Raw genomic sequence first — 111,642 nt, 5'->3', positions numbered from 1 at the left:
CAGCCCACTGTTCAACTCCTGCAATCCCATTGATATGATGTTTTTTGGATGTTTTCTACATTTTCAAATATATTGATTTCAATTTCAACACAGAATACAAAGTGTACAGTGCTCACTTTATATTTATTTTTGATTACAAATAACAAAAAACAAACCCAAAAGAAATAGTATATTTCAATTCACCCAATACAAGTACTGTAGTTCAATCTCTTTATAATGAAAGTTGAACTGACAAATGTAGAATTATGTACAAAAAATAGCTGCATACAAGTCCACTCAGTCGTACTTCAGCCAATCGCTCAGACAAACAAGTTTGGTTATAATTTGCAGGAGATAATGCTGCCCACATCTTCTTTACAATGTCACCTGAAAGTGAGAACAGGCGTTCGCATGGCACTGTTGTAGCTGGCATCGCAAGATATTTACGTACCGGATGCACTAAGAATTCATATGCCCCTTTATGCTTCAACCACCATTCCAGAGGATGTGCATCCATGCTGATGACAGGTTCTGCTCAATAACGATCCAAAGCAGAGCGGACCGATGAATGTTCATTTTCATCATCCTAGTCAGATGCCACCAGCAGAAGGTTGATTTTCTTTTTTGGTGGTTCGGGTTCTGTAGTTTCTGCTTTGGAGTGTTACTCTTTTAAGACATCTGAAAGCATTTTCCACCCCTCATCCCTCGGATTTTGGAAGGCACTTCAGATTCTTAAACCTTGGGTCGAATGCTATATCTATCCTTAGAAATCTCACCTTGGTACCTTCTTTGCATTTTGCCAAATCTGCTGTGAAAGTGTTCTTAAAACGAACATGTCATCATCCGAGACTTCTGTAACATTAAATATATGGCAGAATGCAGGTAAAACAGAACAGGAGACATACAATTCTCCCCCAAGGAGTTCAGTCACAAATTTAATTAATGCATTCTTTTTTAATGAGCAGCATCAGCATGGAAGCATTTCCTCTGGAATGGTGACCGAAGCATGAAGGGGCATACGAATGTTTAGCATATCTGGCATGTAAATACCTTGCAGTGCTAGCTACAAAAGTGCCATGTGAATGCCTGTTCTCACTTTCAGGTGACATGGTAAATAAACTCATAGACTTTAAGGTCAGAAGGGACCATTATGATCATCTAGTCTGACCTCCTGCACAATGCAGGCCACAGAATCTCACCCACCCACTCCTGCAATAAACCTCTCATCGATGTCTGAGCTATTGAAGTCCTCAAATCATGGTTTAAAGACTTCAAGGTGCAGAGAATCCTCCAGCAAGTGACCCAGGCCCCATGAGGCAGAGGAAGGCGAAAAACTCCCAGAGCCTCTTCCAATCTGCCCTGGAGGAAAATTCCTTCCCGACCCCAAATATGGTGATCAGCTGAACCCTGAACATGTGGGCAAGATTCACCAGCCAGAAAACCAGGAAAGAATTCTCTCTAGTAACTCAGATCCTATCCCATCTAACATCCCATCACAGGCCATTGGGCCTATTCACCATGAATAGTCAATGATCAACTAATTGCCAAAATCATGTTATCCCATCATACCATGTCCTCCATAAACTTATCGAGCTTAATCTTGAAGCCAGATAGGTCTTTTGCCCCTACTACTTCCCTTGGAAGGCTGTTCCAGAACTTCACTCCTCTGATGGTTAGAAAACTTCGTCTAATTTCAAGTCTAAACTTCCTGATGGCCAGTTTATATCCATTTGTTCTTGTGACCACATTGGTACTGAGCTTAAATAATTCCTCTCCCTCCCTGGTATTTATCCCTCTGATATATTTATAGATAGCAATCATATCTCCCCTCAGCCTTCTTTTGGTTAGATTAAACAAGATGAGCTCCTTGAGTCACCTTTCATAAGACAGGTTTTCCATTCCTCGGATCATCCTAGTAGCCCTTCTCTGTACCTGTTCCAGTTTGAATTCATCCTTCTTAAACATGGGAGACCAGAACTGCACACAGTATTCCAGATGAGGTCTCACCAGTGCCTTGTATAATGGTACTAACACCTCCTTATCTCTACTGGAAATATCTCACCTGATGCATCCCAAGACCTCATTAGCTTTTTTCACGGCGATATCACATTGGCAACTCAACCAATACTCCAAGGTCCTTCTCCTCCTCCATTACTTCAATTGATGTGTCCCCAGCTTATAACTAAAATTCTTGTTATTAATCCCTAAATGCATGACCTTATACTTCTCACTATTAAATTTCATCCTATTACTATTACTCCAGTTTACAAGGTCATCCAGATCTTCCTGTATGATATCCCGGTCCTTCTCTGAATTGGCAATACCTCCCAGCTTCGTGTCATCCACAAACTTTATTAGCACACTCCCACTTTTTGTAAATAAGAAGCAGTCAGCAGTATCTCCTGTAAATGTAAACAAATTTGTTTGTCTTAGCAATTGGCTGAACAAGAAGTGGGACCAAGTGGACTTGTAGGCGCTAACATTTTACATTGTTTTGTTTTTAAGTGCAGTTATGTAACAAAAAAAAATCTACATTTGTAAGTTACACTTTCATGATAAAGAGATTGCACTACAGTACTTGTATGAGGTGAATTGAAAAATACTTTTTCTTTTCTTTATAATTTTTACAGTGCAAATATTTGTAATAAAAATAACAATATAAAGCGAGCACTGTACACTTTGTATTCTGTGTTGTAATAGAAATAAATCTATTTGAAAATGTAGAAAAACGTCCAAAATATTTAATAACTTTCAATTGGTATTCTACTATTTAATGGTGCTATTACTTTTTTAATCACAGTTAATTTTTTTGAGTTAATCGTGTGAGTTAACTGCAATTAATCGACAGCCCTAGTTTTTACTAATCTTTTCATACATTTCCCCCAGCACTGAGTCAGCAGGGGTATCCTCCATACTTGGCTCTCCTTTGGGTGAAATTGCCCCCTGTGGTGAAGGCCCGAATGAGATGAGTGCACCGCTTACGACCCACTTAAATTCTCAAAATAGGCTTAGTGCATACTTGCCTAGGACTGACTTTTATTTACAAAGACTAGAGCAAGTTGTGATATGCTATTTCTAGTGGAAGCATGTAGGTCAATCTAGGGTTGTGTGGTAGTTCTCATTTACTTTCCAATATTAAAATCACATACTCTTGATGTGTAAACCACTAAGTACTCACTCCAGGAGAGCAACAAACAACATGGAAAATGAGAAACAGTTCTATTCTAGAAGCTTGAACCAGTTATTTTTATTACTAATAATTTTGAAGGGACATTGGGAAGGTTGATTAAAACAAAGAGTTGATCTGCTTTTGTTTCTTTTTTATTTTTGTATTTGTTTGTGAAATTTCAGTGACTCTGCATCCAGTGATTTTTTCTTTTACCAAAGCAAGAGATTTTATTTTTTAAAATGGGTAATGGGCACTGTGCCTTTAAGGGTGGAGCTTCCCAGACAGAGCGTCTAAGCAAGATGATGTGAAGGTCTTGTTCTTATTGTGATGTTCTGCTCAGAACACCCAGAACCATAAGCCACCGTGTTACCCCTCTACTTCAGGAGGTGAGAGCTTTGCTGGAGATTAGACCGTGTGTCAGCTCCCTGACACACCCCTCTTGTCCACTTCACCAGCAAATATCTTGAGACCTTGCCAGTCTAAACCTTGCCTTGCAGGTAACAATCAGTGAACCCCAGTTCCTAGTTTCCCCAGAGATGCCTCTCTGCAGTGTTCAGTCCCTCTCCCTGTGACACTCACAGGAATTATTAAGTTTGCTGCTTCCAAAGAGCCTATTAGATTAGCAGAAGACGCACACTTCACTTGAATACATAGCCCTGAGATGGTTTTGTAATAAAACTAGATTAAGTCTATTAACAAAGAACAAAGATTTAAGTGATAAATAAGAAAGAGAAAAAGAGACAGGTATGGTTACAAACAAAACAAAACAAAAACATGCTTTCTAGAGACTAAAATTTAATTTTACCGAGTAATCTTTGCCAAAGTAGTTTCCTTATTTTCTTCAAGTTACCAGCATCTCTAGCCCTCCAAGCCAGGGGATCCAATTATCACAGGTTCAGAGGGTGTTGTATCCTACGTCCCCTAAGTGATGGATTTGCTCTACTTAAATTACCCAAAATCAATGGATTTGACAGCCAGGAAGTCTTCCTGGTGTGCAGACTCCAACCTCCAGTGAGTTCACTAAGCTTCTTCCTCTGTTGCTTGTTAGCTTGATGGCTTTGTTTGCCTTATATGTAAATACTTTCTTTGCCCTCTACCTGTAATCAAGCTGGTCAGACAGGTTAATGCACATTTCTTTGTCTGGGGCAAGTTGGGTTTGTGCCTCCCAAACACGTTTTATGCACCTATTCCAGCAGACATATATAACCCTTGGTACACAATCTGTATATACATGCTCCAATGATTTTCAGGACCAGCATGGTACCAGTTTACATATAATACCTGACGTGACACCTTTCAAATACACATTTTGACAACAGTGTGTTGGGGATAATGAATGTGTCAGGCCTGGTATTACAGTATTATGGGCCCTCTGCCAGTTGGCATTAAGGGGCTCCCAGGTCACAGTTATGCACAGACCATTGGAAATGGACACAGAATAAATCAGCTCTTAAAGCACCCTAAGCTGACTGAACTCCACAGACATTACTTTCAGGTAGTCTTTATGATGAGCAACCCCTACAATAACAAAACAAGAGTTCACAGCCCAGCCAATCTTATCAATTCTAGCTCTCATCCCCTCCCCCGCCCCCACTTTTCTTTTTCAAGGTACAGTCACAATTTTGATGGAGCTATCCCACAATTCACAAGGCATTGAAACAGTCTCGACATATCTCCAAGGCAGATGCAATATGGTGATGAAACATCCCAACATAACTGCCGCAAAACTGTATTGCAACAGCTGTGTGATAGAGGACACAGTGTAGGGCCCTGCCCCTGCAATGTACAATGCACAGGCAGACTGCTGTACCTGGTTAAATGGGGCTCCATGTGGGCACAGCAGACCACCAAAGGATCAAGGTACAAAATATGGAACCCGACAAAAAAATCATTTGTGTGCTGGCCAACTCTTCCAAGCAGCCCTATGATAATGAAACAACATTTGTATTTGATGGAAGTTGAACAAAAAGTAATGGAAAAGATTTGTTTCACACTTCTGAAAGTAGTTTATGTATAAAAAGACCAAATATCATGAGACATGATAAAATTGTAAGAGCTGGCAAAACTGAACATGGACCTGGCCAGAAGCCATGGAAAGCTCTCAGTGATTAATGAAACGCAGTGAAAACTATACCCATTTGAAACCATGATCCCTAATCATCCTAAGAATGAGGTTCCTTAGCCTGTGTAACCCTTCTGCCAATGAATGCACTGGCAGTAACAAGGGCCATGTCCTTATTTTAGAGGATTCTCTTTAATTTTGGCTTGAGCCCACATCCACTAATCTGGGAACCTATAATTCCTCTGGGGCCTTTGCTCGGCAAATCTGTAACCACTTGCAAGCACAGAGGTTTAAACAAACAAACTGTATTGGGCAGGAGCATGGATAAGAGGGAAAGGCCAGGTTGAATGGGGACAAATATTAACACCTTCCACCACATTTACCTCAAGGTGCATAAATTTCAAACACACAGACACTGAATGGCTGATACAGTTTGTTCTGCCTCCTTCTTCACTCACAATTTGTGGTTCCAGGAGTCCAGGAAATTAGGGTCTGGGACTCTACCGCCTGTCCTGCTATGGTGATTTCAGCCACTAGGACAGGGAGGCCTCACCAGAGTAGCTAGACTGACGTAGATGGCTGCTCCCATTGTAGGACACACAACTGTGCTCACCCTGCAGCTCTCCTGCTAGAAGACTCCAGCTGCTGCTTTGCTCCACCTGCTGTGTGTTGTGGCTGGTCCCAACTGCTGCCTTATTCTGCTCACTGCTCAGGTGACTGGAATTGTGGCTGGCCTTTGTTCTCTGCTCACCACCGGCTAGACAACTGGGATCTCTGCTGAGCTCTGCTCACAAAAGGCAATTATAGCTTTTAGCCCTACTCTTGCAGATGCAAGGTGAGAAGTGGCCTTTGGAACCCATCAAAGCCCCTACCACCCAGAGAGCTATTCCCAGCAGCAAGCCTGGAAAGTCCAGTCTCTCTCCCCCACACTCTTTAGCTCTGTCCATGGCATCTTGCCCCACCTAGGCAAACATCAGTTTTCATCAGGGTGACCCCAGACCTAGTCATTGTTCAGGCTTTGCCCCAGTGGGCTCCCAACAGGCTATTCACAAAAATATGGGCCTCAAGTACAAAACTTAATCGAGTTATACTCCAATGTCCCCAAACTACCCTTAGTTAAGGTGCACCCAAGGAACTGCCCTTTTAGTTGACTCCCCTTGCTCTCCAGCAGATGACAGCAGAGAACACAGTTGATATTTAAATGAGATTCTGCCTCACTCAGTCAACTCCTCTGGCTCTCCAGCAGATAGCTCACTCAATTACCTTCCTTTTCTCCTAGGCTTCGGGCCATAGGGCTTACACCTGGGAGTGCCCAGTGATCTTGCCAGTTTACTGCAGCCTTACATTGTCAAGGTTCTGGATAAGCCCCGCAGCAAGATGGAAGGAGCATGCAGCCATGGACTGGGAATAATGGTTGCTATGGATGCAAGGTATGTATTTCATATGCCATGCAGGATAGCAGAATAATTCAGATATATTAAATGCTACATTCTTTGCCATTTCATCTAGTCAAAATGAAATCTCTTCTGCACTGAGCAAGAGAGTTGTTGCACAACCTGGGACTTACACATGTGCAAAGTGAGTATAAAATGCTACTAAATACAGTGTACCAAACTAGCACAGTAGCTCTGTCAGCTTTCCCACACTGCTCCACCAATGTGCTGCATCCTTGCTCAGAAGGGTCTGCCTCTAGGAATACAAAGATAGTTTAAATCTCTGTTCTTTCAGGCCTTAGCCTTTCTGTTCAGTCTGCCAATAAGGATGTTAGTAACAACTATAGTGTTTTTGTGGTGTGGTCACCTGTCCACTGGAAAGTGGACCTAGACCACCAAACTCATTTCATATAGGTCTCTGAAGTGAAGTCTGAAGAGAATTTTCATTCACTAGTACCGTGGTCTGCATTGGAACTAGCAACTGTTGCAATAATTTCCCCAAGAACTTGCCACTATTGCTCACAGAGTATAATATTCCCTATATTTACCACAGGGAATACCTCAGCAATGCTGCAAACTTGGGGGATGTGGGAAAGAGGGAATTCATTAGTTATTTAAAGCAGTGGGGAAGTTGAAAGGCTCTGGAGCTTTTTACCAATGTGCCCCAAGCCATCAAGTCTATCTAAAAAAATAAGTGAATTATTAAATGTCTTGTTGAAAAACCCCACTATAATCCTTCATCATGAATATGAGGGACTCTGCTGTAAAAATGGCCTTTAAATTTGTCCTGAATATCTGAGACTCACTCCAATCAAGTGAGAATTGGCAAGTCCACTTCAGAGGGTTGAATTCTCCTGCCAGAACAGGAACAGAAGGAAAGGATTAACAATTCATATAAAAAGGCATCAAGAATTCATTAGCTTCTCCCAGGATTCCATGTATGTGACATTTTAGAGATTTTCCTTAATCAGTTTAAGTGGATCCAGGCTACCCAATACAAAAATATCCATGTTTCCTCTTTTTGCTAAACGGGTGAATCTTGCAAGCCCACAATAAACTTTCCTGCTATTTTTTTCAATCTAAAATGTTCTCTGGGTCATTTTACACCACAATGCATGTGATCTGAAATCCTATGGCCATGTCTACACTACAAAATTATGTAAACCTAACTTACAGCATCATAAAACCACCGCAGTTATGAAATCGCTTGTGTGTGAGTGTGCACACTTGGCTCCCTGTGTTGGTGGTGTGCATCCTCATCAGGAACATTTGTATTGATTGTATTGCCAGTGTGGGGCATTGTGGGATGGCTTCTGAAAGCTAGTAGCAATCTACATAAGCAGCACAGTGTCTACACTGACACTGCGTTGGCTTATTACATCGACTGTAACTCTATGCCACTCGAAGAGGTGGTGTTATTAAATTGGCATAGAAAGGCACTTACGTTGGCTGGAGCCAAATGTAAGTGAAGACACTTCCACAGCTAGGTTGACACAAGGCAATTTATATTGACCTAACCCTGTAGTGTAGACCAGGCCTATGTTCTTCTTCATATAATGGAACACATTTTTCAAGCTGCCTCCAAATACTCCTTTATGAGACCTGTCACATGTATGTACAAATCCCTACATCTGTGTGTACAAATGGACATTTACATGCTTATATCAGGCAATTGTTAGTATTTATCTGGTGAGCAGAAATGTGAGTTTTTGTGTGTGCAAATAGGGTACAACTGCAAATACTGTGGCCACTTTTGCAGAGAAACTCATATATGTTTTTTGACCTGAAGGTGTTTAAGTATGTATCAAGTAATGCAATTACAGTTGTGCACCGCATGAAAGAAAGAGTCTGCAGGTGTTTCATATCCTGGACAAAGTCCAAAGTATCTGAACTTAACCTAATGTTCCTTGTCAGGAAGCCAGCCTGCCTAGATTCACAGAAGCTGTCTCTCCACAACTCTGTAACGGTGGGTAGGTTTGGGATGTTCACAAAATACTGACTTCATGTGCTAGAGTCAATATTTGTTTCACAGTCCAAGGTCTAATTTACAGTATTATAAACATTACCCCTGATTTTCAAACTTTTTGTATTGGTGACCCCTTTCACATAGCAAGCCAGTGAATGAACCCCCTTATAAATTAAAAATGGGGGGGGGTAATTTAATTTAATGGGGGCTTAGGGCTGTCAGCCCCATGGAGCTGACAGCTCACAACTCCCATGTAACCATCTTGCAACCCCTCGAGGAGTCACGATGCCCAGTTTGAGAACCCCTGATAAAAGGCTCTGTTTTCTGAGGTACTTAGGAGGTTGGAGCATCTTATTTATTTATGCTAATAATATATCCAGCAATGTGAATGGTTGAGATTATACAGATTCTGAGTTTTTGGAAGAGTGCCAAGGTTCTCAAGACAAAATTCTGTTCTGGATTGAAATCCACTGATCTCATTAGGTATGGGGCAACATAGGCAGGTGACCTAGAGAATTACCATTAAAAATAGATAAGTACCAACAAGGATTCTTAAATTCAAGATTATTCCCTCTGATGCTCAGTGGGAGTTGTGTATGTCTGTGCATTTTAGGTATAATCTGTCCCTATTTTATCGAAATGAAGGGCAATGCTTTAATCCACATTTCAAAGGACAATTATCCTGTGGGGAAAGCATGCATGACTGTGAGTTTAGAGGAAGCCCACTTCTGATCAAAAAGCTTTTCCATTTTAGTCCAATGAATATATTTAATAATAAATGAAATAATATATTAATTGTGAATTTAGGCAAATATATCTTCAGCTCAGGCAACACAGTTATATAGTTTCATGTTTATAAAGTCATCCCCTGTTGTGATCGGAGGCAAAGCCTGAATGGGGTCTGGGTTATACTTTATTAATTATTATTATTATTATTAATTTTATTACAGTAGCACCTAGAGGACCCATCTAAGAGCATGATCCATTGTGATAAGCACTGTATAAGCACACAATAAGAAGCAGACCCAAAGAGCTTATTTACAGACTCATAGACTTTAAAGTCAGAAGGGACCATTGTGATCATCTAATCTGACCTCCTACAGGCCATAGAACCTCACCCACCCACTCCTGTAATAGGCCAATAACCTCTGTCTGAGTTTCTGAAGTCCTCAAATCATGATTTAAAGCCTTCAAGTTACAGAGAATCTGCCACTTACCCTAACGCAAACCAGCAAGTGATCCACACCCCACGCTGCAGTGGAAGGCAAAAAAACCCCAGGGTCTCTACCAATCTGACCTGGGGGAAATTCTTTCCTAACCCCAAATATGGCCATTAGTTAGACTCTGAGCATGTCAGACAGACCCGCAAGCCAGATACCTGGGAAAGAATTCACTGTGTACCTCAAACTCCTCCCCATCTAACGTCCCATCTTCAGCTGTTGGAGATATTGGCTACTAGCAGTTGCAGATCGGTTACCTGCCATAGTAGGCAGTCTCGTCATATCATCCACTCCATAAACTTATCAGCTCAGTCTTGAAACCAGTTAACATTTTTACCCACGCTGATCCCCTTGGAAGGCTGTTCCAGAACTTCACTCCTCTGATGCTTAGAAACCTTTGTCTAATTTCAAGCCTAAACTTGTTGATGACCATTTATACCCATTTGCTCATGTACCAATATTAGTCCTTAACTTAAATAACTCCTTTCCCTCCCTGGTGTTTATCTCTGATGCATTTATAGACAGCAATCATATCTCCCCTCATCCGTCGTTTTGTTAGGCTGAACAAGCCAAGCTCCTTAAGTCTCCTCTCAGATGGTAGGTTCTTCATTCATCTGATCATCCTAGTAGCCCGTCTCTGCACCTTTTCCAGTTTGAATTAATCTTTCTTAAACATGGGAGACCACTATAGCACACAGGATTCCAGATGAGGTCTCACCAGTGCCTTGTATAATGGTAACGATATTTCCATGTCTCTACTGGAAATGCCACACCGGATGCAATCCCAGGATGCATTAGCCCTTGTCACATCTGCATCACATTGGCTGCTTATAGTCATCCTGTGATTGATTAATATACCCAGGTCTCCTCTGTCACTTCCGACTGATATGTCCTCAGCTTATAGCAAAAATTCTTGTGGTTAGTCCTTAAGTGCATAACCTTGCAATTTGCACTACTAAATTTCTTCCCAGTTCTATTACTTCAATTTTCAAAGTCATCCAGCTCTTCTTGTATGATATTACAGTCCTCCTCTATATTGACAATACTTTCCAACTTTGTGTCATGTACAAATTTTATTAGCACACTCCCACTTTTTGTGTCAAGATCATTAATGAAAATGTTAAACAAGACTGGTCCCAAGACCGATCCCTGAGAAACTCCACTAGTAACCTCCCTCCAGCCTGACTCCCCAGTCACATACACCTGCCTCTTCCTGGTGTTGGTGCAATTCCATGGCTTTCCCCCTGTTAGTTCTGACTGTAAGTCTTTTTGTCTTTTGTTCTCACTTGCAGTCTTCTGCGAGTCATCCTCTGTCAGCCTGAGTTCAGAGCCCCAGGAGATCTCCATCGACTCTTCCCCTCTTCCTGTAGGACTAGCTACTCATCTCTTCCTCCATGCCCTCCCACCTTCTGTTACTGCCTGCCTTTCCCTCTTCAATTTCCAACTCAGCAAACTGGTCCCTCAGCTCTATTTCTTTGCTGGTCTTTTCCTCTGCCTTGTTCTCATAGTCACATGCTTCCACTGGCCACTTTCCTCACTCAGCAGCCTACTCTCACAATTCTCCAGTCCAGCTTGCTTCTGCAGATCTTGAGTTTTCCCTTCAGCCTCCTCTCTCCTTCCATCCATTATCCGTTCAAATCCCCTTTGAAACTCAATCAGAGTTTCTACCTTCATCTCCAAACCTTGGATCTTCTCTTCGATCAGATCTATCAGGCAGGCATATCATACAAATGGTACCCTCTCCAGGATAATGTACTTCCTGAAACCACCACATCCAATCATTTTCATTGTCTCTTCCATTCCTTGAATCACTACCCCTGCTCTACCATAGGCTTCCCTCCTAAGTGCCTGCCTAGGAAAAAACCAACACATACTCGCACACACAAAAACTGAACAACACGCACTTCCTCCCCCAAATTCTCCTTACAAACTCCATCTCTGTTTGCTGGTTCCTGTGCCACTGACTGGCTGCTTGGCTGCCTTTATAGGCCTGCTGATTAAGGAAGCCCTTCCCCTAATCATGGAAGTCCTGTCCCCTAATCAGGGCTTGTCTGTGATTAACACAATACCCACACCAGCTCTGCAAACTGAAAACAAACATAAAGAAAACAGCAAGCGGATATACTCTCAAGAATTCACTCACTGCCTCTAAAGAACAGAGGCTTGCCTCCCTTCTCCTCCAACAGATCTCCACTCAAACTCCCCTGTTTTCAGCTCTGTTTGCTGGTCCTGTACGCTGCTCCTTATAATCCAAATAGACAAGACAGACAAAGGGCAGGCAGCAAACCAGAGGTATGGAGAGACAAAGTCACTTGCTGAAGATCAGACAGCAGAATTGCTTCCCTCTCAACAGTTCAAGTGGTTAAAATGAGATGCAGCTGGTCACTGCCAATCCCTGTTGAGCCAATGCTGCTGCAGCCACTGGCCCTAGTCCCTGATGCACCAAGTCCATGCCATGCTCAGCCCCTGCCTTCCAGCCTGGCCCACCCAGTGCAGTGTCACTCCCCAACCCTGAGGTCCCCTGCAGCCACTGAGGATTCCTGACAGGTCCGAACATGCCAAGGAACAGCTGAAGCTGCTGCCTTCCCTAGCTTTGCGTCGGCCCATGGTAAGCACCATGTGTAATGTGCATATGACTGTGGGTGCCACTGAATGCGGGTTGTGTACAACTTCAACTGTGACAGAGGGATTGGGAGTCAAAACCCAGGACTGTTGGGAGGTATGAAACTGAGAATAGAATCCAGGTTTCCGACAGTCACTCTAGTGCCCTATCCACTAGATCATACTTGTCTTTCTATCTCTTCCAGAGAGACACTTGCGTATGTACCCGATTGGCCAAGAGCACCAAAAAGAATTAAAGGAAACAGAGCATTTGGAAATAAACTACTCAGATGTCAAGGGACTATAACCTGGTCTGAGCTGTTTATAGGATTTGGAGACAATATGGATCCCTGCGTAAAAGAAATCTTATAAACTCTGCTTCAGTGACTAATCTTGTTATCATTCTGTCTTCCTCAATCAGCCAGCTCCAATGTATAAAAACTGATTTAGTAAATGGAGACACTTTAATTTGTCATTACTGTTTGTGAACTTAAGGTATCCATCCTTGATGCATGTCACAGTTCATGTCTTTGTAAAGAGGTATTTCATATACAGAGCTGCCAGGAATGAGCTCAGGAATGGTTTGAATATCAGCAGCTAAGAGTTTTATCAAGATAATAAGCAGATAAGGGGCTAGTGTGCAGCTCATGCTAGTGCCCCTGCTCTGTGGGAACCAATCAGTACACTATCCTGCTCCCAAGAAAGTTAATACCAAGACCGTCATTGGCTTTAATGGAAGCAGGATTTGGCCTCAAATGTGAGCTGACTTATTTACTTCTAGGAACAACCAAAACCGGATATTTCATGGGTCCAGAATATGGATTATGAGGCCAAAACAAAGAGCCACTCACCACCTGTAGAATTCTACCAGTTGGAGTTAAAATCACTCCTGTGGTTAGCCCACTGGAGACTTAGAGTTATGCCACAGATAAATCTCACCCTTATAAAAGGAACTGCCCCATTTATCCTGGGTTAGTTTCACATTCTTTGCATTGATAGTGACAAGTCAGTTCGGTCAATTTTAAATAAAGAGACTCTAATGAAATGAAGATGATTACTGGTAACTAATGCCTTGCCTAGCTCAGTTTTCAGTTTGAAATTTCCTGGTTCTGATTGGATGCTGTTTCTGGTCCACCAATACATGCCATAGTGAATATTCTGCTCACAGATATTCAAGATAAATTCAAACTGGAACAGGTGCAGAAAGACCAATTAGGATGATCAAGGAAATGGAAGGCCTATCTTATGAGAAGAGACCGGAAGAGCTTGATTTGCTTAACCTAGCAAATGAAGGCTGAGAGGGGATACAACAGCTTTCTATGAATACATTGGGGGAAAACACAAGGGAGGGTGAAGAGCTATTTAAGTTAAAGGATAATGTTGGCACAATAACAACGGGATATAAATTGACCATGAACAAATTCAGTTTGTAAATTAGGAGAAAGTGTCTAACCATCAAAGGGATGAGATTCTGGAACAGCCCCCCTCTAGGAGTTGTGGGGGCAAACCACTTAATTAGTTCTAAGAGAGAGCAGGACAAATTTATAAGGGTGATTATATGTTGGCATTGCTTGTGATAGTTGAGTGGTGGGGCTCAGGATCCCAGGGAGTCCCTAGCAGTTTATGTCTTATGTTCCTAAATGCTCATGCTGAATTCAGGTCTTCAGCCAGCCACCTGCATGGGTCAGGAAGGGATTTCCTCCAGCTGTTGCTCCCCCCATGTATTCTGTTGTGTTTTTTTTTTTTTTTGTCTTCTTCCTTTGAAGAATCAAGATGGCCATGGCTAGAGATGGGAGACTGGACAGGTTGGGTCAGTGCTCTGAGGTGGCACCGAGCATTCTCTCTCTCAGGTGCTTGGCTGGCTGGTTCTTGCTCACATGTGCAAGGGCTAACTGATCACCATAAGTGGGATCGGGAAGGACTTACCCCCAGGTCAGATTGGCAGTGACCTTGGGAGGTTTTCATCTTCCTCTGCGGCAAAGTTGGTGTGGGTCACTTGCCAGGATTATATGGGTATATCTCACTTAATCATTTCTCTGCCATTGTGGAAGCCTCAGGCACTGGTGCATCTCAGACCCTTCTAGTCTCTGCCTGGGGCACATAAAGATTAGTCTGCTGTGAGCTGTAATATTTTGGTCTAATTTTGGTTGGTGAGTTCAGTGTGTGGGTGCTGGGTGGTATTGGGGGCCTGTGATATACAGGAGGTCAGATGAAATGAGCTGGTGGTCCCTTATGGCCTTAAACTCTATGACTCTGTATTCAGGTCTGCCATGATATTCACATAGGCCAAGATTTTCAAAAATAGAAGCTTAGCATTGGGCTCCTGACTCCAAATAAAAGGCCCAATCCAAAGCTCATTGAAGTCAATGGAAGTCTTTCCATGGATTTCAATTGGCTTTGGATCAGGCCTAATGTGACTTGATTTTCAAAAGTGCTGAGCATTCAGCTGCATCTATTCAGGCATCCTGACGCCCATATATTTGTGACCTTACCTGCCAAATTCCCACTTCTCCTATATTGTTCATTTTAGCTTAACACTATATGTAGAAGCTAGTAAGATCCCTTGTTATCAGTGAATGCACAGGTACAGAGTGAGAATTATGGAACATCTGGGTTTTGTCTCTAGCCTGCTCAGTGAGCTTGGCAAATTGCTTCACCTTTCTTTGCTTCAGTTTCCCCATCTGTAAAAGGGGATAATAATAAGGCCCTCCTTTGTAAAGTGCTTTGAGATCTACTGATGAAAAGTGCTCAGTAAGAGCTAATTACTATTATTATATTTCAGAGTAGCAGCCATGTTACTCTGTATCCGCAAAAAGAACAGGAGTACTTGTGGCACCTTAGAGACTAACAAATTTATCTGAACATAAGCTTTTGTGGGCTACAGCCCACTTCATCAGATGCATAGAATGGAACATATAGTAAGAAGATATATATACATACAGAGAACATGAAAAGGTGGAAGTTGCCATACCAACTCAGATTCTTAGGCCAAACAGGTAAAAAGTTAACAACAAAACCTAGGGAGGGTCCCATAATTTTGTGCACATTTCTATGTCAGGAGAAAAAAAGAACCCCCATGATTCTTAAACATTTTATATATCCCTGTGCTATATGAACTACTCCCATTAAATGAGTGTATACATGAAACCAGTATTGAAACTGGGAAGTCATTCTAACAGAGCACTGTAGAAAACTGCTTTATACCTTCAGGCATAAACTGGGTTTGGAGCGAATTCCTTGTAATGCTGAAGTGTCAGAGGAAAGCAAAGTGGTAAATAACTTAAATTACTAACCATTGTTTAGGGTACCTGAATTTGAAGGAGAGGAGAAGAGATGTTTGTAAATACACTCATTAAGATGGTCATTATCTTATTCAGTCATAAAAGGTGAGAGAGTTCACTGCTCGGTTGTTTTTTTCCTGAGTAATGCTCTGATCCAGGAAAACACTCAACCATGTGCTTACGTCTGTTCCTATACATGACAGCACTTACACCCATGCTTTAAATTATGCATGTGCTTAAATCCCACGACTTCAGTGGAGCTAAACACATGTATAAAGTTAAACAATTGGCTTATGTGTTGTCCTTAATAGGGATGCTTTCCTGAATCAGGGCCTAAAATGTTGTATCTCTAGAGACAAGGGGCTGCACTAAATCAAATTACAGATGATTTAAGTGAACGTCTTCTCAAAATCTGCTCATAAAAGTGCAGTATTTCCCAACCTGACTGTGCCCTGGTTTCATTCCCTCTTTCTCTAGGAGTCACCAGAATAGCTCATGAGGTACCAAGAATAGAAGACCAATGATAGTGAGGAAAGCTGAATGACTCCAAATCTATTTCCCATGCAAACATGGTTCTGCTTCTTCGGGTAAAGGGATGGTGACCAATTCTTAGACACCTATCTCTTCCTCCCTCTCTGTTGTGAAAACCCTGAGTGTAGCTCTCCACTGGATCAGCTCCCGGTAAGCTGTCCTGGCTTCAATGTGTTAACTCAAGCTTCTTTTCTCTGTTCCCACAGGGTCCATTTCCTCCATGAGCACCACCAATAGATTCTCCATGAGTGGTCTGTGGCTTTATGGAGAGTTGTATGGGAGAAAGGGGAGAGTGATGGGTATGACAAACAAGAATAAAAAAGGTAAGAGGACAACAGAAGGAAAAATACACAGGAGAAAAATAGGATAAGATGGGGCAAAAAGAGCAGATAAGGACAGCATAGAGAAAGGGAGGGGGGAAATGGGCAAATAAAAGGGAGTGATGACATTAAGGCACAAGTTGTCTGGGGCCAGGCCAAAGCATCAATTCTATCTCATATCTAAACTATTTTCTTACACAGCCCTCCACACCCCAAGTATTTGTGCAGCTCCCAGGGATTAAAAAGCAGAAATAACAATTCTCTGGGGGCTCTGACAAAAATGACCAAGAATCACCAACATAGGGGCTTGTTAGATTTCTGAAATAAAGTACAATGTGTGGAAAGGCAGCCTGAGTTTCAACATATGTGCACCCTGAAGGACACTTTTCTTAAATCCTACCCTGACCTGCAAGAGAAGAGATTATTGCATCATGTCAACACCGAGGTGCACTGACAGGAAAAGCTGTGTGTGGGCTGTGCACAATGCATGCTTGGCACTCCAGCCAGTGCTGGAAGTATTTGCATGAGCATTAAGCAGCTAAGAAAATCATGACAGTTCCTTGGCCTCTGAGGAATATTTTGTAGAGAAATAATACCTAAATTTTTGCTATAAAGTTTCCTTGGCTTTTGGATGATTTCCTGATTGCTATCTATATATTTTAGACTCTTTATTTTGTCAATTTTTTTTTCTTGCTGCCTAGCCTGCTGGACCAACCTGGGACCTAAAATCTTTCTGGGTAGTGCATTGTCACCAGTGACTGAAATTTTGTGCATTACATTCTGTCCTCATTAACATCTGTGCCACCACATTGTCTTCAAAGAGATCACACAGGGCTCACTGGGAGCAGAATTTGGCCCTACATTTTGACATTAACGAATGATTCTGTCAATGATGTATGAGACAGAAGCTAGTACAATACATTTTCCCATTGTTGGGTTGGCTCTGCAGGGCTACCAAGAGTAAAAAATAGTAAAAGCTCATTATAGGGCCTGATCCAAAGACCATTGAAATCAAAGGAAAGATTCACACTGGCTTCATTGGCTTTGGATATTGCTTTCTAGTCACTAAAGTCAGCTGATCTGGATGAATGCACACAGGGAGCTGACCTGATAGGTAAGGAGGTGCTGTTTTTACAAAATAACTTTCCTGACAATGGCTGCACTTTCAGATCATGGGAGTCAGCCAGATTGAGTAGATTTTGCAGCATCGAGCCCACTATCGCGAGAGTGGGAAAGGGGAAAATTGGGCATATGCAGTACTTTATTATGTTCCTTTTGCCTTGACAGTTACACAGTCTTGCCATTTTACAAATATTTAACAAATTAAGGAATTTGGGAAAAGAAGCCAAATTAAATATTATTGCAACCTATAATGGCTCATGGTTGGTAACAAACTTTCTTAAAAACAACATGTCAAGGGGATCCATGACCATGCAATAGTTCCATGCACAAACATTTCTGGTTGTGTTACTGCTGATATTAAAACTATATCTAGAAGCAGTTCAAACTGGAAGTCTTACAAGGATCAGTAGCTATACAGCATTTCTAGAATATTATCAGCATATGCACTTCAGTTATACTTGATGATTCATAGATTCCAAGGCCAGAAGGGAAAAATCTGATTTAGTCTGACCTCTCACTTAACACAGGCCATAGAATGGGTGATCCTCTAAAGGTCTGCAAGATTAGTTCACATCTCCAGAAATGTGGATTACTAAAGGGGAGCTGCAAAGGCAAAACAAACAGTGGTCCCTGCAAGCTCACTGGCAGTTCCCCTTTAGTTACTCACATCCATCAGTGTTCGCAGGACTGGGGCTTGTTTTGGAGTTCTTGTTTCTTGGTAGGTAGCCTGGTAGATCTGTGTATGGGTTTTGATTTTTCTGTTTGTGTTTTAGCTTATAAATATTTAGAACGTCAAATCTTGTCTGCTCTGTTTTTGCTGGAGGTTTCCTTGGAGGACTAGAGAACTAGAGTGAAACCTTTCTCTGCCCTCGGTTGAAGACGAAAAGGTTCTGAAACTTTCACTCAGAAAGCTTTTCTCTCAGGTGTTTGTCTGGATTTAACAAAGAGGAATGTTTGTCGCTTGGTTTTATGTAACTTTAAAAGTTAATATGAACTTTGAATGTTATACATTAACTGGAGTTAATATAATTACCCATGTAGGTTGGTGTTACTCTTTGGTCTTCTAAAAATGACAAACTTTTCTTTTCAACATATCAATTTTTCTTCAATCATATCAATGCCGCATTTACTCACATTGCATACAGACTCGGGCAGATCCCATGGCAATGGAATAATGACAACAGACACCAAGTGAAGAGCTGTCCCACTGTGTGGCCATAGTCATTAGACATGGGCAAACAATGCAGGAAATTACTGGTGTAAATTATTGTTCTCGGGAATGAATGCAGAAAATGAAAGTCTCAAGAATACTTTTGCAAGTATGTATTAAAGCAAAGATTTGAAGCAGAAGTGTCTATCAAGTCCTCCTCCTGCTTGTAAAATAATCATAATAATCAGTGGGGGAGAAGTATATAGTCTGATGCCAAATTGGAGAGTGACAAAGAGTAACAGCTTCATTGCTGTTTAACTTGCAACGTATACAGAGCAACCAATATGTCCAGTACCGATCCATGTATCAGGTACATCACCATTGCAACGGGATGAAAAATATATCATAGGGCTTAATCCGATGCTTTCTGAAGTCAGTGGAAATTTTCCCATTTACTTCAGTTGGCACTGGACTGAACCCATAATGATTTTTTGTAAATGAACTAATCTTTATGATTCTCTTTTGCAGTGGTACAATAGGTGCTGGGGACTCTGTTTCTGCTGTATGGTTAGTTTGTGTTTGGTAACATTTGTTCAGTGAACATGCATTTGCACACACACACACATACACACACAAACTAAAATCTCTCTCTCTCATCCCACACCAAACACTGGCTACCTGATGCTTGAAGTACCTTTCCCAGACCTGAAGAAGAGCTCTGTGCGGCTTGAAAGCTTGACTCTCTGACTGACAGAAGTTGGCCCAATACAAGATATCCACCTCGTCTCTCTAATATCCTGGGACTAGCATGGCTACAACTACACTGCATGTCAAAAAAAGATTTCAGTAGACAGCCTGAGCAATAGTTTCCTTTGATCCATTTGTAACTCGATCTCAGCATCTCAGCTACATATAAATATTTTGTTTCTTCCCCAAGGCTTAGGCTGAGGTTGGGTACATTCCAGAGCAGTTCAGGCACAACCATAAAGATTTCCTAATCAGCCTTTTTAGAAAAATGGTGGTGTTTTCCACCTCCCTTAAATTAAAGGTGTGACAGTCAGTGCATGTCTAGTTGCTGGGGACTAGTAGGAATTACAGAAATTTTAAGATGGACTCTAATTAGCAGATGAGAAAGCAGAAGAAGGAGGAGGCTGAATAGAGATTGTTTATAAAATCAGATCAGCGGAATCTCTATTACTCAGGTACTAGTTCATGTACAGTATTTCCTTTCAGAACAGCACACAAAGAGTGCAAATGTACAAGACCTTCCAGGGGAGAATCACACTTAGAGATGAAAATGAAAACCAGGAAACAAAGTCATATTGTGCTTAACAAACTTTACATCCCTCACCCTTTTGACAGGAAAGGGACAAGCTTATACAACTTTCTTCTATTTCTGTGTGATCACAACACACGCTTGAGAACACTCTCAGCAAACAGCCCCAAACTAGGGGAGAGCTAAACCAAAAGAACCACTGAACTGAACGGAAGCTAGAACTCCTTTACTAACTCCTGTGAATTGAATCTTTATGGCTACCGATCTTGCACAGGCTGAATACTGAGTTACTGAAAAGTGAGTTAATAAGTGAAATATCCCAATATTAACTTGCTCCCCTCCCAGGAAATGGGCTCTCCCAGTTTCCTCACATGATTACCCAGGCACTTTCACTTCTCCATATATAGGAGCAACTCACAGAGTGACAGCTGAAGTAGGTAGAGGTACAGACCTTAGACAGATGCCTGATCAGTGCTCGCACACACACACACACACACACACACACACACACACACACTGACTACACTTACTTCACATGCTCAATCCAAGTTTTTGTGGAAAGTAGTAACTGACAGAAGTGTTAGTCCTGCTGATAAAGAAGTTTAGTCCTTCCACTCAGAAAGAGAAAGGCACTAAAGACAGAGCTCTTGAACTACTATTTTGATTAACCCATCAGGAAAAGTGTCAACATCATGAATAGACTGCTGGATGGCTTATGTGACCACACTGTAAATGAAGAAGGTGCTTTCATGTTCACATCAGAGTCTGTTGGAGAAGGGCATCCAGGTAAGTAACTGGCTGCGGGGGTACAGACAAGTCAGAATATTTTCAATTAAAGTCTGTTTAAGAAAGTCTGGTGAAGAATCCAGTCAATGTAAGTATTATCATATGGGTCGGTGGTGATGGTGGAGTATTTTTCCACTGGATGTTTATCCATTTAGACTTCAAAATGCTGGCGGTTATGATGCTGCTGTAGGATATGGTGAGTTGCCACTCTAATTCATGTCCGTGAACTGGCTGTGTGTTCCTTCCATGTGGCAATTTGCTCTTGCTTTTCTGCTTGTTTGTTTTGCATCTTTCTTTCAGCAGATTACACTTGAGATAATACTGCATCTCTGATAGCCTCAGGTTTCACACGTTAAGTTCCACAACCTCGAAGTTTTGTGAAACTCTCCTGCATACATGTTCTGCCATAAAACTGCTAGTCACAATGACAGGAATATCTCTAAGCAGGCTATTTAAAAACAGTTAAAAATGAAAGGCCCCATCAGCTATGCATGGCAGCCCCCTGACTCCCCTCCCCCCCCATGATCTGGTTTTTGTTAAAACATATGGAATTGCTTAAGCAGGCAGTGGACAGTTATTTTCTAAACTTTATGTATTGTCAGCAAAGTTTAATTTAATTTATTTTGAAAACAAATGATCATCTGCCATAAACATGTAGTTTGTGCCAACAGAAAGAATTCCTACAAATGAGGCTAGAGGACAATGACCTATTTGATGTCCTTTAAAGTATATTTTAGAAAACCATTTTGCATCCTGTTACTTTTGTCATGACAATGCCTTCCAGGTCTGTGCACTCACTTGGGTGATATAAGGGTGAATAATGAAATTGGGCAGGGTGGGGTGGGGATGACCTATCTGATAAGAAGAAAATGGCAAAACCAAAACCATCTCTGCTTTTATGCTTCTTCAATTTTTGCTCATCTCCATAGTATTAATTGGCTCCTACAAATCCTTGGCTGATGCAAACAGGTGTATCTCTGTTGACTTCAATGGAACTATGCCAGTTTACAGTGCCTGGTAATCTTTCCCAATTGTCAGTGGCTGATGTAACAAGACACCCAACTGAAGGGTAGGTTCCACCGTAGTGTTTGCTCAGCAACTATAGAGCACAGGTGACTAACAGCACCAAGAGTCTTATATCATTCTAAAGAACGCTTTTTAATTTAAAGCAACACTTTAAAGGATGATAGGTCCAAAATGTCTCTTAATTATTTTTTAATTCCTCAGTCAGTGATGGTGAGCCTCCAAGCATTTGGTCAGATAAATACTCAAAAGTGCTTCACTTAGCTTCTTTCCCTTTCACCTTTTATTCTGTCTCCCATTCTTTGCCCTGATCCATCTTTCAGTTTAACTGACCCTCAGATTCCTTTCCTCATCTCCAGAAGTCCCTCTCTCAGCTCGCAAGGGCTTCACTGATGTCCTCCTCCCTCTTTGCAGTTCCCAGCATCACCTTAATCCCCCAGTTCCCATTCTGATCACCAACAGGAGGACTAACTGCACCACTGGTGATTTTTCATTGAGTATTCAGGCTTGTCTCTCTTCCTGCTGAACTCTCCGGCTGTGCTATTTAAAGCTCCCACATTTCATTGCTTCCTGGGTAACTGGAACTTCCTCAGGCCTTAGGAAAATTTAGGAATTTATAAGATTTGTGGACAGCATCTCCCCCAGCAGCGATTGCCAGATCTCTGAAGGTCTCAAATTGCATTTCAGGGAAGAAAGGAGGCTTGCTGTAGATTTAAAAAAGAGAGAGAGGGAAGGTGAAACATGCCAGGGCTTTTTGAATTCCATCATATAAAAATATTTGGGTTTATTTGGTTCAAGTCAATGTTTGAGCTAACATATGGGCCAGTGTTTGTTCTTTCCAAACCAACAGACCCATCCTCATATATAACAGTGTGAAAAACGATCATTCCTCCCAAAGAAGAGTTGACAGGCTTCCAGATTGGGGCAGGCAAGGTTGGCACCAAGACACCCTTTGCAGCTCCCTGATTCTGGGGCTCTATCATACTTCAGCTGTCAATGGCCTCTAGGGGCTGATCTGGCTGCTGGAGGTCAGCGTGATGCAGTTGCGTCGTAGCCAAAACCCTCTTTTCTCTAGCTATGCTTCTACACGAGGCCCAGGGAGAGGTGATGTAGGATCTGAAACATTAGCCTTAGGTTAGAATTTCCCTGTGTCAGCTGGCCATTTAAGCTAGGCTTAAATCTGCTTTCTGCAGATTTCACTGTACAGCCAAACTGACTTGACTCAGACGCGTGAGTGGTGCAAAGCAGACTTAACAGGGCAGAGGATCTGCCCTAAGGTCTGAAAAGGGGCATCCGATGGGAGAACGCTATCAAATATATCAGACTAAATTCTTAAATTCTACCTTTCGCAAATGTGTTCTTGTTAAATTTGTTAATTGCTCAACCCACTGAACCTGTATTCAAATACAGGTTTCCCCCTAGTCTATTTTCATAGAAGACTGAATTTGTTACACTACAGTAATATCCACTGCAATAGATTCATGGCATAGTCTTTTACAAAAATATGAATTTGCTCCAGGATCTCAAGTTTGCTGAGTGTTAATGTTAAAAAATAAGCTTCCTTGAATGCATTCATTCTGGCTAGGTGTCTGTATAGAACTGACAAAAGTAATGTATATGGTAAAATTCCCAGGCACTGTTAGGAAATAGCAAATACTGCCAAGCTGGAGTTGTGCAAACAGCAAGTGAGAACACTTTGTAACAGAAGTCAGAGGCAGGCAGGGGAGCGCTTATACATTATAAAGCACTGAAACAGATGAGCATTTGTTACCTGTAAATACATTTAATTTTGTGATCAGGGAAGAAGAGGAATTAGTTACACAATTTTAATTAAAGATGAGCCAAACCAAATGCCCAGTGCTGAATGCCCACAGTCTCTCAAGACATTTGGATCGGGATCCAGATTTGAACAGACCAGCCAAAGCTAATTTTTATTTGAAACATTAAATTAAAACTAAATAGTAAAATTGTAAAAAATCTACCATTTGAGTCACTGGGGTTGATGCCAATGTTTACTTTGGTTTACACCTGCATGGATTTGCAGCCCTGATTCTTCTGTCACTTACACTGATGGAACTCTGTTGTCTAAAGTGGAGTTACTCCTGAGGTTTGCTTTGAGTTTCCAGTGAGAACAAGCCCAATAAGTCAAAGTATTGTAGAAATATCAATCAGTAAATATATAAGGTGAAACTTGGCATTCAGCTGCAAAATTGTGTGAAACCACAAATTTTTCTAGGTGGCAGCTCAAAACCATAAATCATCTTTGGTTTTCTCAAAACTAGGTCTGGGTCTGAGGCAGAGGCTGAAATACTGCCCATATAGGAGCTAACAGTAGTTTTCAATGGGGTTGGGATTTCATCCTGAGTTTTGAGTTTGTAACTAAAACTGACACCAGTTGACTCTTGCATAGTTTCTGGTTTAACTGTGAACATTTCTCTGTAATCCCTTTTTAATTTGTAATTAGCCTTTCCAGTCAGTAGAATGTCTAAAATGCCCATTGTTTGTCTTGGTGCCTCTTGGAATATAAAGATTCTGTAGCACAAAGAAACATTTCTTCTGGAAAAAGAGGTGCTTAAAAATGCCAGTGTGTTCTCTGCTGTGACGGATGGGAGATATTTCAGTGCTTCATAAAAGTGCTCCCAGTTTTTGATGGAAAATCTAGAATGGATTCTTTGGAGGAAGTTACTATATCAGTTATACCAAAGACCCCATCAGGGAGGACAGAGGAATCTTTTTGGACATTGCACTCAATGACCTGGCTTTTGTTGAAGATGTGTATGTATAGGTCACACCATCTTTCCACACGTCTAAATGGGTATACTATTAGAATTTACCACTTACAGAATCATACTATGTACTATCTCCACAATGTTCGCTATACCCTGGACTCTTTACAGAAATTGAAGTAATCAGCAAAAGCAAAAGGCTGGCACTGTCTACATGTGCTAATGTCACATGTGCAATATTAATAAATCCAGCAGCCTAGGTTTGCTGTTGGTGGATCCTCTAGTTGAAGAGGGGATTGTAACAGAGTTATAGTCCTTTTTATAAAGGTTAATAGATATTTTAAATTATCCTGATGATATTAATATAATAATGAATATGACAGAGTCCTCATGTTACAGATAAGGTAACTCTTGATGGAAAACTTTTAGAACATTCTGTTTAGACACAGAGAGCACTAAAATGTTCACATTTCTCTTCCTCTGTGGGGACATTTGTTTGAAAAGGTGTTTCATTTGTGACTGGTGATTATCCCTCTCCTAGCTGGACATGAGAATTATTTCTACAAAATTGTGCTTGAGAAGACTCAAAGAAGTAAAGCTTCTGGACGAGATCTTCAGCTGGTGTGATCTGGCTGGTTTTTCCATATAAACGTCCTCTTAACAAGAGAGGGAGGGGAAATACATGGAATACATTATTTATTTATTTAGATGTAATGACCTCCTGTAGCATGCTCTATGCCTCACATGTGTTAAAAAGACCAGATTCAGCACAAACTGTTGAGATCTGACAATAATTAATGAACTGCTGTTACACAAGACTGCCAAGTAAACATTATATAATAACTCCCTGTATCCCACCTCAGCAGCTCAACCTCTTCACAAACATCTCAGAATAAAGGTGGAGGGTTGCAAAAGTGGTATTTTGTTCCTAGAAGGTTAACAAACCTGGGCTCTGGTAGACTAAAGAGGAGAGTGAATTCCAAATTCCAATTCAAGCACCTCCACTAATCACAACTGCGTATGGAAAGTGAGATGGTTTCTCAGGTCACCTGGTTGCAAGCCATTTAAGATCTGCTCTACTTTGAATTGTACAGGAGAACTGACTGGTCAAGAAACCCTCTAGCCAGGAAAGGGAAGCCATGCTATATCTCTTTGATGATGGTGCATTATGCTTTGGAAGGCATTGTTCTCCCTGAGTCTCAGTGCCTACCAGGTCCCAAACCTTTGGCACTTAAAACTAAACCCTCCTCTCCACCCAAAATGGCTGATGTAACTTTAAGCAGAATTGCCTCCAAACAGAACGCCTCTCAGAGTTTTCCATGAAGTATCAGGAAGTCTTACAGCAGGCTTAATTTATTCACCATGCACCACCTGTATATTTGATGGCATTTAACAACATATACAATAATATTACTAAGCAATACATTTAACAAAGAGAACAGAAATGCAAAGTATTGCATATATTCAGTGTGGCTGAATTCATGTTTCTGTAAGTATCCTCACTTTTACACTTTTGACTTTTTTTCATTTAAACAGTGCAGCCTTAATGTTGCATTGTCATAGTCTTTTTACTTAACAGTCCTGTGTATTTTGTAAAATAGAAACAATGGAACAGGAGGAAACATGGGAATGGGGTGGAAACACTTTCTACCACCACCTTTATGAGTAGAGGGCCGATGGAAAGTTTTCCACTGAGGTGGATGGAAAGTTGGGGTTTTGACAAAATGAAAATTTTTGTGAAAAATGCTTTCCCCATTTTTTTTTGATTTTTTGGTCAGAAAACTGCATTTCTGGGGGCTGAAAACTGAAATTTTTCAGATTTTGGCAGATTTTAGATGAAAATTTCAAGTTTTTGTTGCATTTCTTCAGTTTTTGGTTGTTGAAAATCAAAAACATCTAATTTTTTAAACGAAAAGTTAAAATCCTGTCTTGACCGCTCCCATTTTCTGATCAGTTCAACTTGGGAGTCTGGTAAGTACTACATGGTTTCCTTGGAATGGCACACACTTTGAAGTGTGAAAATGATATATATGCACCTTAAGTAGAATGCAGAAAAGCTGAATATTGTCTCTCAGTGTGCTTCAGACCTTATCCAAAGTCTATTAAAGTACATAAATGGAAGTCTTCCCATAGATATAGTAGTATGAAATCCTTACCCAGTGGATCATAGAACATTGTAACAAGCCATATTAGCTGATCTTGTAAGGATATCATATATAATAAATGATAAAGTAGACACGCAGTATTCCAAACTATATGGTCTTAGAAATCTGTGATTAATAAGCTGTCCTGGGCACGTATATCTCTTATGTCATGAACTCTGTACATAAATACGTATTTAATGATAAATATAAAATATGCAGTTGGGTTATTCATTATACCCGATCTACTCATATGAGTAAAGTATGGAAATAATCATATTTGAAGCATAGTTGTACTTAGTTGTACTCAGAAAGGATATTCTTTACAAATGACATTGAGAGTTTTAATATTCGTTTTCCATATCAGATTTGTTTACAGATCAGATGAGATTTCCAGCTACCTTCATTGTAAACTCTATTTGGGAACGGAAAACCAAGCTGGGTTCTCTGCAGCCTTTTGCATCATAACAAACATTCAGCATTCCACAATTAGCTGACAGTTTTGATGATGATGCATGAAACGTAATAGTGTCCACCTTGCCCTACCCCTAGTTATATTGGCTCTGCGGTACTGTTGATTGCAGTAAAATCTAATTTGTTTCAATGAAACAATCACTTGATGATTACTGTGTTCTGTTAATTCCCTCGGAAGCACCTGGCATTGGCCACTGTTGGAAGACAGAATTCTGGGCTAGATGGACTGTTGGTCTGACCCAGTATGGCCATTCTCATGTTCTTAAAGAAGTAGATGAGCTACAAAGACACATAGGAGAGGAAAGGAAGATATTTTTTGAAGAACCTGTTTTTCTACAACAGGAAGTAAGAAAGTACCATATTTATTTGGCTCCTCACTTGATTATGAACATATTTTAACAAGAGATAAGGAATTTTTCAATTACTAATTTTTTCATAAAAAAACAGAAGTTTTTGTTGAAACCCAAACTATTCACTAAACAAGGTCAGTTTGAACAAATCTCTCAACTTAAAAAATTATTGAGGGGGAAAAGTTTTGAAATTGTCAAAATGTCCCATTTCAACTTTTTCAAAACAAAAAGTTTCTGTTTCCAGGCTAAATGACTTTTTGTTTAGAAACTTTAGTAAATGTAGAATAAAAAAAGTAGACAAAAAGGTCACAATTGGAACGTTAGGTTTTGAAAAGATCAAAATGAAATGTTTCAATTGACTGAAACCATTTATTTTTTTGTTTTGGATTTTTATTTTGTGAAATTTTTTACAATTTGGGCTTTTTGTCCTGATTCACAACAGGAAATTTTTTCGATATCTCAAAAATAATTCCTGGAACAGTAAAATTGTTTCCTGGCCTGCTCTAATTTTAATATTTGCCTATTTGAAATTCATTCAGGGTGGGGAGATGCACTTTTCTGGAATCAATCCTCTGGCTACCTCTATCGCTCATAGAAAAGTGTTTCTGTGAGTCAGTTAAACTTGTGAATCCGAAGCCTCTTGTGGGCTGATTTTCCAATGTCCTGAGCACCCACCATTCCCATGCCCTTTGCTGATGATGGGGTCACTTGTGGGGGCTCAGCACTTCTAAAAATCAATCGTTATTTATTTGGACAAACTGATGTCTTTATGACAAATGAATGTCCAAGTATATGGAGAATTCACTTTATATATATACATACGCACACCCACACAGGGTATCCGTAATTTGCAGACATCAGCTTTTTCATAAAAATACCAACTAAAGGAGATAAGTTAATAGTGGGGCATTTTAAGACAATTCTGTCATCAACTCTCTTAGACACTGCCTTTCCTTCTGTAGCCAGTGAAAGCTGTTTCTCTACACAATCAGTGCATCTGCTATAGGAACTCCACCTACAAGATGACTGGGTTTCTGGATGAGAATTCCCAAACATAATTCTCTTTGGATAACCTGAGATGTTCTTCTCACTCTGATAGGGTGTGGTTTTATTTATTTATTTATTTATTTGGTCTAGTAAACCCATGAGACTAGTGAAGGGAATCACTGACAGTGCAGTTCTACCTTCAAATCACTGTCCTGTTGTCCTTATTCTCAAATTAGGGAAATGGACAGTACATTGTGCATGGTCCTGGTGACTCACTATTTATCTATTAGAAAAGTTTGTGATATTTTTATTAACTTTGTGGAGGATAATGCATTCCCAGAGATGGGTAAAGCAGTAATAAGATAATAACGGTTGACATATCCTGTCATATTTAGGAGCTAATAAAAATACTTGGACAGCTGAGATCAGAAACTTAAATAGCAGAATCCAGTATATGCAAATCCTGCTAAACAGAATCACTGCTAAAACCAGGAATGTTTAAATTAGAGACCAAAACTAATAGGCAGCTGAATTTCCTGAAATGTAGTGTATGGATCAGCTGATCAACCAGGTAGACAGCACTTTCTCATGTGATAACCAGTAAACCTGAATCCCGATTAATCAATAATCTTCAGGTCATATAACTATGGCAGATGAGATGAAATGATTTTAATATAAATTATATATATATAACTATAATTATATATAAATTAAAATCTCAACACAGATTAATAAGGTCAGAAGGGACCGTTATACATCTTTTATTAATACGCTTTATTTATTTGGAAAGACGAGAAACCAAAACCAAATGAAAATATCTCTGTTTAGCAAAAGAAGGAGCTGGGATCTTTGCTTGGTGCATAACCTTAGACGTATCTAGGATTGGCCCTGGGCATTTTGTGCCTTCAGTGAACTTCAATTTGTAATCCTCTCCTGCTCTCCCCTGCATTCTACTCCACCTCCCTTCCACACTTAGTAGAGTGTGGGGATTATGGGGAGAAGGCTGTGGAGGACAATAGGAGTCATCAAATGTTTGTCCTTGAAAACAATCAAGAGAATATGTACGTATGTTTATAATTTCTTTAAAGTTTTTTTTTCAATGTCTCTTTCTTAGGCTTTAACTGATGTATTACCTAGAAATGTATTATACTCTCTGTTGGACTGGAAGGGGTCATCTTAATAGCTGACTATTGTCTTGTTGGAAAGACTGTCCCTGTCATGTTTCACCCTTAAGTGAACAGGCAAAATGGGCAGGTAAAGTTGTATTCAGTGCTAATTTACATCACCAAATAAATGCCGTACTGCATCTGATGCCGAACACGTTGAGGCACCATCACTGTGTATCTTCTTTGCCTGGACAATGTGTCATATGGTTTTTAAAATCTATATAAGCTTAGTTACTACAGTAATGGGGGCCATATAAGTATGATAGCTAGCTAGCTAGACAGATAGATGATAAGCAAAAAACAGCTCCCACAAACTATTTTCTAGTTCATTGTGATGTCAACAGTCCATATTTTCTGTAGAGAACACTGTTTTTAGACACATTGGCTCTGTTCTCTTTCAGATAAGATCTGTGATCAGATCAGCGACGCTGTGCTAGATGCCCATCTTCAACAAGATCCAGATGCCAAGGTTGCTTGTGGTAAGGACACACACATTTTCTTCTTTCACTTAGACTAGATGGAAAAGTGACTGCTTTACTATCACCTGCTTGTAGTTCCCCCTTTGTAATATATAAATGTAGGAGGTTGATGGCAACATGTGCCTGTTCATTTTTTATTCTAATTATTGTGTTCAAAAATATATGTACAGCAAAACAAAAAAGATCTGAACAAACAATTATACAGTGTCACTACGTTGTTTCTCAAAGAAATTTTGAAAGTGCATTGTGTTTGAGGACTGTAGCAAGAGCCTAAAATAACCAAACCAGTGGTAGAGTTAACTTTGTGAATGTAATTAGTATTCCAGAGGAAAAGAGATTTAATTCCACTACAGTTGATCGTCCAAAGAACCGTGACCATTTGTAGCAAAGTGCAGTTATTTGGCTTTATAGATACTTTAAATTTTTCATTGCTAACTCTAGGTGTTTTCCTGACAGCTCATCATAAAGAAAAATGTTTTAACCCTGTTTTGGTTATGTCTGCCAGTTGTTGTTATTAACATGTTGAAACTGCTGAAATTTGCCCGCATTGAGAAAGTCAGCAAAATGTCTCCAAATTCTCAGATTTGTAAATGGCCAATGGCATCATTTTCATGATGGAAATGACCCATTTTCCCCTCAACCTTCATACCTGAGGGTGAGATTTGGCACTTGGCCTGTGTTCCATGTAAGTCCAACTGAAGATCTTAAAACAGAGTTTAATTGGGGCTCGTGTGAATTTGGCCTTGTGCATTCATGAAAAAACAACCACCAGCTTTTGTCTCTCTGGTCCAGTTCCTCAACTGTGGTGCTTAGCTCCCATTCAAATGAATAGGAGACAGGATCTTTCAGGATCTGGGCCTCCCTCCTTAAAATGGAGGCAAGGTTGCAAACCAGTGGGTCATTAGTGTGGATTGTTGGGCCCAAACTTACTCCGTAAGCAGGATAGAAGGATGCTTTTCTGGTTAAGGCACTGGAATGATGCTCTGGAATCTCAGTTCAGTTCCTACATTGCTCCAAACTTCCTGTGTGACTTTGAGCAAGTCACCAAATCACTTTGTGCCTCAGTTGCTCCAGCATAGTAGTCCTTCCCTCCCTCAAGGGGTGTAATGAGGATAAATGGATCCATATGTGTGAGGATCTAATACTATGGAGATGGGAGCGATAACTATCTATATTATTTGTTTCAGAGTAACAGCCGTGTTAGTCCGTATTCGCAAAAAGAAAAGGAGTACTTGTGGCACCTTAGAGACTAACCAATTTATTTGAGCATGAGCTTTCGTGAGCTACAGCTCACTACTAACCAATTTATTTGAGCATGAGCTATCGTGAGCTACAGCTCACTACTAACCAATTTATTTGAGCATGAGCTTTCGTGAGCTGTAGCTCATGAAAGCTCATGCTCAAATAAATTGGTTAGTCTCTAAGGTGCCACAAGTACTCCTTTTCTTTTTATATTATTTGTATTCATTAGGGGCTGTTCAGAATTCACCATTGACAGAAGTGGAGTTATTTGCAATAGCATGTTGAGTTATCCAGCCCTCCCTTATCCCTTTTCCTTCTTTCTGTCTTCCCGCTCTCTGTAGAGACAGTGTGTAAAACAGGGATGGTGCTGCTCTGTGGAGAGATCACATCCCTCGCCATTGTCGACTATCAGCGAGTAGTTCGAGACACGATTAAGCAAATCGGCTACGATGATTCAGCTAAAGGTTGGTGGAAAAATTCCAGGAATCCTGCTTCTTGCCAACATGGTGTGCTGGTCAGTGAGTAGCTGCAGAACAGGTCTCTCTCTACTTGCATACTTGTGCTTCTGCAAGCCTAATCAAATCATATGTCTTGGCTAGGAGCTGCTCAAACACTGTCATAAGAAAAACATTCTGACTCCATCACATACCGAGGAGAAACGATTCACTGTATGGTTAAAGTGCTCATCAGGAAAAGGCAGCTAGGATATTTTTTGAACTGGAACATGTTGGCAGAGTAGCTGCTAACTTGTGCTATAGAATTTACTCTCAGTTTAACTCCTTGCAACTTGCATGTTATTCAAATGACCAACCAGACTAATGTAAATTAGTCAGATGGAGTGGAAAGAGAAGACTTAGTGAATCTGTATTATTATTATTAATAATTAATTATGATTATCTATTACAGTATAACGTAGGGACTGCAATCATAGCCCAGGCCCCCATTGTGCTAGTAGCTGTACAAACACAGAACAAAAAGACAGTCCCTACCCTGAGGAGCTTACAATCAAAGTAAATTTCATAGCACTGTGGAGTGTAGTACTGATGCAAAAAACAGTGTTTTATATCCGGGATACATTTCAACATCCAGTTTGCAATATCTATAAACGTATCGTCTTATTTACATATTGCAAATGTTCTACAGTTACCATGAAGATTAAGTATGTTTTTTTCTTTAAAAAAACTTCTGTTAGCGGTATTTCCTGGTTGATATAATCTTGTTGGTACAAGACTTCTGAAGAGAGAATGGTGGGAGAATGCTGTAAAAGCACATTTGCTAGTTGGCTGCAAAGGCAGAATATTATGTAACATAATAACATTGCTCTCAGAAAATACTGCCAGATCCAGTAATGTAGAAATCTCCTCTTTTACCCTTACCACCAAAGCAGTGTGGGTCCCTTACTGAACCCAGTCGAAAACCCTGCCCTACAGAAACTATAGGAGAAAAAGCTAAAAGGGGCAGAATTGCATACAACTTTTTCCCTTATGGAATTCTTTCCCATCACAGCCTACTTAAAGGAAAGAGGGTATGGAGTGTTCTTCAAGTGGACGCTTGTGTGTATGTGTATATTTGATGTATAGGTGTTTGATTCTAGATTTGGTAAGCAGCTGTCAGTAGCTAGAATTTTGGGAGAGGTGAGCATAGGGTAAAGCTGATTATTCTCTACACAACTGGGGAAGAAAATGAGAATTTCTGCCATAATATTCTGCAAGTCCTTGACAATTTTGTATAAACCTTTTCAATTGTCCTTTGAAGGCAAAGCTCTGCTTTCATATCTGGATGGCAAGTCTCAAATCTGCTTTTCTTACATGTGTGGATCTCCCGTTGACCCTCACGGGAGATTCTTGCATACATGGAAAACAGAATATAAGAGCGGAGATCTACCAAAAGGAGAATTTGCTGAAAATATCTGCTTGTCAGAGAATATAGTGGGCCTTTCATGTTGTTCAGTAATGTCATAGAGTTTCCCAAAATATTAACTCCAACTGTACACAGATCATGCTATTCTTCAGGAGGTGCTCTGCTGCTGGGTTGTTTCCCAGGGACATTAGATATCGTGATCAGGGAGAAAATGTTAGCAATACTAATGGTTCTGTCACTGAGCCTTGGGTTGATGTTCCAGAATCAGAGAAATTAAAGATGATCTATATCTATAGTATTATCATCTTTATGTTTCTGCCAACACAGGATTGTACCCTAAGACATTCTACTGAGTATTTTGTGTAGTTCAGCTTTAAAGAGCTCATGTGATGGGGCTTCTGCCATTTCCCTTGGGAGAATATGCCAGTCTGACAGATGGCCCTGATAAGAAATATTCTTGATATTCAGGTGGTCCTTTACTTAACTTAATCTCATTTCATTATCCCTAGTGATATTTCCTTAGACTCTCCCTCCTTGGTGTTTAGACCCTTCCAGTGATGAAATAGCATGTGTAAGCCCTGCTGGGGAAGGACCATAGCAGCTGTGATCATACATTTTCTCTCTTGTGATTTCTTACTTTTCATGCTGTTTGGGACTTTCCTGAGCATTGCTTTAGACGAAATGCCTGTGCCAAGCAGCTAAGAGAGATGAGACCGTGCTGTGAGGTTGAACGGAGAAGAAGAACACATTAGAATTGTTGCATTGACAAAAATGTAAAAGCAAATAGCAGGCAGATTCTGAGTTTTGAAGGCACTGTTGTCCAGGATTGGCATTTCTGGCGTATGGTTCCATGTAGCTGTGCTTCGCTGTGCAGGGAAGTTAATTTACTCCTGTGTCTTCTTCTAAACAGGCTTCGACTACAAGACTTGCAATGTTCTGGTGGCTCTGGAACAACAGTCGCCTGATATTGCCCAAGGTGTTCATATGTACAGGAATGAAGAGGATGTTGGTGCTGGTGACCAGGTAATCAAAAGTCATCCCTGTTTACAAAAACAATAGTAAAGTAAAACACACTCTACAATCATCCTATTAGCTCATTAGGGCAGCCCGCTAGTACACTCCCAGCTCTGTTTACTCCCAGTGCTAGGAGAGACAGGATCACTGTATCTCCTTAAAATGAAAACATTTCTTCTGAAAAGGTCAGGGTTAGAAAGTGAGGGTTTATCCACCCCATTGTCCTATTTTCTAAATTAAAACCAGCTTGGTCACAGTTCATGAGAATTTGCCCAGTCTCATCCTGTTCTAACATAGAATAAAATGCACATGTGTGTGAATACATTGATGGAGCTCCCATGGGACACTCAGGGCCAAATTAATCACTGGTGTAACTTCTTTAACTTCAGTGGAGTTACACCAAGGACAGTTTTGGTCCACACAATAGACCATGCAGCAGATCCTCCGCTAAGCTAAATTGTCATAGCTCCATGGAAGTCAATGGCGCTGTGACAATTTACACCAGCTAAGGATCTGGGCCCTAAAGCTTAGCAAAGTTAGCTTTTTCAAGTAGACTTCATAGTTCTGTCTTAGTAGGGTTAGATTAATCAGATATTGCCTTTGCAGCAGGACTTGCCCAGTAAGATTAACTAAATAAATAATAAACAAATAAACAAAATCGTATAAGATCGTGCCATGTTTACATAACTCTGGAGCTTTGATGTTGTAAAAAGGTGTTCTCTGTCAATGTTTCAAGCGTAAGCAGGAGAGCAGTGTTTGTAAAATGAAGGCAATTCTGCCCGAACATTTGTAACTCTCATTTATTTCCCAGAGGCAGGGATCAGTTTTAGTATAATTGGCATTCCACATAATTAAGACTGTCCAAGTCATATTTCTGTGAGCTGAATAGCAAATGGAGATGATTACAGTTCTCCCCAAGAGCATAAAAATCCTGCAACTCCAACTGAAGCCAATATAAATGTGTGTTTAACATTTACAGTAGTCCTCATTAGCAGTAATATCTAGTTTATGGTAATGTTGTTGAGAATTGTAATAGAACCATGATAGAGTCTCGGAACCAAAGTAATATTACCCCCAAATCCTCATGAGAACTAAATTAACATGCATTTCTATCAGCAGAGGGACCAAATAGAAATGCATCTGTCTTAAGTACTTACATGGCTCTGATTACTGCAGGAGCTGAACACTTCACAAATTTTAATGTATTTATCCTTGCAGCACTCTTGTGAGGTAGGGTAGTGCTATTGGCCCCATGTAACACGTGTAGAACTGAGGCACTGAGAGACAAAATGACTATTACGAGGTCACAGCAGGGAACTGAACTCGGTCTCCCAAGTCCTAAGCACTTGGCCATGCTTCCTCTCTTCAGTGTTTAAATAATTCCATTTATGAGCTGCCATTCCACTGGACTGCCTGACAGGAAGCAGTAACACCAAGGAAATATCCCTGCTAACTCCCAGCATTGGCCGGTTCAGGCATACTGTGACAACATTCATTAATGAAAGTCTCAGATAGGGTTGTCACCTCTGAGATACAAAAAACGGGGACATCTGGGATGATCCTGAGCCCATGAATCAGGCAGCTGGCAGTGTATACTGAGCATGGCTATAGATTTCTGAGGACAGCTACCTCAAAAAAGGGGTGATCTTGGGAAAAACTGGAAAAGCATCAGCCCTAGCCCCAAGCCGTATATCTAACGCTGTCCAGGCCACCTTACTCATTGTGGAGTTCTGCCTAAGAAAGAAGCAAGGCTTGGGTCCAAAATATGCCCGGATATTTTATTTCCATTTTTGCATTTAGATAAATCACTTGTATTATCTGGGTATAGTCCTTGCCAATAGGATGGGTTGAAAATTGTCCATCCAAACTGTTATTTAATAAAACACAAATTTCCACGAAAAATGTCTGATTACCACAGAAAAGTTTGAGGTCCTGTCACAGACTTTTCAGCCAAAAATTGAAAATGTTTTAACAAAAACTGAAAACTACTGGGGCAGGGACTGTCTCTGATTATGTGTTTAGGGAGTACCTCGCACAGTAGGGGGCCTGATCTCAATTGAGGCCTCTAAGGCTGTGTCTACACTGCCAAGTTTTTTTTTGCCAAAAGTTATACCACTTTTATTAAAGGGCTTTAATTAAACCAGTGTTGCCTGTCCATACTACTCCTTGTGTTGCTGGAACGCATCCACACTAGCAGCTCTTGCAAAGGCAAAGAGAGCATTACACCGTGGGTAGCTATCCCACTATGCAACTGGCCACAGGGTGGTTTGGGAAGGGTTTGCAATGCCTCAAGGGGCAGGTACAGGGTCACACGATGCAGCTTTCTCAATCCCTTCATTCTATGGGCACTCTACTAGATTGCTAGCTGCTTTCCAGCTGAAGTGGGTGTGGGGGGGGAGAGCTTGTGACAGGGAACATGTGTGTATGGGGGGAGGGGAAGAGACAGACAGTGTGTGTTGGGGGCAGAATGAGTGCGTCAGCAGGCTGTCTCCTAAATTCAGCCAGGCAGCTGAAAGCAACCTGTCCTGAGGCAGGGGGAGGAGGAAACCCTGATATCAGCCCCCGCCTCCCTCTCTGGCTCTGCACGGCACAGAATCTCTCTCTCTCTCTCTCTCTCTCACACACACACACACACCCACCCCTGCCTGCCTGCCTCTGTGTTCTTAGTGTGGGAGACAGCAGGAGCATTCCAGCCAAAGATTTGCTCCGTTTCCCAGAGCAGCACAGCACGCAGGCTGTCAGAACGGAGCTTTGAAAGGAGAGGGGCACATGCATGCATAAGCAGAGCAGTCACTGCGGGCATTGTGGGACATCTCTGGAGGCCATTTATAGTGATAAAAGCAAGCAAGGTGTTTACACTGGCTCTTTGGTGATAAAACATTTGTGCAAAAAGCCTTATCACTCTCGTCAAGGTGGTTTTATTACAGTGCTGCAACTGAGGAGTTTCGTTGCAAAAAGTGGCTTTGCAGTGTGTACACCTCTGCTGTTTCATCGCCAAAAGCTGCCTTTTGGCAAAAAAACTTGGCAGTGTAGACCATCCGATGCTACTGTAACACCAGTAATAACAACAATAAAAAGTAATTGTAAGGCCCTGTTTGCCTCAGGTGAGATTCTGTGGTCTCTAGGCACTTCTGTAATGCTCATATTAATAATTTAACAGGATTGAAAGCCCTGCTTGCCCCAGTGATTTAAAGTCTATCCCTCCTCTCCCATTACAGGGGTTGATGTTCGGCTATGCAACAGATGAGACAGAAGAATGTATGCCTCTCACTATTGTTCTCGCTCACAAATTGAACACCAAGTTAGCAGAGCTGAGACACAGTGGTGATCTCCCTTGGCTTAGACCTGACTCTAAGACACAGGTAAATATTGCTTTCACTCAGCATGTCCCTCTGCTCAATACAGGAGTCATGGAAAGAATCCTTTCAAGTCCTGATCACTTGCAGGTTATTAATAACTATCTGTCTGGTTCAGTAAAGCCACTGTTTTACCCAAAAAATCTTGGATTTCTTTTTCCAATATTTAATTACTGCTATTTGTTCAGTTCAGAATGTCGTTTTAAGTGGATAATCCAGAATTTCCACATTATAACATACAGTCTGCTTCCTACTGATTGCATATAAAGCAGTTCCTCTGCTCAGGATACAATCTCCTGAAGGTTGCAAAAACTGTTAGCATGCACCTGGATGTCTGACACGTGACACTGCATAGCACTGAAGAAACATTTAACCCTTGAGTACTAGGAGCGGGGTGTTCCCTGCTGTCTGAAAACATGTCAGGAAATGTGAAGGGCAAATCTGGTTCATCAGTGCCTACAAATTAAGTGTGGTTTTCACTGAAGGATTTGAATTTCAATGGGATTTGAGAGTTTAGGGATTTGAGGGATTTAATTGTTTTAGGCTCCTTTGAAAATCCCAGTCTAAGTATGTATTGCTAAGAGTGTCACTGGAGAGTCTGAATCATAGAATATCAGGGTTGGAAGGGACCTCAGGAGGTCATCTAGTCCAACCCCCTGCTCAAAGCAGGACCAAGCCCCAATTTTTACCCCAGTTCCCTAAATGGCCCCCTTAAGGATTGAACTCACAGCCCTGGGTTTAGCAGGCCAATGCTAAAACCCCTGAGCTATGGTGCATAGAGGTAAAATATTTGCTTTGTATATGAGCCTTCTGAATTTGGGTCATCTTTGCTCACCAATATATTTAGCAAACATGAAAACCATACACTTCATTCCTCAGACCCATTAAACAGTTGTCTCTTTATACTTTGTTGCCACAGGCACCTTCCTGTACATCGGCTGTTGTACTGCCTGGTGTGGTATATATACAATATGGTAATGTATCATACAGCTGTTTCTTTTACCCCCTTGTTCATATTCAGGTCACTGTTCAGTATATCCAGAAAAATGGAGCCGTCATCCCGGTCCGTGTTCACACCATTGTGATATCTGTGCAGCATGATGAAACCATCTCGCTGGAATACATGCGCAAAACCCTGAGAGACTGTGTGATTAAACCTGTCGTTCCTGCCAAATACTTGGACGAGAAAACAATTTACCACCTTCAGCCCAGTGGGCGTTTTGTCATTGGGGGGCCACAGGTGTGTGTTTAGTATTCTTTTGATCCTTCTGCCAATTTTCCTTTTCCCATCATATTGTTCTACAGATTAATTTGTGTCCTCAGCCTGTATTTCTAACAGAAGGGCACAGACTAAACACATGTTAAGAGACCAGTCCTGCACCATTGGAGCCAATGGGAGTTTCACCACTAATTTACATGGGAGCGAGACCAAGGCCTTAATGCACTGGATTCCAAAGAAACCTCTGAGGGCATGGTTATGTCATATATATATAAGCAAGTTGGGCCAAGTCCTGCTTTGCGTATTTAGTGTCCAGCCCGGCAAGGTGCTGGGCATCCTCAAATCCCATTGTGTTTAGCATCTCACAAGATCAGGCCCTCAGTCCTTTCTCAGGCAAAACATTTAGCAGCTGTTGCTTTTCAGAGGTGCTCGGCACACACAACTCTAGTTAAAATCAATGAGAGCTGTGGGTGCTTAGCACCTCTGAAAATCAGACCCTAGCCAGGTTTGTCCAAGAGGAGAATGGGAGGGAGAGATTTGCCGTGTTAAGGCTTAGGAGCCAGGATTTAGAGCTTGATGTGGCATTCATCGAAGTCAATGGCAAAATTCCCATTGACTTCACTATTGCAGGACCAGGCCTTTAGTCCAGATTTTGTAAAAAACATCTTCCTAGGCCATTGTTTGTTCCGCTTCCCCCTATAATGCTTCCTTGCATAACTAGGCCAGCACCACATCCTCTTAGCAGGGACATTCCTGACTGTAGGGCCAATTTTCTGTCTATCCCAAACAGACCTACTTATCCTTCATTGTTGAAATTCATTCACCTTATTCAAACCTATCTCAGGTATTTCTAGGGTGGCTGTTACCATAATATCTAAGCACCAGTACACTGGGGTATAAAGCATGTTGCCAAAGTTAGTTCATCATTGTACTATAACCCATACGAGAAATGTAGACTAGAAGTGGTCAGTTCATAATATGACTAATAAAACAAGCTGTGCAGTATTAATGGTCTAACAAGCACCATCAGCATTGACAAATATTGGCCCTATAAATAACGATATGCAGCTCATTGTGGCAACCAACATAAATGCCTACTTTCTTCTGTTAGAGAGACAAGGTGGGTGAGATAATATATTTTATTGGACCATCTTCTGTTGGTGACAGAGACAAGCTTTTGAGCTACACAGAGCTCTTCTCTCTTCTTTTTCTTGGTCTCCTGGGACCAACGCAGCTATAATACTACTACTTCTATGTCTTACTCTGTTCTGTCTACCCTTTCATAGACAGAACACCCCAAAAAGGGAAATGGCAACAAAACTAGAAATGGTTAGCTATGGACGCAGGCTTATAGGGAATCAAAAGCTTTAAACGCTGACTCTGCAGTGTCTATGTTGCTTACCTCATTTGGACTCTGCCTCACATTTTCAAGGCTAATGATGACTTGCATGTTGGCCTTGGCAATTTAAGAGCTATGATGAATGCCAAGTTATAATGACAGGTTTCAGAAACTCCTAAACACCATTTTCCCAACAGCAGCAGCAGCACCCAGTGGCTCCTTGATTACATTACAACCCCCTTTTAAAGCATGACTCCACACTGTGTAACATTTACAAATATATGTGAGCTCTTTTTATCACCTTAAAAGAGATCTGTGCTTGAATACATTGTCTCTCACTTACACATCTCATAGTCTCTTATTTGATCCTTCAGTTAAGTCATAATAATGCTAAGTTCATGACATCCCAATCATTCCCACTGCAACTGAATGTGCTACCCCAAGCCTAAATTCTGAATATACTACAGGATCTAACAGAAGATTCTCAGAGGGAGAGAGCCTATATTCAAGCTCAGATAGCTGTAATTCCATTTTCTGTCATTCAGAAATTTCTTAGTAGAACTGGGCAAACATCCAAAGATTTTCTGTGAATATTTGCTCGATCTTTCTAAGTAAAGCTTCGGCTCTCCTTTTATATTTCCTATCTGCAAATATTCCAGTGATTGAGTTTTACTGGCTTGAATTCTCTATAAAGAGAATTTCAAAGTTCACACACAAAAATACAAACTACACTTTAAATTTGCCCATGCTACATTTTAAATTTCCTCACTCAGGAAATACTTAAGCACTCAGCAAATCTGGGAGCAGTAAGAATACCATGGGACTTGATGAGTTGTAAATGACCAACACAGTTCGAATAGGAATATCAACTGCTCACTGTTAGCAGTGGTGATCAAGGTAGCTGTGTAGATGGCCAGTGGGGATTACTAATGTCTGTTTTATTTTCTCATTAATATACATAATAATCATACATTTAAAATGACTAAGAACCCTCAAGTCATGTGCATAACTAGTTTAGATAGCCTCATATTCCTGTCACTGTTAGCCTCTTCCTCCTTCACCAGTTATCTCTGTTACTCCCATTTGTTGCATCTCGTCTTAAATTAGACTGTGAACTCCTTGGGGCAAGGACTGTGTTTTCTGGATATCTGCACAGCACCCAGGATAATGTGATCTCAGTCCTGACTAAGATCTGTGGGTGCTGCCATGATACAAACCATTATTAGTAACAATACCAACATATCCCTAGAGTAAAAATAAAACCACCTGAAAGTGAGTTGGTTCATTTTAAATTGTGAACATGTGTGAGGAAATCAAATACAGTATTTATTGAATTATTCACCCAGCTTTAGATCTTATCCAAAGTAATAGAGCCTGATCCTGCTTCCATTAAGTCAATGGAAAAACTCCTATTGACGTCAATGGAACTTTTTATCTTGCAAGTAGATGCATTTTTTTTCAGTATAATTCCAGTATAAAAGTCATTTTTTAAGCAGCTAAGAAAGTTTATAATATTTGCCTTTGAAAAAGGCATTAGGAAATAGTGCTGGCAGAAATAGCCATCTTGCAACCTCTTTGCCTGACCGCTAAATGCTCCTCATTAATGTCTTGATCCAAAGCTCGGTGAAATCAGTGGGAGTTTTCCATTAATTCTAGTGGGCTTGGAATCTGGCCCTAAAAGAACTTACACAGCCACCCACTGTCATGATAATTCAATGCGATATCTGCAATTCATTGCTAGAGTTGCACCTCAAGAACGCACAACTCACTATCTTGCTTTCTAGAAGTCTCTTTGTCTGTGAGGAAATTACTGTATTCATCAGACATTTTAAGCGTTCATTCCTTGGAGCCAGTATAATAACATGATAGTGAAATAGTGGGATTATTTTTTCACAAAAAAGCTGTTAGCTAATAAAAGCATGAGAGGTAACGCTTGTTTGAATATCACAGGGCGATGCTGGCGTTACTGGTCGAAAGATCATTGTGGACACTTATGGAGGATGGGGAGCCCACGGAGGTGGTGCCTTTTCAGGCAAAGATTATACAAAGGTGGACCGGTCAGCAGCATATGCAGCCCGCTGGGTGGCCAAGTCTTTGGTGAAAGCCGGGCTGTGTCATCGTGTTCTGGTTCAAGTATGTTCCATTTTGAATCTTGTTGATTTTTGCCTTTTTTTTAAAAAAAAAACACTTTTCATTTTTACCTTTTCCCTGAAAAATCCTCCTGAGAAATATGGGTTTGTGAGGGACAGAGCTGATGAGGTGGCCAACACTTCTCAAGCTATCCTGGCCTTGGTTAGTCTGCGATGGGGCAGGTGGGGAGAAATCAGAAGTTTATGGAATTCTGGAAGCTTAGCTTGGAGCCGGACTGAGTTTAAAAGGAAGATCAGGAGAAAGATCTTGTTCTGCTTAGTTCAAGATCATAGTCACTGGGGCTTTCAGCATAGTAGCTTCCTCAGGCCTGGGACTTTTTGGATAGTTTACATTTTATAGGAGGTTATTCTGGATATTTACTGGGTCCATCAGTCTTCTTGTATCGACTGTCCCCATTAGGGGTTCTTCTTGCTGTGCTGGAGGAGGGTGTTCTGATACTACATTGTTCTGTCACATGTCCTGCTGGCCACATGAGGCTCCATCCTTGTTTTCTAACTATTGCTTTTGTCTGCCAAAGGTTTCTTATGCCATTGGAGTTGCTCAACCCCTCTCTATTTCACTGTTCACTTATGGAACCTCTCAGAGAACAGAGAAAGAGCTACTGGACATTGTGCACAAGAACTTTGACCTTCGACCCGGAGTCATTGTCAAGTAAGCATGTTGCAGGAGCACACGTATATGGAACAATCAGAGTGAACACCTCCTGGAACTCCTCTCAAAGAAATATTGAGGGTACAGAAGGAAAAGAGCTATTAAATCAGCCTGCCCAACCTCTTGTTCTAGTATAGTATTGGTCCCTATAGTACAAAAAAGATGTTTCACCTGTGTACACAAACTGTAACTATTTCTGGACCTAACAATATTCCAGATCTTATAAGAAGCCAGATGTAACTCCCAGTGGTTTCAGCTGGAGTTTTGTGTTCTCAGCAACTACTCAGCCCCTCTCAGAATTTGGCCCTGCATAGGGGTTACTACAGCTACATGTGTGTGTTCTGTAGTATGTGTCAAGGAAATAGTTTTGGCTCCTAGTAATGTTATCTCATTTTTACTAGAGCTGTTTGAGAAATGGAGACTATTTTTCACAAATATGTCGTTGAAAATTGGGTCAAAATTTCCATAAACTTCAATGGGTTTTGAGTCTGGCCCCAAAAGGCTTCAGACTAACCCTTGTAGCCACGTTCATGGTCATTATTCCATAAAACAAGTTCATTGGTACATTTGCACTTCCAAAATTCAGCCCACTTGCTGAACTAGCCTCAGTCAGCAGAACTTCAATGATTTATAGTTTAGTCTGAAGTGTAACACTATTTTCTTTTCTTTTTCTTGAACACTAAGGGATTTGGATTTAAAGAAGCCAATTTATCAGAAGACTGCCTGTTACGGTCACTTTGGAAGAAATGAATTTTCATGGGAGGTGCCTAAGAAACTTGTGTTTCAATAATAATGGGTCCATCCCCAAAGCAGAAGTGAAGAGGATTCTACTAGTCAATAAGATGTTGGCAGAAATCAGCTCAAGGATTTTCAGATTTTAAATGGACAGGATATTCTCATGGGAATTAATACTTACTCTCAATGCCTTATCCTATTTCATTGTCAAAGACACCAAAGGCAGAGTCTGTTTTTATTGTCACAAGAAGACACAATACAGTTTATTTTACTGCTGCTATGTTGGTTCCACTGACAAAGGCAAAATCTGACTAGGACATACAAACCAGCGTTTGGGCCTCAACTCTGTTACAGTGTGATTTTACATTCAAAAGAAAAGGTATTCCTCATGAATCTAGCTAAGGAGCAGTAGGTCTCCTCACCCTGACTGGACACTAGGAAATCTGGGGGGGGGGGGGGGGACAGTTTTCTTATAGGAGCTGGTATTGCATACAACTGGATGCAATACATATGGGGCATTTTGCTTGGAAGGGATTCGTTATCATGTAACTGCGACATAGCTGCTCCTTTAAAGGATGTTGTTGGTGCTTAGACCTCCTTCATTGGTGACTCAAACTTTTTCTTCTATACTGACCTTGCAGCAAAAAGCTTTTAGCTACTATGTACTTATAGGGGCTTCTTTTCTATGTGTTTACATCTTAGCACATCAAATTTTGGAGTCAGTGGCTCATCCCAATGTATGGCACGTTAGATCTCCATTGACTTCTCTTGGATTGTGCTAATATGAACACTGCCTAGTAGCGACAGTGCTTTTAAACACTGTAGAGCAGCGTGCTGTTAGTACCCTATTTTAATAGATTTTTAAAGGCATGGGGTCAAGGTATCATCCACAATTTATGGAGTTATTTTTCTCCCCCTGGTGTTTATAACAACAGCCCTTTGGGAGAATGACACTGAAATCTGTTTCTTTATTGAAATGTGCTGCCCGCTATTTTTATGCACACACTGGTTTGCTATTGGAGCATTGCTCACTAGTGGTAGGCTCAAGGCTTTGATTTGTGACATTGAATGCTATATGGGGACAAAATATGCACATAAAACAACCAGAACACATTGGAAATAAAAATAAAAGGTCCTTATATGTTAAAATTTGGATCTACCAAATTTGACAGCATCTTTAACTGAAAGACTATGATTGAGTCATCCTCTAGATGGCAGTACTACCCACCCTAGGTTTAAAAGTCTAACATCTGTAGAAAACACTTGGCTCTAGGCAATGTTCCAGAATAGCTTGAGTTGTGTACATGTTACTGCCAAAGTTAAAAGTCACCAACTGCTTTTCACTTTAGCAGCTCTGCTTACAAAATGTAGACGTGGGATCTCTGTGATCCAGGCAATAGCTGGTTGAGGGAGAGTGTGTCGTTTGTGGACGCACACACTGTGTTGTCTTAAAGTGTGAGTGAAAGGAAATGGGATTAGTCCATTTCTGCAAAGGACTTCGGGCCAGTCTTGGTTATATTGGAGTCATGGGTGGGTTTTCTCACTGACTTCAGTGAAACCAGGCTCTGGTCCACTGTCAACATTTCATGTTGATGTAGTAGGCACCAAGAGTGAAATTAATGCTGCTGCAGGGGTTGACCCAAAATGCCACTCAAAATTCACATAAGGGTTAAGGGGTTAGGTAGGCCTTGTACGGGATTTCTGCATTGGAGAAATTTTGCTTCAGGGGAATGCAGTTTCTTTGCACACTGTCTCCTGACTTGTTCTGAAAATGGAAGCAGTTGGAATAATCTAATACCTGACTCATTGCTGTGGGTTTAAGTTTGGTGATCATTAAAATAAAGAACTAATAGCACTGGCTAACAGTAGGCATGATTTAGCCAGGTATTGTGCAAACTTCTCCCCTTTCAGTGCATCTCAAATTCAACATGCCTCCTTCCTATTCAAGGAACAAGCCTCCCCTCTTCAGCATCTGTGCTAGACTGTGCAATGTGTACCAGCTACAATGAAAAAAACAACCCCAAAACTATTTGTTTCTGTGCGTGTGGCTTGGAACCCATGTCTCCAGAAAAAAGAAATCAGAACATTAATCCGTGTCCTCTAGCCACACAAATGCTTGCCCTTTGGTAGGAAAACATCAAAGTGCAGCTGCACGTAAAAGAGTCATTTGGCCAAAAAAGACACAGTGGGGTTCTGTAGTCAGTCTGATTCACTGATTTCCAGATCAGATTTGCAGAGTTTGTAAATTAAATTGCTATTTGTAACTGCTAGCCCAAAAAATTGTGCCCAGGCTCAGAAAGGCAAGCTGGTTTCTTTCCACCCCATCACTAGTAATAGAGGCCATGACACCTTGGAATACACCTATGCTACTCCATTGCCTTCATATTACACTCTCATTGCCACCTGTGAAAACCCTTTCAGGACTAATGGGGCTATGCAGGTGTACCTGAAGGCATCATTTGAAGACCATGAGCTCACACAGGTGAATTTGATGGCATTTTTTGAGCTTCAGCTGCCCTATGGCTAGTTATGATGCCCAGGATAAAAAGGACTCAGACTGAGTGTCAGGGGTCAGGGCTAGGTATGTTGCAGCTCTGTAAAGTCCACTCCCTGTGCTGTGTTGGAACAGCCCAAGGCCTGCTTTAACTTATGCTATCTGCAACTGGCCCTGAGGGTCCAAAAATGGGCTATGGATTGGTGATAGTGTAACCCACACACCTTCTGGGTGTGGTGTTCTGTCCCATCTAGTGGCACTGGGACCACTTAGAGAGAGAGGGATTAATGAGTCTACTCTACAGCCTTAGCTAAAAGCCATATGGCTTTTAGCTCATGCGGTAGAGGCTCGTGCACTAAGCTCCAAAGGCCCAAGGTTTGATTCCCACCTGCCGACGACCAGGGTCTGTCGGCGTTACAGTAGCACGGGAGCACCCTGGCCATGTCCCTTTTCCTCCAGCCACTACCTCTCTTCCCTGCTATGCTAGGAGCACCGAGGGTCAGTGGTATAAGAGCCCCTACATAGGTTCTGCTGTAGGGGGATCATCTTTACCCTGATTGATCTTCCCTGGGTGATTTTTCCATTGTAAGGTCAGATTATCCTAGCAGTGCAATACAAGGTGATCCACTGCATTACCAGATCTGTTCCTGCTCTCATTGATTTCCATACTGGCCAATTGTTGCAAAGTAACTTTAGTTGGATAATAAAAGCCATGCTTTGCTGCTAAGTCATTACAAAAAAAAAGTGCTATAGTTTTTCAAAGACTACCTAATGAACCTTTATTGGCCTACATTGCACCCAAGGATAGACAGTTACTAATAGATAGAGATTACTAATAACAAGCAAGTGACCTGTTCTATTTGCCTCAGGATTAGTATGCAAAAATAAATTGCAGTTCTACACCTGTTCTTCAGCCAGGAACTCCACCAGGAGTCCACAGGCAGCCTCGCCTGCAGTCGTGATCTTTCCACTGCCTTCACTGAGCATTGGCTTAGGACCTTAATGATTTATATCATTATTGGGAGAGGGAGTAAGCCACCATCAACAAAGAACACCCCACCCAATCCTAGAAAGAACTCAATATACATAAAAAAATTGCTGATACTCGTATAAAAGTGCCATGATCCCATCAGGATCAACTCAAGCTGCTTCATAGGAAATGGTAGCAACAGTTCTGGGCAAGGGAAGCCCATTACATGAAGAAATAAAAATGGCTAAGGATTTTATGTTGGGTACATAAAAACACTGAGCCAATTATATATTTTACCTAGCAGGGTTTGCATGAAAAAATTTATAAGCATGCTAGAAAATGAGTCTTTATATTTTAAATTGCATTTACTAATTTGCTTTTGTTCTTTTGCATATCCTATCACGACTGCTTTTAAATGTGTGATTCAAGAACACACTGAAGTCCAGTCTGTCTGTGGGAAACTGACCTGTTGCTAAGGTCACTTGTCAGCAGGGCATCCCACCAGAAATAGTGAGAAAACCAGTTTAAACTGCTAGTACAGACAGGAGAAAATTGTTTCCAGCACAATTGGAGACTGTGATTGAGTTTTGGGTTTCCTGTCTGTATGTGGAACTTAAACTTCATAATAGTGGCTACTTTGTATGCCCATGCTTCTTTATACTGTTATTTAAATGTGGAATGGGAATAACGACTAACCATGAGAAGGGTGAATCTTTCATCTGCCCTCCCTTTGTCCCTCTTGTAAACTTTCCTCTCGACTGGTTTAGTAGGTAGAGTGGGGAATGTATGCATCAGGAATCCTGGGTTCTATTCCTGGCCCTGCTTGTGTGATCCTTGACAAGTCAAAGTTGTGTCAGTTTCCCTGTCTGTGCAATGGAATAATATGTTCCTACCTCACAGGAGTGTTATAAGGTGACTGTGTGAATTTGTGACTGGGAAGAGGTTTGAGATCTGTGGGTAAAAGGTGCTGTAGAAATACTAGTATTAACATTGCAGTTGAGTTTACTTGTAACCGGTACTGCAGATAAGCAGTACTGTCCATAATGTATTCCTGTCACAAGGTCCCAACCCGAGCTGGCTTTCTCAGCTGCCAAACCCTTCCATATGCCTAACTGCCAGCTGCTAAGCCTGCCCACAATTCCCACAAGCACTTTGACCCCACTCCCCCAACCCTTTCCAAAGTCTGACAGCGCTACTTGCAGTGACCAAGTGGCTGTCAGTAGTTCTCCTGGCTTCATTTGCTGGGAAGAATTAAAACTCTGCATATACTAATGAACATTATATCATGGAATAAAACAAACCAGCTAAGGTTCTTCTCATCCGAGAGCCCCAATTTCGCATGACTAGAAATGTATATCCTTTGTTGGCATAAAATACCACCTCTGGTTTCAGGGTGGAGCATCATTACCAATGGATTAATTTCTAAATATAGAAGGAGAAGTTCTTAAAGTTTAAAAATATGTAGGGTCAGATCCTCAGTTTGTGTAAATCACCAAAGCACTACTGATTTCAATTAGCTATTTACTGCCTACATCCTGGTTGTCCAGAAAGATTCTGGATCAGTCTAATATGAAACTACATTGATCTACACCAGTTGAGAATCTGGCCCGTGGAGCCTATATACCTGGCAAAACCAGTAATGATGAGATTGGGATAAAGCCTGTGTGATGGGCAACTGCAGAGCGGTAATGAGGGTAGCAGGAATGCTTCAAAGCCCCATTGGGTAGCTGGTCAGAGAGCTGCCTGTCTGTGTGATATTTTTTACACCTATGACGTTTACGTGAAAATCCACCTCCAAGCATATTTGTGATTAAAGTATTTTTCTGCTTTCTCTTCCAAGCGGTCTTATTTGTTGAGATCTTTGTGTGCTGCCGACATCTTTCCTTATCCATTTCCTATTAGTTCTGTGTATGAAAAATAAATAGACAACAAAGGGCCTCTGAGTTTAATTTCTATTTCGTCATGTTTCAATGTACAGTAGTTTTGAATCAATAAAACCCATGTCATAAACTGGATCCTATTTCCTGTTAATATTAATTGTAGGAAAACAACTGCTACACACATGGGGTAAAATTTTCAAAAGAACCTGTGACTTAGGCACCCAAGTCCCATTGATTTCTCAATGAAACTTAGACTTCTCATTAGAACAGGCACATTGTTTTTTTTGCCAAAAAAAAATTCAGTGAAAAATGCAGCGCTGGTGACACCAAAACCATTTTGCAAATTTATATTGATTTTGATAAAGTGTTTCAGTGAAAAAAAATCTGAGAAATTTGAAATGTTTCATTTTGACATTTTCAGAATTAAATGTTTCAAGTTTCTTGGTTCAGAAGACCTTTTGGTTTAACATTTTCTTTAATGTTATTTTAAAGAATCCCTAATATTTTTAAATGATCAAAATTGAATCAAAACATTTCAATTTCGTCACAATAAAAGTTTCTGTTTGAGCCTAAAATAATTTTTGTTGTACTTCTTGATTCACCAAAAATTTCAAAAAAATTCATTTTCCGTTTGACCCAAAACAAAATTTTACTGTTTTGGAAATGCTAGTGTATTGAAAAATCAGTTATTCACTTAGCTCTACTTCTAAATGCATAAGTCATTTTTGAAAATAGGTCTTAAGGGTCAGAATTGTAAAGGTATTTGGACACAGGGCTTTCCATAAATTTCGTAACACATTTGTGGGGGATTTTTCAAGATCCCCCTCCCCTTATAACACTGAAACAAACATGCAAAATTAAGGACCCACTTATCCACCCTAATGTGTCAATTAATGGACAGCCCCAAGATGTAGATGGGTACTCACTAGGATTTTCAAAAGTGCCTTTTAAAAATGTGGCCTTAAGTCAGTTAATGTGGGATTTTCAAAAGCACCTAAGAGTATTAGGCACCCAGCTTCTATTGAAAGTCAGTGAGAATTGGCCTTCTCATTTTCTTAAGCACTTTCGAAATTTCACCCCAGGGTCAAATTTACAAAGGTATTTAAATACCTAAAGGTGCAGGCAGACAACTCATGGGATTTTTTCCTAACAACCTAAATCGGTGAGGTGCCTAACTTCGGAAAATCTCTCTCGATGCCTACCTACGTCTTTAGGCACCTCAATACCTTTTAAAATCTGGCCCCTAGGCATTTATGAAAATCACACTCTGTAGGTCCTGGTCCTGGGCTTGCTTCAAGTTGGCACAACACAGGGAAGGGACAGGAACAAAGGTGATTATCCACCAACTTTACCCTCCCATCTCCAGGCCAGTCTCTAGCTTAAATCAGAGCAGCCTCAGGGCTCCTTTAGCTTACACCAGCTGTCTATGGCCCCAAGGGAGAGTCCCAGCAGCTAGAGATTGCCAAGACATAGACACTCCACAGACAGAACACATTGGAGAGAAGACCCCTACAGCATGGCTGTGGGGAAGTATTGTCATGGAGAATCCAGAGATTCCCCTTACTTTAGGGGAAGCCTCAGCTGACTGGATCAACTAGCATTGTCGCTGGCTTGCTTTGTCAGACCAGTACAAAGCAGCTGGAGCGAGATGAAGGATCTGGCGCCTTGTCTGTCAGTGCCTAATTCCTGAAAATATCTGGCTCGAGGCCTTGCTAAAATACTTACCCTTCCTCTTGGCTGGGGGCCTACTCGCATTCAGAGTCTCCCACGCTAAACAACCAGTCCTGAGAGCACTGAAGTCAATTGCAAAGCTCCCATAAAAGTGCAAACAATAGCTCATTTGTTTGTTATGTCGGTCTGGAAACCCATATGCAGAAGTCATGTAATATATCAAAACCACAATCAGCAGTTTCACAGATTGCTTCTGTATTTGTTTCCCCATGAGATGTGAAAGTTGGTGCAGCTCCTTAAAGGTATTTAGGTGCTTAACTCCCACTGAAATCAAGATCTGGGCCTCAGGGGGTCACGTGAGCAACAGATGAGAGACATCTAGATAAAGCTATGCTAGAAGATTTATCAGAGTGAATTTAGCACTAGTGAAAGGGGCTGGTTTGGCAACCCAGGAGGCTGAAGCCATCCTATCTTTATCTACAGAAGGGACAACCTCGTGTGTGGTGGTAGTGAGGGCTTTTTGCATATTACCAGAGTGATTCAAATAGAGCAGGTGGAGTCCTGCAAAAACAGTATTCTCCAACAGCCCTTCAAATTCCTAGCAGCTCTCTGGGTCCAGCATGCTGATGTTCCCTTTAATTTGCTACTCATATTCATTAATGTGAACAGGTTTTTCTTTGCATGGAAGTTTTGGGAATGGTTGGAGTTGGAGTGTGTGTGGGTTTTTGGTTTTTTTTTTTTTTGGCATGGATAGCTCTTTTCACAAGGAAAGAAGGGGTATTTGCTGTTTGCAATTTATTACATGCTATTCACCATCAATTATTCACCTTTTTATAAAGTCCTCCAATGAAGGAGCAGAATCAATCTTATGTGACTTTAGTTGACCAATCAGACAACATGAATAATGAATAACAAATAGTCAAAGCAAGCAATCTGTTAACAACTTTAGTCTGTAAACTGTTTGAACTTGGCAAAAACTTACCAGTAAATAGCAGAAATCAGGATTAATATGTGAATGATTCCCAGAGAAAGGGTCTGATTCTCCACCGTATTTGAACTTGTGTAGCCATTTACATAGGTACAAAGCAGGTGCAAAATGCTAACAAATCAGAATTTTCCACTTGCTTACACAGTGGTAGCATTTAGGGCAGTTCTCCACTCACTTTGCACTGTTGTAACTTGCTACTAAAGGCAGAAAGCAGAGGAAAATCAGGCCCAAAAGGGTTAACTCCATGAATGATTCAACTACCTCTTGCCCTTACCCCTTAGCTAACTGCAGTATCCTAAAACCAGCTGAGAGTCTGGCCCATTTTCGCTAAAGTGGGTGAAAACTAGTAGTGAGTGAGCCATTTTTTTGAGATTTTTCTTTTTAAAGGTGACATAGGCATTTGAAGATTAGAAAATAATAATAATAAGTGATCAAAACGTTTACAGCAAACTAGTGAATTAGTCAGAGGACTTCTCAGTTGTGGCAGCAGTGGCAGGGACTGTGGGCACCCCTATCCAATACTATGTAAATAAACATCTTTCCTAGGTGCATTCCTGGCAGGGTCTCCAGTGGGTTCCCAGCAGCTTGGGTAATGTGCATACTCCATGACGGGAACCTGTTAACTTTGGATAAAGCACAAGCTAAATAATCAGTGACCCAGTGCAAATAGAGCCTTGTCTGTGCTTCCTGCACCTTTGTTTTAGACTTCGAAAGGAAAGAGTAACTACTACCTGCTCCATGGTAGCAGAGATGAAGTACAACTCCCACCTGCTCTGGAGAATGCTGTTTTTCATCAGTGCAGTATGGCTTGTTACAGGTAAGTTGTGACCATTCTTTAATAATACCTTACAGAAAACAATTTTCAACCTAAGATAGGCAGTTACTTCTACCTTCAGGCACCCAAATAGACAAGGCAGTGTCTAAAATGGGTATTTGAGCGCCTCCTGCAGTTGGTTTGAATTTGAAAATTGATATCCTCAGCTATCCAAGCTAGAATCTGAACCATAACCATCTGATCTTGCAAAAATACACACAAAGTGATCCCTGCTCTTTTTGCTTTGCTTATTCTTACTGTGCTGGTAGAGATTATTTATTTGACACCCTTTGTCTGACAGGCAAAGTTTGTTTGTTTTAAATCTCCTATTTACATATTTTACATTTGTCACCTCTTCACAGTGGAACTTGAAGGTAGATTTATCCCTGACAAATGTGATCATAAAGTTTGTCATTTCTTTTCAGGGGAGGGAGTGGTTGTTGTATTAGCCAGGCAAGGTACTAACAAACTTCAACAGGACTTTATTTTTTTAAAGTGGAAACCTCTTTTCCAAGCTGCTGCTGCACCCTCAGTAGCTCTCCCTCAGCCTCTTCAACTCTTCCCCCCTCCTTCCTGTTCCCTGTCCTTTCAGACTCCCAACAGCCAGTGCTCCCAATTCTAATAATTACAAGCAACATCTAAACACCACAGTGGGTGAGCCAGAGTGACCTAGCAGTAATTTCAAAGGGAGATATACTAGTCATGCATAATGAGAAGAGTTATCAAGAAGGCTGTGCTGTGGGGCTGTCTGAGCTGCCCTCTGTGCAGCTAAGCGAGGGAGGTGGGGCAAGGGTGGCTTTAAGCAACATGTACACCTCCCCATCTAAATCTAGGATGGCCGGGGACAAAAGCAGTCCTCAGCGTAAGTTAAAGCAGCTTCAGTCTAACCTACACCTGGCTGATTAAGGCTGGATCAAGCAGCCAGAGGTTGCTGGGGGGTAGGAATTCCCTGGCTTGACCACTTTTCTCTCAAACATGCTCCCTGACATAGGGACTGGGATCTGGGAGTGAGTTAGGAGCTGCTGTGGTGACTCTATGGGATTTACTTTACACAGGGCAAGGGGGAGACATCAGGGGCCCCTTTAAGATCTTTCTGCCCCCCCTCAAAGGGACTATACATACTTAACCACTCAGGATGAAGTTCACCCCAATGCTGAAGGCTGCACACAAAGCCGTGAGCACCATTAGAATTCTGAACTAGGTGGTGCAGAGGGCCTTGTGCCGCCCTCAGCACTAGGCCAAATCTCACCCTGTGGCTAAAGACAGTATTGAGCCAATAAAACTATGGATAAGGTAGGTAGGGCTGCTGACTTTGGTTGGCTGAATTCCTAGAGGTTTCATCACATGACATCATCTTTAATTAAAAGTTAATCTTTAATTCCTAGAGACTCCAGGACAATCCTGGAGGGTTGGCAACCCTAAAGGTAGGTATTGTGATACTTTTCATTAGGCCAACAACTATATTGGCATACGCAGGCTTGGAGGGCTAGAAAGTCCCCTCAGAGGAGACATTTGGGTAAAATCAACAAAGCTCAGTTTTGCTCGTGACTTAAACCAGGATTTAAACCCAGGTCTCCAAAGACAAAAGTCTAGTAGCCACTGCAGTAATAATCCTCTCTCCCCAATGCACTTTATAGGCCAGATTATGATCTGAATTACATTTGAATAATTCTACAATAACGCCTCTGAAATTAATAGTCCGTCTCTAGATTTACACCCATGTCACTGAGAGCAGAATTTGGTCCCATGTGGTAAAAGGACACAGTTTACTTGTTTAGGTCTCAAATCTACCTCCCACAAATGTCACAAAGTATTCCTGAATGGGGTGAGCAAAATATTAACAATTGCATCTGATGTCATCCTCTACTAAAGGCATTGCTTTGGATTTAACTTCCTTTTAGAATAGTGCATTATGGGGCCTACGCTGTTTGAGTGTCTCTTTAGTTGTGATAATATTGAAAACAGATGCTAGTACCTGTGATATGAGTCTCTACGGAGGAAAAATGTGCGTGTAATAATGAATATAATAAGAATAACGTCCACCTTTTTTAGTGCTCCACTATGATATTTCAACAGGCAGAGAAAAATGTACTTTTTTGATTTTCAGAAGCATCAACAGATAAATATGTTGTTTGTTTGTAGATGTTATTGAAGCTGGAACTGCCAATTGTAAAAATGCTGATTTAAGTGATTTGAATCATCAGGTGAAGGTAAAGAACTGGCTTTATACACTCTGTGGTCTCTTAGCTGTATGCATGTATGGGGCTGGAGTTGATGAGGTTTAAGCTGTATAAAAACCAGGGATTTACATTGTACACTAGTCTGTAACAGTTCCTTTTGCCTAGAATGAAGAGAGTCCCTTTTAGTTCAGCTGGTAGAGCTATTCCCTACTAATCAGACAGATGGGAGTTTGCATCTCAGCTGTAAGACTGTACAAGACAAGCGTAAATGCAGCCATGGGCTGGAGTATTCTGCATGGAATTGTGCCTCATCTTTATGTGGACTAACAACATTATTAGGAGCAAATCACTCAGTGAAGAAATGGTGTGGCAGGATGTTAGGACTCTGTGCAGAAGACTCCTTTCACACTGTGGAGAAAGGGTGGAACAGAGGAAGGGAGATGGAGGAGCTGGGATGGGGCAGGCAGATAAACAAATACATTTATTCTTCTTTCCATTCTCACCATAGAGAAGGTGCACACCCACCACAGGGACAGCTGCAGTTCTGAGGAGTGGTTCTGCTGACAATCCATGGACTGCAGCTTTTTATTCCTTCCACTCATGCCACCTGCAGTTCTCCTTGGTACCACAGTAGTCTTAGGGTATGACTACACTGCAACTTAAGCCCGTGCTTAAGCCCAGGCTCAAGCCTAACCGCCCTTGCATCTACACTGCAATTGTACTAGCTGAGGGATGACCCAGGGTCCCGGGACCCTGTAGGGCTGGAAGGTAAGAGCTTGTATTACACCAGGACCCAGGGTCTGAGCCCTATTGCTTTGCAGTGTAGATGCAGCCCTGCTTGTCTTGGGTCCTGGGAATCTCCAGAAGTATCCCACAATTTCATGGGACAACTTTCTTAGTCTTCTCTATTCCAACAGTCTGCAATCCATTCTTTTGAAAATGGAAGCCACTCCCTCCCCCCGTGAAAGAGTAGCTCAGGGCAGCATTAACCCATTCTGTTCTGATCACTGATCTGCAAGCATGTATCAGAGAGCCTCCTGGGTTTGTAATGGAGAGCGAACCGATCAAGTCTTTTGGAAAGCGAGCTGCTTCCTGATAACGAGTAGGGCAGGCAGTAAAGTTTTCCCACAGTGCACCTTGGTCGTGGGGCAAGAGCGGCCACATTTTGAGGTGGATGCTAGGGACTGTGGGGGTCTGCTCATTGGAGTGTGGATGCCAGAGCCCTAGGTTCGAGCACAGGTTAGAAAAGTCTTAACATAGGGTTAAAATACAATGTAGATGCGTAAGCCCAGATTCCCCAATACCAGTCAGCTGTTGGGCTTACATTGCAATGTAGACGTACCCTTAGCGCTTAGGCCATTAGGAAATCAAAGCATGGTTGTTCTAACTGATGGAACCCAGATTTGGACTGATTTATTGTCTCACCTCTCTTTGCAAATTCTGTATAATTTTGAGGGCATCAGAGGTTGTGTGGTGGCGGTAGTGGGGATAATTGTGTTTAAAATCACTTTTACACTGCTCCTTATACATATATAGTATAAATAAAACAACCAAGGTCAATATCCCAGGGCTCTCTAGCAATAGTGTCTGCATTTATTTATGCAGATTTGTTTATAAGCACACAAATTTCAGGTTTAGGTTAATTATTTTTAGGAAAAAATATCTTTGTTAAGATAATGAAAAACACTATGAGATTTCTCTTTTCTCTGAATTTTATAAGCCTTTCCCACACTAACAATCCATTCTTTCCTTCCTCCACAGAGGTTTTCTCAGTGCTTCCTTGAAATGCTTCCCGATGATCAGAGAACTGAAATTAATTCCCTTGCATGGTTATTGCAACAGGTACTTGATCGCCTAAGAAAGGTTCAAGGGAAAGGTGAGGATTTTATCTTTTATTGGAAAAACTCTTCATTTTTACTTGAAGGGGAATCTATGTTTATAGTGTATTAGCCAGAGGAATTCTTTGGGCATCATTAATGATGGGCTTGAACCAGAATGTCAGATCCAACCCTCTTCAGCTCTTCCAAAACCCGCTCTCCTGCTCTGTGCTGGCTGACAAAATGAGAACTTACCAGGTCCAAAGTGGAAGCAGCAGGAAAAAATCATGATTAAGTCCCAGCTCCTCAAAGGTACTTAAGCCTAAACCTAAATACCTTTTAAGATCTGGGCCTAAGAAACTTCACAGGGGCCTGTGCCATCAACAGCCTGGCAAGCTATAGATGCTGAACCAGTGATCTCACAACAGTTTCTCCCTTGACCTCAGACAAGCAAGCTTAGATGTGGTTAGTCAATGACATCACAAACGCCTAACCCTTGAAATCAGACCAGAAAGCCAGAGGTGTAGAGCCAGCAACCTCAGAGAGGCCTTGCCTCAATTTCTACCCAGGAAGCAAGAGATATTGAACTGGATTTGGAGAAGAATTGTCCAAGCTATGAGTCCTTTAACAGCCTCCCTTTTTCTAGGGGTAGATCTGTCCCCTTGCTGGTCTCCCTCCCCTTCATGGGGACAGAGGGGAAAAAGCAGATCCTGCTACCAGTATCCCTAACCCCAGCAAGGGTAAAAGGGCCTCATTAGTTCTGTCTGCCCTCTATACACTCCGCAATAGGCTGAGATGCAAAGGGCATCTGAGAGGCAAGAGATGTTCTCCTGTGCAGCTCCACATACTGCACACATGTGTGTACATACATCCTTGTCTAGATCGCTATGGGCCTGGTTGGGGACATGGATTCCTTCCAGATACATATATTCCTTGGGTCCAGTTCTCCTCCTTCACCATGTCCAAACACACAAGAGGATGCAATGATGTTTACTGAGATTTTGGAAGCAGTACTGTCCATTTCTTCCATCAAGTCCTTTCTTCACAATCTATATAAAATGGGAGGATATTAGTGTTTACAACTTGGCTTTAGATCAGAGGTTTTCAAACTTGGGGTTATGCCCCTGAATAAGCAGTGAAGAGTATTATTCTGGGGATCACATTTTCTACAGAATCTAAGACAATGTCTACACTGGAGCTGGAAGGTGTAATTTCCTGCTCAGGTAGATATACCCACACTAGCTCTGATCAGCCTAGCATGCTAAAAATATAAATATACCCATGGTGGTGCAAATGATGGGAGGGACTAGCTACCATGAGTATGATCCTGTCTGAAACCTTAAGTACATACTTGGGCAGCTTGCCAGTTCCACCCCTTGTGTTGCTGTGTCTACACTAGCCATACTAGTTAGCACACTAGCTTGATCACAGCTAGTATGAGTATGTCTCCTTGAACTGGACATTACTAACTTTTCAGCACCAGTGTAGATAAACCCTGAGATGTCAGTAAAAACAAAATGTTTCTAGCCTTTCATGTTATAAGAAATGTAAGTAGCTGCAGTAAGTAGGTTTATTGAATCTGTAGCACTGAGGAATGGGCAGTTTATCATATTTTCCATAAAACTGTGTAACATCTGAATTATTTTAAATGTGATATTTTCAATTTTCTCTGCACTGATTGTAAATGCCAACCTGAGTTATGCACAACATAATGAACTTTTAAAACATAACAGCTAGGGCTTGTCGAGAGTATTCTATCAAAACAGTTTTCGATGGAAAATTGTGTTTTTGACAAAACTAATATTTTTGTGGAAAGTGTGTGCTCTGAGCCTCCTGAGCAAGACATAGAGACAGAAGCATGGAAGAGAATATGGCCCCTAGATTTGATGGTGATAATTGCATTGAGTGCAATTATGACTTGTTTCAATCATATGTAGCAGGGCTTCTTCTCTACCTCGGTGGGTCCCACACTTCCTTCCAGCGGTGGGTCAGGATAGCATCTTGTCTCTCAGAATTCCACCCCCCCGTATAGTGGGTGGGTAAATTCTGTCTCCAAGTGGCCTTCCCATTTCTGGGCCTCACTGCTTCACTGGGGCTTCTGGCCTCCTCGGTGGACATCCAGTGAGAGGAAAAGGGCTGGAGGGTAGTCGCACACTCTACTCCAGGCCCCAACCCAGGGATCCTACAAGTAGCAGCCTCACGCTGCCAGTTTCCAGGAAAGCCGTTAGCTTCCCTGGGTTACTTCCACATGCCCCTTGGCTTATTGTTCCCACTTTGCTTGGGCAGGGTTCCTCCTGACCCTCCTGCTGGGGGAGGGAGAGCCCCTAGTCTCTGGCAGCCCTTCCAGGCATGGCAGCATCACACCAAACGCATGACTCAGTCTCTCCCCTCTGACAGGGTCCTTTTCTTCAGGTCTTTGGACCTGGAAGGGTCCTTAGCTCCTATTTAGGGTAGGGTTTCTCCCCAATCTCTATACCTGTGGGGTTCTCCCCTGGTCTTTGTCAACTTTCCTACCACTCAGCTCACCTTCCCTCTCACAACACCTATCACCCACACTGACTGGCTGCAGGGAAGGCTTTTAACCCATTCTGGCAGGTTCTTAAATGGCTCCAGGTGTCCTAATTAACCTTGAGTAACCCCTGCTCAGTTACTGGGGAAGAGGGACCTGCTTATCCTGAGGCTAATGCCTTCCTTCCCTGCACTCTCCTGTAGCCGTCTGGCCTGACCCTGTCACACATAGCATAATTTTGTAAGGTTGCCAAATTTCCAATGCTCTGAATTATTTTCTCTTTCTAAAGCTTGCCACGCCTTTACGTCAAAAAATTGCTCTGCCCCAGAGGCTCCCAAAAATGGTGGTCTTGTGTGTGTCAGCATTGACAGCGACCACTACTGCAAGCCAATGTGTAACCAGGTATTGTACACATTTTACAGTTAGTACTATAGTAATTCAGTGCTTTAATACAGTAGCCCTTCTACCCCGAAAGGTAAGTGTGGAAACCTCCCCTCCTCTGGTCTCATCTCTCCTCTTCTTTTCTAGCTCTTTCCTGCACCCATCACAGACATCGTTGAATGCTTAGATCACAGTGTTAAGTTTGAAGGCTACCCTTAGCCTAATCTTTGTATGAACATATGTCCATATATTGCTGTGCATTTATTGTCTGTATTGGGGAGAATGATGCTTGGAATAGGAAGGATTTTGCAGAACAGAATCATGATGTATTTATTTTTAGACCTGTTTGAAGGAAGATTGCATTAGGACTTCACATTATGCTTGGTTTTATTGGATTTGTTGGATTCTAAACACCTCAGTCACCTCCTTTGTGTCTCATGGAGTCCTGATACTTAACTTGTTGTTCCCCCTGTTTTAGTTCTAAGTCAATACTCCTTAATTTTACACCTTAAATCATGCCTCCTTAATGTTATTTCCTCCCAAGGTTTGTTATCCCATAACTGTCATCTGATTATATTTACCTTTCTCTTCATCATAGTTTCAGATCCTTTTAAATTCCTTTTTTTTGACTTTCTTCTGACTCCCTCCAATTTGCCAATTAATATTGTAACGACTGATATGTCACTGCACATATATACGAACAAAGGCCTTGATTTTGCAAACATGTATACATTTATTAACGCAAGTACTCTCACTGAAATCCAGTGGACTAACATTACAGTTTATTGTAGTAAACATGATTCAGTGATGTCATCTAATTCATAGAATTTCTTTCATGTGTGTTACACAAGGGTTATGACTTTGGATTTCTGAGACGAAGCAGGGTATATGAGAAATGTGGAGCGTCTACTGGTTATTCCTGGACACCAGAACTAGTTGGTGGAAACAGGCTCGCTGAGTGTATCTGTGAGTATTTCTGAAACCTGTTATTATTTAAGACAGTTGTTTGCAACTTTTTTTTTCATTTGTGGACCCCTAAAAAATTTCAAATGGAGGTGCAGACCCCTTTGGAAATCTTAGATTTCAACCACAGGCTGAAAACCACTGATTTAAGAAAACTCCTTAAAATTCTAATAAGCAATTATTCCAATATGGGTAATAGTACTGTTTTATTTACTGCTGGTTTAGAAATACTGTTAGTTTTAAACCCACAGTAAAGGAAAGGTCATTTGAGAGTTTTTATGTTTCAATTTTGATCATTTTTCACATTTATTAGCCAATAATCATCCTGGCGCATGCGGTACCTTTTATGACATTATACCTGAACATATATTCTACTTTGTTCTTGTGTGCTTGATGATGAATGTGTGGATTCTAACATCTTCTGTAGATAGTGTATCCATATCAATGCATGGAATAATATTAGTAGGAGGGCTTGACATTTGTATTACAGTAGTGCTCAAAGAACCCAACTGGGGACCTGTTGGGCAAGTCACTATGAAAGGCAATTCCTTCCCCAAAGAGTCTAAATAAATAAGATGGACAAAGGGGAGTACACAGAAAGCATTATCATCTTCCATTTACAGATGAAGACTAGAGAGATTATGTGTCACAGACGAAGTCTGGAGAAGAGCCAGGAATGGAACAGAGACTTATTAAGTCTTACTTCAGTGCCTTGCCCACAAGGCCATCCTTCTTGTGTTTGGTGAAAGCGTTCCACTCTTAAATATGGAGACTCATTTCACTTTTACTTGAGCTGATTGCGAGGCTCAAAAAGAGGAGCAGCTTTATTTCAGACAGCAAATGCTATTCCTGAGCTTCACTTGGTAGGGGTGGATATAGTTTCTCTGGGGCCACTACCCAAACTCCCTTCCCATGCCTAGTCTGGTTTCAGATTAGTAATTAATCTCCTTTTGTCTTTACAGCCTCACCAATTGCCGTTAGTGGAGTTGATTCTGCATACTTCCCCACTCACATGTGCTGTCAACAAACAATAGCCAATGCCACTGCTGAAAGCGAGCAGATAGAAATTTTCTTCAGAGAACTTGCTGAGGCTGAGAAGGACGTCTCTCAGAAACGTGAAATGGCAATTAATTGTATATTGTGTGGTAACTAGGTATATGGTTCAACAAACATAGCGCAGGCAGGGGGGTTACTATATTTGTAATTGCCATAGGATATTTTAAAAGCTAAAGGCAGGTTAATTCATATCAATCTAATGGGATAGTTCTCAGATCAGTGAACGTGTGGCATTTTTAGGAAGGGTTGAAGAGCTCATCCGTCTTTTGAACTAACTTCAGCCCTTAGATGCGCACAAATATGGAGTTTGCATAGAATTCAGAGCTGAAGCTAAGGCAATATGGTCTATATCCCAACATGTGTATCGTGTAATAAAGAAAGTGTTCAGTTATATAGATTAAATTTGTTCAGTGCTGATGAAAGATGCTTAATTGACAGCCTTGGAGACTGAAATCTTCTCTTTATCTAGGGAACAGGTAGTGCATGAGTAGTGATAGCGCAAACTTTCTTCATGTCAGTTTAACAATCCTGGACTGATCTTTTTCAGCAGTACTACTGCCTTACCGGTTATTCCCCATTTTGTAGTTGTGCATTTGCTTTTTTCTTCCTAAGTGTAGTACTTTGCACTTATCTATATTGAATTTTATCTTGTTGATTTCAGATCAATTCTCTAATTTTATAAGGTCATTTTGAAATTAAATCCTGTCCTCCAAAGTGCTTGCAACCTTCCCAGCTTGGTGTCATCCACTTCAGTGGTCTCATGAGTTATTTTTGCCACTTAAGTGACCCTGATTTTGTTGTTTAAGTAGTCTTTACCACTAGTGTTCCCTTTAGTGGTCTCTTGGTTGACTTTAGCCACTTAAATGGTTCCTGTTTTGCCATTTTAGTGTGGTGGCTTCTGCCATTTTAGTGCCCTTTGGGGTGACTTTTCCCACTTAGATGTTCCCAGTTCTACCCCTTTAGTGGTCTAAGAGGTGTTTTTTGCCACTCAGGGAGTCCCATTTTTTCCACATTAGTGGTCTTGGATGTGATTGCCATTTAATTGGACCTGAGAGGTGGTTTTGCCACTTTTGTTGTCTTACTAGTGCTATCTAGTGCTTACTAGTACCATAATAGTGCTATCTCTGAGGTGACTTCTCCTACTTAAGATATCCAGTTTTAGTTCTTGAATAGTCTCAGTTTTGCCACATTAGGAGATTTTTGCCACTTAAGAAGTCGGGCGGGGGGGGGGGGGAGGGGGACTTGCCACATAAACCATCCCATTAAAGAGCTCACTTAAGTATCTCAGTTTGGTTACTATTGTCACTTAAGTGGTTTCAATTCTCCTACTTAGTGGGGTGATTTTGGCGTTTAAGTGGCAAAACTGGGATAACTTCCTTGGGAAAAGTTACCCCTGCAACCAGTTAAACACCAAAATCACCCTACTAAAGCAAAACTGAAACCACTTAAATCACTCCTGAGCCCTCTTAAAGAGCAAAACTCACCCCAACCAAATGACAAAACAAAGGCCATCTACGTGAAGATTCTGAGATCACTTATGTGTCAAATCTAAGACCACTTAGTGAATACAGAATGATAGCAATGAGATATTAATTACATTTTTAAAAGTAGACACATTTTTAAAAAGGTCCTTTTGTTAAAAATTCTATATTTTATTTATAAGATATTAACTTTCCCTTCAGGAAGTTATCCCCTCTCTGTGTGTAAAACAAGCTTGTCTTTTTTAATAGCCTGGTCTTCAAATAGAGTGCAAAAAACCCTGAAGTGTTTCAAAATGGACTGTATGCCATAGAAAGGTGATGGTATAACAGTACCTAGGGTCCCATCAATGGTATAAACATACAGTAAGTCTGATTAAATGAAAGCTTGGAAATTTTGCATTAACTGTTTAGAGATGTGTCACGTACTGCTGTGGTAAAAGCTATTTACTCAGTTTGGTCAAGCCTAGCAGACTTTTTGATAAATAGATAAAATGAGATTAGCTGGGTTTTCACGTTCATTGCCAATGAAGATGTATTGCAACACAGCAGAGCAAATAGTAGCTCACATGAGCTAATGAAAAACTATTTAAAAAACCTATGCAAGTATATCTGTTTTCAGTGAAGACTCACGTGCAATTATTCCTTTAAACAGATTAGATACAAATGGACATCTTGCACTAACTTCTAGTCTATGCCTAATGTCACACAAACCTCCAACTCCTGCCTACATTTTTTAACAGAGCAGGAGCGAAGTTAATGATACTCAATAGCCAAGAATATTGGAGAATTTACACACTTTAAATGCCCGTGGATATGCCTGTCTGAAAATGTCTGTAAGCTCTGAGTTTCGCATAGGAAAAAAGTGTCATTATTTCCCCTCCCCCATTATTTAGCTGGCCTTAGCAATGAACTGTATAATGAACTCAATTGATGGTTATAAGCAAGCAGCATAAGTCACTTTTGTTGCCCGCAAAGGCTAGACAGTTGGGAGAACATGCTCTACTTTTACATGCCCCACTAGGATCATGAGTGTCTCTGGTTATTTTACCTTGACCCTTCAATGAAGCACTAAATTCTTCTTCAGAGGATTTAACCACAGGTGGCTTCTAGCATGGAACTTTTCTAGGCACCTTTGATGATGTCACTTGTAAGAGTTTTGAGACACTTGGCCTTGAGCTTGCAGTAGCCCATCCTCATGCATCACCTTCAAAGAGTGTACAGCTCCCTTAGCTGCATGAAAGAAGATTTCAAAAGCTTCCAGCCACATTCCTTCTATACTTCCTTGTCTGATTCCAATCCAATACTGAGGCAGGTTTGGTAGAAGAGATACACAATGATTTGGTCTTTCATTTAATTTTGGAGGAGGATTGAGGCTAAGACCATTTTGCTAAAAATCTAATCACTGTTTAGCAAGTTAAATGAGAAACATGAAGAGGAAAAGAACACTTAGCTGTTGGAGCTGGAGCAGAAGGTGAGAAAACAATCCCAGGTCCTTTTCAAAGATGGGACTAATCTGTGTTGGGTGACATAGTAACAGAACATGAAAACAAACAATTATGAAACATAAACAGAGGGTTTGGTGGCTACTTAGTTTTCTAGGCAATCTGAGTCTGGAAGATTTTTTGTTCTACTTTTTTGTTGACTGTACACCATGTCCACAGCTCTAATAACAGACACCCCCACTGTTTGTGTTCTTTCTCATATCAGTTTCTTTTCCCAATCCTCATGACTATTAGCAGTAATTTCAAAGAAAGGGAGTTGTTATGCTGCACTTGACCCTCAGTAGCCTTCCCTCTCGTTAGCTATTGTCATCAAGGACACTGAAGGTCATTTTAGGGTAACTGTACTTTGTATAGCTGAGAAGTGAAGTTACAGCTTTAAAAAGCTAGTAGGTAAAAAAAAAAACAGACTGTAAAATTATCCAGAATATTTGGTTTCAGCCCTATAACTGAACAGGACAGTCCTCCTTTATTTATTAGATGGAAGTGGAAAAGGATGCCAAGGGAAAGAGAAAAAAAGTCTTCTGGTTCAGTCAGTTACAGTGCAGGCAGTAGCTTAATTCCCTACATGTGAGATAAAAACTATTGCTATCTCCTTTCAAAAGAAGCAGACTTCTTTCTCTTTTTTTCACCAAAATAAAGAAATCTAGTCTTTGAGCCTTGTTTAGACAAAACTCCTATAGACTTTTGCCTGAATAAGAACAACACGACTTAGCCTCTTGATTATTATTATTATATTATTTTTTAAAGTTGACATAATAATTATCAATAAAGGGACAAACTTCAGAGTCTGATCAGTGGTGCATGTTTATGCCAGATTTACACAGATCAGAATGTGGCTCAGAGCAAACCTACATGGGAGGGGAAAGCATTAACCACATATAGTGCAAATCATCTTATTAAACCCAGCATGAGAAGGGCAGAATCAGGCCCACAATCTTATATGACATTCGGTATGTTTGAAATAAAATGCTGGAGGTTACTTTACTGATAGGAGTGCTAATAAGCTTTTAATTGTTCTAGTCCCGCCTTTCCAACATATTCAGTTTGAGAAGTGCTAAGGCACACCAAGGAACACGAACTACAGGACATATTTAAACCTAAATAATCACATTCTGTTTTCCATAGTAAATTCGGTCACTACAATTCAGGGGAAATTCCTGCAGCATGTGTGCTTTAACCTGCCACAGTTTGTGTTTGCACAGTTGAGCTTTGAGCACCAGGTTATAAAGCACACAAGAATTTTAGCCAAGGGATAGGGATAGCTTTGTGTTGGGACACTTAGAATTTGGGGAAAAACATAAAATAAAAACCCAACCAACCAAAAACCCAACAACAACAAGAAATGGTCAAAACAGAAGAATGAGTTTTCAAACCAAACAGACACAAGACTGTGGTTAATTAATAGCAATGACTATGCCATTCATTGCACTGTTCCCTTTGAGAGAAAATATATTCAGCTTCTATCAAACTATATATAGATATATATATATAGCTCCAGGGCTTACCATGCTTTTCAGACTAATATAGTTACCTTGTGTCTTTTTGGTGCTATTTACAAGTGGTCATAACTACAAAGGCATGTGCTACTTGTTTTTTTTTTTGTCATAGGTTGGTCAGTTATGGTCATAGAGAGAAGCGCAATCCAAGAAACAAGTGATATGAAGTACAGTGCAGCCAATTAGATGTAGGAAGAGTGGTAGGAACTTTAGGAAGTTAATATAAAGTTATATACAGTGTCCTGCAGGACCTCAGCAGCAACAGGCCTGGGAAAAGCTCAGGTTTTGTGATGGATTCTGTTAAATAGTTGCTATTTGTGAGTAAGTTTGTAGCTTGTTTAGTGGCAGGATTCTTTTTGGGTTTCCAGGGCATTGCACTGTCCATTAGGCCTGGTTACACAGTTCCATGCAAAGAGATCTGGGGCACATGCTTCATTTTCCAGATCACCACGGCAACAGGGGGGAGAAACATCAGAAAGCTCATTATCAGCACTGAAGCAAAGATCACCAAGATTATTGTCCATGGTGCCAAGACAGTGTCCACCATGATTTCCTCACTTTTAAGACCTGAATCTGTGAAGAGAAAACACACGTAAGTCTTTTTCTAAAAAGTCTGCTTGAAAATTACTTTGCACTCACTTTACTTAGAGTAAGGATATGACATGGAGAAAGAACAGTTTAGTTTGAATATCAAGAATAATTGTTGTCTGTAACAGCTTATTAATAAAGCTAGTACTTTTTATTCAGAGATGTTGCCCATTTTTGTAAAGTGCATTTAGCATCCCTGCTTTACAGATTGGGTTAACTACCACAGCAAATGGTCCATCTGAGACTGCAATTCGGAACGCTTGACTGCCAGCCTAGCACATGCTGCACTAGATCACACCTTTATAATCTTCTGGAGTTTATTTCAGATTAACAATGTTTATTGTTCTGCAAACAATCAAATACAGGACAATAAATAATTACAACAGCACTTTGAGGTAGACAAGTATTATTCAAGCCCACACAGTAAATCAGATCTAGATGTACAATAAAGAAATCCTGGATGTCAGTCCCCAGGACACAAGAGTCTTGTTTACACAGGGGAACATATGCAAACATTTCCCATGGGGCCAGCACCAGTTCAGCTTCATTGATCTTAACGAGCAGCCAGCTTCCATTGGTGTTAAGTACTGCATAGTTAGACCTGCTCTGAACAGCATTACCTGACATGGATGTCAGCGGCCTGTCTACACTGTGGTGTCCAATGTCACTAACACTAGTGGAGCCAAATCAGTGTGTGGCAATGTTTAGAGGCTATAGAAAGAGACACAACGTCAGGCTCTGCCTCTGACAATCAGGCCTAGTGGTTGGAGCGTGGGTCACAGCTAGGCGGAGGATTGGGCCTGAGTGAAGGGTGGATGCGGAATCGAGATCCAGAGTCCAGGTACAGGCCAGTGGTCAGAGTTCAAAGGCAAGCCACGTTGGTACCGAAGCCAGGGTCCAGTTACATGCCAAAGGTTGAAAACCAGATAGTCAGAGTCTGAGGGCGTGGGGTGGGTGGGTCAGGAGGCAGAGACAAGGCTGGAGCAGGTCAGTGACAAGGCTGGAGTGAAGCTAGTGCAGGGCAAGGGCAGGGCTCAGGCAAGGCTGAGGAGGAGGCTGGGAGTCACTGGAGTCTGGTGCACTGTGTGGCAGCAGGAGGATTCCTGGGCAGGTCGTGCTGTTGCTCAGCCTGAACTGCAGCTCTGCTGGGGCTGTGGAAATACTTGATCCTGGGGCCATCTGACCCAGGCTCTGCTCAATGACAGGCTGCCCCTGCATGCCTGGGGGCTGACTCACTGAAGGCCCAGATGAGTGCTGAGGCCAGGTTTACACTACAAACTTACATCTGTATAACTATATCTCTCTGGGGGTGAAAAATCCACACCCCTGAGTGACATAGTTACACTGACCTAGCCCCTGGAGTAGACAACGCTACTGCTTTGACTTAGCTAGCACTTCTCGTGGAGGTGAATTCACTACGCCAATGGGAGAAGCTCTCCTGTTGGCATAGTAGCATCTTCACATCAAAAGCTGCAGAGGCACTGCTGTAGCAATTTAGCATAGACCTGCCCTAACTCATCGCAGCAGCTGAGCAACCAGCCCTAGTTTGGCCGGGAGTTTGCTTCACATGGACAAGGTTCATTCAATATCCCATTCAGATTTGTCAGTGCTAGCCATGCACCTCTAGAAAACAGGTGGTTTCTCGGGACTAAACACTAGCTTAGAATAATTATTAGGTATATGTGTACCTGGGTCATGCTTAGAGGCCCACCCTTAGATAGGCTCCATTGTTCAAGGCATTTTACAAGCCTGTGGAGATAGACTGTAAGCTCTTTGGGGCAGGGACTAATGAGACAAGACAGCCAAAGGGTGGGAAGTATGGCACCATATGGCCATGGTGACACAGCTGGTTGCTAGCAGAGCAGGATGAGAACAGTAATCCTAAATGCAGACAGCAACTTTCATGGCAAAAAGGATTCCAACATACTTTACAACCTGAAATATGAAGTGAAATACAAACAGTCCCCAAGGATCACTTCGTCCACCAGTGAAATGCAGCTACCTCTGGGTGAAGCTGTCTAATACCATATAGCACCACCATGTAACAATCCTGGACAAGAGGCAAAGATACTTTTTCTGATTCAAAATAGAGTGGAAATGATGGAAAAAGGCAGAATTTATCCACAACACCAGACTTAATACTTCCTACTCTTTCAAGAAGATCCACGCGATCTTATGGGTCTGTAAGCAGGCAAGAACTCAGTGTAACAGCCTGTCAGAAAGACAGCAGCAACTCAGGCTGTGTATGGTTGCTCCAATTTCATTGTGGCACTTTGATTTACAACTGGTTTTGGCTCAGCAGAAAGGGTGCCATCTGTCAAGTGCTGTGGGTCAAGTCTGTCCTACACACTCTAGCTTATGATAGGGTCCCATCAAAATGGGATATAGCTGCTGGAATAATGAACTCTTTTCTGTTATTCAGGCCAAGCATCTCAGGATTTCAGTTGTTTTGAGATAATAGTAACCTTATTCAAAAAACCAGGAGAAAGCAACAAGAAACTGTGATGATCACTCAGGGTTTAAGGTTCTTGTCAGAACTCTGCTTTATTCTAGGGCCGTCAATTAATCGCAGTTAACTCATGCAATTAACTCAAAAAAATTAATCGTGATTAATCGCACTGTTAAACAATGGAATACCAATTGAAATGTATTAACTATTTTTGGATGTTTTTCTACATTTTCAAATATATCTATTTCAATTACAACACAGCATACAAAGTGTACAGTGCTCACTTTATATTATTTTTTATTACAGATATTTGCACTGTAAAAATGATAAACAAAAGAAATAGTATTTTTCAATTCACCTCATACAAGTACTGTAGTGCAATCTCTTTATCATGAAAATGCAACTTACAAATGGAGTTTTTTTTGTCACATTACTGCACTCAAAAACAAAACTATGTAAAACTTTAGAGCCTACAAGCCCACACAGTCCTACTTCTTGTTCAGCCAATTGCTAAGAGAAACAAGGTTTGTTTACATTTATGGGAACTAATGCCATCCACTTCTTAATTACAATGTCACCTGAACGTGAGAACAGGCGTTCGCCTGGCACTGTTGTAGTTGGTGTCGCAAGATATTTACGTGCTAAAGATTCATATGCCTCTTCATGCTTCAGCCATTGTTCCAGAGGACATGCTTCCATGCTGATGACGCTTGTTAAAAAAAAAAATGTGTTAATTAAACTTGTGACTGAACTCCTTGGGGAATAATTGTATGTCTCCTGCTCTGTTTTACCCACATTCTGCTATATATTTCATGTTATAGCAGTCTCGGATGATGACCCAGCACGTTGTTCATTTTAAGAAAACTTTCACTGCAAATTTGACAAAATGCAAAGAAGATACCAATGTGAAATTTCTAAACCTAGCTACAGCACTCGACCCAAGGTTTAAGAATCTGAAGTGCCTTCCAAAATCTGGAAGAGGGATGAGGTGTGGAGCTTTATTTCATATTTCATGCTTTCAGAAGTCTGAAAAGAGCAACACACTGATGCGGAAATTACAGACCCCAAACCAAAAAAGAAAACTAACCTTCTGCTGGTGGCATCTGACTCAGATGATGAAAATGAACATCTGTACTGCTTTGGATTGTTATGAAGTAGAACCCGTCATCAGCATGGACGTACGTCCACTGGAATGGTGGTTGAAGCATCAAGGGAATCTTTAGCATGAATCTTTAGCACATCTGGCATGGAAATATCTTGCAACATGAACTACAACAGTGCCACGAGAACGCCTGTTCTCACTTTCAGGTGACATTGTGACAAGAAGCAGGCAGCATTATCTCCTGCAAATGTGAATCTCCTTCCTTAGATATTTTTAAGGTCAGGCTGGGATGATTTAGTTGGGGATTGGTCCTGCTTTGAGCAGGGGGTTGGACTAGATGACCTCCTGAGGTCCCTTCCAACCCTGATATTCTATGATTCTATGATTCTAAACAAACTTGATCGTCTGAGCGATTGGCAGAATAAGAAGTAGGACTGAGTGACTTGTGGGCGCTAAAGTTTTACATTGTTTTATTTTTGAAGGCAGGTTTTTTTTGTACATAATTCTACATTTGTAAATTCAACTTTCATGATAAAGAGATTGCACAACAGTACTTGTATTAGGTGAATTGAAAAATACTATTTCTTTTGTTTTTTACAGTGCAAATATTTGCAATAAAAATAAATATAAAGTGAGCACTGTACACTTTGTATTCTGTGTTGTAACTGAAATCAATATATTTGAAAATGTAGAAAACATCCAACATTTGTAAAATAAATGGTATTCTATTATTGTTTAACTGCACGATTAATCACGATTAATTTTTAAAATCACTTGACAGCCCTACTTTATCCTGTATCCTTTTTAGATCCCAAGGTAGGGTGAAGAGCAACCGGGAAAGGAGACAGCTCTGATGCAGAGGGAGGGAGTGCTGGCTCTGTGCTCAGATCAGAGTGATAAATCAATGGTGTGACCTAAGGGAGACAGTATGAGGAAGTGAGCAGAGGACACATTATCTACATCCTATAATTAAGCATTTACACCCCAGGGCAGGTGAAGGAAGGTGAGCTACAGGAAGCCATGTTGATATTTATATGTGGTCTAGGTGGAGACTTGTTCCCTATAAAGGTACTGTATCCCCAGCTGAACTAGAAGCCCTCTCTTGGGAGGCAGGAGCTATAGTAATAGGAGAGACGTTACACAGCTGGCCAGGACCGAGACTTCTTTTTTAAAGGAAGAATCAGATCTGATTTGAGTGGCTGGAGGGATTCTGCTTGGGCCAGCTCACATTAGTGGGCAATAGGTTGTGAGCCGCCATGCTGCTCACCAGCCACAGTGCTGAGGTGTGAAGCAGCACCTCCCAAAGTGCCTTCCAAGGGAGACATCCTGCCGGGAGGGAGGGAGGGATTTTGTGTGTGTGTGTGTGTGTGTGTGTGTGAGAGAGAGAGAGAGAGAAGCGGTGTTTCCCCCACCTGAGCCTGAAGAGGTGAAGGTGGCTCAGAAGAGGCCAATTAAGATTATCAACCACACTCTGGGGAGAGTCAGGCTTGACTGATAAGCATTAATTGGAGATGAAGCGCTGCTAGCCAAGAGCAGGCTGGGCTTGTATACAGCCAGGAATTTGAGAGCAGAAGGAAATGAGTCTGGAGTTCTTCTCCGGGTACAGGGAGGTGGGTTGGTAGGCAGAAACTTGAGGGAGTAAGAGCCCTGTGATCCTAGCCCTGTGAGAAGGGTTTACCCAGAGATGTTGTGGGGAAGAAATCCTGTGGAAGGCAGAGTAGGAAGAAGCCCAGGGAAAGAGCAGTGAGGGTTGAGAATCTGTAGATTTTGGCTGCTGTTTATTGGATCCCTGGGCTGGAAATGTGGGCAGGCCTGGGTTCCCCTATCAGTCACTGGGTGAGTGGTCTGGACTTAGAATTGGTATGGAGGACTATCTGAGATGGTGTCAGACAGTTTGTCTGGAGAAGCTTTGATACCCTGGAAGGGGAAAACTATAGGGTGACCTGTCTGAGTCTTGCAGAGAGACAGAGAGAGGCTATGGGACAAGCAAATGACAGAAGGGGATGCCAGAATGGATGAGACCTGATCTTCAGACCCTGCTACGAGAAAGTGTCCCAGTGGTAAGTGAACCATGTTAGTGTGTGTGTGAGATCACATCTCTTGGGCATAGACTGGTAAGACCTGTATTTCAACCCAATAGCCTGGCTAAGCATAAACTGCAAACCCTAAGCCCTCCACCCCCAACCATTCAAGAAGGCCTAGGTTGCTGCCAGTTACCCCTGCAAGTGCATTAATGATATCCATTGTAATATAGCACACTGCCACCCTCACATGAACAGCTTACGGGATGGGGAAAGCTCTAGGAGAAGCAGTATAGTTTGGTGTTTTAAACAAATCTGTTCTCTACTCCTGTAAAGTTGAGGGTGATATGTGTCAGCACTACAGTACTTTTTTATATGTTTATCATAAAACTACAGGCTGATAGTTTACAGGGCAGGGCAGGCTCTGAAGATGAAATCAAAGCTTCAGAACCTTAAAGTTATGCCACATCATATTATTATCACATCATACTATTATCTCTCACAAGCTAAGCTGGGTCAGAAGTAGGAGAAGTAAAACAATGTTTTATGGAAGCATTCCTCCAGGAATTGCAATCTACTGGTCAGACACTTTCAGGAGGCCGTACTTTCTTTTACTGAAGGTATGAGTACCTGCTCTTCCCAGCAATGTTAATTTCTAAAGTTCCCTTCTTGGGTTGTTTTAATAAATTCCAGATGAATGAAGTCTCAATCCTTGAGCTACCCTTTTCCACCTGCCACTTATGTTTATATGACTTTAGGTAATGCACAAATCATGCAGATCCACTGAGCCAAAACCTCTCTATAACAGGAGAGCATAGAGGGCTGCTTCTGTTAACCCAGCCGTAAAGCTGCTGTGGTAGCCACAAAGTAGCAGTGCTGATTTTCCACACCATACCAGAAGGTTTGTGGGGACAAGACACAACTCACCACAGTCCTGTACAAATCCCACTCACTTAGACTTTGCACAGGGGGATGAGAATTTGTTCCATCACGTACAAAATGCAAAAACTTCATACATACTGAATACTGACTCGCAAATATGTGATAGTAGAAAATACATGAATTTTCATTGTAACTATATCCTAGAATTCAAAGAGAGACCAATAATGAGAACACGGGTTTTGTAGCTAGTGTGTTAGCTACAAAACATTCCTCACAGTCACTTCTTTCATGAATCCAACCACTGAATTTTGTCTGGACTCTCTCATAAACAGAATTGCTTGGTAGAGTTACTTTATATTATTGCTATTTATTAGAATGGGTCTGGACACTTTTTCCCCTGTGAAAAATGTAGATGAAAAACATTTTTTCCCCATCTTTATTTACCTTTTTCTTAATTTTGTGGGGGTTTGTCCAAAAACTCAAACCCTATTTTTTGTTCAGTTTTTGGCATTTCCTTCCTTTTTGATGAAACCCCCAAACTTCTTGATGAAAATGTATTTTTTTCAAGCAAACTTCCATTTTATCCAAAAGCCATTTCCACTGAAATTCTCTTGATACAGTTTTGATGGGCTCTATTTATATAAAAAGAAAAGGAGTACTTGTGGCATCTTAGAGACTAACAAATTTATTTGAGCATAAGCTTTCGTGAGCTACAGCTCACTTCATCGGATGCGTTCAGTGGAAAAAATGAATGCATCCGATGAAGTGAGCTGTAGCTCACGAAAGCTTATGCTCAAATAAATTTGTTAGTCTCTAAGATGCCACAAGTACTCCTTTTCTTTTTGCGAATACAGACTAACACGGCTGCTACTCTGTGTCACTATATAAATAGACAGATTTCAATTGTGCAGGTCACTTTATGGACAAGAAAGGGAATAAGATCTCTGCCCCGGAGATCTTATAATTAAAGGACCGAGTCCTGCAGTGATCAATGCATGTATTCCATGATCTGCCCTCACTGTACAGGTTGCAGGATCAGGGCCTAAATAAACAACATACAGACAAAAGGTGAGGGATATGGTGCAGCAGAAAGCAAATGAGTGAGATGTAGTGTCTAGCATGTGTCCTAATGCTGCTTTATTTTTATTTATATTAAGAGTGGATTAGCGTATATAGTCCTCCTTGAAGGAGGAGGTCTTTTGAGGAGAAACTTGAAGACAGGTGGACAGAGTCCCTTGAAGGGGCCTGCACTGGAAAAAGTGTGTAGCTGAGTGGTAAGTCAGGCATCTCAGGTGGTGCAAATGGCAATAAAGGAGCAAGATTGGAGCAGAGGGGTAGGCAGGAGTTAAACTGTGCAGGACCTTGAAGGCTTGGGCAAAGGATCTGTAATAAGGATCTTATCCTGTGACCCATGGATGAAGAAGGTATCTGGCACACCTGACTTGCTAATGAATGCTAGCAGGATTTTGCTGGTGACATTTTTTTAGGAACATTGGGATTTATCATCAAGCAGATTCCAAATGGAACTTCATTTTGGCATTAGGCAAAAGGAAACAGAACCTGTTAATTGACGACCAAATCCTGAACCCTGCTTCCAATCCAAGAATTTTTCATGGGTTTTGGGGAGATGGAGTTTCCCTTTCATTCTGGGCAATTGGAGTGCCAGTGCACCCACTCTGCTCCCCTTATGCAGGGAGTTTTGAACTTCAAGTCCATAAACCCCAATCTTGTATCCCCCTCCTCTGGTCTAGGTAAGGCTGTTTAGAGAACTGCTCCCTAGCACATAGCAAAGCTGCTCCCTTCCCCTTCAGCCACATAAGTGTAACTTGATGAATTAATTTCACTTGTAGTAAATTGTGCAATGCTGTACAGGGAAGGAAGAAATTCTGTCCAGATGCCTGGCAGATCAGATTACACCCTGAAGCATGAATATGATGATTACCCTTATTGTTATCTTAGCTGCATGTTTGTAGTTAAATAGCCTGACTGGTTGCATTCCAACAAGGATATTTCCCCTCTCAGTATAGCTAGCTGCATTGTATCCTGTGCCACCAATTGTATAAAATACACATCTCATAAAAAGTTTACTGGCTTGTAGGTTTTGATTCTCCCCTTTTACCTCCTCTTCCTCCTTTTCTTCACACAATCATCTTTCTCCACTTTAGCTTCTCTGACTAATGCTGCACTGACTCTTCATGGAGCCAGAACAGCAGGAGTACAGTGTGCTCTATCCAGGAGCTGGTTAATTTTGGCCTTGTGGCCTCTGCACACCTCTGTATCAGACTATCCTCCCCCGCCTTCATTTTGCTAACCTATTTTGTCTCTTCTTCTAATAGTGCTTTCTTCACTCGGTTCTTGCCTTCAGTTTTCCTTCAGGTTTTGTCTTAACCTTTGATTTATTTTCTCTTGCTTCCCTTTCCCTCCTTTACCTGGACACTTGCTTTTCCTCCACTGTTTTCTGTTCCCATTTGTGTTTCCATTTTTTCTCTCCCCTCTCCCCCCAAACCCCTACATGCAGGCAGACAATTCTCAACTGCATCACTCTTTTCCACCAGAAGTTTATTTTCCCATTTAATGCTCTATAGCTTCCCTCAGCTGCTAATTCGGAGAGGAAAGGAAAAGCCAGTGTAACAGTGCATAGCAGTTTCTGCTCACACAGTGGAAACAAAGAACAGCACTGACTCTTTTTTCTTTTAAATTTTGGCTGGGATGAAATGAGCACATTAAAAATTCATCCCAGTAATTACCTACTTCAAATGACCTATGCAACACAGAGCAGAAAAAGGCGGCGTGTAAGACATTTGGAGGGGGGATGTGAGCATTAATGGTGCTGTGTAGCTCAGTTAACTCTCGCCCTTTTATCCCAATTTACCTTTATATTCATTTCAAAATTAGATTTTAACCAACCATTTCAATAGTGTCTTATAAGTGGGCTAAATTCATAAGGCACTCATACTATGATGATGGGAGGGGCAAATGGAAACATTTTTACTAACTCCTGTCAGTTCTAAAAAACATCCGGGTTCATTGTAACTAACTTCTGTATCTGGTGCAGTTGGCAATGTGATTCCCCTCCCCCCCCACCTCCCACCCCGTTGACAATGTCAATTTGAACAGGCTTCATTGTGACATAGTCAGCATTTGGATATTTTATCCACTGCCTCTGAAATGGGCCTACAACTACTTTCAATTCCATTTTTCTATCATGAATAGCTTTGTGTTGATGTGAAGGGACCTTGCATGCAGACTATTGTAGAAATAGGTTTAAAACACCTCCTCAAATAAGCAACCATCCTGCATATTTCCCAACCTGCCAAGCCTCAAATGTAGGACACAAGGCATTAGATGCCAGTCACAACAAAAATATTCATACTGGGAATGTAAAATATGATGGAATTTTTCCTTTCAAATAAGTCTGTCCATAACCACCTCTTCATTTCTGAGGTAAATTACTGTCAATGGAAGTAAGGGTACACCAAACTGGTGTGGAACATAAGTGATTTGGGGATGTTAATGAGTAACTTTCCTTGGAAGGAGGGACACTCATGAGAGATGCATCCTGGAGATCTGCTGACCAGCATGGGTGGAGTAGCAGAGCATCTAGCAAGGACAGCTGATGACTCTTCAATAGCAGCAGGCAACAAAGCATGCCTTGAGGGTGGTGTTTTAGGAGAAATAGAGAGAGCTAAACTTGATCAGAGAGCTAAACTTAAACTTGATCTGAGAGGTGGCTCCTACACTTTTGCCATTTTACTTCAGACTTGCTTGAAGTTAGCCACACTTTCTACCTTGTCTTTGGACTATAGCTGGTGGAAGCTGTATTTGTATTTGAACGTTAAAGGGGCAGTAGATTCAGGAGCTTCCTTTATTTTATTTATTTATTCATTTATTTAGAACAAGGTACCTCATGGAAGGGTTTATATTGCCACCAGACAAACAAAACCCTTTCCTTGGCCAACCACAATTTCAAACTTGTGTGTCCCCGTCCTTAGCAAATAGGCCTCTTATTGTCGTCATTGTCCAAATTAAACTATACATCTCATTGACTGCATATGACTAATAGTCTAAATCAGAACTTGAAAGAACAGGCTGCCTTGAAAAGATGGTGAACTGCTTCCATTCTTTCAAACAGCTAAGACTTCCTTTACGGCTCATAATTATAACGTAGTCTTTAAGATCATTGCTGAGGGCTGCAGAAACACAAAATACTGATGAAAGGCCTTGTTTTACAGTATAGTTGCAGTCTAGTACTTGTCTACAATGAATTTACGGAGTTCATGGGAATATGGGAATATGTCTGGGCCAGGTGGTCTGAAGACTTAGTCTTTGTTGACAGGTGTGAAACAGAGGAGATTCTGGTGCCCTTAATCATCATCACTGAAGGCACTCCTGATAGCAATATAGGGGGTTGGGGGGAGAGGAAGAGGAGACAAGTTCCTAGTCACCTTTACCCTTCAAGGAACCATCTTGGTATCTTCTCACCAGCACCCAATTTTTATGGGTATTTTTTCTTTTAAAAACCAAACCAAACCATTGTTTGGTCTTCACATATGGGAACAGTTTTTCCAAAATGTAGAAATGTTTACCCTCAACACCACACCCAAAAATATCATTGTCCTGAAATGAAATGCTTGCTTTATTTTTTTTAATACAAATATTTATGTAGCTGGCAAAAGCCAGTTTTCTTAAAAGGCCCTTTTCTGACCAGTTCCAAGTTGTGTGTAAAGGTTGTTGAAATAGCAGTAAGCAAGATGAAAGCTGGTTTACAATCAGAAAAATACACTAATATTTAAATGACTTTCTTCTAAAAAGGTAAAGGTTTCATAGGCCTAGGGAAAGTGAAATGGTGAGTGAGAGTAAAAGGCATGTGGGTAGAGAAGGTAACTAGTCTCTTGTTTTCAATTCTCAGATACATCTTAAAATGGCTTTCACAAAGGGGGCAGTGACTTATAACCTAGTCCCCTACTCTTTGAACTGATCATAAGAACAAAGCTAAGTGCTTCAAAATTCTGTCCTCCTTTAGATTTCATAAAAGTTAGCTAACTTTTATGAAGAGTGCTGAAAGACTACAAATCTTACACTATTGACTACTCTCTGGAAATGTACAAAGCAAGTTCAACAAGGGATTCTTCTTGGGGAAGGCTGTCAAGAACTTGACACAATGACCAAATGCAATAATGGCTCCAAAATCCATGGAGGCGTATGATCTGAAGTATTTGTAACAGCAAATATAACTGAGTCTGTGCTCCCATTTCTACCGGGAGATCTTCCTTAGCAACTAGTGTCTAAGGCCACTCATATAGCACCTAGGAGCTAACAGTCAGTCAGCTGGAAACGTACAGGACATGTGGACAAACATATGGTTGCTTTTTTGAAATGGCTTCAGTGTAATTGTGTTACTCTTGAATAACTCCTGGAGAAATATCATCCCTTAAATGACAGGTACAGACCACAAGACATTGCAACAATAGAAAAAAAATCCCTGCCAGTGAATTAGCTTGATGCTTTGTGTTTCACTGAGCAAGAACAAACTGCTAAAGGTTTGGAAAGCAAATATGGACTTACCTTAGCTTTGAAGCTTGTGTATGGGTTTTTAGCAGTGAGTATTAATGAGGTACCCAAGAAACTAGCAGGCACTTGATTAGTGAAGTATGTCCAAGTTGCTGACTGTAATATTTAACTCCTTGTCTTGGAATGGCCTCTGACATTCAAGTCTCAACATTATCATGGTAGTGCCTGAAGGGCAACTGAGAACAGCACTCCATTGAGCTAGGTACTATACAAACACAGTAAGGAACAGTCCCTGCCCTGAAGAACTTATAACTACTAGTTTCTTGACTATTGTCACCATTGTACTGACAGCCAAGAGGATTTTTGGATAGTTTAGCTGCATTTTCTGGAAGATTTTTTTGTTTCATGAACAAAAATACAATATTCGTTGGACCTGACTGGAAGAGCCTGTTTGAGCGGCTCTGCTGCTTTGCTGCCCTCTCTGAAGCATGTAGCAAGGGGTTGTTATCTTGCTTCTATCATTTCAAAGAGCACAGTCTGTTTGCAACAGAATTCTTTTTGCAGAGTGTCATTTACCTTTATAGGGAAGGACTTCTCATAGGTTATAGAAACTCAATGCAGTTTGCTCCCTGGGCAGCTTCCCTGCTCCTGCTCACTTGGGGCATGGGAAGCCTGGGACTCCACAGGTGGCCAGTGAGTTCCCGACCCACCTTCCCCAGGGCGGGCTCTCATTGAAGGCATCAGGAGGCAGGGACAGAGAGATGGGTCAGTGCTTCCCCTGCCTGGGGCCGTGCTTGCTATTTACAGTTGCTGGAGCTACCACAGCAGCTCAATGGCTCTGGGCTGCTGCAGGGCTTGGCAGATCCCAGTAGCGTGCAGGGTTCCTGCTTCATGACACAAGAATAGGAGCAAAGTCCAGGTGTGCTGAATGGGGAGCTCTACTTCCTACTGCCTGGCCCCAGTGTGGGGGGGCCAGGCCCCACCACAGGGATCCCACCTAAGTTCCCGTAGGGTGCGTGCAACCTGCTGGGATCACCCATTCTCATTAGCATTGAGAGCTCCGTGAGTGATGTGTGGAGAGCCTGAGTGCAGGAGAATCCTTCCTTGTTGCCACCTACAGAAAGGGGTTTGCTGCTTTTCAACACATATAGAAGGGGCCCAAGTCTACAAACTCCACTGAGGCTAGCCCAGTTGACTTCAGTGGTACTTCTCCCACTATACTTATCAGTAAGGGACTGCAGAATCAGTCCCCAGGGCTGGAAATATTTTCTGTAAACGAATGTTTGCTCTCAGATTAATTGATAGCAATGAGCTCTATCAGCTGTGAGTGGGAGCTTGCAGGCAGAGCAGCCTGGCTGGTGAGGGACAATTTAATGAGGCTACCTGCTCAGATGTTCCCATGCTGCAGTAAACATACTAATTTCTACACAATCAGCAGACAGTTGAAGCAAACACATATTGCACAAGAGTACCATGAAATAAATAAATACATCAATGCATAGAAAACAATTGCTAAGTTAAAATCCATAAAATCACCTCTCCCCTGGCAGCGCAGCTCAGTGGTGACTTGACTGGCTCGGCTCTGCCAGCTGCTGCACAGGGAGTGGGCCTGGTGTACCATGTGACTAAATGGAGCTGGCTCTGAGTCAGCAAGAAACCCACATGTGGGAGTTGGGTGGCTAACCCCCGCACTTTCCCGGCCCCTCCTCCGGCTGGAGCCTGCGTGGTTGCCAGACGTGGCTTCCAAGGCAACCTCTACCCCGGATGGGGGCTCCTGCGCATTAGCCACCTGTGGCCCTGGTTAAATCCCTTTACCCTGCCCCCCATGCAATATAGAAGTCAAACTACACCCATGATTTTTCCCCAAAAAACTTTACAAGATTTAAAAAGATCCTGAGTTTTCTTCACTGCCCTGATGGGTTAAGTGTAGTGCTGACAGCACAGTAGATCCAATATATATTTTATTCAGTTGTGACTTTTGAATTAAGACTATTGGCCTAGGCTGTTCCCTCTTTAGGGAGCTCTCCCTCATTTTGTGTGGAAGAGTGGAATTTCACCTCTCCAGCAGCACCATAACCATCAAGTAGAAGCCCATCTGATGTGGCTTCAATTGAGCTTTTGTAAAGGAGAGTAGCCGCCATCTCAGCAGCACCATCCCTTGCTCATTTCCTAGAAGTTAGTGAATCTGAGAACTTAATGAAATGTAGCCAGTTCAGGTAGAAGCTAGCTGCAAGACAAACAATCAGCAAAGTAAGAAAGAGAGAAAAACTTTAATCCAAGACACTGAAGCAACTTCCGATTCCTTCAAAAAACAAAACTCACTGGGGTTGTTAAGGTGCACAAAAAGCAAATGACACAATCCTGGAATTCAGGCAGAAGAGACCGCAGTCTTTCATGCCTCAGAAAACTGAACACCTATATTTTATATATCAGCATAGTCTCAGTATTGCAAACCTGGTGCTTAGACCACTAGGCCATCCCTTTACGGAAACAGTATCAGTTAAGTAAGTTAGATTGTTGATTTACCGTATTAGAGTATTTAATAAAAATGATACATACTAGTTTCAAAATAAAGCATGCAATATTAGTAGTGGGGAAAGTAATAAATTAAGGCCTCCACGTCAAGGTGGATGTGACATTTTCTGAACCCTAAACAATCAGGAGGGTAGAGATGTTTTAACACTTAACTTAGGATGGGTTTTGCTGGTGAATGTTCTCCAATGATCAAAATTCCCTAGCTACTTTTTTTTTTTCATGTAAGTCTGAGTTTCCGTATGCATATGGGCTTGTTCTGTACTATGCTGCTCCTGCTCTGACATCAGCTGGAGAACAGGGAAATTTTTAAGTCTCTTATATCAAGGATATACAAATCCTTTCGTGTGTGGCGACAGGTGCTCTAAAACAGGTTATGGGAAAATAATGTAAAATGGATTAAAAATAGCAGTTGTGTACTGATTCTGCTTCATATAATTCAGTCTCCATTAACTTACTATGACTTAATGGTCTAAATGATATTCCATTATATGCCCATTTTGTTACTATTTGCCAAACCCATATTTTCATAGTTACAACAATCGAATGGATTTATATTGTTCCTCTAAAGAAAGTAATTGCTCCTAAAGAGCCTACGCTCTTGCCACTATGCAAGTCCACTGAGGCATATACCAGTGAGAAGTTGGGTTCCTGGGCCCTCTCTGTAACAGTAAGACACAATAACTAGAGCCAGTCAAAACAGGGAAACAATTTTGTGAAATGTTTTGAAATTTTTAGTTTGTTTTGCAGGGTTCTTCAGTGAGGAAAATGAATGTGCCATTAAACAAGTTAAAATGATTTTGATTAAACTTTCTGAAAAAATTGGCAAGCGTATCAGTCAAAAGCTTCGTAGAAAACGTTGGAGAGCCAGAAAATGTTGATGATCTGAAATTTTATGTGACAAGTTTTCATTTTTAAAATAGGCCACTTTCCAACAAAAAAATGTTCAACTCCTGAGTTAAGTCCTACATATATTTTTTTCAAAAGCACTGGAGTGACTTTCAATGAGATTGTGTCCTAAATGCCTGTCCATTTTTTTTAATGGAAATTATGCTCTTCAGCAACCAACCTCCCCCTCCCCCCCGCAACAAACCGCCTTATCCTGAAAACACTAACTACTGGGCACAGTGCTTACTGCTATGAGAAGTCCCATTATTTTAAAGTCATGTTTACTATTTACAATAATAAGCCCTAAATCTGGTAGTAAAAGAGCTGGGTGAGAAACTGTTTCCCCACTCTGCAAAAATGTGAGACTTCAAAAAATTTCCCATTGGGGGTGAAACAAACCTTTGGATACCTTTTCATGGAAAATCAGCAAGTCACTCCAGAATAGCCAGTAGCCCAGAGGTTAGGCACATGTGGGAGAGATTTCTGACTCTTCAGCATTTCACGTGAGTGTTCTCTCTTTGTCTCTCCAGAAATAGCATCCTGGACATAAGAAACCATTCCCAACAAAAGTGTAATAAAAAATGCCCCCTTCCCATGAAAAGTTTTGGTTTCAACAGATTGGCATTTTCCATTGCAAAATTATTGTTGAAAAAATTCCCATCCAGCAATGGTATTAAGTGTAGGATCAAGCTCTTAGTTCATAAATATTTCAATCGATTTCTGGAATTCCTTTTGAACATATTATACTGTTGCAATTTCATTTTATTCTTTTAAAGGGAAATGACTTCATTGTTGAGCCACAGTATTCAATAATAAAGCTGGTAGTCTCGCAGTGTAAATTAATGTAAATTTAGCTTGAGGGGGTTCTATAAACAATATGAAGTTTTGGTGTTGACATATATTTTGATAAAATGAAAATAAGGAGTAGGAAAGAAAAACACTAAATGAGAATACATTATGAAACAATATTTACACAGTATATTTGATCATTTTTTATCTCAGACTATTAATAAAAGACCATTTCTGACTACTAGGACTTCACTGACAAATGTCTTTTTTTCCCGTTACTTGTGATATGATTCAGTCAGTTGTCTAAAGTAAACAGCAGCACTGTTAGTTGAAATAGACCCATGATTTTCCTCTTACTATTTAAAATTTGTGAACCCAAATTTCAAAGAGAGTTTGGGGGTCTCTTTGTAGAATATGAAAAATTATAATTTTCTTAATATTTGACCCAGGTATGTTTTGTGTGTATTTTGGAATTTGTGGCATATGTCTGTTATCCACCTGTCTCCTGTACTTATTGTAATTAGGGGCTATATACTGTATACAGGACAGTAACTCCTCCTATGATAGAATGTCTATAATTAGTCTTTCATACCTTTGAGAATACCTAAAATGGAAGCAACAAAACCCAGTAGCAGTAGTGTAAATCAATCTAGAACTGACATCAGCAATATGAAACTATGCCAGTCTACACTGGCTGAGAATCTAGTATCTTTGTACATTACAGGAGCTTTGTTTCAAATAATAAAGGACTGTCGAGGGCAACATATTTGCAGACATAACTCCACACCCATTTAGTTATCATAGACTACATTGGGTTAACAGTGAGATTATTAAATTGAATGACAAAATCGGCAATTTAAAATGATCAAAAAAGAAATTAGAAACACCAGTATTAACTGTTACCATATTTGTCACTTATTTTTGCAACCTGGCCTAATAAACTAATTTTCTGGATTGAATTGTTCAGGCACTGTTTCTTCTATTCTTATAGGCAACTAAGAAAGCATGACGTATGGTATCATTAGCAATTCTGTTCTTTCCTGTCTAATCTTACCTTCTTATTAAAGTCTTAGATGTATCTTTCAAATCTCACTGATACCATCAAGTTGCTTTGTGTGGGATTCCATTCCTGGTTGTCAGCCTGAAATAGAGTAAGTAAGTTTTTCTTAAAAGTTGCTCAGCATATCGGACAAAGTCAGCTAGCTGGGAGTATAATTAGCCTGTGAGACAGAAGGGATCAAGTAAGGCTGACATTAAAGTACACACGGCTGATTAGTTATACTGTAGGTGCCTCTATAACCTCCCACTTTGTTGTTGTTCTTAAAGTGACATGATCCTTTTAAAGAAATGTTCAAGTAGGGCTTAATCTGTCTTCACCACAAGCGCCTCTGATGATTTGTCCTGAAACACGGTGAAAGGATAGGCCGTGGGTTTGCACACTGTCAAAAGCTTTATTTTAAGAGTCACTTGTTGGTTATTAATGAAGGCCTTCTTGGCAGGAAAATGGCTTGTGCTTTTTTTTAAATAGATCATCAACATCATCACTTACTAGTGGGGTAACCAGATAGCAAATGTGAAAAATAGGAACAGGGTGTCGGGGGTAATCGGCGGTTATATAAGAAAAAGCCCCAAATATTGGGACTGTTCCTATAAAATTGGGACATCTGGTCACCCTATTTACTAGTCACACACAGCTATGTATTTATTAATTTTTTCTTGATTTGCCCCATTAGGGCCTGATGCAGTCCCACTGAAGTCAATGGGACTCTTTCCATAGACAGCACTAGACTCTGCATCTGGTCCTTAATGTTGCCGATTTCCAGCTGCAATTCCCATATCTTGTCAAATATATTAACTGGTGAGGGTCAATTTCTTGTTTGTTTCATGGAAAATTTCAAACCAAATGATCATTTGCTTAAAAGTATGTTTACCTGTTTTCAATGAGGTCCGTGCTAAACAATCTGTTTTAGCGTTAATGTGACAAACTAACTGCGATGCTGTGTATAAGAAAGAAGCCCACTGTTACACAATTTTCATAAATCTTATGTGAAGTGTATCATGTAAGGTATCAATGGAAAAGTTACAATCAATCAAATATGATGATTATCCTGGTTAAATCCATGTATCATCTTTCCATCTGAAATTATGAATATTGGCTATGTATCTGGATCTTACACATGCGTTGTAATCCTGGGTAGCACCCCCAGATAGCTGTCTTGCCCTAATGTAAATTCTATGTGTTGATAGCCAATTAAGGACACATAGCTTACAATGGGGCTATTGAAGAAATTAATCTGGCCCAGTAAGCTTTTCCTGTGGATGCCTCAGAAAGAATATGGGCAATGGCTGCCTCTGTGAGTCATCAAAGCATGTAAGGGCATGTGATATGCTCAGGTGACCCTGTACTGTTGGGGGCTTTGTCGAGACAGTAAAATTCCATGCACATGGCAGAGGATATCAAAGGCATTTGACATTTTCATTTGGGCTTCATTTTTCTGGACTGGATTTCTAACAAGGAAGCTTTGAACAGTCTGGGCAATTGCAGAGAGACTTTTGCAAGCTAGCAGTTTATTCCATCACTGCTTCAAACCTGATATAAGGATTTAGCCATCACATGTATGTATATGATCGATTAACCATTTATAACTCTTCTTTTCTTTTATTATCAAATCTTTAGTTTTTAGTTACTAAAGGATTGACATCAGGGGACTATTGGGTATGATCCGTGTTATATATTGATCTGGCTAGGTGGCTGGTCTCTTTAGATTGGGAGGACCCTATAACTGATGAAATTGGTTTTCAGTAACCGCTCATCGTGAACTTTAGTGTCTGGGTGGTGAGCCAAGGGCTGGAATGCCTAAGGAGATTGCATTTTTGACTTCTTGTTGACCAGTGTGGTGATTACAGAAGTTCTCTTTTGTTACTGGCTTGGTTTTATCTAATGACAGAGTAACCACCAGTTTGGGTCGAGTCTATCCTATTTCTCAGGGGCCTGTCCTCAATATGACCACCTCAGTGGTGACCTACTGAGGCACAGTGACACTTATATGTCATTCCTGGAAGCAACACATTCAGCTACCTGAGTTTCAAACGTTATATGGCATCATTTGGAGTGCCAGGAAGCAGGGTGGTATTTGAGGGTGTGGGCAAGTAAGTATGGGTACTAAACCAGTTAGCTGACTTCATCAGAACTTTGTAAACTTAAGAGATGAATAAGGTTTCAGGGTTGGGTTTTAGTCTGGCATTTTCTGACAAAAATCGTTCACCTTAGTTTGTGAGTCACATATGCATAGGCCAACTTAAAAAAACAATTTCAAAGTGAATTTAGTTGCTATAAACGCCATGCTGGCCTGAGTGTGCTGGAGATGAAATTCTCCACTTTATTAACTGAATAGATACAACGAGGTAAACTGTGTGTCAGGCTTCTTCTTAGACATCCCTTGCCAGTGTGATTCAAGTTCCTGAACTAACAGGGCTAAACTCCAGGTCTGCCTATGGCCTGTCAGTTAAGAATGGCCACAAAGATGCATGGGCACTTTTTGATTTGATATTTGAGGTGGCATGTACATTTTATGAGGCGGCTATATGTCCACTGAGCGCTAGACTTTGACCAGCAACTCATTTCTCTTTGCCAGTAAATGACCCTCATATAGTGCAATGAATCTCTGTGACTACTCATCTGACCTGAGGGAGGCTCTGATTTGCATAACCAATCCCTTGAGCCACCTAGTCAACCAAATCAAAATTAAAAAGCAAGATTATATCTACCCCAATCTTAAAAATACCGAAGCCTAAGTTTCTTCTCTGGTGGGGGAGACTCAGGAGTAACGCTGACTTCAATGCAGGTATGTGAGTGTAACACTAGTATAACAAAGAGAACAATCTAGTAATTGCTGCCTGTTCCCTGTAGTATGGGCCATCATTTCTCCAGCCTCAAACTGAGGAGGCAAGCAAGGCTCAGGGCCATAGGCAGGGGAAAGGATGGTTATAAGTGCTAAAACATGCCCTGGAGAAGACGCAGAGTAGAGAAACCAAGAAAAAGCCAATATCCCCTACTACACGGTTCCCTCTTGGAACATCTGTATTTACCTGTTGACTCTTGGGCTATTCTTAAATTGCAAGTTCTTTGGGACAGGTCTGGTTTTTTTGGTGCTGTGTGTGCACAATAAGGCCCTAATCCATGACTGGGGTCCTACTTGCTATAGAGAAACAAATCATGATACCACCAATATTGCTCCAGGGGGGTGAAACATAACAGTAGAGTGATCAACAGGGCTAGGACTGAAGCATCAGTTCACAATCTGCCCCGAGTCTCTTCACTGCCCCAGGAGCCAATCTGAGAGGAAATTAAGACTCTGATTCCTGAACCTTGAGCGGGTGCACAGGGCAAGCCATGGATCATGCTCATTGTATTTTTCTGCAGCATAATAAGCAATTGAGTAGGTTAATGGCACTGTTCCGATCACACGAAACCACAGTTCTACATAATATAAGCAATGTTATTGGTACAGCAAGGGATACAGGTATTGCCAAATTGAATACACCAGACAATGGTATAAGGAGTCACACAGGCACCAGTTTGTTCAACCAGAACTAGGTCCTGGTTCAGCACTAGAACTACAGCTTTAATCACTTGTAGTAGACTGGCTTCACCACTAGCGAACCATCTGTCCCTCCTGCCGTGGCTGGGTGTGAAGTAGCACTGCCCTCTGTCAATAGTTGCTCTAGTCCTGCTCATCTCCTTGTGATTTGGTTCTCTGTCCAGGGCAGGGTCTAGTGCCACCCTTTAAGGAGAGGGAGGCGGGGTGAACAGAGTCACATCCAACAAACAAGTCCAAGTCCTTGTGTCAAATTTCTGGCCTTGACTCTGGGCCCAGTGTCATTGCACCTGTATCTCTATGCTCTGAATTGTCCTCATCCTTTCACATCCGGGCACTTCATGCCACTTTCCCAGTGACTGACTGGTCGGGGAACCTAGGCCCATCTTCTCTGCCAGTGGATACCTTGCTTCTATCACCCTGGAATCCTTCCTACCATTAATATTTCTTCAGGCCTTTTCCCTAGCCTCTTCCTGGGAGCTCTATAACAAACTGCACCTCCCAGAGCTCTATCCAGGGCTTGCCCTTGCATGAGGGGGTGGCCAAAGGAGCTTGCTCCAGTTCTGTGTTATCAGGTAGCCTCCTTCCCAGGCATCCTTCTCACCTTTCTGTGCCCCATGGATCGCTTCATAGCTATAACCCCAGTTCTCTGAGAGTGACTGCAGCATTTGCCTCATGCTCTCACTGTAGCCCTTCACCCTTCAGTGTGAAACATCTCCCAGGGTTTATGCATAACTGCCTTGGTCTTTTTTCCATGGCCAGCTTCTGCATGGCTCAGGCAGCCCCTACCCCTGTTGGCCCCAGCATCAGTGCCACCAGCTGCCTGAGCAAAGGGGGCTGGGAGCAGCTTTAACCCCAGGCATCAGCAGCGAGGAGGGAACACTGCAGCTGCCTGCTCCATGGCACCAGCCAGAGCAGCAGCTACCTCCCACCACCCAGGTTTGGCTTCCCACCTTGGAACTGGCTGGGGGTGGCGGTGCTGCCCCGAGGACTGCCCAGCTCCTGCACTGCACTTTGGGGGGAGGGGGGGAAGAAATCCCCCCCCCATGCACCTTAACTCTGCCCATGGGTTCAGAGCTTCTTCCCCATGGGAAACACTGGGGCTCTGGGCCTCAGGCACTGGGTTTCAGCTGTGGGACCCCATGGCCCCCCTGAAAGGATACAGGACCCCCCAGGGGGCTGCAGCTCCACCGCTGAGAACCATTGACCTAAGGTATGGGATAGCCTGGGTCAAATCCCTACCCCCCACTTCCTGTTAAGACGCAGTTTGAAAGGGATCACTTAGTTTTAGGTATGTGGGCTATATACCTGGGGGACAGGACTCCCTCAGGTTTGTCTGTGGAAGGTATTCAACTTTATCCATAAACCCCTGTATGGAGGAGAGCTTTTCAGTGTGGTCTCCAACAGCCTGGGTGAATACCCTAACCACTGGAAACAAAAGGGTGATTTGCATATTTTCTGGGGCCCACATTAATGTTTAAGTACAAGTGGAAGAACCAGTGACAAGTGCATGCACCTGAGGTTGTAGCTCACCTTTTCAAACCCTACCCCCATATCCTAGTGGGCTTTTCATCTTTGCTTTGGCCCCCATTAAGAGGCAGTTAATGTGGAACACCTTCAACAAGACTGACTGAGGGCACAACACATCAGCATACCTCATAGACTAGTACTTAGGCCATTCACCTGAGTGGTAAGAGGCCACTGTTCACATCCCCTTGGCTCAAGCAAAGAGAGGATTTGAACCTGACTTTATCACTTGCTGGGTGAGCACTCAAACCCCTGGACTAGAGAGGGCCTCAGACTATGGCCCAATTATTATTGAATGAAATTGGAATAGCTTCACCAATTGCTGTAGGGTAGTCCACATCAATTTATACCTTAGTTTAATGATTGGGGCACTCGCCTGAGAGATGGCATACCCCCTGCTTTAAGCCTGGCTCACTGGGTGGGATATTGAACCAGCAGCGACCTCTCCCTCCCCGTTCCCTGGTGAGTACCCTAACCACTGGGTAAAGATTAGGCGGGAGCACTGCTTCTCTTCTCAGAACCCTGATCGGGGAGGTAACAGACCCCCCCCCCGCCTTCAAAGCCCTTTTCTTCAACAGGGAAAGCGAAGAAACTGACCCATGCTCTTCAGTGCCCTGAGTGAATACTCTAACCATTGAGCTAACAGGAGTCTGTCTTCTCGACCACCTTGTGTGGTGTTAGGTGGCCATTGAGCCTGCCAACCACCTCAAGTCCCACAGGGAAGAAAGGCAGCACAATGTCCGTTTGCCCTGGGTTTGGTGCATAGGTGTCTGGTGCCGAGAGTGAAGTGGTAGTACGTGTGCCCAGCTGCATAAACGTAGGTGCCTAGGCAACGTTTGGAGCAAAAACGTAGGTGGCAAGTGAGTTTATATGGTTGGGAAGCAACTGAGCAGGGTTTCTGTGGCTCTCAGTGGTGCTTAAAACTGGAATTTAGGTATCTTTGTGGCTCTGGCTTTGTGTGCCTATGGTACATACTGAGCACACACAGTCTCAGCTCAGCACCACATGCCTGCTACGTCAGGGCCCGCTGTACCTCTGACTAAAACTCTACTGGAGTTCCCTCTGTAGTTTGCCCCATTGTTTAAAAAAAAAAAAGGGGGGGACAGGGGGGAAGTTCATCATCAAATAACTCCCAAAATTGTACCCCCCGCTGATGCTATTCTGCCTCTTCATCTAGCATACCGGTGCTCAAGGCAATCTAGTTCTGTATTTGCGAGTACTCTAAAATTAAACACAACTCATTTGTCAAGAGGGAAAGGGAATTGTATCTCTGGCTTGGAAATTTGTATGCTAGTAGAAGGCCTTGAGTACCATTTGGGGTCATGGTCAAGGGGTGACAATCTGTCTATGAACTTTAGAGAGCTTTGAAAGTTTACCTTTAAACAGCCATGTGACTGCAGCCTGCATGTGGGTCTTGGCACCCATTGGCAGCCCATGCCTTGCTCACAGCAGCCCCACTTGGTAGAAACAATGCTTGGATTATTGTCTTTTGGAGCTGGGTGTTGGTCAGATTAGGAGAAAGCTCCTGAGATATGTTCTATGTGAATCCTGCTTATTTTTTCCATGGCATTGAGCAAAAGAAAAGTGATTTCTTCCCATCCCAAGAACCAGCATGAACTATCAGTTGTGGTGTCTCAGTAAAGTAACCACATGCTGTTAGTTATAAGCCTACTCCCAAAGAGCAGAAACATTCGGACACAGTCACACAGCAACGCTAATACGACAGCCTAGCAAGTAGCTGTATCTCTGCCTGTTGATGGCTTTATACATTAGGAACATTACTTTGAATTCATGGCATGGACAGACCTGACCTAACCAGAGTTAGTGAAGAACCAGGCAGTAGCTGAATCAAATCAGTCCTTGCTTGGTATCACTAGCTGGATTTGAAGGTAAGTGTCTCCACTCCCACCCAAGGCAGCTTTTCCAGACTTAGCAGCCTGGGTCTCACTGGTATCTTTATTGTACCACGATAGGAAGCAAGGACCTCTGGGTAATGTGTGCTACACGTAGTTTGCTAAGAAGAACATAATCAGTGAGAAACTGCCACCCACAATGAACTCCTTCAGGCAGCACCTGAAACATGCAAATATCAGTCGCATGTTTGGCCTCATGCAACAGTTAGTATCTTCAAGTGTCCCCAATAGCATGGGCCATTTTGTTCTTAACATAATGGTGCTGCCACGGCTCCAGAAGCCATCCTCACCTTTGTGCGGTGTGGTGCTGTGAGTACCTGTGCAACAAGGAGATGCAAATGACACAGGGAAGACTTGGTGTATTCTGATGCATGCAACGGTGACAGTGACGAGCGTACCACCAAAGTACTGTACTCGTCAGTCACAGGTTCAGAGAGGGAGTAGTAATGTTGCATTAGACATCCAGTAGCTCACAGTTATATGTAGGGGTTACATAACAGCACATAGGTCACTTTGTAATTCAGAGGATATATTCATACAAGACATTCTACAGCCCTCTACTCAGAGTCCATTACTGTTATATAAGTAGTTTACATGTATTATCATTGTATTCAGTGATAGTAAGGAGATAATTACAGGTGTACCATGTGTACTTGTCATCGGTTGAGCCAATAATTAAAAAAACGTTCTATAATTAGGTGGCTGGGGTCTTATTATCTGCATAACTTCATAAAAATAGCAGATGGAAAAACTGTTCTCAAATCAGTCTATTCTACAAATAATGACAAAAAGGTTGATGTATTATATGGTACAAACAAGCTCATACTTTTGTGTGACTGCAGACAAAGGCCAAGTATGGGAAAATAGATAATCTGGAGCTAAATATTTCCCAAACAGTATATTTTGAGTACATAGTTGCATTATTAATTGTATTTAGAAGCTTTCCTCCAATTTTGGTCAAAATTAAACTTGTTTCTATGAGTTGTGTCCCTTTTTATGACACTTTTGGATTGGATGCTCAATAACATTTAAACATTACATGATATAGAAAAACGGCACCACTTCCAGCATCTACATCCATCCTGGTGATGATCACCAGATAGGTGCCTAACTTGTGGTGATATAATTTTTCTTGTTCATAGGTTACCCCTTAGTGTCCCAAATGGGTCCAGGCTGGCATATCATAACTGTAATTAAACATTGCAAATTCTGCTTATAAATGAAACCAGCAGCACAGTGGGGTTGATAGGAATCCTGTAAATTAGTCAGTGCTGTGGTTAAGGGTAACTCTCCTTTTATGGTTAGCAGGTTATCATTGCCTTAATGAAAATCACAAAGGAAGATAGTGCATCATGACTTTATTGATTTTCATTTTCTCATACAGAGTAATCACAGAAGTCACAAACTACAATGCTGAGAAAACAGATTCTTGTTTGTGGATGAAAGAGAATTCAAAGGACCCTACAGATGTCTGACATTTTAAAGGAAAGGTAGGAGCAAGGATTAAAATTCACAGATAGTGAGGCAGTGCTGGTTGCAACTTATGCCATTCCAAGCACCGTCCATGCACATTGCCGTGCAGTTTTCTTCCCCTATGTCACTGGGCTCACCTGCATGCCGGTCGGTATAATTTGGGGCTGTTCCATTCAGGGAACTGACTTCACCTGGAATCCCACGCCCCTCTGTGCCCAGATAGGCACATTTGTTAAATAACCTCACAATACTGAAAACAGCATCATTCTCCCCCTTATTCATGGGAGATGCAATGGAGCCGCCTGCCTGTTTGCATGCTTCCAATGTGGTCTGAAAATTGCCTTCTTGCCGATTGGTAGCAAACATTTTTTTTTCAACTGTCTTTATGGTCCCATCCAAAGTAAGGACTAAAAGTAAAGCAAAAAATCTTGTTAAACTTTTTTGAATCATTTTACACTCTCATGATTGCTACTATACTGGGACTCCCACTTTCTGTATTCTTCTATAATAAACTGACCCTTCCGAATAAAATAAGGAACACAAATTGCAAACTTGACACAACCCTCTCTTCCCCCCCACCCCCAGATTAAAGAAAGCCAGAACATAGGCTATGTCATTCTATTCCTACCAAACCCTGCTCTCTGCTGGATGGAACATCAATGACATGCTAAATTGAATAGGCTATTGCTCCTGTCTAGTGACTTCAGAACAAAGAGAATATAAACTCAAGAAGAGAGGAGAATGGAGGAAGAGAAGGGAGGAGAATTGATTAGAGATAGTTATAAAACTAGAAAGGAATAGGAGATGGGAAAGAGATGGAAAAGGGAGGAGAAATAGATGAAGATGATGGAAAAGTGGGGGGGGGAGAGAAATTAAATTTAAAAAGAGACAAAAGGAATGTGAATGGGAGGGGAAGAAATGAAGGAGAGAAGAGAAGAATTTTAAATAAAAAAAAAATTCACTTTGCTCCTGAGGCTCCTATCATTTAAAGACTAGTGCACCTGCTTAACTTTGCACACACTGAGTAATGGGACTGACTTCTTTGGGACTAGTCACAGTGCATAAAGTTGAGCACATGCATAAATCTTTGCAGGCCTTAGTTAGATATGACACTTGTCATGACAATTTTGTAGCCACAGATTAACTGTGGTGGCCATGAGGGTCATTCACAGAGTGCAGGTGACCCAGAGAGATTGTGCAATAAGCCACCTCTGGCTGGTTTGCATCAGTGTTTCAACCTATCACAGTTATCTGGGGAAGGTAGGAGGAACCCTAGTAACTAATTAGATGGCCCACAGGTGAATCTCTTTAACACAATACAGAATGTATCATTGCCCATCCCCAGAGATCCTTTGTGTAAAAAGAATATAAAAATAAATGGAACAAGACTCAGACTATTTTTAAGGAGCTGGTATTTCATGGCTTATTTTTTCCACACTTGTTAATCAAGTTGTGGGTGGGGCAGAAAGCAAAAGCAGACAGATTACCTCTTTCCAGTCTGGCAATTCGATTGTGGAATCCTTTCATGATTTCTTGTAATTTAGGAACATAAGAAGCAAGTAGGCCTATGGACCAAAAAAAAAAAAAAAAAAAAAAGTATGCCCTTAAGTTTAAGTGTTAAGACCAGGCTTCACCAATAATGTGGAAGTCATTGTGTAAAATTAATAGCAGTTTTCTAAAACACTTGTGACTGTAACATTTGTTTATTTTCTATGTGAAAGAATTTGATCTCAGTGTGTTAAATGAAGGGCCTTTTCAGACGCTGACCATCCTGATGATAAACAAGGCTCATGGAAACTGCTTTAAGAAGGGAACCACTTATGAAGAATTAAAATTGAGATCTTTGAGTTAGAGTCTTTAATGCCCCACTGGTGCTTTGCATCAGTCCAGTACCAAGCCAGGGAAAAGAGGGTTGATCCTAAGATACTGTATGGGCTCCCTGAGATCACTGACGGCTGGTGTAAGATAAACATCCATCAGGCTGTTCCAATGCTTCCTGGCCACAGCACTGGCAAGCTGCAAAAAAGCTATTTTTGTAGCACTCACCCCCTTCACTTCCAATCCGCCTGGGACCAGGTTGGTCAGGAGAATCTGGGCTATAATCTGTAGTTTTCTAGTCTGCATCCTGCTAATGATAAAGGATGGTCTGCGCTCAGGGTATGGTCGGAGAAGTAGATTTTGCTGGGATGAGATACTTGATAGCTGCTCTGAAAAGCCCTGATTTACGTGTGGTGTTGGTGGTGGAGCAGAACCAAGTGTAACAGACTTGTAAAGTGGGTGTTGTCTCCTTGTAATAATAAAGGAAGGTAGAAGCTTTGGTGCTATTGGTTGTGAATGCAAACCTTGTGGATAACCTTGCAGAAATGTAATTATCTCTTGTCAGCTCGCACAGTGCCAATTAGCTTGATTAAATTAATCTCTTACATTTAAAGTATGATTGTACTCTGAATAGTGACTCTGTAACGATGGCATTTTGGAGATTCAGGTTTATAGTCTCTCTAGGATTAAACACATTTTTTTACAAAGAGAGAGACCTTTTGTTTTCACTTCCCGTGGTGCAAACCCTGAAAGTCAAGCTGCACTCTTTCCTACTGGTACATCATCTCTAAGGTTATGCCTACCAGCAACTGGGAGGGTGCGTCTCAGCGCAGGCAGGCAAACACACACCAACTCTGCTCAAGTCAGCATGCTAAAAATAGCAGTATGTCTGTGGTCGCATGGGCAGCAGCTTGGGCTAGCCACCTTCATTGTACCTAGGACCTCAGAGGGGGTCAGGTGTGGCGACTCGAGTTGGTGTAGATATACCTTAAGTGTGAAGGTTCTGCAGTCCCAGTTATGCCCGCAATTGGTATGTCTACACTTAAAACCTACAGCAGCAAGTCTCAGAGCCCAGGTCTGCAGATTCAGACTCATTACCCCCACCCCCCCCCACCCCTGCCGCCCCAAGATTAAATGAATAGATTGGAAAACAATTCCAGATTTTCATTCTTCTGTACGATATGCAGAGATTATGTCTAAATGACAAAAAAGGGACATTTAAAAACTGAATGAGCTCAATACGTTTGGAACAATCCCTTCAGCCCCGGCATCCCTGTAGACACATTTTGACTGCTTCACAATCACATTCCCTGGTGGCTTTATAGCTTAGGGGGCGGAGTAACATTCTGAAAAACTTCGAAGTAACCAAGCACCTCTAACTTTCAATGAGACTCGGGCTTCTAAATGTCTGTCACTTTTGAAAATGGGACAGAAAGTGCAATGAAGTAGAATTCGGTTTATCAGATACAAATAATGAAATACAGCAGAATATCTATACATCTGGGGCGGGTAACCACTGCAATTACCTCGCAGTCCTGGGAATGCTTTTAAACCAGGCTTTCCTTCTTTCACAGGCAGTCCATTCAGTCCAGGGATTCTGAGAATTCCTTCTTGGAGGTCCCAAGCATGGCACGTCACCAGCAAAAAGGCTATTGCTGTGACTATGTGAAACAGTCGAGGCAACATTGTTGGAGGCCAGCTATAAAACAAAGAGTATTTACTACCTGATGCTGAGTGCTTTTTTTCAAAATTAAAAATGATTGAGAAGTGTGAATTCTTTATTTCAAAATAACATTTTCTGTTTGGGATTGAAATCTTTTTAGCTTAGTCTTCCCCCCCCCCCCCAGTGATACTAACATGATTAGTGTAGCCATAAAGTGGTTGGAGTTTGAATGATTGATTATTACAGATGAAACAATTCATCCTTTATAGTCATCGGTCAAGAGAGCAAACCCTTTTTTATAAAGCTGTTGATACACTTGTCACACAAGAAAAAATGAGATAAGTTAAACTTCAGTATTACTTATGCAGCACTAGGTAGGCATGTCCACTACAGTGAAGGAGGGGGGAACAATCAAGATTACTCTGGGTCACCATATAAATTATTTATATTTTAAAAGGGAAAAGCAACCATTCAGACTTTCAGAGTGGTAGCCGTGTTAGTCTGTATCAGCAAAAAGAATGAGGAGTACTTGTGGCGCCTTAGAGACTAACAAATTTACTAGAGCATAAGCTTTCATGGGCTAAAGCCCACTTCATCAGATGCATGCAGTGTCCTCACCCATAACTATTTCACATTTGGGGACAATGTATACTTTCAAGTCAGCAGCACCGCTAGGGGTACCCGCATGGCCCCACAGTATGCCAACATTTTTATGGCTGACTTAGAACAACGCTTCCTCAGCTCTGGTCCCCTAATGCCCCTACTCTACTTGCGCTACATTGATGACATCTTCATCATCTGGACCCATAGAAAAGAAGCCCTTGAGGAATTCCACCATGATTTCAACAATTTCCATCCCACCATCAACCTCAGCCTGGACCAGTCCACAAAAGAGATCCATTTCCTGGACACTATGGTGCTAATAGGCGATGGTCACATAAACACCACCCTATACTGGAAACCTACTGACTGCTATACTTACCTATATACCTCCAGCTTTCATCCAGACCACACCACACGATCCATTGTCTACAGTCAAGCTCTAAGACAACCGCATTTGCTCCAAACGCCTACAAGATCTCTATCAAGCGTTCTTACAACTACAATACCCACCTGCTGAAGTGAAGAAACAGATTGACAGAGCCAGAAGAGTACCCAGAAGTCACCTACTACAGGACAGGCCCAACAAAGAAAGTAACAGAACGCCACTAACCATCACCTTCAGCCCCCAACTAAAACCTCTCCAGCTTATCATCAAAGATCTACAACCTATCCTGAAGGTCGATCCCTCACTCTCACAAATCTTGGGAGACAGGCCAGTCCTCGCTTACAGACAGCCCCCCAAGCTGAAGCAAATACTCACCAGCAACCACACAACAAAAACATTAACCCAGGAACCTATCCTTGCAACAAAGCCCGTTGCCAACTCTGTCCATATATCTATTCAAGGGACACCATCATGGGACCTAATCACATCAGCCACACGATCAGAAGCTCGTTCACCTGCACATCTACCAATGTGATATATGCCATCATGTGCCAGCAATGCCCCTCTGCCATGTACATTGGCCAAACCAGACAGTGTCTAAGTAAAAGAATAAATGGACACAAATCAGATGTCAAGAATTTATAACATTCAAAAACCAGTTGGAGAACACTTCAATCTCCCTGGACACTCAATTACAGATCTAAAAGTCGCAAGTATTCAACAAAAAAATTTCAAAAACAGATTCCAACGAGAAACTGCAGAACTGGAATTAATTTGCAAACTGGACACCATTAAATTAGGCTTGAATAAAGACTGGGAGTAGATGACTCATTACACAAACTAAAAACTATTTCCCTGTGCTAATTTTACCCCTACTGTTACTCACATCTTCTTGCCTACTGTTTGAAATGGGCCATCCTGATTATCACTACAAAAGTTTTTTTTTCCTCCTGCTGATAATAGCCCACCTTAATCAATTAGTCTTGTTAGAGGTGGTATGGCAAGCCCCATTTTTTCATGTCCTCTGTGTGTGTGTGTGTACACACACACACACACACACAATCTTCCTACTATATTTTCCACTGCATGCATCTGATGAAGTGGGCTTTAGCCCACGAAAGCTTATGCTCAAATAAATTTGTAAGTCTCTAAGGTGCCACAAGTACTCCTCATTCTTTTTAATTCAGACTTTATTCTTCTTCTGCCTCTTTCTCTTCATTGTCATAAATTTAGCATTTTCTAAACACCTCTGTATCAGTGGTGATTTCCTCAGTAAAAATAGACTGGTGTATTAGCAACAGAGGGAAATGTAAAGAAACTCTGAAAAAGCATTTAAGATGGAAAGTTTAAATTGAGACTTTGTTATACTTAAAATAGATTTTTTTTTGTAATTTATAAAGAAGTTCAACTTACCTGTCGGCTCCAATGTGAAATGCAAAAGGAGCATGATAAAGGTACAATTTATAGGGCACGTAATTGGAGACACACACACACACAATACATTTCTAATAGGCACAAAAATGTAATTGGATATACATTTGGCCAGCAACACAGACATTTGATAACTGTTACCTTCAATCATTTTTGCTTCTATTTTCTTTATGTTTAAAGCCTTGTGCAAGAATATTTGAAAAGTCAACATGCACTGATGCTTTCCCATTTTGTTGAGCTAAGATATTACATTTTAATTGAGTAAAACAGTCTTGGAGCAGAAGAATAGATGATTGCAGAGATGTCTGTCATGAGTTGTTTGCAGGATAGAACATTTCTACAGATCTTCCGCTTACTCTAAGTATTAAATAATTACATTGTCATTGTGATTTTAAATGTCACAGAAGGAAAAACAAGCCCGAACACAGCTGACTTTTATTATCTACATATTATTTTCTCAGAAACCATAGTGTAAAAGCATTATATGCCCATCAGTGATGGGAGCTGAAAGCTCATGAGTAAATACAATCTAACACAATAGTGACAAAGCATACAAAACAGGACACATCATCTCCACCCATGCCCTATTCAGAGAAACTCCCAGATAAGAATTTAGTTGACTCCCTAAGGCATAAATAGATACAATATTCTATGGTGTAAGGGGAATTCCATATCCTACTAAGAACAATAGCTCAACATGATAATGTGAGGGGGATAATATCACCCACAAAACAGGAAGCCAGATTCTCAGTGAGATTAAATTCCCTTTACACAGCTCTGGCAGTGCAAAGAGGTCTTAAAAGTGGTGGAAACATACCGAAAATGGAAGACTTCTTCCTATTATCTTACATTTTTATGCTAAAAGTTGTTCCCATCTAGTGGCTAGTTAGTGATCTATATTAAATGACCCACTGATCATAGTCCAGTTTACAATGGATGGGTCTGATGTCACCAAATCAGCACCAGAACTGGTACAAACCAGCCTCCTCACTGGTAATCTCAAAAGCCAGACTAAGGACGGAAAGAGATATGAAGACTGTAGTTCAGAACAATAGACACTGAACTCAGGGAACACAGGGACTGAGGATTGCAGCATCTTGGAGGAATGGGGGGAAATCAGTTGCTCTCTGTGCTGTGCATGTTCTTTAGATAAACAGAGTTCATCAGTCTCTAGTTGCTCCTAATCTCGCACCTTTCACCAGTAACATCTGTTTCCAAATGTAAAAAAACCTTGTGTACACACACAAATATATATATATATATATCATCCCATAATGACATTAAAAGAACACTAAGACAATGTCCACCTCTCAAAAATTAATAAACACCAGACAATGTTGCTTGTACAACTTTAATTCAGCTCCTTTGTGCAGATGCATTATGATACAGTCTTTATTTATATCATCACACACTATTTTTTTCTGAAGGACCATGCCTCATTCAGTGGATGAGTATTTAGTCAATATTTCTTTTTATCCTCTGTATTCAATGTGTGACCCCAGGCCTTATTTTGCACACACCATTCAAACCTTGCATACTGACTACAAAATTATTAAATTTCCCTTGTTTGCCGTGTTGTTATAGCCATATGAGTCTCAGGATAAGAGACACACAAGGTAGGTGGAATAGTATATTTTATTGGATCAACTTCTGTTGGTGAGGGAGCAAACTTCTGAGTGCCACAGAGTTCTTCTCCAGGTTCAAAGTTGGTCCAATAAAAGATATTACCTCACTTACCTTGTCTTTCTAATTTTCTACTGGGCATTTCCTTGGGGTTCTCACCGCAGTATATAGGTACTTCATAAACAGTAATGGTGCTCTTATTATAAATGTTAATGAACTTATCTTCACAGCACCCTTGTAAGGTGAGGGGGTTGGTACTTAGCTCCATTTTGCAGATGGGGAACTGACATGCAGAGCAATTAAGGCTAAATTTTTCCAAAGTGCTCACCAATTTTGAGTGCCCAGCTTGATTCTCATAGGCCGTGATTTTTGAGAGTACTTAGCATTTTATAGAACTTTAAATGCTGAAAGCATAGCTCCAGTCGACTTTGGTTGCCGTTGTGAGCACTCAGCACTGCTGCAAATCTGGCTTCAGACATTTCCCATTGGGCACTCCAAAAGGAACACACAATTAGTGACAGCTGTGAAAAGTTTGGTTTAAGTCACTTTGCCAGCCTCACTGGCAGAGGCAGGAATAGAATCCAGTTGTCCAGGGTGCCATTTGACTTCCCTAACCCTGAGACCATCTTCTCTCTTCCAACCACCCCCTTCCTTATTCACTACACACCTCCTAATTTCTGTAATATATTAGGGTCCAACAGAAAACAGCCTCAATCACTGCAGAAACTTGATGCGGTTTCAGAGCACTGTCAGTCCTGTGGGAAAAAATAGCATGTAATCATGTAATTAAAAACTATCATATTGCATGTGGGGGGAGGGAAATTAATTTTGCACAGGTAACCTGAAATTTGGTAAGTCCTCGCTTTTGAGTGCTTGAGTTTAGAACCTTAAGACACTTTAAAATAATCCATTTGGATTAATTTCCTAATTAAAAAAACCCTCAAAAATTCCATCTTTGGAATTATATTGACCCCCTAGCTTGGGTCATCAGCAAGGTTTGGGCCTTTACATCCACAGCACAGAACTCTTTCCCTTGAGGTAACAAAGTAGTAGCAGGCTTAGTATGTGGATCAGACAGTAGAGGGAGAAGACACCTATACTGTGCCAGTGGGTTTCATACCTATTTGCTAACAGCAAAGGCGAGTTAGAGCTGGTTGAAATTTGTCTGAGAGAAAAAAATTCCTTCAGAAAATGCTGCTTCAACAAAAGTGAAACCTTCCCTGGGAATGTATCAACTTCATTAAAATGTTCAATGAAAACTTCTGTGAAAATCTGATTTTTATAAGGTAGAAAATGTTTTATTTCAACTTTATCATTTTGACTTTTCTGTTGTATAATATTAATTTAAGTCTAGATGTTTTGATAAAGTCAAAACAAAATCAACAAGGAGTCCGGTGGCACCTTTAAAGACTAACAAATTTATTTGGGCATAAGCTTTTGTGGGTTAAAAAAACCACGTCTTCAGATGCATGGAGTGAAAATTACAGATGCAGGCATTATATAATGACACAGGAAGAGAAGGGAGTTACCTCACAAGTGGAGACCCAGTGCTGACCCGGCCAATTTGACCAGGGTGTATGTTGTCCACTCCCAATAATAGATGAGGAGGTGTCAGAGGCAAAGCTCCTTTTGTAATGAGCCAACCACTCCCAATCCCTATTCAAGCCCAAATTAATGGTGTTAAATTTGAAAATTAATTTAAGTTCTGCTGTTTCTCTTTGAAGTCTGTTTCTGAAGTTCTTTTGTTCAAATATTGCTACTTTTAAATCTGTTATAGAATGTCCAGGTAGATTGAAGTGTTCTCCCACTGGCTTTTGTGTGTTACCATTCCGGATGTCCGATTTGTGTCCATTTATTTTTTTACGTAGGGACTGTCCAGTTTGGCCAATGTACATGGCAGAGAGGCATTGCTGGCACATGATGGCCTATATCACATTAGTAGCCGGATTCCTTGTTGGTTTTTGGTTACAGACTAACATGGCTACCCCCTGATACTGAAAACAAAATATCACTTTGATTTTTCCTAAATGAAATTTTGGAATTTTTGTTCCAATGAACAAACAAGCAAACTTTTGGAATTGCCTGTGGCATGGAAAATCTGGGTTGTAACCAGCTGTAAGGAATGTAGAGAGTCAGGACTCCTGGGTTTCATTCCAGGTTCTGAAGGGGAAAATCCTCTAGTGGTAATAGACCCATCTGCCCTATCCCTTCCACAAGCCTGTTTGTCCCCCTGTCCTCCTATGTGCTCCACTTCCCAAATCCTGCCTTATTCCTCCACTGCTCCTACCCAGGCCTATTTAGGATTATTGAGGCCTATGTACAGTTCTCTATAACCCTTCTCCTCCCTTCCCCTCTCTCAAGGTCCTATGCCACTGCCCCTCCCCTACAATCCTGTCTCCCTCACTTGCTCCAACTTCTGTCTCCTACTGCTTCCCACCCCATGTCTGGCTACTGTCCTGTTCCCACCCCTCACCCTTCCTGCAATCCCTTCTACCCATGTCCTGCCTCCACTTCCTCAACACTCTGAAATCTAAGTCAGGCTGCTTCCCCCTCCTTCTTCCTGCCTGGCCAGAAACAGGGGCTGGGGGTAGGCACTGAGTGCACAAGAGAGTCTACAGGCTTTCAGTTCAGGTGCCCAGTGTCACAGCAGCTCAGAGCAGCAACTTCAGGGAAAGACCTGCTCAGACCCTGAAGCCCAGGATGGGGTATGCTCAGTTGCTCTCAGGGGATGGGGCACGTGCACTCTGGTCACATGTAGGAACTGTGAGCAGATGAGACATGCCCAGTACTGACATAACCATCAAAGAATTTAGCAGGCAAATCCTAATCAGTTGCTCTAATCAGTGGAGCTTTCAAAGGCTCATCACTTAGCCAAATGTGGGTGTCTTATCATGGGAACAGCAAATGGTGTTTCCCTGACACCAGGGCAATACTCCTACCACATTCGAAGTTCCTATTCCGCAGCACAGAGGTGCCAGAATGTTTGAAACATTTCTTAAAAATAATTTGTTAAAACGGGTAAAACAATGCGTGTTCTCCTCACCTACCCTCACTCTCAGAAATGGCCGAACCATTTTTGGTGAGACTTTGAAAAAAAATTTCAGGCTGAGGCAGACATACCTGAACCGTTAAAGTTTGACAAAGTTATAAGCAACTGAAAACTGGTTCTTAGGTTGTAATGGGAAGTGTTGGGTAACCTTACCTACAGGTATCGCCACCTGCACCAGCAACAACACACACACACACACACACACATTAAATTATGTCAATTGTGATGCTGTGTATGAGAAAGATGACCATTTGAATCATTGCTGCTACCACTGTTATACCATTTCAACATATCTTGAACAAATGATATCGCTGAAGGTGTCAATGGAACAGTTATGATTTGCTAAGTATGATTATCCTGTTCATATGCATGCATTACCTTTGTATCTGAAGTTATGAATATTGTCTATGTATCTTAAACATGTGGTATATTCCTGAGTGACACCTCCCAGATAGAGTTATATGTGGGCCAGACAGCTATGTGTTGATGGCCTATCAGGGACACTCCAGTCTCACAATGGGCCATTTACAAACCCTCATCATGTACAGATAGCTCTTCCTGAGAATGTCTCAGACAGCAAGAAGCCAAAGGCCAACCCCCATGATTCAGCAAAACACGTAAGGGCATGTGATATGCTCTGAACCTGCACTCCATCCTGGGCCAGTACCTTTTCCATTACAGGGGCTGTCGGCTTTGTTTGGGACAGTAATTTTCCATGCATCTGGAAGAGGATATAAAAAGACACCTTAAACAGCTCCATGTTGCCTTTCTCCTGCTCTGGACTATGGATTTACAACTAAAAGGAGCATCTTGAACTATAGCTTGAGGCCCTTCCAATCTTTTGGAAGTTATCAGACAGACTTTACAAGACAGACCTGATATAAGGACTTTGCAATCATTAGTATGTATATGATCTATTAACCATTTATAACTCTTCTTTTCTTTTATTATTAAATCTTTAGTTAGTTTACTAAGGATTGGCTAACCGCATGAAATTTGGGTAAGATCTGTGCTATATATTGACCTGGGGGTATGTGTCTGATCCTTTGGGTTTAGAAAGACTAAACCCAAAGGATCAGACACATACCCCCAGGTCAATATATAGCACAGATCTTACCCAAATTTCATGCGGTTAGCCAATCCTTAGTAAACCAACTACCTCCCATGTAAGTAAGTATGTAAGTACCTCACATATCATGAAATGGGTTTTCAATAACCTCCCAATATAGTAGATTGGGATGCCTGGATGGAAGCCATGGGCTGGAATGCCTATAAGGGTGTGTCTACACTATGAAATTAAGTCGATTTTATAGAAGTCGATTTTTAGAAACCAAATTTATACAGTCGATTGCGTATGTCCATACTAAGCGCATTAAGTCGGCGGAGTGCGTCCTCAGTACCGTGGCTAGCATCAACTTACAGAGCGGTGCACTGTGGGTAGCTATCCCACAGTTCCCGCAATCTCCACTGCCCATTGGAATACTGGGTTAAGCTCCCAATGCCTGATGGGGCAAAAACATTGTCGCGGGTGGTTTTGGGTACATGCGATCAGGCCCACCTCCCTCCCTCCATGAAAGCAATGGCAGACAATTGTTTTGCACCTTTTTTCCTGGGTTACCTGTGCAGACACCATACCACGGCAAGCATGGAGACCGCTCAGCTCACCGTCACCATATGTCTCCTGGGTGCTGCTGGCAGACACAGTACTGCATTGCTACACAGCAGCAGCTCCTTGCCTTCATGGCAGACGGTGCAGTAGGACTGATAGCCATCATATATCTCCTGGGTGCTCCTGGCAGACCTCGGTGAGGTCGATCGGGGCGCCTGGACAGATGTGGCTATTATCCTCTTAGAGCACCGAACAGGAGCCAGAGACTCCAGGTCATTCTCTTCTTTAAGTTTCGTCTCATGGAGATTCAGTCCTGCCTGGGATATCATGCGAGCTGGAGGCTTCTTTCTCAGGCTGCTCTCCCAGCTGGCAGCACCGCGCGGTTGCACCTACCCCTTGCTCCCATGGCTCGTGAAGCCTGAACAGTAGTAAGGAGCAGTTCAACGATCGGCTGAGCAAGTGCAGAATGGTGGTAGAATGTGCCTTTGGATATTTAAAAGCTCACTGGTGCTGTTTACTGACTAGGTCAGACCTCAGCGCAACCAACATTCCCATTGTTATTGCTGCTTGCTGTGTGCCCATAATATCTGTGAGAATAAGGGGGAGACGTTTATGGCAGGGTTGGAGGTTGAGGCAAATCGCCTGGTGTCCGATTTTGAGCAGCCAGACACCAGGGCGATTAGAAGAGCACAGCAAGGTGTGCTGCGCATCAGAGAGGCTTTGAAAATCAGTTTCATGACTGGCCAGGCTTTGGTGTGACAGTTGTGTGTGCTTCTCCTTGATGCAAACCCGCCCCCTTTGTTGATTTTAATTCCCTGTAAGCCAACCACCCTCCCCCCTTCAAAATAAAGTAACTATTGTTTTGAAACCATGCATTCTTTCTTTATTAATTAAAAAAAATGAGAAAACAGACAAGGTAGCCCGGGTTGGGTGGGGGAGGAGGGAAGGACAAGGCCACATTGCTTATTGTATCAAAACTAAAAATCAAACTGTTTGAATGACAGCCTTTTGTTGCTTGGGCCATCCTCTGGAGTGGAGTGGCTGGGTGCCTGGAGCCTCCCCTCAGCGTTCTTGGGCATCTGGGTGAGGAAGCCATGGAACATGGGGAGGATGGTAGGCTGTTATACAGTGGAAGCAGCGGGGGTCTGTGCTCTTGTTGGCTTTCCTGCAGCTCCAACAGACGCTTCATCATATCTGTTTGCTCCCCCAACAGATGCTTCATCATGTCCGTTTGCTCCCCCATTAGCCTCAGCATCACGTCCTGCCTCCGCTTTTCGCTCTCACTTAATTCTTTCCTGGCCTCTGCCACTGAATGCCTCCATGCATTAAGCTGTGCCCTATCAGTGCGGGAGGACTGCATGAGCTCGGAAAACATGTCATCGCGAGTGCGGTTTTTTCACCTTCTAATCTGTGATAACCTCAGGGACGAAGATGATAGGGGGAGCATAGAAACATTCTACGCTCTACAATTCTGGGGGGACTGCATGGTCACCTGTGCTGCTGAGTTCGCCACGCTGACCAAACAGGAAATGAAATACAAAAGTTCCCGGGGCTTTTCCTGTGTACCTGGCTAGTGCATCAGAGTTCAAAGTGCTGTCCAGAGCGGTCACAATGGAGCACTCTGGGATAGCTCCTGGAGGCCAATACCGTCAATTTGCGTCCACACTACCCCAAAATCGACCCAGCAAGGTCAATTTTAGAGCTACTCCCCTCATCGGGGAGCAGTACAGAAGTCGATTTTAAGAGCTCCTTAGGTCGACGGAACGGGATTGGTTGTATGGACGCAGTCATTTTTAAATCGACCTAACGTGGCTAAATTCGACCTAACCCCGTAGTGTAGACCAGGCCTAAGGGAACTGTGTTTGGTTTCTGGTTAATCAGTGTGGTATTGTAGAGGCTATTTTGTTACTGGTTTGGTGAATCTAATTAAAGAATAAATCACCAATTTTTGGGGTTTGTCTGCCCTGAATGTGGAATTCTCAGGGTGGCCTGCCCAAGGCACCCAATCACATCAATGATGGGGTGTTTACACCAAGGAGGAAAAGGAGTTGTTTAGAGCTGGTCCAACTGGGAGTTATGGGATGAAGTCTAGCACAGGGGGAAAATTAGGCTAAATAGCAGGAAACATTCCTTAATCATGACATCTATTTAAATGTGTATGGTCTCCCAAGGGAAGTGGTGGAGGCTCCATTGGTTTAGATATTTCAAATTGGATTGGAGATCACTGGAGAACACACGATAGGGGATAACCCTGGCCTGATACCCTAAACAATAGACTAGATGTTACCTATTTATCATAGTGTACGAAAGCTTTAGAAACTGAGCTCGCTATATATAGGCACCAATTGAAATTCAAAGATCACTGTGGAATTAAGTCTTTTACAACTACTGGTTCATAATAGAGGTCTGTCATTAAAGGTAACAAGAGCTAGACAGGTTCCCAACTAGACCTCAAGTACACTTAACTTCCTGATTCTCAAATTTTCTCTGAATAAATACTTAATCACTGCTTACTTATGCTTCTTGGAACATTTAATTAACTTTACACAGCTGAGTACAGATACCAAGCTTTATGTGTTTTTGTCTCAAAAATTACAGGGCAAATATCAGTTTTCATGAACTTTAATCCATCAGTTCACATAGCCACTCCTGCAGTGGTTAGGAGAATGTAATAATCTTATTAACGATGGTTGAACCTGAAAAAGATTTAGGAAAGGCCTCCGAACTTCAGGTGTTTATCTAAATTGGTTTTGGTGCATTCGAGGAGTCAAGAAACTGCACATTTGGGGAGGTTCAAAAAGGAACGGTACAAGAAACCTTGTCCATCTCAGATATAGACGGCAGGGCCTCTGAGATCTAGAGTGTCCTTCATTTTTTCTTATTACTATTTTTGTATTACAGTAGTACCTAGAGGCACAGTGCATATAAATATTAAGAGACAACCCTTGTGCCCAATAGCTTTCACTCCAAACAGACAGAACAGGCAAAGATTGGGAGGAGAAACAGACCCAGAGAAGGGAAACAACTCACCCAAGGTCACACAGCATGTCAGCAGCAGAACAAGAAACAGAACCAGGGTTTTGGTATTGACTTCAGTGGCACCAAGATTTCACCCAAGCTCTCAAGTCCCAGTCCAGTCTAATGAACCACACTGTCTCCCTAGGTGTTTTTCAGCACCACAAAACATTGCTCCTTTCATGGCTTCTAAGAGAAGAGAACCCACTCATCCAGATGCTGTAAAACAACAGGAGAAAATGAGAGAAACTCTAGAGAGCAGACAGGTCCTGCTGCCTGGTATCCCATGCATCCACATCAAAGAAAAGAGGTCACTGGGGAGATGCAGGTACTCGGGCTGAACCCTATGTTAAGTCAACCACGGCAGCCTCAGCATCAGACTTTGGTTTTGGTACTATGCTGAAGTCCTACAAAAGGGGCAGATTTCCTGCTGTTTCCAGGTCTGTATTTGATTTTGGAAGTATAACCCCTCTTAAACCTATTTATCACAAGGACGGGTGTTATCCAGCAATCTTTATATATGAAAGGAAAGTCCTTCCAGCTGTGTAATGAAAAGATAAAATGAACTAAGTGGCTACACTGTGATAATCAAAGATAGATAAAGCCAAGAGAGTTTTGTTTGTAGAATAATAAATCTTTCTTCACAGAATCTGTGCCATTCTAGCAGGCATATTTTTGGCCAAGACAACAATAGGACTTTAAAGAGGTTATTTTGCAAGTGAAGAGTCAACATTTTGAAGCCCACATAGTGGACATTATATCAAGAGTTGCTATTCTATGCCAGTTTTGAAGTAGCAGTCATGTTGCACATTCTTAGATTGGCTGGAGACCTTTGCTGTGTATGGGCCTGTACAAGAGACCCCTCCTTTACTCCCAAAAAACTAGCCCATTCCCTAATATTGGAACTCAAAGTTTTGCTGAAGCACACTGTATGAATTGGCCATACAGAGGAGTCCCTACAGTGTAGGATAGGAAAAAGATCACTCCCTGGCATGGTGTAGAGTCCAACACTATGCAGGCTCCCTGTGTAGCAACATCTAGGAAGATCTTGGGAACAGGAGAAGATAGGACCAGAGTGTCTGTTGCTCTATATACCCTGTGGTACCTCCTTTTCTCCCTGCATTGGTGAGAGAATGGTTTGAGGACACTCCTGGGAAGCTGGCTCCACAGGGTGGGGAAGTGTATGAGAAATTTCTTACCCCCTTCTGCTTATGAGGATTCTCAATGCCCAGTCCAGTTACCCAAGCTGAATGCCAAGTAGTAGTAGTGGTGGTGGTGATGTGAGCCAAAGCTCTTTGAAATCAACGGCTAGACACTCATTGACTTCACTGGGCTTTGGATCAGGACCTATGTCACTGCTGGCAGCCTCTTCTCAAACCTTGCCTTTGCTGGTCTGATAATGGTGGTCAGATGTGCATGTGGTGTGTGTGGGTGTGTCAAATCTATTCAGTTTACACATCAGAATGATATTATTTATCAGTGGTTAGTATGATATGGAAGAGTCTTGACAGAACTGTAAAATACTGTAAATGACTATTTCTATAGTGCTATAGGGGAACATGGTATTTGACACAATAAACAAAATGGGCAGCTTGCAGTATAGCTAAATGATCTATGATTTCGAGGGCTTTTGTTGTGGTCTCCCTTTATAATAACTGAGTTGAATTTTACTGCAGGGTTTCTTAGTACACAGTATGGCCTCAGTCCTGCAAAGAGATGCATAAAGGTGGATCCACCATGTATTTCTCCACTGAAGTATACCTGTGTGCATTTCCTTCCAGGATTGAGACCTGTTCCTCTAATGTTGTTGCATAGCATATGCTGCATTATCCAGGCATGTAACTACAATGGAATGTACAAAGTTATCTTAGCATGGGACTCCTCAAACACATTAAGCCAAACCCTGAAATCCTTACCTGGAGCTTAATCAGCCACAGTGAGAAAAGGCAGAGTTTGGTTACTATTGTTAACCCCCTGTCAAATTAGTGATAGTTCTAGTTACAGATCAATCACCTTCGATAGTTACTATTTCCTTAGTAAGCATGAGGAAGGAAAATATTACACCATGATTTTGTTTCTCTCAGATAAAATAATCACAGACGACATTAGCTATAATGCTGAGAGAACAAGCTCCTGTTTATGTTTGAGACACAGAATATTGCATGGACTCTGCCCTGTGAAATAACTGAAAGAATATGCTTTAAAATTCACAGATAGTGAGGCGGTACTGGTTGCACTTTTTGTCATTCCAGCCGCCATCAGTGTACATCTCTACGCAGTTTTCCCCTCCTTTGCCATTTGGCTCATATGCGCGCCAGTTGGTATAATTCAGAGGTTTCCCATCCAAATCATGGAATTCACCTGGAACATCACTCTCCCTTATGCCCAGATAAGCATATCTGTTAAACTGTTTCACAATATCCCAAATAGCATCGTTCTCCTCCTTGTTCCTAGGGATGGCGATGGAGCCACCAGCATGTTCGCACGCTTTTAATGTGGTTTCAAAATTGACTTCTTTCCCATTGGTAGCGAGAATTTTTTCCCCCACTTCTGTTATTTTTCCTTCCAAAGTAAGGACTGCAAAGGAAAGTGAAAAGATCTGGTTGGTTTTTTTTTGTCGTATTTCATACTGTCCGTGTTGCTACTATACTCCTGGGAAGGGAGAAAAACCACGAGGAAATGAGAGAAAGGAAAAGAAGAGAACATTACAAATAGAAAGGGAAGAAAGAGGAAAAAATAAAGGGAGAAAGGAAAGAGGATAGAAAAGAGACAGAGGAAAAGAATGAAGAGGAGGAGAAAAGGAGGAACTACCTCTGTCACAATCCCACCAACTTATTAGTTTTTTCAGCGAGTCTATATAATTCTTCACCTATGGAAATCTGTCTCTCCTCCTACAGCCTAAGTGTGCACTACTCCCCCCGTACTAAATACAGTTTCAGACCTGATCTGTTGTGCACCATTGGTAGAGCTGGTTGGAATTTTTCAAATTTTAACAAGAGAAAAGGAAAGTAATTTTGATAAAATCTTTGATTTTTCTCCCCAATTTTCCCCAACAGCTCTAATGACTACACAACCCTAGAGTGTATTGAGAATATAAGCACTACTGACATCATACAACTGCCTCAGTTTCAATGATTCCCAAGAACTCAACACAAAAAAATTCTTTTTAACAAGATTTTTAATGCAATTTGAATGAATGTGAGTGACGTTTCCCTGAAGGTCCTTCCTACTCTGGGAGAATCAGGCCCTGTGTCAGCTCACCAGAGATCTCATTTGCTTCGGAGAACAACTGTGGTAGCCCTATACACATCCTCTTGCTGAGAAAATGGGCCCTGAGCAGTCTCCTATTAGGGATTTGTGCTTCTCCAGAGGGAGTTCAGTCCCCGTGAGTACCCACCCCAGATGATCTATGTTTCAAAAGAGCTGAGCCGCACACCTCACCTTGCATGTATCTTGCTCCTCCTCATAGATAAACCAATGGAGAATTAGACAAAAGGGGGTAACTTTTCTGCTCTGTTAAGACTTGTAGATTCCACTCTCTAAAGTGAGAGCTGCACATTAATCAGTTGGTCATGGTGAGGGAAACCCACTCCCAAAGAGCAACATGTACAAGCAAGAGAAACTGCAACAGCCTGCTTGATGTTTTTCTCCATGTGCTGCCCTACATGCTGGAGATGCACAGCACAGTCCTTCGCACTGTGCTGTGCCTAGTCCCTTTTGATTCTAGTCTCTGTAAGTTCTTACAGTCCATTCATACATGTAGTATGCAGAATGCTCAGTATGTTGTATAGCCCTAAGCCCCCATCTATGCTGCATCTTATGGGCAGCCTTTTGCATTGCCCTTTATACTGCATAGACACACACACTGACCTGTCTTTCTTGGGAGGCTTTCATTACTGCAGTATCTGAGTGCCTCACAAATGATCTTTCCAACACCCTTGTGAGGTAGGGCAGTGCTATTATCCCCATTTTATGGTATAGAGAGACTGAGTTACTTGCCTAGGGTCACACAAGATGTTTGTGGCAGAGCAGGAATTGAACCCTGGTCTCCCACATCTCAGGCTGGGCTGCTGGATCATCTTTCCTCTTTTTCCAAAGTGCAACAAACACCTCAGCATACTTAATTGGTGTTTGGAAGGAAGTTTTGGTGAGGAAAGTTTTA

The 111,642-nt window shown here is 41.6% G+C and overlaps 2 protein-coding genes and 2 long non-coding RNA genes across 4 annotated transcripts in view; 2 read left to right on the top strand and 2 right to left on the bottom strand.

The window, feature by feature from the left end:
• Nucleotides 1–20,562: 20,562 nt before the first annotated feature.
• On the top strand, nucleotides 20,563–44,208 carry MAT1A (methionine adenosyltransferase 1A). The gene is made up of 9 exons (XM_074959940.1): nucleotides 20,563–20,896; nucleotides 30,165–30,242; nucleotides 31,826–31,948; nucleotides 34,255–34,367; nucleotides 37,577–37,720; nucleotides 38,736–38,954; nucleotides 42,223–42,405; nucleotides 42,941–43,074; nucleotides 43,759–44,208. Exons 1-9 carry the CDS (start codon nucleotides 20,803–20,805, stop codon nucleotides 43,862–43,864), a joined length of 1,194 nt encoding a protein of 397 aa, XP_074816041.1. The 5' UTR covers nucleotides 20,563–20,802; the 3' UTR covers nucleotides 43,865–44,208.
• On the bottom strand, nucleotides 34,198–83,914 carry LOC141991608 (uncharacterized). Its single transcript, XR_012640399.1, has 3 exons — nucleotides 83,828–83,914; nucleotides 66,520–66,584; nucleotides 34,198–34,384 (listed from the first exon to the last, which is right to left on the bottom strand). It is a non-coding gene; the product is annotated as an uncharacterized LOC141991608 (long non-coding RNA).
• Nucleotides 56,600–60,399, top strand: LOC141991604 (uncharacterized). The gene is made up of 3 exons (XR_012640398.1): nucleotides 56,600–56,682; nucleotides 59,422–59,534; nucleotides 60,365–60,399. It is a non-coding gene; the product is annotated as an uncharacterized LOC141991604 (long non-coding RNA).
• Nucleotides 83,915–109,636: 25,722 nt separating the features above from the next.
• The window catches only part of SFTPA1 (surfactant protein A1), a 7,622-nt gene continuing 5,616 nt past the window's right edge, over nucleotides 109,637–111,642 (bottom strand). Inside the window, exon 5 of the mRNA XM_074959938.1 lies at nucleotides 109,637–110,057. Coding sequence (XP_074816039.1) covers nucleotides 109,681–110,057 — 377 coding nt within the window. The 3' untranslated portion in view covers nucleotides 109,637–109,680. The remainder of the gene's footprint in view (nucleotides 110,058–111,642) is intronic.

The sequence above is a fragment of the Natator depressus genome, chromosome 7 (assembly GCF_965152275.1).
Source record: "Natator depressus isolate rNatDep1 chromosome 7, rNatDep2.hap1, whole genome shotgun sequence".
Lineage (NCBI taxonomy): Eukaryota > Metazoa > Chordata > Testudines > Cheloniidae > Natator > Natator depressus.
Note: the sequence above shows the minus strand (reverse complement) of the source record. Positions and strands in the feature narration are given on the sequence as shown.

What these genes read in the sequence shown, in the direction of transcription:
- MAT1A (XM_074959940.1), top strand. Translation starts at nt 20,803, where the DNA reads ATGAATAGACTGCTGGATGGCTTATGTGACCACACTGTAAATGAAGAA. An exon ending in TGTTGGAGAAGGGCATCCAG is followed by an intron (nt 20,897 to 30,164) that starts GTAAGTAACTGG and finishes GTTCTCTTTCAG; the next exon opens with ATAAGATCTGTGATCAGATC. An exon ending in CGACCCGGAGTCATTGTCAA is followed by an intron (nt 43,075 to 43,758) that starts GTAAGCATGTTG and finishes TTGAACACTAAG; the next exon opens with GGATTTGGATTTAAAGAAGC.